Raw genomic sequence first — 116286 nt, 5'->3', positions numbered from 1 at the left:
AGAAGTGTAAAAGAAATCAACATGCTACGGACTGGAAGTCCTACAGGGTTTTCTGTTGCTGTCTTGCTGAAACTCAGAAATCTGTGAGATCCCTTAGTTAACCTCTACTTGGGGAAAAACTCAACTTCCTTACCTAATATGGAACTCTTATATGTGTCATTAAAGTCTCACATGCTCTCTGAATCATGCCTTCAGGATAACAGAAAGATGTTTCTTTCAATAGGCACAAAAATAGACACAAAAAGCCTGCAGCTGGTTCAGAACTGAAAGCAAGTTTACTTCATGTCTCACAATTCTTGGAATCTCTTTCCTGGAAGGTATCAAAGCTAGTTCAAGCCTTAGATACAAAGCCACATGAATCCTCATTTCCTAAACATATCCTTTTTTAAAGGAACAGATGTGTCTGAAGAACTTGTGTTCCGAGAGCCTGGAAGACAGCCTATGGGTTGTAAATGCTACTGTCATCTAAACTCAATCTTACAAACCACTAAAGTAGTTTTCAAAATCCTGTCACACATTTTCAACTATCCAGAAAAGACATTGTAACCATTAAAAACCAAGCCAAACAAACAAACAGAAAAACCCACCCAAAACCCCAAGGGGAGACCAGCAACGTCTACACACAAACATTCTATCACGATCCACCATCCAGAAATCCAGAGGTCTCCATATCTTCCAAGCTTCACTCCGTATCTCACGGTGGCACAACCAGCTGCTATGCCTGTGTTTGGCTGCCATAACAACTGCCATATGTCAGAAAAAAGGGCCTTTTGCTGGGCACCTGGTTGTGCACTTCTTCATCAATCATCACTGCAGTTACATGTCAAGCAGTGGGGTTTTTTTTCCAAAAGAGTAACTCTATAGTTTTGATTTGTATCCCCTGTTTACCTGATTTTTGCACTGACAGGTTTTGGAGAAAGGACCTCAAGCATGACCAGATAAAACTTAAATATGCCCTAGTTATGGTGAACAGACTTTGGTTTAGATCAATATAATCCACACATGAAGCTAATATGAGTTAAAAGAGATGAAGAAAAGGTGGAACTTCACATGCACGACATGGAAACTTAGGAGAGTGTTTCACCAGCAGACAGACACGCCTCCTCCTCTTGTAACAATACAACTTTCTGTCTGGAGAGAGACGTCACTGACTTGATGACAGTCAAAGCAATTCTAACAAAAATGCGCAAGGCAAGAAAAGTAAATGGGATTACAATCTGCATAAGATGGAAAATTGTTGTGCTGAATTCACTTAACAAGCATGTTAGAAAGAAGGCTCCAAGGCTTACACAAGGGTAGAGAGCCAGCTTAGCAAACATGAAGGCATGCTCTTTGCCACCATATCTAGCAAAAGGATGCAAAGTTTCCCCTTCATGCAGGAGGGCTGTAGTCCATATGGCAAACTGAAATATGCTGGCAAAAAAAGTGATAACACAGCTGACCTGAATGGCTTCTATTTCATTGTGAGACTTCTCTGCAAATTCACTGGTCAGCTGGTAAGCTAGTGGGAGACCACCAATGAAAGCCAACGAAAGTATGTTGAGCAGTCCCATTAATCGTGTAGCTTTTGCTATGTAAAGGAAAAGTGAGTGATGGACAAACCACAGGAGACCAATTGTTACAAATGAGCCAAAGTAGGCAAGGTAGTTTGGTCCATATTCACTTAAAGCTTTAAGAAGGCTGCCATGGAACTTCTCCTCAACTTCTTTGGGATCAGGGACATTGTCTTCACTGTGGAGAGAAAACTTATTTTACGTTACATATTACCGTTACATCACCTGAGGCAATGCTGAAGTACATTGCTTTACTCTGAGCAAGTAGGGAACAACAGCCATTGACTTTGTAGATTTCTAATTTGTATCTTAAAAACAGCATTTCAAATAATGGCTCTGCATATAAATTAGGTTTGAAATGAAATCTGAAAGGAAGTTGGCATTCCTTTAGGTTAATATAATAAAGTTGCCATAGTGACTACACAGTTTTTCTTGACAAAAGCCTCTTATCTGAAAACACGACTAAACAAAAAGGCAGCTTTGTTCTTCAAGACTCCCCACTCCAACTGCTGAAATGCAGGCCTCAGAAATCTGCCCTGTTTGTGTTTTGACCTTTCCAGAAAATCATAAAGTAAAGACCCCAGATTTTAGAAGTCAAAGACAATGTTTGGTTATATTTTATTTCCTCGAATATCACATACAGACAAAAGTTAATATTGTATATAACCAAAGTATTAAGAAGCAACACAAAGCCTTACCATATATCCAAAATGAGCAGGGTTGCTACAATAGCATAGACTCCATCACTGAATGCTTCTACCCGTTCCTTACTCAGAGGCTCACTGAGGTAAAAAGTGAAGGTTTCTAAGCTAAGGTGTTCCTCGTCTTCATCCTTTTGACCTGGAAACAAATCCAGATGCTTACCAATGACAGAGAAAACCAGGTGGTATAAAACAAAGTAGTTGAACAACCTTCTGTGACCTCCCTTTCTCTTTCTCCCCACCTGCCAAAATCTTTCTGTAGCACAAACAGTGCTGTTCATCTACACAGGTCATCCACTCCACTGTTTTTCAGCAGCTTCTTACTCTCCCTGAAGTTCATGCTGCTTTCAGGACAACATGCATTTCAGGGGCAAGCCCTGTCCTTTAAACAAACAGTACAGCAGACCACCAAGTGAATAATGACTCAGGCTGTAATTGAACAAAACATTTGAGCTAAATAAATGGATACTGTGCCTTGGGAAGCCCCAGTAGCTGTGGAACCTCTAGCAGCATGTGGAGAACTTACACTGCATGGCAGAAAAACTCAGTGGAGCATGGGTGCTGCACTGAGACATCAAATGGCCTGCTTTAAAATAAGTGCAGTCTTTGGTCAAAAGGTGGGGCTTTCGAGCTTTATTGGAAATGTCGAACAGCCCTAAAGACTGGACTCTGAATTGCCCAGCTAGCCAAGCTGCACCACTTCAGGAACATAGACAGGACAAAGAAAAAGCTTACAGCTACAGAGGAAGTAACGAGAGGAACTGAACGAAAAGCAAGTGTAATCCCAACTCAGTCAACAGAGCAGTTATGTCAGCCATCTGATGGACTTAAGACATACACAGACATGGCCCGACTGCAATTCGCAGTGCTCCCATCACAATAGACAGAGGCAATATTTATATGTGTTTATTCTCTGTCTCTGAGTCTGGCTTTAGCTGTTTCCAAGCACTTCTGTCTCCTTGTCTACTACTGCTACCACATGGGGGAGTAAAAATAATACTCCCATTTGCAGTCTGTACACAGATGGACTTGATTAGCAGCATCAGAAGCACAAAGGTGTTGAGTATTCAACTAATCCTGGGCATGCCATTTCAGAAGACATAATCTGTTCAGTGTTTTCTTAGTTTATATTGTGCTCAAAGAGGGACACTCTTTGAGCGAAACCTTTTGGCTAAGTAGGCTGGATGATACCACCTTCTCCTTTATTTTGGCAATCTCCTTCTTAGCACAGTTTAGGAGCAGCTCTGACTGTTGGTCTGGTTGTGCCATTGATAGTGCAGACAAAAGGACAGAAAGAACATAAGCAAGGAGTGTGAGGGAAGGCAGCACGGATTTAAGCTGACTTAAGCCATGTGTGAAGGCACACCTTTAGACCACAACAGTTAGATTAAAGAGATGTAATATTTTAAGCAGTTAATTATCCTGAAAAAGTTTGATGTATAGGTGCTGTGGTTGCCTGTTTGGAAATGTGGGACAATACAGTATTGCTGGGAAGAAAGGGATACAGTCTGCTTCTGATTCTTTAATCCCCATGCTCCCTCTTTAGGAGGGAAAAGGGACAGATCACTTCCAGCCATCATTCATGTATCTGTGTGTGTGTGTGTGTGTGCACATGTGCATATTCAGGACAAAGCAGAAAGGTTCTGCAGTCAGAAATTATTTTTTAATGTATTGTGCCTTATGCAAATCTAGTCACAAATTAAAGGAAACCAGGGACTGAGAGAGAAATTGTTTAGAAGCATGGCAATAGACCCCAAAATCACTATGTTCAAACACTGAAAATGGAAGAGAAGTAAAATTACTTCATTCCAGGCAGTCTGGATAACATGTTCACAACCTAATAACAGATCAGAACATACTCCTATGAACATTGTTACTCACCAACAATCTTGATTTTACACCATGTAATGAATCGAGTGAGATGTGGAAAAATGATTACGAGCCCAAGAAGCACATAAGACTACGGAGAGAAAAATGAACACAGTTTAAATTTACTTATCAAAACATAAGTAACTTTCCAAGTTTCACATTAAACTATTACTCTCAATCTTTAGGTATAATCACACTGAGAAATAAAAATCTTGACTTTCTGACATGGAATAGGGTCACCTAAAATACACACCTACTTCTTGAATACTGCATTTGCTGTATATAAATACTGTTTTTTGATAGCTAATATACTACCACCAATGAAGCAAGCTAAAACAACAAGAGGAAAAAAATCTGCTAACAAAAATGCGATAATGACTCTTTGGATGTTGGAGAATTATCCTGTGTGATACTTCTGGGTCCTTTCAACTTGAGATAGTGCATGATTCTATAATTCTACAACTGCGGTGTCCCAAAGATACCTCCGTGGGGTATAAGTAGTTCACAGGCTTTGCACAGGTCTAAGCACAAGAGCAACCTGGAGACTAATTTTGTTCTTAGTAATATTAAAAAAAAATACACTAGTGAGCAAGGCATGGGAGAGAGGGAAGTAAAGTATGAGGGAAATATTTTTCCAGTTAAAATTAGGCCTTTTCATGTTTGGACTCTTTAACTGTCCCTTTTATCAACTGCAAACTGACTCCTGCAAAATTTGAGGATTATTTAAACACTGCAAATGCCTATGGAATCTTCCTTAAAATTCAGTTGAATCCACATTTTCCTAGAGAAGAAGATGGAATAAGGAAGCTCAGGATACACCCTAAAACTAGATTTTATTTCCAAGTGCGGGTTTTGAGAATGATAAAAGCTCTTAATAAGTTCAGCAGTTATAATCACTTGTCTTCAGTTTGTGCAATACAATGTTTATTTCATGTAACTTTCCACATGATCTCACCTACTTCTGAGGAAGAAGTTACAGTTTAAAAGACTTGCTTGTAATTAGGAGAAGCATTAATAAAGACTCAGATGGAGGAAGTAAAGCAAATATTGTAGCACAATGTTCTTCAAAACTATCCAAACCTATGGGCCAAATTGCAGATTGTGAACTGAACACCTTCAGTGCAAAACAGCAGCCATGATTTGAATGAACACCACAGAACTGGCAACTGAAGGAGTCTTTATGGTTAAGAAGGACACCACTATTTTAACACGTGGTCCTAGATACAACTAATACAAACTGCTGCATCAAAGTTTTTGGTTAGCTGGGAGAACTTACCAAAGGAATAAAGAAGAAAGAAAAGATGGCTGCTAAAAAGCATAAAAATGGTCCCCTTAGGATAATCTTTAAGATATGGTGCTTATAGAAATTCTGATTTTCAGACACCTGTATCTGTTGGTTCAGTAAATGTGGGTGATAGAATCCATATACTACTATCACAGCCTGCAATAAGAAGAGGATTAATGAAGTTATTACATTAAAGTATATCCAGCATTTCAAATATAAAACTGTAAAACTATAAAGCAATCAATTCCAAAACATTTTCAATATTATGCTTCACTGCCACATGGAGCAATGGCCTTAGAAACTCTGAGATTTCATAATAAACTGCATGTCAAGATGTTAGTCTCCTCTGCAGAGCTTGTCATGACCATGGATCTTACATGAAGGAGAATCAAGACCTTCACAATACAGAACAGAAAGTGACAGACATTGTACAAGGAGAAAATCAGTGCCACTGCACTGAAGCTGAAAGCCCATGTTCACTCAGCCACCACTGACTGGCTCGGTAAGAATCTCAGCAGGAAGTCAATTGCTATTTCCACAAGTTATTTTTTTAAAAGTGGGAAAGGAATTACTATTCTGTGGACTTTGTGATCAAGTGATTTAGTTGCTCAAATCACTTTCACAGCACAGTTGCAATGCAAACTTTCATCTTATATACAGATACTATGTTATCACAACAGGCACAACTTTCAAAAAGAGCACAACACAAACAAAAAAGATATTTAGCAATTTCTACACATACTTAAGAAACGCAATTTTAGTTCTACTCAAGAAAATCTACTTAAAAGAGAAAATGTAAATAGATAGCTCCAATACCTGTATAAGGCCAATGACAATAGCACAGACACTGAACAGGAAAATGCCAAAAGGTACCTCTGGAAAGGAAGCCATTAAGGAAAACTAGAAAAAAATGCAAGTAGATCAAACATGTAATTAAGAAAAAATGTTGGAATAACAGCAGAGAAACAGATGCACTCTTCTTTCAATAATCAAACTAAAAAACCTAATTAATACTTTGCATTTAAACACAACCCCACAAAGTATTATTTCTAGCCAAAAATATGTACAGATATGGCAACCACAGGCACCTGGCTTTGTTCTCACATTGATATCACAAAACTGCTCTGACATTCCATCTCTGTAATAACCACAACCTGGCTCTTGGCTGAACAGAAATTTTCACAGTGTTTTCAGGGGACAAGATATTTCATAGCTGTGAAAATTCTTTATATTGGGATATATTTTTTTTAGCTTCTCTACCTCCACGACTCCCTGTTGTATTATTTTCTGCAACATTATTAGGTGGGGGAAAAAAAAAAAGCAGGGAATAGTATTACGGATGACACTGATAACTTTTAAAAAAGTGTTTCAGCTTCAAGGCAAAGTAAAAAGTATGTGCCCTTGCTGGTAAAGACTGTGTTACTGACCACAGCTTTATTCTTTGCAGACTAATACATAACAGATATATCAACAAAGAAACAGGTACCCATTATATCAATCTCTTCTGCACAGACAATAAAAGTAAAGATACATTTTAAGCAGCTGTTCTGTTTTGCTAATATGGTGTTCAGTTACAAATATGCTTGCTAAGTCTAAAGGTCATCTGACCTGAAATCATGAAGAATGTAAAATCTGCAGATGTACAAAATGAATGACTGGCTGCAAGAAACAATATTAGTGAGTGAAAAGTTGTACCGAAAAACTCTGCCAAGGTTGCAAAAGGAATATGTTCTGTCATCTAGAGAGGAGTTTGAAACACAGCTTTAGTTCCCTTAAAAATGCAAAACTCTCACCAGATAACTTGAATATTTTTCAATACAAATGCATTTTTAAAAGAAATTATGGGGAACAATGATCTTCCATAACTATTAATTTTTTTCTAGAATACTCATTTTCTGCTAAGACTATAATATTAAGTAATTTAAGGTTTTGACAAGTCCTCATGATTTTTTTAAAAAGTAAGGCTTAACTACTAAAATGGCTTCAGAGTCTACACTATAATAACATTTTCCTGGGTTTCTGAATACCCAGTATTCAGAATAGACAGTAAAGTCTTTCCAAATACATGATGAAAATAAACCCTCATAATTTAAATTTCAAATTTCAGAAAACTACTCACTGTGTATGGCAAGAAAGTTATGATCATCATACAAGCCTAAAAAAAGAAAAAAAAACATACAGAACAATAGGTAAAATACAAAGCAAGCAATTATCTCATTAAAGATGTATCCAGAGAATGCAACACAAATAGATCAAATGCTTGCATTATGCCATGGGAAAAAAACACATTTCTGAAGTTGTTGACCTTTGACTGTAACAAATGGCTAGTTCTGTACAGGACTTTCATGCCTGCTATCGCAGAAAACAAATCCAAACTGTACAGGCTTATTTTAGAAAACACTATAGTTTTATTACCAGTACCACAAGTAAAAGTTTTGTTACGGTTCTCAACAGACTTCTTTCTAAAGCAGCAGTGCCAAAAGTACCACATCTTGTAAACAGGTGTTTCTGATCTGTCAAAAACATTAATCTCTGATCACACATATTTCAGACATAAAAAAGCCAAATTTAAAAAAAAAAAAAAACTTCAAGCAAAAAAAAAAAAAAAGCATACCCTTGAAAGCTACATTAGGTATGAATTATATACTTTAAGCCAGTCTTCTAATATAATTTCCTGTAGTGTGATCTTGTGGAGTTTAAACTAAATATTTTTATTAGCAAAATTACCTGTGTGGTTACCCACTGTCAGACATGAGAATTTTAAGCAATATAGCAAATTACAAAGCTCTAGCTGAAAGCAAGAATATGTTCACCATTGCAGCATCCCATTACAACTATAAGTAATCAAGATATTATAGGATGGCTCATTAAAAAATACACTCAAATAAATGACAAAATTTTAAGAAGTAAGATTTAGGCAAGCGTAAAGCTCAAAACACTGATTCAGAGATTAGTCTCCCAGTGGCAGTTTTTGAAAGGTCATATAATCCTGTTTCAAATAAACTTCAGAATGAAATTCTGAGAAACTTAAAACAGAAATGACTGAAAATATAACTGATAATTGAACCTATCACTAAGATTTCTTGCCACAAAATACAGGACATTTAATTTCCTTAAGCCTGGAGGACAAATACTTCAGCTGGACACAGATGAACAGAGTCAAAACCTTTTCCTCTTCAGTTAGTCATCATGAACTTCAAACTAACCCGTTGCAGAGCTTCCTTTGGCTTATAGCAAAACACATGGAAATTAAAACCAAGTTAGTTCTAAATCAGCCTCTTTGGCAAGGAAGAATTCAAATTCTTTCTGTCTTCCTGGATTGGGAATTTGGCAGACTTGTGCCATTTAAATTAAAAAATTTTGGATACATACATACAGACTTAAGAAAAAGTGAACTGTAATTGCTCAAATATCCAATGTGTCTGATAAGACTCACCAGATTTAGAAGAGCGAGGACATCATCTATGAGCTCTATCACCTGAAACAACCTGGAAAGGCAAGGCAAAGGCATCATGAACAAGCCAACTCCCAAAATATGTTTTACAACACTGTATTCAAGTCATATGTTTCTAATATTATAAAGGAACCTGATTTCCTTTGCTCCAGAATTAATAAAAGTAGTCCAGATGCTAGAAAACTCATTAGCTCAAACATGGAAGTAATTTGTTAGAAAACTTTGAAAAGTGAGATACAAACCATGATGTTCATTCAGTTATTAAGAAGCTCATTTAAATTTGAAGGACAAGTAGCATATAATGTAGCAAGCTGGCTTACCCCCTTCCCGTATCCTTCTTCTATGTCAGAAATCATATACATTTTAAAGTAAATTTCCTTATTTTTAACAGCCAATTTATCTGCGAAAAAGTGATCGAGATGTCAGTTCTTACCCTTCAAATCACATACCAAAAACCTAGCAAGGCAGTGAGCTACAAATGGTTATCATTCCTTGGAAAGTGGAAGATATGGAGGTAATTTGGGAGCATGAGTTGATGGTGATTCTCTGGAGGACTTGCCACTTGGCTATACGATGAAATCCAGCCAAGACTACCAGGTTGCATTCTCCCACAGCAGTTTCGTTCCACAGCAGCTCTATCTTTTGCCACCTGGCACACCCAGGACTGGACAGCCTGCAAACTGCTAGTAAGCTGCATAAGGCTTATGTAGAATAATAGACTTACTTCAGGAAACACAGTAACAAAATTAAAACAAAACCTGCCTTGATTCCAGCATGATGCCTGCATGTTGACTTCTTTTTAACCAGCAGGACTGGGGCAGATGGTGGTGTCCACAGCTTTACAAAATGCAGCATCTGCACCATTACAACTGATTTTGTGAGAAGCACTGCTGTGGACTGACAGACAAGTTTTAGACAGCTGTACTCTATCAGTTCCTCCATTTGTGTACCAGAAAAGTTACAAAGTTGTGCTTTTTCATCATAATTAGAACTTTAATTCCATTTAAGATATGAAGTAAAGTGAAGGGTAACTTGGATTTAAGAGACATCTATAATGCTTTTTTTTCTCTTTATCACTGCGACAGTGATGTTAAGAGTATAATTATTCACTGCTTAGGGTAGCATTTCTTTACAAAGAACTTTTTGCAATATCCCACAAAAGGCAATTCAGAGATATATCAGCAAGATAGACAAGTGGCCACTTCCCATCCTTTCAAACAATAGTTTAACTTTGGAGTTAAATACCATGTTCCTACCTTACATGTGCTGCCCATGCCACTGTGACTATTAAGAAGGTCATCAAGTAGACTGCAATTTTTGCTAGAAGAAGTTGCTGAACACTTTCACCCAGTTTCTGAAAGTGACACCCACAGACAGAAAAAGGGAAGTATAAACGTTACACTGTGAAATTATTAGCAGTATTTGCAAATTAAGGACACGTAGTCATGTAATATATCTTTTGAAAATGCCTGACAAGAATGAAGTTCTCTTCCAACAATATTTTTACTATCATGCAGAGGAACTGGTTTGTTAGATACCTGAAAGCACACTGAAATGTGTAGTTAGAGGCATACCATGTACCAACACATCTCTTCAATATGTAAAAGGGCAATGCTCTGTTCACCTTGTGATTCATCTATGCATGCTCTCATCACTCTTACTGTGATAACGCACTTCAGAGGAGGTCTGGCCGCAAAACAACTCTTCTGCTTTTGTCACTGACTGCTGGAGTTAAAGTATCACACTGGTTTTTATGTGACAACTGTTAACAGTGAGGAAGTGTAGGGCTTAGGCACAGCAAATTTTTGCATGTTTTACAATGGCTTAAACAGACTCGTGGCACATTTGCCATGTTATGGATCATCCTTGAGTTTCCTAAAGTAAATGGGTCAAAATATTTGCATCTAGGTCTGTTTTAAGGAGCAGAAAAATATAACATGATAAAAATCCCAAATCCCAATTAAGTATGCTTTCTCAAATGATTAATTTGTGTTTCCTGACATTACTTTTTCTTTCACAATGAGCTGATTTTCTATTTCCTTCTTTTTCCATCTTTGCATATTCTGACTACACTTATTATTAACCTGATTTTAAAAGCAGCATTCAGCTTACACTAGCTAAGTGGTTTCTCTAAGTCCTGATGTATTACAAAAAAGAGCATAGACTTTCTGAAGGATACTTTGGTCAAGATGGGCAATTCATTCTTCACACAAATGTAACTGGATCAAATCTATGGCCTACAACATACAGCTTATTCAGGCTTTACATCACATGCTCTGCAGATGACACAGATCTTCTACCCCAAGTTCAGCAGCCTCTCCCCCCAGAGGAAATTTCTATTGGCTTTATTGTTAATGATATGGTTTGGGCTTTTTGAAAGTCTGGAACTTGAAATACCATCAGAGCACTAATTTAGGATGTTACATGTATTTGCAAAGACAAAAAAAACGACACAAGAAAGACTTTTGATACCTGATCAGGATGTATTTTTGTGTGAGCCACTGGCAAAATCTGAAACAATAAAATCTTATTACTACAGGGCTTCCTTATCGAGAGCTTTATTAAAGCCTGAACAACTCTGGGTGGTCGCGCATGTTCCTGGGTCAGCCAGACAGCAAGGGCCACCACCTCCCGAAGGCGGAACCCCTTTTCGGCCGCGCAGGGACCACGCCGTTCCTGTTCCCCGCGACCAGGGCCAGCACAGGCCTCTCAGGCCCCGTGGCCGGTGCTGCCAGCACACAGCAGAGGAAGTCGGCACGGTTTCGGACAGCGCCGAACAGGGCACGGCCGCCACCTAGGAGCCCGGGACAACCTGCGAAGGCTCGGCCTGCCGGGCATCCCCGCCGCGCCAGCCCGCCCTCCCAAAGTACCCCTAAACCCACCGCCGGCAGCCCGCGATCTGCGGCAAGGCCGAACTGAGCACGAACTAAGCAGGCCCCACGGCGCCACCACATCGGGCCGGCTCGAGCTAGGCGCTCACCATCACCGTAGCGATGATGGAGAGCAGCGCATCGCTGTAGGCCAGCAGCCGGTGCGACTTCTGTGTGCTCTCTAGCTGCAGCTCCCGGCCGCGCACCGGTTCGAGTTCCACCACCCCACCGCCGAGAACCGGCTCCATGGGCCCGCTGCGCTGCGCTGCTGCATGGGTAGAAGGCGGGGCGGGGCGGGGCGGGAGTGTGCTGCCCCTCCCGCGGCCCTCTGTGCAGCCGGAGACGACGGGCTGGTCGGGAGTGGGACTGAAGGGCCTACAGTACGGGGCCTGGCCTGAGGGGCGGCGGGGGGAACAACGTCAGTGGCCACTCCTGGTGCTGGTGGAAGCTGCTGAACTACTGTCAGTGGGAGGTGATTTTCTTCCATCTGGGAACGTGTGTGTCAGTGACATGAAATCCTGGAAGTTGTCAGCTGATGGAGGTGGCGTGAGTTGGTGTGTGCTCTTGTAATAGTTTTTTGATGATTAATTGTTGATCAAATCGAGCACAAAGGACAATGTGTAACTGGAGCTGAGAAAACCGCAAGAGGAACAACTCTGAAGGTCAAGATGAGAAAACAAGGCACACAAGACTTACGCATTATGTTTCGCAAAGAGATAGCGAACTAACGAACACGGTGTTCTGCAAAGATCAGCAAGCCGAGAAGCTACGAACACAGGAGACCACCAGGGTGTTACCAAGTATTACATCAGCTAAGAAGAGGGAAATAATAGACTGATGAACTTTGGGGGGGTTCATTTGCAAGCCGTGGTGGGATTGTAGTCCCCAGGCCGCCCAGCACTGTTTTGCTTTCCTATCCAATAAAGATATTAGCTTGAATTAAACTCGGAAATTTCTAAATCATCATTTATATAACACTCTGGGACGCAGAGTTGTTCAGCTTGGAAGAAACCTCCAGTTTCCTGTATCTATAAATGATGCATGAGTGTGTCACACACCACCAAAGCTCCATAGAGCTAATGTATGCCAAAGTTTACACTCAGAAAATAATAATATTTTTAAACTGTAACTGAATTCCAAAGTAACTTGCCCCTACTCCCTGCCCTGGTTTTTGTTTTGTTTCATTTTCTTTTTTTACCAGGCTAACCAACCTTCTATTGATTTATGCTATAGAATGGAATTTCCCTTTAAGCAAGAACAAGGAGACAAGTGTCAGGGGAAACAGGCTCTGGGATCAGAAGAAGGGGTGAATGCTGAGGCCACAGGAACACTGCTGAGGCTGGGATGACCAGGAACCAAAAGCTTCACTGTGTGAACCTGACTACTCTGCATCCTTCAAGAGGGACCAGAGAGTGATAGGGAGGGATCCTCCTGCCTCTAAAGGCCCAAAGGCCTAATTAGTGTGAAGTCATCAAACATCTGCAGTAACTGGGGGAAAGGTAAAGGTGGCCGAGGGAGATGACCACTGGCCAGTTGCCCAGTTCATACTCCAGACCCAAAAGAAGAGTGCAGGAAGTAAACTGAGCATGTGCGGTCATTTACATGGCAGGCAAAGGGCTACTAACCAATCACTGAAAACAGTAACAACACCTATGAATTATAGACTGTGCTCATGTTTTGCGAGTAACTACAGCTCAGGAGGCACTGCTGGGGTGTGCCAGCTTTGTGAATTTCCACCTAGCACCCATATCTGCACAAATATGCAATGGTACACCTCTGCTCTCTCTGTGTATACTGGCTTCTCACACAGAGGGTAAATGACCCCACTTTTAGGACAACACCATCACTTCAAACTGTTTTGACATGTGCTGCCTTCTGTCCTTTGGAGCTATGAACTTGTGGATTTTGGTTTATGTCCAGATTTTTATTCTGTTGGCACACTACATCTTCATACCATAATGATAGCCTATTTGGAAAATATATATATATATGTATTTGGAATATATATAGTCACAATCCCTGGTCCTCATGGGGGACTTCAACCTCTCTGATATTTGCTGGCAAAGCCACACAGCCAAATGCATGCAGTCATGTCCTGGGTGGAAGAGGAAGAGGTTAAAGACTTGCTGGGCAAGCTTAACACTCATAAGTCAATCGGACCTGATGGGATGCATCCTAGAGTGCTGAGGGAGCTGGCTGATGTGATTGCTAAGCCTCTCTCTGTCATTTCTGAACAATCATGGAGGACAGGCAAGGGGCCTGAGGCCTGGAGAAAGGCCAGTGTCACGCCAGTCTTCAAAAAGCGCAGGAAGGATGACCCAGGAAACTATAGGCAAGTCAATCAGACTCACCTCCATCCTTTGAAACAGGATGGAACAACTCATCCTGAATGTCATCACTAACCATATGAAAGAAAAGGTGGTTATCAGGGGGAATCAGCATGGATTCACCAAGGGGAAATTCTGTTTGACCAACCTGATAGCCTTCTATGAGTGCGGACACATTCCTATACGACCTGATCTAGGTGAACCTGCTTCTGCAGGGGGGTTGGACTAGATGATGTCTAAAGGTCCCTTCCAACCCCTATCATTCTTCGATTCTGTGATTCTATGATATAGGTTTTATAGTTTCCAGTCAAGTTGAGCTCAAATTTACACAGGTCAAATGCTGTTGCAAAGTGGTTTTATTGCAAACAAATTGTTGCAATCTGCTGTAACTGAGAGAGAATTAGAGTCTTGAAAACACACAGAAACTATGATAGGTTTTTGTCTGGCAGTGTCTTTGTTGTCACAAACTTAGAAGCTAGAAAGGCTATTCACTGAATAATAGATTTCATAAGAGAAATCCAGAGAAGAGGCCAAGAATTCAAATATCATGTGAAGAACTCAAATTGCAGAAAGCACTCTTTGATGGGGTGAAAATATTATTGGTTTGCAAACACCAAACTGAAAACTCGTTGAGAATGCAGTTCAATTCATAAATAATTGACCCAGCTTGCTGATGGGAACTAGATATCCAACATGTTCTAGACTGAAATACATCATGATACTGCATTGTTGTAGCACAGAATGCTGACTCCAGCAAATGGTAACTGATTTACCTCAGCTTCTGTATTAGCTGAAGCTGAAAGTATGAAGGCCAGATCAGAAATACACATCTGACTACTTACTACAAATTCAAGTAGATTTATAATAGACTTTTGGGAAGGAAGAGTCCAGTAGGCACACTGGAACTGCTCTGTAAATCTCCGAAATTCATAACTAGGGGTTGGAAATAATGCAGTTCAATCTAATCAATGGTTGGAAGAACCTGTTGAAAATCACTTATCTGTGCCCCAGACTCAACTCAAGAGAGATGTTTCTACAACTGGTGGAAGTCATCTCTTAAACCCATTGCAAGGAAGTGAGTGAATGCTATAGACCTACATACGTGCCAGAACCAATCAGTCTGAGAGGATGGCATGCCTGGAACTTTGGCCTTTGTGGAGAGAGAAGCTGTGGGTCTTGGCTGCACTCAGAAGCAAGAAGAGACCAGAGATGAAAAGCTGAAAAGCTGGGAGGCCTCACCTGGGAAAAAGCAGCAGCCAAGTAACTTTTAAACATGCCTGTGAGGAGACTCTCATGGGCCTTAGGAAAGAACAGGCTGGGAAATCGCCTTGAGATATCTCAATCGATTGCCAGAAACAGTCCAGAGTGAAGGGCCTGTACACAATGTAAAGACAGAAGTATTTTACAATGCAGCATAATAGAAATGAAAGATATTGAAGTTCTTCCTATGTTTTTCTATGCTTTTTATGAAGTGTTTTATGGAACATGTACCTTCAGCTTGAAGTGTATTTTATTACTCAGAATTCAAATAGCTCCAGACACACAGATCTCTGTATGCCTAGTTTAATTTTGTATTGTATCATAATAAATTATGAAGCTAAAGAGAGGCAATGAATTAGGTAAGTTAATGGATTTCAAAGGGCGATTGTTTTTGGTAATTGTTAATGGTGGTTTACAGCCTTTGTCTTTACTGCTTTCCTTCACACACACTTAAGTAAGCATTGTCCTCTGAGAACTGGGGTTTTTTTTTGGTGTTACATCCTGAAAACTTTTGTTCCTAAGATTAAAAAGAAAACAACAAAAGGCAAAACTGGAAAGGTTGCAGATGGCATCTTTCCAACCTCCAAACAAGTCACTCTATAGAGCAGTGTTTTTTTACTGACAGTGACTGGCTTGTTGTGGCACAGTAGCTACCTCTTGAATTACCACAGTTAGGCAGTGCCATCTCCAATTATTCTTGCAGCTGAAATACAATTTTCACTTTATTTTTTTGAGGGTTGACTTTGACTTATTGGTCTAAGTGCTTTGCCTTCATCACTGCTTTTATTACCTCAGATACCTTACTACTGGGAAGTGTCCTGAAGTGAAGGCATGCTGCTCCCTAGCAGTGGAAACTTCCTTGCAGAATGAACACACACCTCTTGTGAAATGTTTGGTGGTGGCCTGCTAGAGGAAGTGGTTTGTGATGGCTTTTAGTAAAGTCTTCAGTTGTACCTGAAGTTGTATGTGTGTCTCAGTACCAGCCTTGTTACTGTTTTAGGTAATGTTTTCAGAAGTGACTACTCATTTAGAGAACCCGAGCTGAACAAAATGTATGGCAGAAGTGTAGAGCTGCTCAGCAGACAAGGTCTTTCAACACCTAACACACTTGTTATTCCTTGGTAGCTTTGCAACACTGCACTATGCTCAGGTACACCCTTGTGTGGTGTTGTACTGCATTCTGAAACAAGCCAAAGGCAAGCAGTGCTTCCAAAGGGGCACGGCTTTTTTGCTTAGATGCTTAAGTCTAGCTGTTTCCTACTAGTATCTCTCGACTGCGGCAAATGCAAGGAGAAAAGGGGTCTGTAAAATTAATTGCAAGAGACTGACTATGGACAAGTTTAAGATTTATTGAGTGGGTCTGGGATGGTAGTGATTTTCCACAGCAGCTCCTGCAGTGCTGTGCTTATTGTTGATATCAATATTATGACTACTGCTTGCACAGCATCAGGGCTGTCCCTCCAGCATTCCTTCCCCCACCTTCACCAATAGCTGTGGGTGGGCATGATCTTGGGAGGGACTATGGCCAGGACAGCTGACCCAGGCTGACCAAGGAGATATTCCAAACCATATGACGTCAGCTCAGTAATATAAACTGGGGGAGAGGAGCAGGAAGGGGAGGCGAGATTCATTTCTGGCCTTCCAAAAAGCAATCGCTACGCGTACTGAAGCCCTGCTTCTCGGGAGGTGGCCAGACATCGCTGCTGATGGGAAGTACAGAGTAACAGCTTTATCTGCTTTTGCTTTGCTTCCCGCGCACACGGCTTTGCTGCTTATTTATTAAACTGCTTTTATCTCAACCCACGAGACTCCCATCTTATTTTCTCCCCTTCCCTGGCTTGCTGAGGAGGTGGGGGATAGAGCGGTGTGGTGGGCACCTGGCATCCAGCCAGGCTCAAACTACCACAAGGTCATAGCTTTTAGTCTCAGAATTCAAGGTAACATAGTGAACCTACTGCCTTCATTGCTGTTTCTACAGAGCATGCTCTAGTTTGCTCTACAGCTCTTCATATAGCCACTGATGCAGAAAGTATTCAGGAAAATGAGCACAGCTTGCCACCTGGAGCTGTTATGAACATCTGCACACAAAGAGTGATACATTTCAGCACAGTTCACTGCTGCAGCTGAGAACAATGTGTGGATTTAGATAAAATCTCTGTGCTGTGCTGCTGTCTTGAAGTACTTTCTAGTTAGCAGAAAGGGTAAGAATGGAGGCTTGGGGAAGTGTGTAAAACCACTGAACTCTGGCTTTGGTATGTTTGCATTTTGCACCATGATAGCACTTCTGCAGAGTTTAGCAGGATCATGGTTAACCAAATACAAAAGTCTTATGAAAGGAGTTTCTTTAGCAGTGCATTTTAAAATCTATACAGATCAGTTTTAATCTATTGAACTGATGAGGAGCAAACATGCAGAAACAATTACATCAGCTGTTTGATTAGATACATTAAGCTTTCCAGTTCCCCTTCTGCCTGTGCTTGTTTAATTTGCAGGCTCCCTGAAGATAGCACAGTATGTCAATTCATACATCAAAAAATGAAAAACAATTTCTTTTTACCTCAGAATCTGTTGCTGAAGGGCATTCTGGTAAGTAAAAATACTAACTGAATCTTTACTTTTATTAGTCCTTGCACTGAAGAGTGAATATGATGAAAGTTCAGTCATGTCTCTCTCAATAGATAAAAAAACCCATTTAATTGTTCTGAATAGACTTCAGATTAGTACCTTTGTTTGCTTGACAAAAATTTGTCTTATTTGTTCTGTGTGCAGTGTGATCTGGCATGGACAACTTTAAACTTTTGCTTGAGAGAAAAACACATGGAGAGATCTCCTGCAGGTAGACTTCAAGCTGCCACATATACCAGAATTACAATTTAACTTTTAATTCTGTAATGAAAAAAAATTACTTTATGCACTTTTATTGTAGGTGATCATTGAACTCTGAATCTCTGAAATGTTTGGAACACTAATCACTGCTTTTCATCATATTTGCATTCCAGATACTGCTGTAACAGTACATATGCCTCTTTGCCACGTTGTTCGCCCTAACATAACTTCGCATATGCAGGGGGCTGTACAAAGCCACTATATTTTCCAAGTCTGGGACTGCAAGATAACGATTCATCTCTAACTACTATTCATTAAATTAATTTATTTTCACACAGCTTAGTTTACACAGATATGTATCTAGAAGCTGTGTTAACTGATGAACTGGAGGGTTTGGTACCTCTAGCAGACATACTAGTGACTCAAATTTACAGTAAAGGTAACAACAGTTCCTTTTATGGCAAAACCTTAAAATGGAGTGCTTTGATGTCATAAATAAAAAATAACATCGCCTCTTACATTTCCCATAGTAGAAGGAAAAACAAAAAGCTAATGCTGAGAAAATGAGGGTGGTGACAAACACTGAAGGTTTGCAGGAGTTTTTGTTGCATATCTGTATTCTCAGGATCCTTATTCATTAGGTCAGAATTGCACAGTATGAGACCTGTTACACTACTCTGTCTTCTCAGCCCGTAGAGAAGAGTCCAACAGCTGCAAGACCATTGCAGCATGTAGCATGGTATCTTGAATGACCACAACCACTTGTTTGATTTAGAACATTGCACTCTATTTTGTAATGGTACAAATAGCTGAAGGCAATAAAGCTTATCAGTTGTTCCAGGTTATGCCATTCCTGCTTGCACATTGGACCCTCTGGTGTGAATCACTTCTGCAGTCTTCTGGATGTATTTTGTCCCAGGGTTGTTGACAAATCAGCCAAGTGGCAAACTTTGGAACTTGACATTACTGATTTTATACTTGATTGCACAAATACAAAGCCATTGTATTTTCCATGTCTGAAATTATGACACATGATGTTTCTATCTTTGTCGTGGTTTAGGCCCATCGGGGAACAAAGACCACGATTAGCCTCGAGTACCGAAGTGGCTGAGAATTGCTCAAGGGCAGGGAGAGCTTAATTGCCGCTTAAGGTTCAGGACAAAACAGACCAGGCCACTCGGTTTGGGGAAGAAAACAGAAAAAAAACAATTTAATGCAACATCAACTAAAACATATCCCCCCAAAAAAAAAAACCCAAAACATAACCAAAACGAAACAACACAGAGTAATACATCAATGAAAAGTCCAACCAGCCTTTTTAAGAACACCTTCTTGCCACACCTCCCCTCTTCTCGGGCTCAGAGCCCTGATCCCGGTGTTTTTACCTTGCCCCGCCCTGAACGGTTCAGGGGGGGGCAGGCAGTGGGGGTCTCAGTCAGTCTGCTCCCGATAGCTTCTGCCATTTGTCCCTCCTCAGGACGGGTGAACTCCACACCAGTCCTCCCTGCAAGTCCGTGGGGTAACTCACACGCATGGCAGACCTGCACGGGCTGCTCCGACGTGCACTTATTCCAAAGGCTGCAGCTCCTCTCTGCCTCTCGTGTGGGGCTGCTCTGCGGTGCGCAGGCTCTCCAGCACGGCCTGGGCCATGGCCGTCTCCCCACACAGTCCCTCGCCCGTCCGGGCTCACTCACATGGAGCTGCTGGTGGCTCTCGGTCCTGCCACGGATCTCCACAGGTTTCAGGGGCACAGCTTGCGTTCTCGCCACGGCTTGCAGAAGGGTCTCCGGTCTACTGCTCCTCCTTCCTTCCTCCTTCTCTGGCTGAAGGGTCCGCGTGGTCGCCTCCATCTTGTATCACTCTTACACCTCCTGCCTCGCATTTCAAATTCCCGTCCCCTAAATAGTGATCGCAGAGGCGCCAGATTGGCCCAGCCGGGCCGGAGGTGGGTGTGAACCCAGGAGCCGGGGGAGAGTCCGCAAACTTTTTACCGGGTCTTCACTGCAACCCGCTCCCCCTGTTACTAAGCCAAAAGCTGCTCCTTGCTAAACCAGAACAGTTGTCTATTTCTTTGTGACTTCAGCAGGGCTTTTGACAGTGTCTTTCATAACAGCCTCACCAAAAAACCTCAGGCTTGGATGAGCAGACAGTGAGATGGAACTCACTGAACTGGCTGAATGACAGAGCCCAGAGTGGTGATCAATGGCACAGAATCAAGATGGAGGCCTGTGGCCAGTGGAGTTCCACAGGGTTTGGTTCTGAGGCCAGTCAACCATTTAGGTCACACGTGATCTGTTTTTCACGAAGACTTTTTTCTTTCTAAATTTTTGGCCTCCATCAACTGTTACTGAGTAGAGTTATTTTCCAGTAATTCAGAGATAATATTTCATGATTGCTGATTTGAAGGGAGAATGCTTTTTGTGATGTTTACAGTTGTGCCCTCTTCCTAGCAGTGTTCAAAAGGCACTGCAGCACAGGTGTCTCAATATGTCTCTGAAAAAATACTGCAGTCATGTCGGCCTCATTCATTAAACAGTTGTGTGTGAAGGTGAACACTATTAACTATGAGTCATATCTGGGGCAAACTCAAAACAAAGCTGTACTCAATAACCTAGTATATGACTGGCAATCTGTGGTGTCTCATCAATAATGCCAATTGTCTGTCCTGCAGAGTGAATCTGAACTGATCAGCAAGAAGACCATTGTTGATACCTATGGAGGCTGGGGAGCCTGTGGTGCAGGTGCATTCTTTGGAAAAGATCCCTCCAAAGTTGTCTCTTCTGCAGCATGTGCAGCTCGCTGGATCACAAAATCTCTTGTGAAAGTTAGGCTCTACGAGAGAGTATTAATCCAGGTAAGAGCAATTCTGAAAGTAATACCATAACAGACATTCTATCTCATGTGCGGCTGCCTTCTTGGAATATGTACTACCACCACAATCCTGCTTCAGTTTCAGAAAAGCATTGCTTGTACCAGAATGGGGGCTTCAGGAAGTTCCTCTCGGGGATGAATTATTAAGTAGCCCTATGAAGGAAGCCAAAGACACAGGCTAGGACAGTCCTGAACCAAGGAGTGTATTCTTAGTACTACTCTCTCTCCAACTCTGTTGCTGCCCCTGGTCTAGGTACTTCTTTGCTTCATCTTTGCTTTTATTTACAACAGCTCTTGTGATTCTCTGCACACACATTCATGCCCAGCAGTCCAACCTAGGCAGCACAACACATTACAGAGAGTTATGTTAGCAGTGTCCAGACATAGTTGTGCAACCTGCTGTACAATCTGCAATACTAGTTTATACACATACTCTGAGTAGTTGCTATGTAAGAACTTCAACACAGTACAATAAATGACTACAGTAAAAAGTAGCAGTAATCTGGCTGATGTTTTGCTGCAGAGATGTGTTTAAAATCTTTTACTTTCTCCATGGACCAGAGAAGAGGCCCAAAAGAAGTCGTTATAATCAATGACATAACAGCCAGATATCCCAATTGCTTTTTTGTACATGTCTTCGATACCTGGTTAGGTTTAAAGTTTGGAGGAAATGGGACATTGGGAATAAGTCAAGCACAAATAGTGATTTTTAGCAAATTCTTGATTTTTTTTTTCTTGAGAGGACAAACTTCTTGCTTCTTGATATGCACATTTTGAGTGGCACTTTTGAACACATAAATCACTGTCTTACTTCTTGAGTTAGGTGGTAATGTTGTTATTCCAGTAATTCCCAGAGACCCCTCCTTAAATACCTGAGCCTGGCTCTAGATAAGGCAAGATTGGTTTTATTAACAACAAAATACAGAGATGTCAGATATTAGCAATGAAGGTAAGATGGGAGAAGATGAAAAGCAAATGTTCTGTGAAATCATAGAAGGCTGGATTAAAGATTCTCAAAAGGAAAAATGTTTTAGGTGGAAATGCAAAAGCATTTTCAGCCCATTAGCGTCTGTGTGCTACACTACAACCTTTTCAGCCTCCGCTGAGTTGGCTCTGTTATGGAAATGGACAATGAAGAGAACTTGGACTAATCTGTGTATTGTCAGAAATACTATGTAGACTTTATTTAGTGATATAGAATTGTCAGCTTCGCAGTTAATGAAAAATGGATTTAGCATGACCTCAAAATTAGCTAAGGGAGAGACAGTTATGATAAGAGTGATTTCTAAAAAATACTAGTTGTTGGTTACTAAGAAGTATAGAGATAGAACTGAGCAATTTATCTTAAGCAAAAAGTAAGAAGGGCTCTTTTAACTTTGGGTTGTATGTGTGTGTTCTACAGCTATCATTCGCTATTGGTTTGAGTCATCCTCTTGCAGACTTGGTGTTTCATTACAGAGTGTCAGACAGATCTGAAAAGGAACTGATTGAGAACTGTACAGAAAAACTTAGATTTATGCCTTGGAACTATCATAAGGTTTGCATGCTATTAGTATTTACTGAAGCGAATCATAGTTGTAGTGTTCTTTTTAACAGTTTAAAGTTTCTGGCATCCTAATCCCATGAAAGGCACCTCCATCATAAATCTCTAATTGCTGCAATTTCTGATCTTCCCTCACACATGCACCCAGTACAACACATAAGGGCAAACTCATAAATCTGCGCACAAAACGTACCGGATAAGTAAGTCTGCTCAGAATTATACCATACTATACCTCCGAGTAACTGGAGTAGCACATGATATTGCAGTTCATTAACCAATATGGCAGTAGAATTAAAATTTAACATTAGGTGTGGTTAGACTTTTCAATCTGTTTACAGGGTGTGTGAGGCTCCCAATCCCTGCCTTATTTGGAAGATGCCAGAAATATTGTCTCTTTCTAAAAGAAGTACTGGAATATGTATGGTCTCCCTGCCTTTGATCTTTAGATGGCAACAACTTGTGAGACAACTGCCACAAGATGGAAAGATTCTGGTGTCATCATAGAATAACAGAATGGTAGGGGGACCTTTAGAGATCATCTAGTCCAACCCCCCTGCAGAAGCAGGTTTACATAGATCTTGAAGGCCTCCAAGGAAGGAGACTCCACAACCCCTCTGGGCAGCCTGTGCCACTGCTCACTCACCCTCACAGTGAAATAGTTTTTCCTTATATTTAAGTGGAACTTTTTGTGTTCCAGCTTCATCCCATTACCCCTTGTCCTGTTGCTAGCTACTATAGAAAAAAAGGGATGCTCCAACCTCCTGACATCCACCATTTAGATATTTGTAAATATTAATAAGATCCCCCCCCTCAGCCTTCTCTTTTGTAGACTACAGCCCCAGTTCCCTCAGCCTTTCCTCGTATGAGAGATGTTCCTGTACCCTGATCATCTTGGTGGCCCGGTGCTGGACTCTCTCTCTCTCGAGCACTTGAGCTGAGGAGCCCAGAAGTGGACACAAGACTCCAGATGAGGCCTCACCAGGGCAGAGTAGAGGGGAAGAAGAACCTTCCTCAACCTGCTGGCCACACTCTTCTTGATGCATCCCAGGATGCCATTGGCCTTCTTGGCCACGAGGGCACATTGCTGGCTCGTGTTTAGTTTATTATCAGTCAGGACTCCCAGGTCTCTCTCTGCAGAGCTGCTCTTCAGCAGTTTGACCCCCAGCCTGTACTGGTGCATGGGGTTGTTCCTTCCCAGATGCAAGACTCTGCACTTGTCCTTGTTGAACCTCATGAGATTCCTCTCTGCCCAACTCTCAATCCGGTTGAGATCCCACTGAATGGGGAATCAGCCAGTCCTCCCAGTTTGGTGTCATCAGTGAACTTGCTGAGAGTACATCACTTCACAAACAATCCCATTGGAATTAAGGGGATGTTGTATGATGTAATTTGTCCTTGCTCATGCACAGAAGCCAAGTGTCATGCTGCCAAAATGGTAGCTGTATAGTGTTTGTTGTTGCTGTCTGGAGATACTGGTTTTTATCCCAGAAGTGAAAAGAACTCCCTGAAGTGACTAACTTCTTCATGAGGTGTAAGTGTAATCTAGCTTCTGCATCAGGAAAACTGAACACTGAGAGCCTGTCTCTAGTTGCCATACAGTCTTATGTAGCTTCTTCGAAGTCAACTAAACTTAATTAAAAAAGGAATCTTATATGCTCTCTTAAATGTTTCTTAAATGCTCTCTTAAGATTTGGCCAAGCTGTGAGTTCACCCTTTATTAAACTTGGTGAAATTGATATGGGAACTCAAGCTTGATATAGATACCAACAAGAACTTTTCTCCATGCACGGGGCAACCAGTTTGTCACTTCTGGCAACATGGGTTTTAAAACTTCTGTTCTAAAAGGTTAGCTATCTCATTATTTGAGGAAAATGTTTTTAATGGTTTACTTCTCTTTTAAAACCAAAGCATAAACATTTAAACCTCCCCAATCTATGGCTGCTCCTTTTGAGATAAGTCTTTTCTGGCATTAGAAAAGGTTCTGTATTACACTCGCAATAACAGAAAACACACTGATGCTTGGACAGGTATAGCTGAACTCCATTCCAATTGTAAAGCTTCAGCATTGTAATGCTTTCAAAGCCTGACTGCACTCTTACTGCATCTTTGATACATTTGAAGAAAGCTATTTCTTGTCCCTTTAAAATGGAAACCATCTGCTCACTATCTTTCCTGCTCTAAATCTGGGTGACTGGGCAAGGAAACAACACCTAGGTTTTATTGTCTTTCTTCCAGGGATAATACCAGTTATCCCTCTCATATGTCTCAATCATAATATACATTGGAGTAAAGTGAAAGACTTTCCTTTTTTTTTTCTTTTTCCTTTTCTTTAAGGGAGCTGGATCTGAAGAGGTCAATCTACCAAAAAATAGCATGCTATGGGTACTTTAGGAGAGAAGAATTTACATGGGAAATACCCAAAAAGCTTGTGTATTAAGCTTTTCAGAATGTTTCATGTAATTGATGGATGATAGAATTTTCAACTCTTCAAAAAAATACTATTGAATCTTTTAAAAATGACGGTCTGTAGCTAATAGATTTAATAAAAATTACACTTTAAATGCATGCTGCTCTATCTTAACATACTCTTCAGCTTTGTTTCTAATAACTTGTGAGAAATTTAGGCCTTTGGCTACAATCAGATAGTATGTGCACAGACAGTGGTGGAAATTGAAGTCATTCCTGTCCTGCCAGGAAAGCCTGCTACTGCTCTACCAAGTCATCTTTGTACTGAAGTGGATGAAGTCGATGAGGTAACTTCCAACAGCTCCCTGCAAGAAGGAAGCAATAATAGCACAAATTGCCATCATCCTTTGGGCCAGGACTTCTACGACTACAGCTTTAGTTACGGTCCTTCTAGTCCAAGCAAATAAGAATACTCATTTTGGAACATTGAGCACTGTAGCCCTAAATATACTTGGCTATGAGTAGTGTTGTATGTCTGCTTTTAACATTACAGTTTTGTAGGTTTATGTGTGAAAACTGATGAACTCCTGTGTCATAATTCTTCTGCTCATTTATAGTTACTCCTTCTCAAAATGACATTTTTCCATGTCTGCATGAGTTGGAATTGGCTGTGTAAAGCTTTTTATTAAATTTCATCTGTCTGCTTCTGAAATGTAATACCATTTTGTAAAAAACACTCAGAGGATGTTACCTGCCTTTGACTTCTCTTTCTGAAAGCAGAAAACGGGAAAAGAGAATTCATTTAGCATGTCTTCAAGGACTAGTGAGAATGAAAAGGCTTGTATACAGAAAGTAGCAATTCTGGAAAGTAAATTTATCATTGAATCATAAACTAAGGCAGAATGTTGGAATGCTATAACTGCTCTTACTTAAGGCTAGTGAATTTTAATAAACAATTAAGCAACTTTGCTACCCAAGCATCAAAAGGGAAAAAGGTAGGCTCCAGTCATAAGTCTAATCAAATGCAAGTAAGTGAATACAACACTAGTCTCATACAAGTTTTAAGAAGCCACTCTGTTTCATGCAAAGACTGATCAATCCACTTCTCCTTTGACAGCCCAGAGCTGAAGTGAGGTCATTGTGCAGCAGTACCTGTGCTGTACCTAGCCTGGTACAGTTAACCCAATCTACCACACTAGTGCTGCAGTCAGTCTTGTCATCTACAAAAAAGGCTTTTTCTTGTCTTCCATAAGAAAAACAAATTAATTCCTGGAATAAAAGCTGTAATTATTTCATGGGCTTTTTTCAGGTTTTTATCTAGTGACAAGTTTTCCTTTTTATCACAGGACCCCAAACCCTGTCTTTGCCTGAAACTTATCCAGTTTAGCATGTGTATTGTTGTAGCGATGCAAGCTATATTCATTCAAAGATATAGAGAAGCTAGGTAATGCACATGCAGAGACATACATTAGCAACATAGTACAACCAACAGAGTTGACTCAAAGCCATCCTTCCTTTGCTAGGTACTTCCTTATATGCTATTTATGCCCATGTGATCACCCAGGGCCCAACTGATTAACTTGCAGCACCTGTTTCTGATAATTGCAAGTAGCTTGTCAGCTGCATTAACTTGTCCCTACCATCTTTATTCTAGCTGGCTGGTCCAAGTCGTATTTGGGCCTACAGCATATGGCCACATAGATTAAAAAAAATGTCATTAACCTTTATTCAAATTTGCTCAAATCAGTATTGTCTAGAAAATTTTCAAAATTTTTTTGTGAAATTTTTAAAATGTCAGAATAACTTCTGCTTTTAGTAGTACAGGGATACATGTTTAAATGGCAAGAGATTGCAGAGATCACTATACTGTAAATTGACCATAATGAAATTCTGGAAGAAATTTCAGTAAACAGGCATGTAGTCTCAATTTTACAACTGTCTGAATTACAGCCAGTATCAATTTTACTGTGATGATACTTCACCCTTCCAAATAGTGCTTTGGTTAGAAGCTGTAATGCTGTTTCTCACAGGAGAAGATCATTATGATAAAGAAAATGTCTCCTGTTTATTTTAAAGAGGAAATTATTTGTTCAATGGAACTATCTCTTAGTGATTGCTCATTGTGAGGAAAAAAAATACAGAGCTTAGGCCTTTCTAATTGTTAGACAGCTGGAGCATACAGGAGGCAAATTGGATAACAGTGTATTCAGAAAATAAGAATGCATTTTTGTAACACTTCTTTCAACTTGCTCTCTGGCTTCCTATAAATAGACTTGATATCAAAGCTACAGACCTTTCCTTCAAGTAGTCTGTGTCTCCAGTGTACACACCTTTCTTTCCCCTTGTTGATTGGCATTTCAAAGAAGCCAGGAGCACCAGCTGCTGAAGAAAACTAGAACCACAGATAGGAACAGGAGCAGTATACATGGAATTGCCCGAGATTCTGTCTACAAATTTTACCAAGTTCTCTAATAACTAGTCAATTGATTTTATTTACATAGGGTAGGTTATTTGCCCTATATAAAATTTTTCTCTAGAACAGCAAAAGATATGCCTTGTTTGAAGCAAGCAAACAGAGAAAAGCTACCTCTACTAAATTTGTAGTGTCTAATCCTGCAAAGGATTAATCAAGGACAAAACTATTGCTCCATAAAATCAGCAAAGTAATCTTTTAGAATGATTGGCATGTTTTCTCATTATTGGTCTAGAAATTGATCCCTTAAACCAGAACTTCAAAAAAACAAAAAAGGGGGGGCAAATCAGACATAAGCATTAAGTTATAATATAGCCTACATACAAAGACCAATCAAAACACTTCCAAATGTTGCAACTACTGCTTTATTAAGCTTGGTATTTTAATATCAAATGAACTGGTTCTTCTTTGAAATATGCAGTTACATCACAAAAATCTCCTAAATACAGTGGCTCATGATCTGTGTAAGAAAAAAAATATTATTGCACATCTGAAGAACACAATTGTTTAGGCACTGTGTTTTGTAACTTCATCCAAAGTAGCAGGTCACATGGATATTCAGCTCATACAAAAAAAGCTACATGAATGAAAAATCTGTATTGCAAGAAAATTACTTGGGTGTACTATCCTTTGTAACCTGTAGAGGTGTTAGTGGGTATTCAAGAAAATCATGTTTTTCAAATATTGAATTTGGATGGATATTTCCAAAAGCTGATGCTTCTTGCTGGACTGCGTGAGGCAGAATTAAATGGAAATCTTTCAAAAGGGCATAGTTTCACTCAAACCTAGACTAGCCAATTAGGGAAGAAAATTAATGAAACAGAAACACCAGCCCAGCTTTGAAGACATCTTTCCTATCTGTCTGGTCCCTGAAGGTACAAAAGGTCTCTGCATGCAAAGTGAAGACGCTAAGAAAGGTCAAACCTGTTCTGTTTGCTTTGTGTCAAGATTAGCTTTGTGACTCATATTTTCAGGTGATGTCATAAGAGCAGCTGTACTAAGAAGTATAAACCTTGGAGATTTAGTCTAGAGAAGACTGAGAGGGGATCTCATTAATATTTATAAGTATATAAATGGTGAGTGTTAGGAGATTGGAGCATCCCTTTTTTCTATTTTACCTAGCAACAGGACAAGGGGTAATGGGATGAAGCTGGAACACAAAAAAAATCCTTTAAACATAAGGAAAAATGATTTCACTGTGAGAGTGATGGAGCAGTGGCATAGGCTGCCCAGGGAGGTTGTGGAGTCTCCTTCCTTGAGGTCTTCAAGACCTTCCTGGACTTTTCCTGTGCGACCTGATCCAGGTTAACCTGCTTCTGCAGGGGGGTTGGACTAGATGATCTCTAAAGGTCCTTTCCAACCCTTATCATTCTATGATTCTATGGAATTAATCTTCCTTCCAAGATGAACTTCTGAAACAGATTTTCAGCTGTGCTGAACCTAATAAACCCTATTTAGAGCCATGTAGACATTATTATATATGCCATTTTTGTAGCTATATTTTTAATTAAATGCTATATGTAGAAATGCAAAGTAGAATGCTAATACATTATTATTCAATTCATTTAACTCCTAAGGAGCTAAAAGCAATTACTGGAGTGGAAATTATAGCCTGTATCTTTAGTACATGCTGATAGAATAAACTTTTAATTTAGTAGTTTCCCAATTTATAGCTCTGACCTGCCTTGACCTTACAATTCAGAAGAAAATTCCTTCTTTGTCATCTTCCCCACTCAAGCTTTTCAACCACAATGACTCTTCCCTCATTCTGGCTGAAGCTGTAGGAGGAACAGAGCTGGATGACAGCTAGAATGGGAAGGCTTGAAGCTGAGCTTTTTTATCAGGAGCTCAACCAGCCTGCTGAAGTCCAGTGCAGCTGTCAGAACTAGGATGAAAATTAGTAACAAATGGCACAAACTTGGTTGTTTGTTTTTTTTTTTTTTAATAAGGGGTGATATCAGTTTATAAACAGATAAGACTTACCTCCTTTAACACCTTAAAAATATCCTCATAGGCCTCTCAATCTGCATAAATAAAAATAATTTGTCACTCTTTTTGGCCAAGTACTCAACTGAAGCATGCTTTTGCTCTGGCAATAAATAAAACGGTCAGCTCCACTAATGGAGAGCCTTCTAAACAGCTTCACACATTTCAAAATTCATCTTACTGATCTACTTGATCTCTCCAGTATAGTCCAGGATATTTAAAAAGACAGGTAGTAAAATATTACTCTGGCCTTCTTCACAGAGGCCATAAGAGTTTCATCTACATCAAGAGTCTTCTAACATATCTGCAGTAGCTGGAGTGCCAAATACAACCTGTTTCTTTAAAATTTATTATTCCTGCTTCTTATCCTGAATTCTTTTCTTATACTTCCTTCATATGTATGATGGGTTTGTGTTTTTTCTTGGTAATAGGTAGTCATAGGTGAAGAGGGCTGCAGTGCAGGTCCCAGTATGTAGTTCCCAAAACAACCCCTGGCTCTGAGTTGGACCCACCTCCAGCCTGGCTGGCCAGTCTATCATCTCTGCCATCACTATGTAAGAAGGGAAATTTGTAGCTTACAGGAGAAGGTGAAAGAGTAGGACAAGATGGAGGTGACTGGATGGACTGGATGAACACTGGACTGGAGAGCCCTTGCAGCCCTCAGAGTGGCCTGTGTAGGGCTGCCCAGCCTGTGCTGGAGCAGGGAGGGCCAGCAAGATGCCTGCCCTGGGGTAAGAAAGCAGCAGAAGCCATTGGGAAGAGACTGACTTAAACTCCCATTCCCTGCCCCTCTGAGCTGTTCAGGAGGCAGGCGGTAAAGACACTAGGATCAGGTGCCTGAGCCTGAGAAGATGGGTTGTGGAGGTGGGGGTGGGGAAGGTGGTCTTGAAGGGCTGGTTGTGCTCTTCATTATTGCTGTACACTGTATCACTTTTGGTGGGCTATTTCTTTTTGTTATGTTTTTTTCCTCACATTGAATAGTGCCGTCTGTTTTGCCCATGACTGCGAGTGGTGAGTGCGCCCTCCCTGTCCTTAGGGGGTTCCAAAGGCCCTTCGTACTTACGGCAGAAAATCAAAAAAGAATAGCAGTTTACCTCTGTTGCAGATAGAAGGAAGTTCTCCATATAATCTGACCTTGATAATTTAAATTTTTCTTTTGATAACATGTAAAAACATGAGATCTCTGTACGAATCTACTGGCCTTTACGGCATTTCTTGACGGGTAAGGCATTACAGAACAGTGAGGGAAGCACAAGAAGATGTGGCTCAGTAACTTACACAGTGGCATAAAGAACAGCAAGTTCTTGAAGAAGTTGATTGACAAATACAAATTTAAAATATTTAACTGCTCATCTATGCAGGAGAAAGTACACAGTCACTTGGGACGTCTGGGATCATGTCAGAATGATGGCTACTGGCACGGAGCAGACTGCAATACCAAAACCACATGACTTTTTGGAAACGAAACGTTTTGAAGACAGCTGTCTCAGTACGGCCTTATGCATCCAATAGGCCTTGTAATTTAGTGCCCTGCCAGGTGCTAACACAGGGAGATGCCTGCCTCACACCTGAAAACGCCGGCCAACGCTCTATGTGGGTTGCAGACATTACCAATACTCCCGCACGCACCACGCCACGCCGCACTGCAAAGGCAACACTGTAACACTGCCTCATTCTCCTCGGCGTTCGGCAGGAGGAAGGGCGGCCCGACCCATTGGCATGACGAACGTCATCTCCACTACGTGCCCAGTGCTAACAGCGGGAAAAACCTGCGGATGAGTGAGCGCCGCCCCTTCTCCCTGGCCCTGCGCTCACCCCCGAGAGCAACTCATCTACCCCAGCCCGCTCTCTCACCGCGACTCTCCTGCCACCCCCAATACACGCCACCTCCTCATCCCAAAGCACCCCGGACAGCAATCTATCCCTCACAGCAGCCGCCCCGCGACGAGGCGGTGCCGCGGCCCGAGGGGCGGTGTCACACGACGCCTTCCGGGTGGGCAGCGAGCCCCACCCCCGGCCCGCGGGGCGGTGCTTGTCGGCGGAAAGCCGGCGCGGGTGCGTGGTGTTGTGAGCTTTGAGTGACGCAGCGCTCCCGGGAGCACTACCGAGCGGAGGGAACGGCGACCGAACAGGTGGTAGCCTTCCGCCAATACAGTCGGTAGCTTGGCCGAGCTGCGCAGCTTTTCCGCCGCGCTTCCCCGCCGCTGCACGCCGCTGGCCGCCTGCTGGGCGGTGCCTTGTGGGGCCATGTCGCTCTTCCAGTCCGCCCTGGACTTCCTGGCGGGCCCCGGCTCCCTAGGGGCCTCCAGCCGCGACCAGAACGATTTCGTGGGGCAGACGGTGGAGATGGGCGACATGAAGCTGCGCATCAAGCGGGTCATCGCGGAGGGTAAGAGCGGGGCGGCGACAGGCCGCGCATGGGCCCGGGACGGGGTGCGGCGGGGCGAGGCAGACCCGGAGCTACGAGGCAGGGCTGGCTTTGACCTCCGGCCTCCCGCGCACCCTCAGCCCCGGCTCGCCGTTTCTGGGCTAGGAGGACTTTCTTTCTTGGCAGGCCGATCTTTGCGAGGGGAGGCATTGTGCTGGCGGACGGGCGGCAGTGCCTGTCCGGCCGAGGCAGGGGCCGGGCCCGGCGGTTGCCTGCTGCGCGGTTAGGCGGCTACTCCGAAAGGATTCTCAACTCCTTATTACTGCTTTATTGGCATGAGGTCAGGAGAGCATGGAGTTAATGTAAAGGGCACGGAAGGTGTTATCCTTGTTAGCCTGCTTTAGGAGTACCCATAGAGAGAATCAGTGTCCTGTGTGGCAGCTTCTTCACTTGCTTTATGATTTAGAGTGCTTTCATCATGTGTTAAACACAACCCTCAAAGGAGTTTATAAGCTATATAGTGGACTACATCTGTGTTAAAAGAAAAGGCATAGTACTGTGCCTAAGATGCAAGCTTGCCTGTGCTCTTGAAAAACTGGGAGATGTCAGGGAAAGGTGTCAAGCTGGATGATTTAAAGCAAATGAAGACATGTTCTTGAGCATTTACTTGCAACCACTGCTTCATGTTCCACGTTTGTCTCAGTCTTACACCTTCATTTCATGTTGTTTTCTCTGTATTTTGCTGAATGAAATTGGTTGTACCTGCTTGATTTTGCTAGAAAGTAAGACTTTATAGGTCAACATAGGTAGATTAAAACAGTCCTTAGGGTAGATTCAGTAGAAATAGAAAAAGATATATGAAATATCAAAGTCCTAGCCTCTCCTGCTATCTTCAGACTTGAACTTGTCTTTAGCATATAGTTTATTTTGTTGCTGAAATACATTTATCTTTGAGCTCCCGGCCTGCGCATGACACCTTCTGATACATACTTGCAAACTGTGGCTTATAAGCATTCTTTTCTGTGCTTACAAGTAAAAAGTTTGTTTTATTTATAAGCTAGTCCTTTCATGCCAAATTCCCTAATACAGAGTGAAGTGCCACTTGCTGAATTTAGATTTCAAGTCTGTGTTGAACTCTGTGATCTGCCAATGCAATGAGATAGGCTTTTCTGCAAGATTGTATGGTCTGCTGTTATTTTTCAGTTGGTATGAACAGTCTGTGGGTTAGTGTTACACAGTATCATATGGCAGCTTAGTTTTGTAGGGTTGTTCTGTCACCCTTCAGCTCTTTCCAGACCTGTAAAGTTCTGCCCATCTATTGTGCAAATAGGTGTTTGGCCATGCAGTAAGCCGAGACACTAGCCACATAGTTCATTTGTATGTGTTAGCCCAATCCTTTTGCAGAGGTGCCAAGCTAGGGGTAGGACTGGTCTAACTGAAAACATCATGTGTACTGCTGCAGGAGAGCAACAGGTAGGGAGAATGGGTTGGTGATGATCTCTAGCACTGTTACTACCTCCAAATGTACAAATAGGCTAAGTGTATCATAGGATGGACTGGATAGTCCTAGAATATGTATTTTCTTCTTGACTATCTCAGTAGCTCACTGAAGTTACAGAACTTTAGAGGAACTGCATTGAGGCCTTCATATTTAATCTCTGCTTGCTCTTAGAATGTTGCCTGCTTTAGGTGACATGGTGCTTTTGGGTCCTCCAGCTGGATACACAGACCACCACACAATTGTACTTAAGTAAAAGTACTTAAGTCATTGATTGCATGCCTGATCATAAATATCAGTAAATGTAATCTTCTCTCTTTTGTGAGAGAGAGCACTTTCTTGTATGCTCATAAGTCAGCTGCCAATCTGAGTATTCTCAGCTTGTTTCACCACAGCATATGCATCTCCTCTCACCAGAGTGTCTGCATATGTGTAGTCCAGCTATATGTGACAAAGGTTCTCCAAATGCTTACTAACATGTTTGGTTTTTATAGGTTAGGTGAGGGTGGCTTAAACTGTAGTCTGTCAGATCCCTTGCTGTTCTTGTGAACAGATGTGCATTTTTATGCTTTTTACTTCATGAATTGATATCCTGACTTCCCCTTTGTTCAGGAGAGTCAGAGTGTCTGTCTCAATCAGTACCAGACAGTTGGAAGGACTGAGATGTTCCTTGCTGACTGAGTGATCCGCACAGCCTGTACTTATTTCCTTTGAGGAGAGTGGGGAAAGCAAATGACTACGTCAGGCTAAACAGTAATTTTCAGAAATGTCTTGTTTCTTGCTTCTAAAGGCTGACATATTTGCACAAACAGCCTTACAAATTTGTTTTTCAAATGCCTGATACTACTGGCTTTCATTTTTTCCCATTTTGAACAAAGCATCTCTTCTGGCAAACATGCATGTTTACCTGTTAACCTGGTGACAGGTAAAGATGTTTGACAGTAAATACAGGAAGTTTTTTATCTCCCTCTGTATCATAGAAGGAGTAGGACCTGGTCACTGGGCTCTCAGAGTGTTTATTGAGAGACTGCTGTAAGAAACAAAACGAGTTATCTTGCAAAAGACTCAGGTCAGACTCTGCAGTGAAGCACTTTTATTAAGCGTTCTTGCAAGAGCGGTTGTCCTAGCTAGTAGGCACACCTGATAGGTACAATATTTGGCTTTTTATTCCCTATCCTGGCCACAAGGTCCCTCCCTTGTTTCCCCATTGATTAGGTACTCCAAGATTTACAACTTCCCTGAGGCGCCTACAGTCTCCTCAGGGAATGTCTGGTTCTTGTACCTTATTGTCCATACCCCCATAGTCTTAAGATTTGAGACTCATCAGCCAAGTGGTTAACATTACGAAGAAACAGATAATGGTAGAAATTCTTTGTCTTAATATCTTTGGCTCTATTCCTGCAAAAACGACATCATCATTTCTTACAAATTACCACCCCCTTTTTTTCTTTTATACATTTGTTACTTTTTGCAATGACTCTTCCAGGTCAGGCAACATTATTTCACAGTTGTTGTTTTTAACAATAACTCTTCTTGATTTTCTTCTTGTTCCTTGAGAAGGAACATTTTCTCATGGTAGGGACGCAGGTCTAAGGACATTCGTTTAGATAATGTAGTTTCTATTAACCATTGTACAAGCTCCCTAACACATGGAGTTATACAGCGTCCAACTGCCATTAATATCCCTGCAACTACTGTCAGAAATGTAACCACATGTATTACCATTTCTTTCCATTTCCCAAACCATGATTCTAACCACCTTATAATAGAGCTATCTATCCCTGAATTCTCAGCGAATTCCTCTGCTAATGTAGTAAGTCCTTGTAATGCTCTGGTTAAGGTTCCATCCAGTGCTGTGTTGTTTGGTATCTCTTAACATTACACAGACCCCCTCCCTTTTCTGTTAATGTCATATCTAGAGCTACTCTGTTCTCCCTTGCCATTCTATAAGTGGCATCTAGTTGTTCTGCAATTTCTTTGATTGCATTCCTGGTACCATAGAATCATAGAATGGTAGGGGATGGAAGGGACCTTTAGGGATCATCTAGTCCAACCCCCCTGCAGAAGCAGGTCCACCTAAATCAGGTCATGTAGGAATGTGTTCAGGTGGATCTTGAAGACCTCCAAGGAACCCACAACCCCTCTGGGCAGCCTGTGCCACTGCTCCATCACCCTCACAGTGAAATAGTTTTTTCTTATATTTAAGTGGAACTTTTTGTGTTCCAGCTTCATCCCATTACCCCTTGTCCTGTTACTATCTACTATAGAAAAAAGGGATGTCCCAACCTCCTGACATCCACCATTCAGATATTTATAAATGTTAATAAGATCAACCCTCAATCTTCTCTTCTCCAGACTAAACAGCTCCAGTTCCTGCAGCCTTTCCTCATATGAAAGATGTTCCAGTCCCCTGATCATCTTTATGGCCCTGTGCTGGACTCTCTTGAGCACTTCCCTGTCCTTGTTGAGCTGAGGAGCCCAGAACTGGACACAGTACTCCAGATGACGCCTCACCAGGGCACAGTAGAGGGGAAGAAGAACCTCCCTTGACCTGCTGGCCACACTCTTCTTGATGCATCCCAGGATGCCATTAGGTGCCTTGGCTCCAGGGCACATTGCTGGCTCATGTTTAGTTTATTTATCAACCAAGGCTCTCAGGTCTCTCTCTGCAGAGCTGCTCTTCAGCAGTTAGACCCCCAGCCTGTACTGGTGCATGGGGTTGTTCCTTCCCATATACAAGACTCTACACTTGTCCTTGTTGAACCTCATGAGGTTCCTCTCTGCCCAACTCTCAAGCTGGTCGAGATCTCACTGAATGGCAGCACAGCCTTCCGTGGAATCAGCCAGTCCTCCCATTTTGGTGTCATCAGCCAACTTACTGAGGGTACACTCCACGGTCAGCAAGTAAGATTTTTAATTTACTTCTTGAGTACTGCTGTTGAGTTTTGTAGGTTTAATAGTAAAAAAAATAACACTTTTCATCTTTCTCAACTATGCCATCAATTGACCAATTAGTTTTTGAATATGCTATGGTGTTCTCTTTAATTCTTGAGTATAATTGCTCTTCTGTGGGTATAAGTGAAGTGTCTGGCTTTGTGTGAAGTGAGGCTATGTTATCTTGGTTCACCTTAAAGAATTTATATAAAACAACTCAGAGTCTTGTCAGTAGAAGGCAGTGACAACATTGAATAAGCAGCACTTGGCCTTCAGAGCATATTGAGAAATGTGCTGTGAGAAAGACGCCATATCATAATTGTAACATGTTTTAAATTTGTTTGTGACACTACTTTAGCCTGGTACTCCTTGGCCTGACAAATATTCCTTAAAAACTGTGCATAGAAATGAAGTTGGTGTTTCAATGTGTGAGGTGGTCCTGCTGAAGAATCAGGGAGTTTGTCCTCCAATGAACAGTCGAAGAAAGATGTAGGTTTTACTATTCTTATTACTACTCTAATGAGCAGGCAATAGTGAGGTACTTGCAGGCTGTTCTACTATAGTTCTATTTTGTGAAACATGATGACTTGGTAGTGCTGATTTAGATATGATATAGCTGAAATCACTTGCAGAAAACTGTATTTCAGACAATGCAGAGGCAGTAGACAAAGCAGTGGGACTTCTGTGCTGTTTCAGAAGTTGTTCTTTGGTTTGGAAAGAACCACTTTGAGAGTAGATGTGGATGTTTCTTCAGCCTGTGGAGTTTAGGTTTGTGAATTTTGAGTTCTTGTACTACCACGTCTTTAATGTTTTTGGTATGAGTTAATGTTAACATTAGCCTTTTATTTTTTCATTTTTAATAGGGAATTTTCCTCACAATACAGCAGTATTTTGCAAGCGAGAGAAACATAATTTTCCTTGTGTCTGGTAGTGCTGCCATTAGAAGCAATTTCCAGCTGGCTAGGGTAGATTTTCTGCATGCTGAAAAAAGTAAATTAAAATAAGGATTGAGATATATGGAAGGAAATTCCCTGAAATCTCAATTTAAAAAAAAAAAAAAAAAAGACAAAACCCTGAGTTAAAACCAGAAATACTACTTCTTGTTCCTCCTTGTTTAACTGTCCACATACACTTCAGTAATTTCTGGAGCTTTTGTTTTGTGTTTTACACATGGGACTGAATGATTAGGAATAAACCAGGTGCATCTATGATTGTGTGAAAAGTAGGAGAAACAAGAAAGTTCTGTAACAGACATTTGACAAGCATTTTTCAAGTGTATTGATTTCTATGTTTCCTTTAAGCAAAAAGCATGGTCAAAAGCATAGGAGCACAGAAGAGGAGAAACATGATGACAGAAAATGTGCATTATTCAGACTGCTTATCTGAGCCTAAAACTTTCACCATGAAGAAAGTATCATTCTTTAGTCAGAAAGAGAGTAACATAAGTTACTCAAAATTGATAGGGAAACAAATCTGGTCAGTTATTCATGCCATCTGTTTCTCGTGTATAATGAAATAATGCATTATGGTAGTAAGCAGTTTTATGATGTGGCTCTTGTTACTGACAAGTCTGAAATGATTAGTCTGAAAAAATCAATGAAGATAGCAAAAGTGAACAGTATGAAAGAAGGACAGTTTTAAACCCAATTTGATTTTTAGTACAGTCAACTTGTTTAATATTATGTGATACATAGGTTTAAATTGTGAGAGAAGGCACATCTGTTGGTTAGAAAAGAAAAGCTCTTTTAGTGTTTGTAAGAGGATGAAGTACTGAGAGGAGCAATGCCTGTTGACTGAGGTGGTGTAGAGGTGAGTGTAGAGTGCTTACTGTTAGAGCAAATGAGGTAGGATTAGTTATTAATGCAAAGGAAGTCATCAGATGGTCTCTGTGGGCCAGGATGGTGAGGCTGATAAGCTTTGTGCTCCAGTGTGGTTCTCTGGGTCTGCTGTGGGACAACACTGAATCCGGGACTGACTTGTACTTCAAATACTCTGTTTTCATGAGTTGGTGTGGTGCTCCGTAGTGAACCTATTATGTGTAAGTTTGTGTCTACAGAAAAGAAATAAAACCAGTTTACTGTTGCTATGATTTCTGTGGCAGAAAATAAAAATCTGAGACCATTTTTGAGAGCTTAGTCTGTGTTCCAAGAAATGGGACTGTGAAGCGGTTCAGTGGTGAAAAACTTGTGTCTCAGAGAAAGAGCTTGGATGGGTGTGTACATATACACACACTGGTAAATTGGGGTATTACAGTGATTTTTTTCTTATATAAAAAAGCTTCTGAAAACTGTGTACAAATGTTTACATGAGTAGAAGTAATAAGTGAAAATACTCCAAACAAATAAATCTACATTCTTTCTACACCCTTAGGAAAGAAACCAAAACAGTCCTTCTGCTTTTCACTTTCATTGTGTTATTTGCCTTAATTTGGGCTACTAAGTAGGTGTTTGTTCATACAGATATGTTGATATAAGGGTGTGATCCTTGACTGCCATGGCTGTGTTGACTCTGAAATCCTTGGTGTGCTTATAAACAGGTGAAACTACTTTTTTTTTTCTTCCAAATTATATTGTGAATTACATTTGTCTGAGGGTCTAGAGTAAATTATTACAAAAAAGTAAAAGTTCTGCCAGTAAAGTTGTCCCTATTCAGGATGTATTAAATCTGTTTTACTAAAATAGCTCTACAAGGAAGCCAGCATCAAACAAAACTGCTTTTCATAATGAAGCAGTAGGACTAATTTTGCAAAAAGGCAACTTTTTGTGAAAGGGTTTTTTTATTCATTAATAACAGTTTTTAAAAAAGTTAAAGTACCTTCACAACTTACTATAACTCCTAACATCAAATTTTAAACCTATGAATTTTTTAATGGTGGTGCTGAACTAGTCACCTGAAATGAGCAGTATTGTATGGAACTGAATTGTGTTCAGGTGAAACAATGAAATGACAGAATGAGAACTTAACTGATGTTTTAACAGGGTCATAACTGTAAAGGAGGTTATTAGAGGCCATAGCAGTGAAATTCTCTACAGTGGAATTAAACCAGGCATGATACCACTGGCTTTTGTTTATAGTTCTGAAAAGTTTAATTAGCTTAACTCTGTAAAGTACAGTCGCTGAAATATAAGTGCGTCTTTTAAGCTGCTTATATGCTCTCAAGTTATCACTAATGAAGTTTCTCCATTTGGCTTACTAGTCTAATACCTCTGTGTAAATTGTGAAATCCTACTGCTTAACTATTATTCGGAGCTCTGGTAAGCCATCCTGCCATGGAAATGGCCTTGAAGAAGACTCTTTTAATTACTTTTCCTTCTGTTAACCCTTGATATGAAAATGTAGTAATTAAACCAATATTTTGTTTATACATAAGATTGAATCATGCCAGCTTTAAATGAGATCTCAAAATCATAGTTTGGACACTTTGTATGCATATTTCACTGGATTTCCAGATAAGGTCGGTTATGCTTCACTTCAAGTCAAATAGCTGTGCTTTCACATAAGCAAAGCTTGTATTAACTTCTGTGGATAACAAGCATTTGTAATTTTTAAATAGCTTGCATTGCTCAGAATGTTCACTTGCATTGCCAGGCCAAATGAACATTTATTGTTTTCAGTGAGTATTGAAACTTAACAACCAGTATAGCTTTTGATGTAGCTATGAAGCTGAATATGAAATTTTTTTAGATTGGTAGCTAACAGTTAAGAACCCCTTTTTTTTGGTTGCATTTAAATGAATCTTGTTTCCAAACATTACTTAAACTCTGGAAGCCTTTCAAAGGTGCTTGTAATGCTGTGATCCTGAGTATTAAAAATCAGTATTTTCCACCAAGAAATGAACTTGTGTAGCTTTCAGAAATGTATTTGAGTTTTAGTTATGAATTTCAAGATTATTGTAAGCATTTATTTTTATTGGAGGACAGGCTTGTAGGAAAGTTTATCAAAAAGTTGAAGAACTTGGAAAGGTAGCAATGCCTCTAGGGGCCACCTTCAGAGTCTGAATTAGCTTGGATACTAATCAGATACAGGCTTGTAAATGGTAGATTGAATTGATTTCAGCTAATCCTGGTGTATAGGTGCTTTCACCTGTATAAATTCCAGGAGGGCATTTGATGCATTTGAATGAAGCATAGTTATATTTTGGAGTGCATGTACATAGGTCAGTATACATTCATATTTGTAGAATTACTAGCAAGATGTACTCTTGAAATGAGGAGTTGATTTGCCCTGTTCCAGCCTTGGTAGAACCCACGACAATGTACACAGCTGAGTTGAGCTTGCAGAGTAACTTTTGAATAATCTGTGATACCTCTGTCACTATTTTGCCTTTGACTGTCTTCCAAAAAACTAACTATGCAGTAACTTTTTGTGCTAGAAATTTGTGCTGATGTGAAGCACCTGATTTTGTAAGCAGAAGAATATGTTTTCAAGATGCAGGTTGTAGGGTTATTAGAATAAAATCAAATAAATATTCATAGAATCATAGAATGCTAGGAGTTGGAAAGAACCTTTAGAGATCATCTAGTCCAACCCACCTGCAGAAGCAGGTCCACCTAGATCAGGTCACACAGGAAAGCTTCCAGGTGGATTTTGAAAACCTCCAGAAAAGGAGACAGTACAGCCTCCCTGAGCAGCCTGTTCCAGATTTTCTTCTCTAGGGCCAGCAGACACTTTCACCATGCAGAAGGTCTGTGGAATCTGTGTATGACAAAGACGTGGACTTGTACTTGACACTGGTGAGGCTGCAGCTTGAGTATTGTGTTAAGTTCTGGGTCTCTCACTGCAAGAAGGACATTGAGGTGCTGAAGCGTGTCCAGAGATGACCAACAAAGCTGGTGAAGGGTCTGGAGAACAAATCTGATGAGAAGTGGTTGAGGGAGCTGGAGCTGTTTAGTGTAGAGAAGAGGGGACTGAGAGGAGACATGGTCACTCTCTAGAGCTACCTGAAGGGGAGTTGTAGTAAGGTGGGGGTTGATCTCTTCTCTCCAGTAATGAATGATAGAACATGAGGAAATGGGCTCAGGTTGCGCCAGGAGAGGTTTTGATTGGACATTAGAAATAACTTTTATACTGAGAGGGTTATTAAGTCACCATCCCTGGAGATACTTCAAGGATGCATAGATGGAGTACTGAGGGATATGATTTAGTGATGGGACTTGACAGTGTTGGGTTAGATGCTGAATTCAAAGGTCAAATGACAACTTGCAGTTCAGTAACAGTATCACCCTTGTGTGTGAGCTTCAGTGCTTGAAAACCCTTTCTGCTTTTACTATGAAACTTGAAGAATGGCAATTACTCTACAAATGTGAGTATATATTTAACATTTTATCTACCTTGGTTATTGCTATTATAAGAAGCTTAAAGGAACTGTAAAACCAAGAAGTAATTTAATTAAAATCATTAAGTAATATTGACTATATTGAATCTTGATTTTATCAGGAGATCTGCATATGCAGACAACAAAACACTGGAAAATGACAAAGTTATTGCGCTCCTGACATCTAAAAGAAAGGAAGAGAATATTTTAGCTATTATATGTTTGTTACACATAGTCTTGGCAAGTCACTGCAAGATGTGTATACTTCTTATATTCAGAAAAGCATCTAAATTTGTTTATTAGCTCTGTTAGACTAAAAAGAATGGTATACCTGAATGTTGAAATTAAAACTGACTTAATGTGGCTTCTTCCAGGTGGTTTTGCTTTTGTCTATGAAGCACAAGATCTCGGAAGTGGCAAAGATTATGCTTTAAAGGTAAAAAGAGTTTACTTCACTGTAGGTTTATAAACTCTGTCCTGCCTGATACTGTAGCATAATAGTTAATCCTTGATGCTCTTTATATTTAGGTGCTGAAAGATGGGAGTTCCTCTGTTAGGTACTACTGCTATTTGTCATCTTTTGGTCTAGAAATGTATAACTCTGCCCCAAGCATTTTATTGTGAGGGTAAAAAGAATCTCTCCTAGTTACCTGGAGTGGAGTACACAAATACTTTTTACTTCTAGAGGCAGCTGTAGGCTACTGGTCAGCCTACATTTATACTTCCAGAGTTAATTTTTGTCAATATTAAAAATAATACTCCATACTCTGACTTTCTGACAAAACATTCAGCTTGGAACTTTTAATAGATACTTCTTTGTATTCTTTATTTCTAAAGGCTTATAATAGTCATGTACCAGCTGAAAAGCTCATATTATGAAAATGACAATAAAAAGTGAAAAGGATAGTAGCATGAGAGGTCTAAGAGGTAACATGGCATTACACTGCCAGTAATTATTTGGTCTGGCGTTTTCCTTTTTGTAGCACATCCTCCAGTAATGTAACATGTGACCAAACCCATAGGGTGTATGTTTTCAAATGTTATCTAGAAGTAGACCCATGTAGAGGTAACAGATAGAGGAACAATTACTGTCCTTTCTTTGTTTTGTAAGCCTCATACTTTTGTAGTAAATACACGGGTTGATTCTAGTCAAATGCTGATTCAAAATCCAAGTAATATTGGAAATAGGCATGCTTGATTTTCCTCCCTATTGCTCCAGTACCATTGAAAAAATTTGACTTGATAATTTGGAGTTGTTTTGATTGGAGTGGGTTCAAGGTTGTTTCTAAAGATTTGGAAGTGGAAGATGAATCTTTCCTTGTCAGTGCGTGATGTTAAAGCCAGCCATTGAGTGTTTTATACAACAGAAAACTTAGAGTAGTTACTCATATTGTTTATTGTCCCATCACAGTTCCTTAGGTTTTTGACTGCAGCTTACCCTCTGTATTCTGGGGGAAAAAAAAAGTCCTTTTTTTTTTTTTCAAGTTTTAATAGCTATCTTCTCAATTATTCTGTTTTCTGACAGCGATTGTTGTCCAATGAAGAAGAAAAAAACAAAGCCATCATTCAGGAAGTTTGTTTTATGGTATCCTTTTCTGGAACTTATTTTAGTAATTTGATTTACTTGACTAATGTCAAACACGTCTGAGAAATGGAGGACTGTTCCACTGTTTCAATTCTTTCCATGCCATACACTACTTAGGAGGACTGTAATTCTGTTCATGGTTTGTCATGAATCTAGCAACAACACCCAGCAAGCTCGGTTCTTAAAAAGTTGCAGAAATTTGATGTGTGCAGGTAACTTTTTTTTGCTAGTGTAGACTGTCATGTACTTTGTCGAGCAATTAATGAAATTCCTATTGGGCTTTCTTGCAGTCCTCTGGCTGGTCAAGAGACCTTTTGACTTTTCTGATGATCTTAAGTAGAATTCTCCCATATGCACTGGATTTGTTGCCTTGTTAACTACTCAAAAATTTGCTTTTAGTCTCCATGTCTCTTAATTTCTGTGTCATGTGCAACTGGCATTGAAAATTGATACTCAATATTAAGGAATTTCTGTCAAATGCATGTATTAGAAACAAGCAGATGTTTCTTAGTGTTGTTGATGTCCTTTTTATCTTCAGTGAAGTTAGGGGGTAGGATATAATGTAATCTCAGAGTATTGTCAGTTCTTGCCCAGCATCTGTTCTAAGACCCTCAGTTTGTTTCAAGAGTTAGTGAGTAGCTGTGGTAAGCTGATTTGTTTCTTACTCTGTCTATTCAGCTTAATTTTGAGTTACCAGGCAAAACCACTAATCTGAATTTAAGCTACTCAAGTATTTATTTTTATGATTATTGAAATGTTTGGCAAAATCTTACACTAAATACCATATACTTAAAAAGAGTGGGCTATCACAGATAGCACTACTTATTTTTTAGCCACTCTGGCTATATTTTGCCAGGAGTGAAGGACTGAATGTTACTTGGATGTGTTTTGTCACAGATCAAACTTATTAAAGCATATGTACTATACAAAGCTTAACTGTTGCTAACTTTCCAGTATATAACTGTGAAATTAATTCCTGCAAGTCTGAGTGAGAGCTTGTGAAGAAATGCATCAGATGAAGTAGTACTTTGGATTCTTTATTATTTGATGTATCTAACTTGATTTTTCTATAGCTTTATAGTACTTATGATGTCTTAGCTTTTTTCTTTTCAGACTTGGTGAATGCATCTTGTAAATAGCTTAGATTTGTCTCACAGGCACAAGTTTCAGTATATGACCAAGCTGGCGCACGTTAGGGACAACATGAACAGGCATAATGCAATATAACTTTCACTGGCAGGAACTAGGGTCACTTAGTTTTTACACAGTTGAAAAATGATACCTTGAATTTCTGAGCTGGAAGTGAAATGTGACAAAGGTTTTCATATCAAGAATTATTATTTTAAGGTAACATTCCAAATGAGACATCTGTGAACTGCTATATATGATAGTATCAATAAACTTGATGGTCATCTTCCTTGAGCATGTTGTCTCCAGAAAAAACTTTCAGGGCATCCCAACATTGTCCAGTTCTGCTCTGCTGCATCTATAGGAAAAGAAGAATCAGACACAGGACAGGGAGAGTTTCTTCTGCTTACAGAGTTGTGTAAAGGTAAACTTTATCTCTTTTCCTAGCTATGCATGTTGCTTCTGACATTTGTTTTTCACAGGTTGCTTCACAGTTTATAAACTTTGAACACCTCTTAAAGGTAGTATAGTTCAATGGCAGTAGAATTCAGCCTCATCTTTTATAGGATAACGGTGATGTTCTTTGAGACTACATGATGTTCTTTGTGTTCGAGACTAGTCAGAGGAAGGAAGAAGAGGAATGATTCCTTAGAGCAACATTTCCTTTGGCACTGCAGTCAGTATGGGTTTGCCACTTTCAGAATGTCCATCTAATATTACAGCTCAAGACTGTAAGTCGTCTTTGATGAGAAGAGTGTGTGCCTATTTATACAAAGCTTTCAGAATCTGATGTTCTCTGTGTGTTTATGTGAATTTCTCTTATTTCTGCAGGACAGGTAGTGGAATTCTTAAAGAAAGTAGAATCCAAAGGGCCTATCTCCTGTGACACAGTTTTGAAGATCTTTTATCAGACCTGCAGAGCAGTGCAGCATATGCATAAACAGAAGCCTCCTATTATCCATAGAGATTTAAAGGTGTGTTACCAAGTTTAAATAAAGGCTGAATTTCTAAACAGCAAAGGAGCCTGTCTGGCTGAATCAGTGTTAAGATGGTTGATTAAATACAGTGGTCACTCTTTAAGTGTAGCACTTATAGGTCTTGCTTTGCCAAGAGTGATGGATATCAGTGAAGGTAGCACTGAAATACCTGTATCTCTTCAAACAAAATCTTTTCCTTTTGCTTATTGTACATTTGAACTCCCAAGATAATGCTTCTGCAATTGACCCCTTAGGCACTAATGAAATGGAGTTTAGTTCCTGTTTTCTTGAATGTTTTCCTGCTTGGTGCTTCCTTTTAACAATTGTCTATAGTGTTACCATATACATCTAAAACACTGTCAGAAATCTTTATGCTCCTGTAAATAATGTTCTGGGCTAAAGTATTTCTTTTTAATCACCCATGAGCTGATGTTTAAAAGCATGTGTGTTAGTGTACAGAAAAATCTTTGATTATTCTACATCTTTTTTAAGGTGGAAAACTTGCTTATTAGTAACCAAGGGACAATTAAACTTTGTGACTTTGGAAGTGCTACAACTATAGCTTACTGTCCTGACTACAACTGGTCCTCACAGAAAAGAGCACTGGTTGAAGAAGAGGTGAGACTCTTTTAATGTTAATATCAATAGTGAATTCATTTAACTGTTACTGATTCATGGGGCTTCTAAGACAGCTGAAGACTTTCAGTTGTAGTGTTGTCCATAAAGTTTTGGTATTGTATTTGTGTTGCTAGAGTTCAAACGTTTTCTACAGTTCTAACCATGGCTTGTGTTCTCTAGTTGCATGTACAAATGCTGCTTCAGCTTGAGCAGTGTCCCTTCTACAATCCGATGTGAAAACAGTGATTGCTAGAGTTGTCCTAACTACATTTTTAACAGGACATAAAAAATTGATTATACCAAAGTGATTCCCACCTTCTAATCTGTTTTTTTCTCAGTTTGATGATTTATAAAGTAGTGGCAAGTCTGCACAGCATAGTTTGAATAGGTAGTATTGCAGTGCCTGTAGGACTACAGTGGCAGTGCCAAGTATGCAGTGTTTTTGCAAAGTGCATTTGTTCTTAGTTTAAAGTTGACAGTGCTGCTGTTAAATCTGGTGTAAATCCATCAACTGCACTCAGCCCTGAGTATGAAGAAATACTGTGATGCTTCTTAGGATAATCATGAATCTCTGTAAACTCTCCCTGTTTCGGAGTCCAGCATCCTTGAAGAACAATCCATTGGTTTCGGGGGAAGAAAAGATATTCCACCATTGTCTTGTATAGCTTATGCAAAAAGATGATAGATCACTTTAGGGATTCTTGTGAACACAGCTTAACTCTTTAGCTGTGTCTGCACTGTCATCAAGTGTGATGGGGAAGTGGGAAATACACACCAGAGCATGAATTCACTTCTTGATTTATTGATGATTTTCTGCATTTGTGTCCGTATCCTTTTTTGCCTCTTATACAATAGTCATTTTATTTATGTACTTTGTGGTTTGGAAAGATTCTTGGATATCACTATGTTATTTGAGTACTACCGTTTTGATCTGGCCTTTTATCAAAGCTATTGGGACTATTGCAGGATTTAATTGTTGGTACCTGCCTTGACAAATTAATTTTCAAAATGAGAATTCTGTCCATTCCACAGGGAGAGCTGCTTCCTTAATTTAGTGCTGTTTAGAGCATGTTAGAGTCCCTGTTTAAAAAAATTCTCTTCTGCAGATCACAAGGAATACAACGCCCATGTACAGGACACCAGAAATGATAGACTTGTATTCAAATTTTCCAATTGGTGAAAAACAAGATATTTGGGTAAGAATTTTTTTTTCTTGCTGTATCATAGCTGCTTATGTATGAGATATAGTACTTGTTGTTTTCTCCTAAATATAGCTTAATTTCCATTGTGAGATGCAATGCTGAACTTCTTTGACACTCAGTAGAGCTGTTGCAGAACTATTGAAGAATAATCAAGAAAAACACACTTTTCTGACCACTGGTCACTTCACATGTGTTAAATACTGGTGATCTGAGCTAAGATTACATCCAGTTAAACAAAACTAGAAATTCATTTAACAAAAGCCTATCTCAAAACAACAGCTGGTTTTTTTTTGTGAAATAACGGTATTTGTGAATTTTAACATTTTGCTATCTTATGCTGTGTCTTTTGAAGACTGGTTCTGTTTCCCATGACTTTTTTGGAAGATGTTGTTCTATGTTTTTTCCTTTATACTCTGAGTTCAATGAAAATATGCAAAATATTTAGCAATAGGATATGACACTGTCTCAGGAAGCATCTTGTTTTCCAGAGAAAGCAGGTATAATTGGTTAGCTCTCATAGCTGTGGTTGGTGTGCTTGTCACTGTGTGAGCTTAAAAGAATAAAGGAGATAGAAATGTCTTACTTGAAGCAGCACTATGGATGAAATGTTGTCAGACACAGACTCCACAATGGAGATGTGATTAGATGTTGATTGTAGGATCAGAGGTTCTTAGGCTTGGCCAACTGCTTTCGGTACATTTCCTGTGTAAGTCTTGAGATCTAGAAAGTAAATATTAAACTCAAATACTTTTAGTTCCATAATTTCTTTCTGAATGAATGTGGTTTCCTGAAATGAAATTCAACTGAATTCTGCTGAAATAATTGCTTTACCTAGTCATAAAGACTTTTTTCCTTTGGAATTACGTTTCATCTTGGGTAGCCTTTCTTGTACTCTCACCCTTAAAAATTTGTGAAAAAGCAGAAGAGCAGGCTTTGGAATATATTTAAGAACAACATTCCATTGTTGGGTGTCTTTTGGTATTTTTACCAATATCTAATAAAAAAAATCTTTCTAGTCAGTGCAAAAGATGTTGCAGGTTTTAATTCTGGGTAAGTGGAATGTTCTTTTTAGGTTTCATATAATTTAAATCTATTCTGAAAATACTTTAGTGTAATACCTGTATGTCACACTGCAGCTATACTGTAGAACTTTAAACTATTTTAAATGTGCTGCTTATTTCCTGAAGCTAGTCAGTGGAAAAATAGTACTATTTTGATTTGTTTCAAACAATCTTCTCCCCCGCAAACACTACTACAACCCCGCAAAAAGCCCACTAGCTCCTTAATAAAGGGTTAGATTAGCTGCTGGTAGAGGTCCAGCAACAGGTCAAAAAGTTATTTCTAGTTCTTTTTGGTCCATTTTGTCATACTGCTTTTTTACCAACTGGCATGTGAGTGCTCAGACTAACCCAGGCAGCTTCTGTAGAGAGATTGTCTGCAGTTTCAGGGTAACCTTATAGGGAAATGGGGTCTTCTGTTAGATGTATCAGTGCCGAGGCTATGAGGATGATGTTGGCTTTGAGGAATTGCCTCACTTGCAACTGGATTTGCCATTTAGCCAAAGTGAATCATAGTTGGTGTTGGAAATATTAAAATATGTTACAGATAAAGCAGAAGGAATCATAGAATGGTAGGGGTTGGAAGGGACCTTTAGAGATCATCTAGTCCAACCCCCCTGCAGAAGCAGGTTTACATAGATCAGGTCATGTAGGAATGTGTCCAGGTGGGTCTTGAAGACCTCCAAGGAAGGAGACTCCACAACCCCTCTGGGCAGCCTGTGCCACTGCTCCGTCACCCTCACAGTGAAATAGTTTTTCCTTATGTTTAAGTGGAACTTCTTATGTTTCAGCTTCATCCCATTACCCCTTGTCCTGTTGCTAGATACAATAGAAAAAAGGGATGTCCCAACCTCCTGACACCTACCATTTAGATATTTGTAAATATTAATAAGATTCCTCCCTCAGTCTTCTCTTTTCTAAACTAAACAGCCCCAGTTCCTGCAGCCTTTCCTCATACGAAAGATGCTCCAGTCCCCTGATCATCTTGATGGCCCTGTGCTGGACACTTTCCAGAAGTTCTCTGTCCCTCTTGAGCTGAGGAGCCCAGAACTGGACACAGGACTCCAGAATGAGAAGCATTCTGTAGCAATTAACACAAAGATGAAATCTAAGTGGTCTCTTCACTTCTCATGTGTTCAGCTAATTGCCTTTGTGCTTTTCACACCTATGTGACTGTGTTATGTTGTGCATGGTGTCTTGATGGATTAGTTAATGTGACTAAATGATGCTTCAATATATACATTAGAGAGCTTTTTATTAACAGACTGACAAATGTACTTGCTATGCAATAACATAGAAATAGTGTATGCCGTTTATATCTGGATTGGGAGACTCAGTGTCTTGGAGTAACTACGTTTGAAACTATTCTTGGGATGAATTGACAATCAAGGGCAGTTGGGAGAGAGTGCGTGAAGAGGACAGGAGATAGTGAGCAAATTTCTCAGCTATCGTCTTTACTGGCATGTTTAATTTGTTGAGGCTACAAAAACCCATATGCTGAAGCAACTAAACTGACACTCAAAAGAAACTTTGAGGAGGAATTTTCCATTCTGTTGTGCAAACACTTTCTTGGAGGTGTTATTATCAAACTTCTATGTAATATGGTTGTATTACAGAAGTATAACTCTGACAGGCTATTTCATATGTTGACTTATATGAAAAGATATGTATCAAGTTAGAGTTAAGTAACAGATGAAATTATCCTAACTAATCTGTAACACCTGAACTATTCAGAGATTAGAATTCAAAATTACTTCTGGCTTCGGTGGTTATTCTCAGGTTGCACAGCTCTCAAGACTGAGCACATCAAAACTTGAAAGTTCACAGGATATAGTAGTCATGACTTTGATAGGTTCATTCAAGCTAAAAAAAAAAAAAAAAACCAAAACCAATCTGAGATTAGATTTTGTTAAAACAAGTTGAATAGTTTTCTGACTGTAGGAAATAAAGGGACCACAGTTACAGGTTTATTTTCTTCAAGTCTTTATCAAACAAGCATTTTTTGAGATAATGTTATCTCCTCCTAATGGCAGTTAAACAAATTGATTAACACTTAAATGATTACCTACCCGGTGCATTGCACAACAGTGTATCTGAGTACAAAATACAAAAGGCCAAATTCTGTCCCCCAAATAGATAAGTCTCCTTGAAGCACAGGATGAACAAATGTAATAAAACTGATGAAGTTTTTGTAAGAAAAAATCTATTCTTGAATATAATCAGTGTTGCAGGACTACTCATTTTTGTATACTGTGAAATTCATAAAGTGGATTTACTGTCATGATTTTCTAGAAAGGCAGGAATAGGAAAGTCTCTGAACCTGAAAACTTCTTTAAAGGGCAAAACCACCACAAATCTATTCAGTAGCACCATTACTGCTTGGAGCTCTAATTGATATGCCAAACAAATTAATATTTCACGGTTTTCTGTCCTCGGAGGAATATCAAGACTGTTTCTAAGGGGATGTGAACCCGATCTCTAAAGAACTGGAAATCTATCTATCTACTTATATACCTATGAGTCTATACATTTAGATATATATGTGAGGTTTCGTGACTCAGCAGCTGATGACTTGAAACCTATGATTCACTAGCAATGTTAGGAACTTTTGATTTTATAGTCTGAAATTCTGCTTTAAATATCATTGACTGAATTAAAGACAGCACAAACAAGAAGTAGCCAATAGGTTCAAGAACCAGAAATTTTGTACTTACAAGCTTAATTCTGTGATGTTTCATGCAAAGAAGGTGGGTACTGCAGAATCCTTTTCTCCACAGCTTCCTGGTGGACCATGACTATCACAGGATATGAGTTAAGGTGTAGAGGTACAGGATAAGGTGTTTCTTCTTCCTTTGGTCAGTAGCCTCGTTTAAATCTCAGTCTGGAAGAGACTGAAGAGAGACCTTATTGCTCTCTACAGCTGCCTGACAGGAGGTTGTAGTGAGATGGGGATTGGTCTCTTCTCTCAAAGTAGAAGTGATAGGATAAGAGGAAACAGACTCAAGTTGTACCAGGGGAGGTTTAGATTGGCTATTAGGAAAAAATTCTTCACTGAAAGTGTTGGAACAAGATGCCTGAGGAAGTGGAGGAGTCACTGTCCCTAGAAATGTTTAAAAGGCATGTAGATGTGGTGCTTAGAGCCATGGTTTAGTGGTGGGCTTGGCAGCCTTCAGGTAAATTTCAAGGGGTTTTTTTCCAGACTAAATGATTCCATGACTCACTGAAATATTTCTGCCCTTATCTCTTTGTAGGCTCTAGGCTGTATCCTGTACTTACTGTGCTTTAGGCAACATCCCTTTGAAGATGGAGCTAAACTCCGCATAGTCAATGGGAAATATGTCATCCCGCAAAATGACACTCGCTATTTGGTGTTTCATGAGCTCATTCGTAAGTTTACAAAGTTACTTAATTTGATGCCTTTATGTCTTATTTTTGACAATGTTGAATTACTGATAGTTAACTTTTTTTACCTGTCAGTAACATTTAATTGCAACAGCGCTTTTATTTAAAATCTTAATCTATTATGAAAAAACTTGTATGTGTTAAATGGTATTCTTGGTTCCTAAGTGCTGTTGCCCATCTTGCTTAGAATCTAAATTAGTTCATAGTAATAGATAGTGTTTTGACTTGCCTTCTTTGAATTTGTTGTAGAAATACTTTTTTTTTTCATCTTTAAAATAGTTTACTGGAAACTACACTGCTAGAAATGTCTCCAACTCCTAACACCATTAGATGTGAAGTTATTTCTGAGATTACTCATTAACTCATCCTAAAGTATATTCTTTGAAATATTTTTAACCCTAAATTATGGATTTTTATGAGTACCTATGATGACAATAATATTAAGATACTGATTTAGCAGTTGCTCCATGATTTTTCATATGTCTGGTTACTTATTGCACTGGAGTGCACTGAAGAAATTATTAATATGTGCTAGGAGGGAAGCTCTGAAGTTTCTGTTAAGTTATATGAGTCTTCTTTTTAGGCTCCACATTGAAAGTCAATCCAGAGGAAAGACTGACAATCACTGAACTTGTTAATCAACTGCAGGAGATTGCAGCAGCTAGGAATGTGAATCCCAAATCCCCAATCACAGAGGTAAAGATGTCTCATAAGAAGTATTATTGATTAGAGCTCCTTTCTTATCTATTGAGTGTGAGTTTAGTAACAGATATCTGAGCAGATCTTACATTCCTTAGTTTTTTGAAATTCAGTTGATATCTTATCACTTTTTGGATCTTTGGAATATGCCTTCTAAAGCACAGAGCTTTCATGACATTAAAGGAAATGTTGTCCTTCTTAGTGCTGGTTGGAAAAACTCATGATCATGGGTTGTTCTTTAGTACACAAGTGCTGTATTCGGCATACTGCATTTAATTATAATTAACTTGCACAGAAAAATCTAGTGTACCAAGGCTCTGCCTATACTGACTAGAAACCCACTTAGGTGTCTTCTGTTTGATTGATTTGCACAATACTGCAAGTAAAACAATTAGTGTATCTTAACTTCCTGGCTTTCTCCTGAGGTTCAGATTGCTTATTCTCACCAAGTAATTTACAAAGTGTAAAAAGTTGGCTAAGTTGGCAAGAAAATACTCACAGTGAATATTAATCTTCTCAGCTTCTGGAACAAAATGGAGGCTATGGAAACAATGCTCAGCCTCGGACATCTGTGACCTCCGTTTCACAGAGCTCCAAGCCTGCAGGACAGTTCAACAATATGTACAATGCAGGTAAGTGCAGAAAGAGGCATCATCTTAGTGTAAAAATCAATTGTCTATCTTGTATGAAGGAAGAGTCATTTGGAAGTTTCAGATATCATGCACAAGTACTGTCTATTTTGCATTTCTATTTCAATAACCTTGCTTTTTTGCAAGATTTGGTTGTATCTGGATACAGACAAATGTGAATTTCTCAAGTTCATTGCTGACCAAGATAAAATCTGTTATGTAAAATAATTGAAACTAAACTGTATTATTGATCTGTAGTGGTGGGAGAGTTGAAATCAAGTGAGCTAAAACCTCATGAAAATGGTGGCTACAATAAGCAATAATGTTCTTAAGAGCAAGAGCTGTAGAGAAAACAGTCTTCAGGTTATAACAAACAAATAAAAATGGCTTATTTTAAACTAAAACTTTCTGATTCAGTGAGGCTACAGTATTTGAAAGTATCTTCTGTAAAAAAGAGGATTTAAGATTACTTTAAATTTAAACTGTTAAAAATCTTTCCTGAAGGGCTGTATTTTAACTGAAACTTTGTTAATTTGTGTCAGAAGTTACTGGAATCAATACATATACCGAGTTTTGTGTAACGTGACAGTTGTTCTTGGTTTCCAGGATAGACTACTTAACATTACATATGTTACAGCTTAAAGATAACAGCTCTTCTGTGGCTTTTGGTGTAAGTTTATGGTAAAACAGGCTTGGTGTCTGACAGTTAAGGTGGTTAAATAAAGACATGCATAAACAATTGCAAGGATTCTTATTGTGAACCACAAATAGTTTGTTAATGCTAAGAAGTCACGTGCACATTTTAGTCTGTGAAAAGCCTCTTAAGAGGAAGAACCACTCCTTCATAAGAGTCTGGAGTCCACTTCTGTCCCCCAAAAAGACTTTTGACCCCTACATCCCCTCCAAGATAGCTGGAAGTACGTTTGACAGTGTAATCAGAGTCTAAAGCTATATGGTTTTGTCACTTTCACAAGACTCATGTCTGACAGTCTCAAAAGGCAAAAGCTGCAGCCTAGATCCAGTTTAGTTTCTATGCAGTCAGTACTTTCAGAAGTAGCTGTAGCTGGTACTGACTTGAGCCCAGCTCATCATGGGAGCATTGTGCAGGTCAGGAATCAGTTGCACCGCAGGAGGTCAGTGGTGAAGGGGAGGAATTGTGGTTCCATCTGAGGAAAAACAATAGTTGGACTAGCAATACTACACTGAGTCAACTGAAACATTTCTGCAAAGTGACAGGATTAAAAGTTTACATATTCATTCTGTAGAAGAGATCGTTCAATTCAAAATAATTACATTTAAAGTAGCCAGAAAAGTGGGATGCTTAGCAAGCTTATTTGCATTTGATGTCTTGTTAAAAGGCAATTTCTGCACCCATCTTGCCATATGTCATATCAAAGAATAATAGGATGTTAGGTGTTGGAAGGGACCTTTAGAGATCATCTAGTCCAACTCCCCTGCTGAAGCAGGTTCATCTAGATCAGGTCACATAGGAACATGTCCAGGCGGGTCTTGAAGACCTCCAAGGAAGGAGACCCCACAACCCCTCTGGGCTGCCTGTGCCACTGCTCCGTCACCCTCACAGTGAAATAGTTTTTCCTTATATTTAAGTGGAACTTTTTATGTTCTAGCTTCATCCCATTGCCCCTTGTCCTGTTACTATCTACTATAGAAAAAAGGGATGCCCCAACCTCCTGACACTCACCATTTAGATATTTATAAATGTTAATAAGATCTCCCCTCAATCTCCTCTTCTCCAGACTAAACAGCCCCAGTTCCCTCAGGCTTTCGTCATACGAAAGATGCTCCAGTCCCCTGATCATCTTGATGGCCCTGAGCTGGACTCTCTCCAGCACTTCCCTGTCCCTCTTGAGCTGAGGAACCCAGAACTGGACACAGTACTCCAGATGAGGCCTCACCAGGGCAGAGTAGAGAGGGAGAAAAACCTCCCTTGACCTGCTGGCCACACTCTTCTTAATGCATCCCAGCGTGCCATTGGCCTTCTTGGCCTTCGTGTTTAGCTTATCAGGACTCCCCGGTCTCTCTCTGCAGAGCTGCTCTTCAGCAGTTAGACCCCCAGCCTGTACTAGTGCAGGGGGTTGTTCCTTCCCAGATGCAGGACTTTGTACTTGTCCTTGTTGAACCTCATGAGATTCCTCTCTGCCCAACTCTCAATCTGGTTGAGATCCCACTGAATAGCAGCACAGCCTTCTGGGGAATCAGCCAGTCCTCCCAGTTTGGTGTCAGCAGTGAACTTGCTGAGAGTACACTCCGTCCTCTCATCCAGGTCGTGGATGAAAACGTTGACCAAGCCTGGCCCCAGAACTGATCCCTGTGGAACTCCTCTGGCCACAGGCCTCTAACTCGACTCTGTACCATTGATCACCACCCTCTGGGCTCTGTCATTCATCCAGATCTCAATCCACCTCACTGTCCACTCATCCAAGCCACACTGTTTGAGCTTTCTGATGAGGATGTTATGGGAGACAGTGTCAAAAGCCTTGCTGAAGTCAAGGCAGATGCTCTTCTCTCATCTGGCCAGCCAGTTATGCACTCATAGAAGGCTATCAGGTTGGTCAAACAGGATTTCCCCTTGGTGAAGCCATGTTGACTCTCCCTGATAACCATCTTATCCTTCATATCTTCAGTGATAACATTCAGGATGAGTTGTTCCATCACCTTTCCAGGGATGGAGGTGAGGCTGACCTGCCTGTAGTTTCCTGGGTCATCCTTCCTGCCCTTTTTGAAGATTGGAGTGACACTGGCCTTTCTCCAGTCCTCAGGCACCTCGCCTGTCCTCCATGAGTGTTCAAAAATGACGGAGAGAGGCTTAGCAATCACATCAGCCAGCTCCCTCAGCACTCTAGGATGCATCCCATCAGGACCAATTGACTTATGAGCCTTAAGCTTGGCCAACAAGTCTTTAACCTCTTCCTCTTCCACCCAGGGCAAGTCCTCTGCTGTCCTGGCCATCCTACTATCCTTGCTGGACTGGGGTTCCTGAGGGTCAGCCTTGGCTGTAAAGACTGAAGCAAAGAAGGCATTCACTACTTCAGCCTTCAATGCATCCTCAGACACCAGGGCACCCTCAGCATTTAGCAGCGGGCTCACATTCCCCCTCGCCATCCTTCTGCTGCTGATGTACTTGAAAAATGCCTTATTGCTGTCCTTAACTTCCCTGGCTAAATTTAATTCTAGAAGGGCTCTAGCCTTCCTAGTTGCACCCCTGCATGCCCTGGCAGTGTTCCTATACTCTTCCCAAGAAGCCAGCCCTTGTTTCCACCTTTCATAGATGGCTGCTTTCTGCCTGAATTGTCCCAGCAGATCCTTGCTCATCCATGGAGGCCTCCTACCTCCTTTTCCTCCTTTCTTGTGTGTTGGGACACACTGATCCTGGGCTTGGAGGAAGTGGTGCTTGAAGATTGACCAGCTCTCTTGGGCACTTCTACCATCTAGAATCATATCCCATGAGATCTGTCCAAGCAGTTCTTTGAAGAGGCCAAAGTCAGCTCGCCTGAACTCCAGGGTCACAATCCTGCTTTGTGTTCTGCCCCTTCCACACAGGATCTTGAACTGTACCATCTCATGGTCACTGCAGTCGAGGTTGCCTCCAACCTTCACACAGCACACTGCTCCTTGTTGGTTCCTCATTCATCTGCAACAGGAAGTTGTCATCAACAATCTGTAGGAACCTCCTGGGCTGCGTGCACTTGGCTGTGTGGCTTTGCCAGCAAATATCAGGGTGGTTGAAGTCCCCCATGAGGACCAGGGACTGTGATCATGAGGCAGCTCTCAGCTGTTTGTAAAAGGCCTCATCCACATCCTCCTCCTGATCAGGTGGCCTGTAGCAAACTCCTACAACAGTATCACCTGCCTTGCCCTGCCCATTAATTTTTGCCCACAGACACTGTACTCTCTCCTTATCCCCACCCAGGCACAGTTCAGTACACATTAATTGCTCCCTCACATAGAGAGCAACTCCACGCCTTGTCAGCCTGTCCTTCCTAAACAATACATAGCCCTCCATGGCTGTGTTCCAGTCATGGCAGCTGTCCCACCACATCTCTGTGACCACAATGAGGTCCTAGCCCCACATCCGCACCCACATCTCCAGTTCCTCCTGCTTATTCCCCAGGCTGCTTGCATTGGTGTAGAGGCAGCACAGGGGCTTACTCAAACACACAGGTTTCCCTGGACGGGTGCAGGAGGTTCCTCCCTGGTTTGGCTCTTTCTCAGGGTGGTCAGCCTTCAGTATCTCAGCCCAGTGTGCAGATGAAGGGCACTTATCATTGCATTCCCTGTCCTACCCTGTTTCCCTGCTAGAAGGGACAGCTTGTTCTGTTTTGCTTCTCCCTCCACCCACCAAGTCCCTTAGTCTAAAGACCTCTTTATTAAATTTGCTAGTCTACTCCCAAATAATCCAGTGCCTTTATGGGACAGATGAATCCCATCCCGTCCTATGAAGCTGTAGTCTCCAAGGAAGGATCCATTGTCAAAGTACCCAAAGCCTTCCTGCCGGCACCAACCTCTCAGCCAGGAGTTCACTTGGCTGATTTTTCCATTACAAACTCTCCCTTTATCTCTAGTGAACAGGATAGAGGAGAAAATAACCTGAGCCCCTCTACCTTTTACCTGCTCCCCCAAGGACTTAAAATCCATCTGGTGGATCCTGGAGATGTCATGCCTCATGACATCATTCATATGTACATATGGTACACTTCAATTAATGTAGAAGATACCAAGAGAGTATTTCATATTGTACTAAATTTTCTTTCCAGATTGATATTTCTTGCTTGGTATTACTTTATGCTGAATTGCCAATGAGACAAAAGATATCAATGTTCCAAAGAAACTTTTAAAATTGAGTAATTTTGCTGCAGTAATGTTACCTGTACATAAATTTCTGTGGATGAGTTGAGCTTCCTAATACAACTATTTTCAAAAGGCTATCTAGCCATTTCTTTTGTGTTAGAATGAGTACTGTTTGTTATATACAATCATGTTAATAGGGATGTTGTGTTTAAAAAGTAAGTTATTTATGCCAGATGCTTTTGAAGCCTTGCATTAAAAAACATCTACTATGGGTGCTTAAGTAGACTTGCTAACGGTGGGCTACACTTTGAGAGGCTGGTACTAAAATTTAGACCAGTACTTTGCTGCACTGGCACTATGAAATGAATACTTTACTGTCAGAAACTTTTAACCTTGTTTTCCCTTAAATGCAAACAGTCAATTAACAATGTGTTCAGTAGTTTGTTACTATGAAGAACAAGTTAAGGAATGTGTAGCTTTATGTACATTCAGTTACAGCTTTGTAGGCTTTATGTACATTCACTTACAGCTTTGTAGACAATTTGATATGACTTAAAGTAAAATTATTTTTATTCAACTACTCTAGGCTTGACCGTTGCAGAATGTGACCAGACTTATGGAGGGTTCTTTGATATTCTGAGGGGTGGAACAGAGCGATTTTTCACTAATATTAAGGATACATCTTCTAAAGTTATCCAGTCTGTTGCCAAGTGAGTAAAAAAAAAAAAAAAAAAGGTACTGGTAAGAGTTCTAAAGAAAGATTCAGGAGCTTACTCCAGAAATGATAAAATTTAGCATATTTTTCAAAGTATGACCTCTAGTACTTGGTAGCCAGTCTTGAGATTTTGAGTGATATTAAAATAAAAGTTACTTTAGCAGTCATACACTAGAAACGAGAATGATGGGGTCAAAAGCCTGTCCATAAATGCTACTTTCCTGACTGTATTTTAGCTACTGAAAACTAAGCAGAGATGAGCAGGTGGCAGCTGGTGCAGAATGGAGAGGTGTGGAATAGGACTGTCACAGTTCAAAGTTAGTAAATTGAATTAGTAGACAAGAGCCTTCATGAATAAGAGGAAGAAAAAAGACGGAGTGGTAAAAGGTATAAATACAGGGAATGGAAGTGAAAAGAAAAAATGCAAGGCAATAGTGTACAAGCTCTTCTATCCAGATTAGGTTTTGGGTGGAATCCTAGACCCTCAAGGCAAGGTAAGAGGATCTGCACTGTTTATTGTCTTTGCCTAGGATTGCATGGAAGAGGACGCTTCTGTTTTGATGTATATTCTGATCAGATTTTCAGTCCCATTGCAAATATTTTTAGTACGCATTCTTAAACCTTTCAAGATGAAGTGTTAATTCTTTGTTTATCTCTACTATAGGACATAATCTATTATTGTCATGGTTATTATCTGCCTTTACAGACTTGTGTTGTAGCTACAGCTGATACCGGCAGGGATGTGAGAATGCATCTACTGTTGCATCCTTGACTGCCTTTCCAAAACTCTGCATCCACCACGAGAAGCAGACATTCTAGACAAACTGTCTCTTCCTTGTTCTGCATTTTCCTTACCACACTGAAGCATTCCTTGTGTTGGAGTCTGTCATCTCATTATCCTACTTCTTGTTGCTTTTCTGAATTGTGGAGTTATTTCCTTTATCTGCGGACTTATTTCTGAAATCTAAACTACATTAGAAAAGTTAGTGTTTTGTAGTTGCTACAATTTTTTTCTTCCTTTTCATAGTTGTCCTAATTCGAATATTGGTCTCTTGTTTATCCTACTAAGTGATAAAGCTCAAAAACTCAAACACGTCAACAGGCTACTAGGAACAGGAAAGTGAATGGAGGCCATCTTGATTGTCCTCCAGGACTCCTCGTTTGCACATGTTGTAATCTCCATTGCAGATTCAGGTCAGGCAGAGAAGCAGTTTATAGCTTCATGAGAGAAAATGGAGAGGTTCAGCTCTTTGTTGGTACAAACTGAGCTAAAAGAAACTACTAGGGAGTGTATACACACTTAGAACAGTATTCACTGCTCTGTGAAGGGGCCTGTTACAGCAGAGTAGCATATGCATAGAAGGGAATTTTGTTCCAACAGATGTATCTGTGTATGCCTGATAACTCATGCAACCATGCAGCCTCGATGTACCTCTGTTCAACTGTTGCATCTCTCACATTGTGACACTGCTTTGCCCTTGACCAGTTTTTATGCTTATCAATGTCTGTATCCACAGAAGTTACAGGTGCCCTGCCAAAAACTTAAACATTCTAAGTATTTGCTCTTCACTGATTTTGAGAGCAGCATGCAAAACTTATGATTAGTCTTGTTTTGTTTTATGAACAGTCTCACTGAGGAGATTATCATCTCATAATCGAAGAAACAATTAGCTGCCTTTTAATGCTAGCATTTGCTTCTAAGGTAACTTTATTTCTGGTTTAATGCTGCATTAATGTTTTATTAAATAGATTTGTCTTGCATGAGAATGATTAATTGAGTTGTATGAAGCAAAACCAAGTGGGAACAGGTTGATATGAATTTCAGTGCTGCATTTCTTCCTGCTTTTTGAAAAATAAACTTTAAAAATAGTGGTGCTTAAGTAATTAATATTTGTTTTTCTAGTCTTGTGAGTGCATGGATGTCTAGAGAAAAATTGCTTAGTGTTAGAGCATTATTTAACTGAAGAGAATGGTTTGTGTGCTGAGATTGTAGCTGTGCTCGTTAGTCTGTTCTTTATTCTTTCCCGTGTTTAAATGATAGTAATACAAGGTAGTTATATAGTGTTGTAGAATTTTGCACTGTATGTTAACAAGTTTATTTTGTGAATTTAGTGGTTAATTTTCAGTTTGTTGTTTTTTGGCTCCAATGATCTTTTTAATTATGGTCTTGAAGTGCCGCTGTTCTCTGGAAAGGTGATAATGCCAGTCACTTACACAGTGAAAAGTTCTTTACATCCAATTTAAACTTGAGATTTTGTTTAGGTATTGATTCTGCAAAATGAAAAGTCATATCTTATTTGCAAGATTTCCCATGACTGCTTATTAAAAAGCCTTGAACTAGCCTGGTATAATCATAAAAGTGACTAAATATTGGTGTCATAATGTACTTATCTGTTTAGTTTAGTTTGAGCCTTAAAAAGTACAGAGTTTTCTATATGGATCAGAAACCAGAAACTCTTCATGCAGTCTCTTGTTTTGTTTGCATGTTCTTCTGCTTGTAGGACCTGCCGGCAATATTGCTATTTAAATGAAACTTCAGCACTTACAAGAAAGGAAGACCTTATCCTGTATTTTTGAGATGTGTAGAAATGCTTACCAGTGTGAGGAACGTGCTTTTTTGCCACCTTCCTGTTGTTTAAAGCAATCTGAGTTGCTGGTCTAACATGAAACACTCCATTAAAGCAGAGAATCCTGTGTTCAAGTCTTACTACTGAAATAGCTCTAACATATTCACAATCAAGTTCAGGGGATAGTATTTCAAGGATAAGGTCACGTGTTTTAGGAGGTTTTGTAGCTACATTCTAATTAAGACAGCCCAAGCATTCTGAAACCTTTTCATCTGTAACAGGCATACAAATTATTTTCCTGCAAAACAACAAGCTTGAGTTGGCTGTGCTCTGTTGTTTACATAGTAAGCTACATTTTATTTTCAGTAACTTCTATCTGCTGAGATCTGTGCTTCTAGTAATGTTTCATTTTGATTTGGACAAACAAAAAAAGCAAAGCTGAATTGAGTGGACTTGCTAGTAAGAAGTCAGTATCTGAAAGTGTTCCCAAAGGTGTGGGTTTGAGGACTCATGTTTTTCTCCTCTTAATAGCTCTGTGTTTCTGTTTCAAGTTGCTGCTTAACCTCAGTGCTACAGCATTGAAGAGGTCTATGGTCTTTGTTATCAGGCTGTTGTATTAGGTGGTTCTTTATTGTGATATCAAAAAAGTTGGTGGCATTGGAACAATCTGCGTGTTTTCTTGCTTGAAGGTGATAGTTTAAGCAACAAATAACATCTGATGCTTCTTAATCACATAAAAGACTATGCTTATTACTAGTTTTAGTAAGAAATAATGAAATAATTAGTTTGGCTTCGAAAGTCTTACCAGTTGAGCTACACGATGAAGTTAAGTTATTCCAAAGGTACAAAGAAAGAATATTGAAATATTATTTACTTGGCTGTTTTATCTGCCTCCTTATGCAAGATTTTTCAAAGATGAGTGTTGTAGTACTTTGTCTAGTGAGACTCTCCGACTTTTTTGTGGTGATTTCAATTTCTCTTGAGACCACAGGTCATTATTGTTGTTAGGACACTGATGATGCCATTCTGCATAATTACTATTTAATGTCCTTACTTTCAGAAAAGTTCATATCCTCTTCCCAGTAATTATAAATGCAATGGTTTTCTAATCAATCCCTTCAGCCCCCTTCAGGTTTACTAGCAAGCAGTAAGATATCAAAGCAGAGTGTTCTCTCTTGAGATTTCAAAATTAGAGTGCAGTTTCCTAGATCTGCTCTTTCAAGCAGCATCTTGAAACTTTGTAGTGGTATGAAAGCATTGTTTTGATAGTGCCTCTGCATTCTGTAAACATGCAGCATACTGTTGTGATGATATTATGACATTCGGAAGATAATGTACTATTGACTTAAATAAGTTTGGGATGTCTAAACCAAATTCTGTAGTTGAAGTTGTTTTGTTTTGCCAGTCAATTGCAGTATGTTGTTACTTAAGGATGCACTGTGACTCTTCAGTTTTCTTGAGCTTATTCATCCTGCGACACAGCAGATAACACTTGAAACAGGAAAAAAGTAGTGCTCTTGAAATAGTAAATTATTGACCTAATGTTGTTGACTAGAGATGAAGGAACTGGACCTAAATACAAAAATCACTGTGAGATTGTTTTTCAAAGGTTGGTCTTCAAAAATGTGCATAGCTACATGTAAAATATATAGGTGATGATTAATGCTTTGCTCACTATGGAAAAAGTGAATTTTTGGAGGATGGATTTAAGTAAGGAAAGAGATTTAGGTATCCCCTATTCATATGGAACCCTGAAATTGGGCAGCATGGTTACCTGTGTCAGTAACATGACAGGGTTTCATAATTTAAAATGTGATATTTCAACAAAAGACCTTTCTTTTAAGCATTATGATGTCCTCTGTTAAAGGTGTTAATTTGTCTTCATTAGGCTTTCAAACTCATATTTATCAGTAAGAACAGGGACTAGAGGAAGAGTTAAACATTGGAGGAATCTGCACAAAATCTACAGAGATGATTTTATTGCAACTGATGTAAATAAGTAACTGTTCAAATACAAGGTCTGTTGGCAAAACTCCATTCGGAAAAACTTCTTGTGCTGTAGCAAGCCTCAGATGGAAGAAATGAGACATTCATGGTGGTAGGTGTAGCCTGAGACATGAGAATTTTAGACTTACAGCTTCAATAGTTTGTTTCCCAGTACTAACTCCAATGTGTTCTGTTTCAGTTATGCTAAAGGAGACTTGGATATATCATACATCACTTCCAGAATTGCTGGTATGATAGCTGTGTCTGTCCTAAGAACAGTTTCTGGTTTTAATTCATATGAAAAAAGTGAATTCACCTGGTGTTTGTTCTGTCTTTAGTGATGTCCTTTCCAGCTGAAGGTGTAGAATCTGCCATCAAAAATAATATAGAAGATGTGCGGTTATGTCTGGACTCTAAACATCCCGGCCACTATGCTGTGTACAATCTTTCTCCAAGAACATACAGGCCTTCAAGGTTTCATAATAGGGTGTGTATAGTTTTTGTGTACTTCTGTTAAAGGTCTTTCAAAACAACGTATTGACTATATCTTCATCTTTTTATTGTGAAATATCTTTAAGTAGACTGCATATCCAAAAAGATAACAAAAAAACAGGTTAAAAAGTAAGGTTTAAGAGTAAACTATTATTCTGCTTGTCTTTGCCTTCATTCCAAACTTAACTGCTCAAAGACTAATCTTAGTGACTAAAGTCTATGTTTCCTAGGGTTCCGATATCTTTGAGAACGTGTACAGGTACCTTTACAGATTATTTAAATAGAAAATACTTAAAGTAACAAAAATCTTAATAAAATTTCCATCTCTCCTACATTCAGAGGTTCTTATTTATCAAAGGTAGTACTCCTTTGGCAACTGACTTGCACAACCTATTTACTGGGCTTTCTCTGCATTCTGCTGTATACCATTTGACTCCCACATGCCTCAGCTCTAGCTGATGTCTTGTAGCTACTGCCTGAAATATTGATCTAGCTTAGCTGAGCCTCTGCTAGTGTTTCTGGCTATTTCTCTGATCCTAGAACGGAGACATTTGCATAATTCAATAATAAGGCAGTGAGAACAGCTTGTGAGGTGGAGAGGTAGGGGATTTCAGTGTCTACTCCTAAATATTCATCAACTGTCCTGTTCAGCAGTGAAGACTTACTATGTTGAGAGTTGTCTAGCACTGGCCACGTTAGACCTCACCTCAACAGTCTGTACTGATGATGTCTCTTGTCCACAACACTGACTGCCCAGAGGACAGCATAGAAATGTTATTTGTTACAAGAAAGGCCTTTTGGGCTTACCCTGTAGAACCATCCTTAGTGTTGCTTCAGTTACCCACATTCACTTAAACTGTCAGGCTGAGGTACCTTTTAACATATCTGGTTACATTACTAAGGTTAGTAACTAATGTAATGTAACTTAACATAACCATGTTAATGTATCTAGTGCTTGTATCTTCATTTTTTATTTAAGCTTATGAACTTGTAGACAAGAGAAAATATTTTCATACCTGAAAAAATGACTCCTACCTCTTTGGATGCAGACAGTCAATTTCATCTGCATCTGATGTGGTATGAAGTTCAGTTGGAGTCTGTTCAACTTGGAAGGCAAAGTTTAATCATTCTGAAGACTTCTTACGTGATTATTTGGAGCAGATACCTCAACATGAAGTCTTCAAAAATGCTTCTTAGTACTAGATTGTTGGAAAGTCAACTGAGGCTGATATAGTGAACTGATTTATTCCTCATCCTACAAAGCTATCAGTTTCTGTTTATGGAATGATAAATTCTGTGACTGGGAGACTTATTGGTTATGCAAGTCTGAGATGCCTATAGACTGATATTCCTGATATGTTGGTACTGTTAATGATAATAGGAGAACAGCTGAATCTACCAGTGATCTGGAACACTTCTGGTCTACATTTATTGTTTTATCTTGTGGCCTTTGTTTTGCTGGGAAGTAATAGGAGACCATAACTTGTCAAAACGCTGTGGGTTCCTACCTGCCTATTTTATTGGCTGTGAGTATTAAGGAAGTTTCTAACAAATATCGTCTTCTCTAAAGAACGGTAGCTCTTTAGTTGGAAAACAGTTTAAATATTTTGGGGAAGTTTTCCCTGTCCATCTTTGAAATCCAGATCAACAATGACCAATATTGACTGACAACATCATTATTCTGTGCTGGGTGAAAGCAGCTATGTAGGAGCTAAAGAAGCTTAGTTTTCCTTTATTGCTTGCCTATGTTTATGACCAGCCTTAAACATGATCAGAGGAGAAGAGTTTCTGAAATTCTTAACTTGATACTTTGCCTAGTAAGTATTAATGAAATTATAAATTCTTGCTCTGTTGATGCATACTGTCTATATGAACTTTTACAAATTTCTTTAATATTGGTTAACTCTAGTTTTCAAGTAATCTTTGCTAGTTTTGAGTCCTCCTTGGAACACTTTGCTCAAAGGTGTGCACTCACCATTGTTCTGCTAATAATCATAACGTGATTGAGCTTAAAAGATAGCCAAAGGAAAAGAAACCATCTGACATATGGTCACATTGAGATTTTTTTTGTGATACTTAGTACAGGTAATTAATCTCAAGAGTACCCCTTCAACTCTTATCTGGTAAGAAAACATGTTCAAAACAAGTAGAAAAATCTTACTTTTTAAGTTATTTCTTTGATCCTGACAGAACACCTACTCTTTAGATGTTGCAAGCGTGCAAGGATCAGGACAGCTGATTTTAAGAATATAGACTTGTCAGCAGTGGAGGTGATTATTTGGTAGTATTTTGTAGCAGTGACTGAAGTAAAATTATTACTTAACTGTTAATGCTTTTTTAATTAAAAAAGAATGGCAGATCTTTCTGTTTTTGGAGGAGAGGTTGTTGCTTAAGAATATCTGTGCATATCACACAGGGAAATGTTTGACTTTTATTTCTTGCTTGAAGAAAATTTGATAGTAATCTGAGTTGTTCATAGTTCTAGTGAATCAGACTATAGACAGGACTGGAGTTTTATTGCATTTCATCCTATAAAGTGGTGCTTACACTGTCAGACCTCTTTTCTTGACCATTTTGCTTAAATTCTACCTGAAGGTGGTATTAAGTGTAAAATTATCTTTTATATACACAGCTTATGCTATGCATATATATGTGACTGTGTAATCTTTGTTGTTACTTCTACTGTCTCTGTCATTTGCAGGTTTTTGAATGCGGCTGGCCAGCAAGACGAGCACCAAATCTTCAGAATCTTTATAGCATATGCAAGAATATGCATTTATGGTTGAAACAAGACCAGAAAAATGTTTGCATTGTGCACTGCCTTGTAAGAAATCAGTTTATATGAAGTGTTTCCTCAATCCAGCTTTAAATTGTGAATAAGGATGCTAGTGTCCACTGACTTAGTGACTGTTACTGGCTTTCGGTACTGTGAGGCTTGAGGGCAATTCCATCCTTCCATGTCTTTAAAGATACTGGCATGTTTTCTCCTTAGGCAAATATGTAGAGGATTATAGCCATTGCTTACTTCCATGTAGCATGGAAGGCAGCATATTGGAGGGATTAAGACAAAGGAGTCTTGGGGAGAAAGAATCTGCTCCACTATTTCAATGTTTGCTCTATTTTATGTTTATTATTGTTCATTTTTCTTCTGAGTGGCAGCTAAATGTACACTGTATTTCCTGCTACTATTCATTTAGAATGTATCTTTACCTGTAGAATTGCAGAAACTGACTATGAGACTTTTGGGGGAACTTGCTTTTGTTGGCAGCAGATTGCTGTTCTTAAATGTGACATTAACCATGATATAACCCAAAAAAGCAATAAAAATCTTGATAAGAGCTTAAAGAATAGTGACCATGTTCAAGACTTGAAAACATGAGGTTACTGTTATGTTTGTGTATTGTTATGTTTGATATTTGGAATTGGCATTATAATGTAAGTGTGCATAGGTCACTGCTTGCCATGCTGATCAGTAATGTTTCATTCTTCCCTTGTACTCATTAATGCTTTGCCCTCAGTATACTAACTGTAGATGTCTCAGAGTAGGGACCATGTTTTTATTTCATCAGTGTGAAATTTTTCTAAACTGCTCTTCAAAGATCTGTCTCTTGCAGTGCTGGCAGATGATCTTTTCATTGTTCTAAGTAATGGTTAGAATAGAAGCCTGGTTGTGAAGGAATGCTTGTTAAAACAAGTTGAGGAAAAGCATTTCCTTCTTTCCCATTTCCACAATTGCATGTCAAATGACTATTAAAATATCTGTGCTGTGTTGCTAGCAAATAAACCTTGAGATATCCTATTCTGTCAGCCATTACCTCTTCTGAATCTTCAGCTTTTTATAATGTAGGGATGAATTTGAGATGTGTAGCAGTGGTCCTTGCAAGAAGTACTGTGTTATAACTTCCTTCTCTTAGTTTTGAGGCAAGCTATTAATTTGCAATTTAAGGCAGAATATTAAAGAGTTTAGTGTGGCTTACTTTTTCTGAATCTTAGGACTTGTCCATGGCTATCATCCAAAAATAGCACTGAACTAGGATTTCAAGTAGAGGTCAGGAAATTTGGGTATTTTGTGGTAATGAGGTGAACCATCTATGGAAAACTTCAGAGTTAAGCTAAAGCCATTATTCACACTTGAGCAAGCAGCTAATATGTAGTATCCTTTGCATTGTGTAGAAATCAGATGGAAAATTCACATTCAGATACAATCTTAAAATCTAATAATTGTACTAGACCTTGGAGTTCCTTACCTGAAATAAAGGCAGCCTATTCCTCAGTTGCTTCTGTAATGATTTTTCAACTAGGTTTAATAACAAAGTGATTTTTTTTTTTAATAGGATGGAAGAGCAGCATCTGCTGTTGTAGTTTGTTCTTTCCTGTGTTTCTGTCGTCTCTTCACTACTGCTGAAGCTGCAGTTTATATGTTCAGTATGAAACGTAGTCCTCCTGGCATTTGGCCTTCTCATAAAAGGTATGGTATCCATCTGTTGAAGGATTCTGTTGAAGCAAGTAGTTATACAATTGTGAATATGCTACTATTTTTACTGGATGCTATCTAGGAAGATAAATTATTTCAATAGTCTCTGAATAGAAAAATACTTACAGAAGTGGATATATCATGAGTAGAGAAAGTAGTTCAGAATTTTGTGAGCCCTTAAGTTGCTTACAATTTTCTTACAAGAAATGAGTCAAGTATGACTTGTAGCGAAAAAATGTTAGGAATGAAAATAAGGATAACTTTTGAATGCTCTCAAGTATCAAATCATAAAACCGTATTCTGTGTTTACTAATTTTATTATAGCAGGTTTTACTGTGTTAGGATAGTTAAGTTCTGTGGAAAGGTGAGTACTGATTTCTGTCAGTCTTTTCTGTTTAGATAAGAATTGTTTCTGCTTTTTAAAGGAGTGTATGCAGAAGTGACTTTGAAATACTTTGACCAATGTTTTAAATGGATTATTTAATTTGATAGTATCTATAACAGTAAAGTCTCAGTAGCAAGTGACACTGGTAGTAAGGGTGTTTCCTACAAAAAGGATTAGGTTTAGAAATGTGAGAAGTAGGGACTAGTAATGTGTAAATGACAGATTATGCTGTTGCACAGATTTATTTTGAGTGTATTTAATGGGTCCTCTACAAGATGACTTACAAGGATAAATTTAAAATCTTTAGGAAGCTTTGAGTTACTGACTTCGGAACTGCTGTCCAAGTTTGATCCCTTATGTGTGAGATACAAAGTAAATAGTTCTCCCAGATTGGTGTTTTAAGGCATTTGGCATATGTTTCTATTTTATTTTTCCTTTGTGAAGTTCAATCAGACTAGAAAATCCATTCTCTGGAAATGCTGTTAAGTGTTCCCCATGCTTTACTGTTATCATTTGTCACTGCTTAGTGACTGCTTGTATGAACAGGAATAACTATGTGCTCATCTATTTTTAGAATTTGGTTCTCTGGCTAAATGAGTACCTTTTGGTTTTGGCAGATACATTGAATACATGTGTGACATGATGGCTGAAGAACCCATTATTCCTCACAGCAAGCCCATCCTTGTCAGATCAATTGTCATGACTCCAGTTCCTCTCTTCAGTAAGCAGCGTAATGGCTGCAGGCCTTTTTGTGAAGTTTATGTGGGAGATGAGAGAGTAACGACTACCTCTCAGGAATATGACAAAATGAAGTAAGTAAGAAGAGACAGTGTGGTTCTAATAGCTGTTGGGATCTTTTCTTGTAGAAGATGAAGATGGGGTGGCACAGTGGGCATTAGGAGGCTGAGGTGATCAAGACCCTCTTTCCTTTCACTTCATGTACTGTAAACTAGGAAGATTAATCCCTGGGGTACTTGTACTGCACAGAACATTGTTTTTCAGTCACAGAAACAGTAAGGATCCCTCAGGCATGTTAGCTTATTAGCCTCTGAACAGCTGTGGTGTCTGCTCTTGTAATCCATACAGCATAGCAATTGCAAATGGTACTAGCAAACTAGGTTAGGGTAGTTGCAGACAGAGGAAAGATGAAAGACTACCAAAGCCTCTTCCAGTCTTCCTATAAATCCAACTTCCTATAAATCCAAGCCCTGTAAGGAGTTTAATGAATTTGAAGAGATCAGGAGCAGAAACAGCTCTAGGATGTTATGATAATATCTTGTCGTCTTTTTCTCTCTCACTGTCCCTCCGTGACAGTCCTAACATATCAATAGCCATGGAGCTACACTCTCTCTGTGCTTTTGTTTAATCATTTAAAGTGAATTCTTTTCTTATAATAAGGAGCTGAAGAACGTTTTTATGGGTTGATAAAAAGAGAAACCAAACCAAAGGTGAAGGTAGTACTGTTTTTAAATAATGAAATTAACTGTGGTTATGTTTTTTTCTTCAGGGAGTTTAAAATTGAAGATGGGAAAGCAGTAATTCCACTCGGTATAACAGTCCAGGGAGATGTCCTTATTGTGATCTATCATGCCAGGTCAACACTAGGAGGCCGACTACAAGCCAAGGTGATGATAAATTTACCAGCCTATGTGGAGGATGTGCTTTTTCTTGTTGCAGTTTTGTATTGTATTTATGATCACATTAAGTACATAGCTTTATTGATTAACCTTTGTTCAAAGAAATGTGGGAAATTTTAGTGTACTTGAATATACTCTATGTAATGTACTTTAGTGTACTTAGCCTTTCAAGCCTTGTAACTATGTCAGTTGTTAGTGCTTTGCATATAGATGCTTGATAAACATTCCTGGAAATTACTTCAGTAGTGATAGGTATTATATTTGCATGGAAAGCCTCTAGCCAGGTTTTTTAGGTGGTGATTAAGTTGCATGACAAGCCAGAAACTTTAACTATATACTTGAGCTACAACCAAAGGAAAAAATACCACTCAATAGAGAAGTGGATTTCCAGCGACTGCCTGTACAAAGCAGTCTAGAAAAAGCTATGTGGTTTTGTACCCTATTTCTAGAGCCAGCTTGAGGTTTTCTAGCTTTTTTTCTTACTGGTCTTTGGTCTTCTAGAGGGAAGGCATGTTTTGATTTTTAATTCAACAATGGATGCAAATATATTGCAAGATCACAAAACCACTTTCTAATGAAGCCTATTTTCAGAATTATAAACAAGCATGTTTCCTTTTTTTTTCTCCATATGAGTAACCCAAATTAAACTTGATCCACGTAAAAGAAAGGGGTAGGGTAGTACAAAGTTTAGGATATCTTGGAGTGTCTTTGGTTTTATGTAGTCTAAATAGCCCTCTGAAGCGCTCTGCAGAACTCTACAGAGTTCAACCATCACGTTTTCGATATTAAGTGCCTAGAGCTGGGCATTGTGAATGTTTCCCGCTTGCTCACAGTTAATCTGAGAGAGGATTTAATTTATCTTCTGGGAAATGTCTTGCATAGCAAGGATTTAAGAAAACTGATTTAATAGAGCTTTCTGGGTTTTATATGTAGTTCAAGATAGGAACAAATGGATGTTTTGGAGAATTTTTTTTTTTCATATCTCTATATCTCTCTTGTTCTGAGGAGCCCAGCACTGAACACTGGACTTAGATGCAGTCTCACCAGTGCTGGGTAGAGGGGAGAAATCTCTCTCAGTCTGCTGACAGTACTTTGCCTTTTACTTGGCTTCAGGTTACGATGATTAATAAATACTGATTTATAAGGAAAGCTTTCATAAATATCGTATTTACTGGATGTGTACTGCATGCCTTCCTTTCTAAGGACTGGCAAAACTATTCCACATGTGTCTTAGCTGAAGTGAGGGAACAAATACATTGTTGACTCATTGGTTTGTTTTAATTTGGATTTGTGCATAACTAGGAGCCACATTAATTTTCTGGACTCTCACATTCTGATCAGACATGGGAAAGTAGTTTTTCTATTACCAGGATGAGGAGTTGGGAATGTTGAATGATTATAATGAGTCAGTTGGGAAATGCCCTATAATTTGGTTTGGGATGAATGGTTGACTTGAATTTGCACAGGAAGAGGAACTCTTGACGTGTCTTCTGAAGTATCCTTTTAATTCTGCTACATTTAAAATTACTCTGCATGGATTTCTTTATACGTGACATATTTCTTGATTAGTGTATTGCACAAATAATTTTTGTGTTATTCAGAACAGTAATAAAGATCATGCAGCTTCAGCTTCTAGAACAGTCTGAGGTTAGTAATGAGATATATCTGGTTCAAGGTCTTTTTCCTCCTTTGTGGTAGTAATAGATTTATCCACATTCTGTCTTGAACGACATTTAAATCTCTCAAGAAAAGTGTACATGAAATTAAACTGTAATGGTAGCTAAAGAAACACTTTAAAATATTTTAATACTGGAAATACTTTGCGTTCTCTTAAAGGTAGAACACTTTTAGTACAATTCATATGGATTTATGCAGTTTCTCTGTACTTCTTGTTTTCATCAGATGGCTTCAATGAAGATGTTTCAGATTCAATTCCACACAGGCTTTGTGCCCCGAAATGCCACCACGGTGAAATTTGCCAAGTATGTTGACACTCTTTTGTAGGAGATTAGAAGAAGTTTTCTTTGAAACTGTTTAACCTGCCAAACATGATGGAGGGAGGAAATACAATCAATATAAGAAGTAGATGACTTGGATTGTAAAGATTCTTTGTTTTCTCTCCTCTGGAAAACTGAAGGTTTTGTTAATGATAAAATGCCATTTTTGTATTAAACACCTGTTTAAAATATATGGAAAAAGTGAATAAATACAACATGCTATAAGCCTTATACTAATTGCTTGAAGTTTTTGTCTTGGATTGCATTGAATTTAATCAAATTAGCCATTGGTATCAAGAATCTACTTGTACGTGTCTTTGCAGGTATGATCTGGATGCCTGTGACATACAAGAAAAATACCCTGATTTATTTCAAGTTAATCTGGAAGTAGAGGTGGAGCCCAGAGATAGACCTAGCTGTGAACAGCCACCATGGGATAACATGAATATAAAGGGACTGAATCCCAAGATCCTTTTCTCCACCCGAGAGGAACAACAAGAGATTTTATCAAAATTTGGTAATGAGTCTCTGAAAGAACTAGAGAATATGATAAAGCTTTTAATGTACTTCGTTTTTGAGGCTATTGTTTCATTTCTGACATTCCTTTAACTGAAGTTTTAAAAGTTGTTTTTTATATAAATATCACTTAAAAATGTGCATTGTATGAAGGAATATAAATAATCCTTCAGTAATGCATTCTAATTATTCTTTTCCTTCCTCCACTGTCATTACAGATGCTTGCTTTGGAGCTGTGAATATACTATTTCCAGGGATTTTAGCAAAAGGAATTGTGACAGCCAGGATTTCTAGCTAAAATGTCTCGAAAGAACTGTATTTGGCTAAACTGGCACCATTATAATTTCACTTCAAATCAGATGAGCATTCCTCACAGATAGTTTTAATTAAAAATGTTTTCAGTTGAGATCCTGCTTGTGTATATAGCCAAGTAAAGTTGTAGTTAAATTTTCCAACTTTTCCTAATGTGGTCCAGCAGACATTTAACATTTTAATACTATGTATTTTGTGTTTTATCTGTACATGCCTGCATTAATTCCAGTTAGTGCTGTTCAATATTGTCTTCTCTTGGTATAAGTAATTAGCTTTCACATTTTTGTTAAAGCTCTTAAGCATTCTCTTTTGCTTCCAGAATAAAAAGCATGATGGAGACTGATCTTACTCTCTGCTGTTAATATAGTACACCTAAATTATGTTTCTTTTGATAAAAGATAGTGGCTGTTGACATTTTTTTTAGCAGGATATGCATGACTTGTATTATGATTATTAATTAAGTATTAAAATTTTATATTTATATAGATTTTAAAAATCATTGTGTGAACAGAACTCTCACCTCACTGAAGTTAAGGTTTTTCATTGACAGTGAGGTTCTGTAAAAGTTACTCCTTTTTAAGTTACTTTCATTTTCTGATTGATAAGTGAAATACAAGAGGTTCAAATTCGATTGAAAATATTTCTTAATGAGAAAGTGTTCTGAACTGGTTTTATAAAGCTTGCCTTATTAAAATTGAATTTGCACTACTTCACTAATCATGATCTATTATGTATGTTATCCGAGGCATACTATTTTCAGCATCTTTGTAAGCTACAATTGAGTACATGGAAGGATAGTGAAAGTCCTCTACCAGTTTAGCATTTAGATATAGACAAATAGCTTTCTCAAAGGCATTCATCCAGTTCTTTCCAAACAGTGGGTGAATACTTAGTAACTTACTTCTTAGTGCCCTGAGGAAGCCTTCTTTTTGAAAGACGATAGAACAGTAGGGTGTTCAGCCCAACTCAGTCTTAAACAAGAGTCACTTAATATCTGATCTCAGTAAATTAAGAAAGGTAAGGAGAAGTTAATCACAGCACACAGTATATTGCAGAACTCCTTGGAGATGTTTAACACCTCCATGTTCTTCTCTGACTTTATGCTGTTTATTTTTTCCTATACCTGCATTTGCTCTTTTCTGATGTTCTCTTTGTTATTGCAAATGTTTTTCATAACTCTTGCATATTTTAGGGTCTGGTTTGTACAAGTGAGGTGCTAGTTACATTTTCCTACAAATATAAAGAGAATGCTTGAGCAATTCACTATGAGTCTGATTTAATGTTGAAAACAAGGTGTCCTGGTTTTGGCTGGGATAGAGTTGATTTTCTTCCTAGTAGCTGGTACAGGGCTGTGTTTTGCGTTTAAGCTTCAAAAAGTATTGATAATACAGGCATGATTTTATTATCACTGAGCAGCACTTGCACAGTAAGAAGGTGTTTTGTGCTTCTCACCTTGTCCCATCAGTGAGGGGGCTGGGCATGCACAAGGAGCTGGGAGGGAGTGTGGTCAGGACACCCGACCTGAACTAGCCAAAGGACTATTCCGGGCCACAGCATGTCATGCCCAGTATATAAACTGAGGGGAACTGGATGGGAAAGACAGATCACTGCCTGGGCATCAGTCAGCAGGTGCTGAGCCATTGCATGGAGCGTCACTTGCCTTTTTATCTCTTTTGTTATATTCCTTTTGATTACTATTACTATATTTTATTTTATAAAATATAGTAATAGTATACAATATTTATAGTTTATAAAATATTTTGTTGTTACTATTACATGTCATTTCATTCTACTTAGCATTCTGTTCCTATCTCCCCACAAGAGTTTTTTTCCCAATTTTTCTCCCCAGTCCTGATCCCAATGTGGGGGGTGGCGTAAGCAAGCAGCTGCATGGTGCTTAATTGCTAGCAGAGGTTAAATCACGACATAAGGTCTTACCAGCTTTTGCAGTTGAAATAAAGTTATTAGTAATTTCAGATAGGGGGTGGCGGCAGAAATTTGTCTTTGCAGAGTAATAGGTACTTGAAACAATTGTCTTGTTATAGCAGTCAGTCTGTAAGTCAAGTGCCAGCAACTATGACCAGGATGAAATTTTGGAAGTTGCCCTCTAAGAGTACTGGCTTCAAATCTATTTTGTAGGGAAACCGGAGCTGCCAAGACAACCAGGTTCAACTGCACAGTATGAAGCAGAAACATCCCAGTCTTCAGAAGGTGCACCTACTGATACAGAATCCCCACACAGCGGTAGTACTGATGCAAATAACTTCTTTAATTCTCTGGACTGGAAAGGTACGGGTTTTCTTCTGAAGTAACTGTTTATTGTATGTTTGTTCTTTTTTACCCTTTCCAATGAGTGCTTAAGCCTTCTTATGCAGCAAAAGTCACTATTTCACCAGACCATGAGAAAACACTGTTTAAAGAGTGAGTTCTGCAGGATAACAAGTGGTCATTCTCCTTTATTTGGAGAAACACCAAGTAACAGGGGTTTTTTGGCATTGTGTGTAACTTGACTGCCAAGCTCAGCCCGACTTACCCTGGCTGAGGAACAGAGGAAACAAAATAGACTAGTCAGTGGAGTCTGAATCTGTATGTATAGATTGAGAAAATGTAACTTGCATAAGTAATTTTTCTGGGTTATACTTTGCCCAAAATGTCAGTGACTGCTTATGCTGTCATTGAATTTGATTATTGAGTAGAGTAGCAGTTACTGAATGATCTTCATAAGCTGTAAGTGCTACAATGTCCTGAGGTGAACCTCCAAATTCAGTCTCTTTTTGAAAAAAATTAACACCTACCCTTGCAGAGTGACAGGTACGATAGTGAGCTGCTTCTTTGCCTGCTCTGTATAAAGAGATGTTAGACACAGTTATTTGTCTTTTTCATCAGTTCTTCTGTGTGTTTTGATAAGCTAAGGATTGATTTCATATCATTTCACAGTATAAGTCTGTTTTGTCTTTGTTAGCAGAAGAGTTGTGGTAATCTACAGCTGTTACTTCTTTTATTCCAGAAGGAGAAAGTCCAGAAAGTGGAATGGAGGACAGTTCATCTAAAAATGATCATGTTCAGCGATCTGATGACAGAGAGGAGAATGATCCTTCAGTGGAGAAATTACCTACATTTCCAGGTGAAGAAAATGCAGTAAATGTTGATGAAAAAGACTCCAGTTCTCCAGAAGGAGAGTTGCTTTTTGAAGCCAATTTTGAAGCTCCATCTGCATCTTTACAAAAATCTCTTCCTGAAAAGGATATAGACTTACTGGGACTGAATTCTGATATTTCACCAGAGCAGCAACAACCTGTCTCAGAAATAAATTCTTCATCAAGTAATGCGGACTTGTTAAGCAATCTATTTGTGGGTAGCACATCACAGACTTCAGAACAACCCACTATGGATCTTCTTGGACAAGGAACAGCTTTTTTTCTCAGTGGTCAGCATTCAACTGCTACTCAGGGTACATCAGCAGCAGCAGCCACGTCTTCAGGTGTGTACATTTAACATCAAGACTCTTTTATCTGACCAACAGATTAAAAACTGCTTCTTGCATTGTGCTTAGAAAATGAATACTGTATTTTGATTGGAATATGTTGGTCTGTAGCAAGAATTTGCATAGAATAGGTGTCTCTCCTGTAGAATCACAGAATCTTAAGAGTTGGAAGGGACCTCGAAAGATGACTTAGTCCATCTCCCCTGTCAGAGCAGGACCTCCTAGTGTAGGCCACACAGGAACTTATCCAGGTGGGTTTTGAATGTTTCCAGAGAATGTTTCCAGACTGTTCCAGTGCTCCATCATCCTCACAGTGAAGAAGTTTTTCCTTATGTTTCTTTGGAACCTCTCATGTTCCAGCTTGTACCTGTTGCCCCTTGTCCTATCATTGGACATCATTGAGAAGAGCCTGGCTCCATCCTCCTGACACGTACCCTTTACATATTTGTAAACATTAATGAGATCACCCTTCACTCTCCTCTTCTCCAAGCAGCCTCAGTTCCCTCAGCCTTTCATCATAAGGGAGATGGTCCACTCCAATGGTCCTGCACTGAACTATCTTCAGCTGCTCCCTGTCCTTCTTGAACTGTGAGGCCCCAAACTGGACACAATATTCCAGATGTGCAGAGTAGGGGCTGAGGAGAACCTCTCCTCTCCTACTAACCCAAAGGAGAATAGGAGAGAAATTGCTGTCTATTATCTAGGTAATTTGTTACGTTGCCAATATCTTATTAGCTTATACTATGCAATCAGAAAAGTATGAAATTCTGGATTTAAAGGAGATACAGTATTCCTAAAGAATCCATAGGTTTCCCATACCTATGTTAAATGACAAATCCTTTTCTGTATCCACATGTAAATAACTTCTCTTGGTAAGTCATGGAACTGTCATAACTAGGTGCTTTCTTGCACTTTACGTAAAACAATAGTGTTAGTTGTAGTGCAGAGCTGTATTTCTTAGGTCACATGTCTGTGTGGGATCTGTTAGGCAACTGGAACAGTACTGCTGAGAGGGCATTTAGTCTTCCTGGTTTTACTGATATTAACACATCTGTGTCCTGAAAGAGCATGTTACACACTGCTATCTATTCCATGTTTAAAACAAGGTGTTACAACATAGAGATTCAGTTCCTTTTACCAATGTATAGTTAGCTCTTCATTGCATGAATAAAGTTTTCGGAATACCAATTCTCTGCGTGAAGTTAACAGGAAGATTTTTGGAAGTATTAGTTAATTAATCTGGGAAATGGTTACAGAGTTCAGTATAATTACACAAAGATAATTCATTTTGGTCAAAAGCTTTAATCTACAGCTGCAGAGAATTTTTGTAGAATATTTAGATGGCTTCAAATATTTCTTTTGAAGTAATTCGATATAAACTTTGTTACTGTGAGCAGTGAGGGGTCACTTAATTTATCTTTTTTTGCATAGATAGAAGTCTTTTAAAAAGATACTTTATTATCTTTTGTCATGTGACTATCTTATTCGACTTTTGAATTGAATATGAGAAAGTTAATTGCAGAAGAAAGAATATTTGGCCGCTATATTTCAGTTCGCACATAAAACTTGTACCTAATGTTTTGTGTATATGCAATGCTATAGTAAGATAGCTTAATGACAACCCAGGGTTTTTTTTTTTTTTAATTGTTAGTCCTGTACAATGTGGTCCTCTCCTCAAGGATGTATGTGACATATGATGTCAGGAGTGCCTAGGCTCGTGAAGATTTTTACTCTAGAGGGCAGCAGAAACAGGAAGATCTCCAGCCACAATGCCAGCTGACAGTCACATGTTTCTTCACCCTGACTAGAAATCCTCTCCCAATTAGCTTTTTCTTCATTGTGGTCACTAGAGACCTGTTGAAGCATCTGCTGCTGTTGGTTGTCATTGAGTTGACACGCTTTCTGCCCCAGAGTCATCAATGCCTTCAAGTCAAAATGGTAGTATGGGTGTTTTACTTGATATTCTTTTTGGTAGTTTAATAGTCTGTTTTGTTTATATTTGTTAGAGGTTTGGCATTATAGAGCATTTAACAAATGTAATTCTTCTGTATGTGTACAGGTGATAGCTCAAATTTAAGGTGTGTCTTACATGGATGAAATAAGCAGTGATAGTGAATATATGTAGCGTAGTTAGGGATTTGTTTGACAGTATAGCTGTTCATCTTGTGTGGCTGGAACACGGGACTAACATAAAAGTATGGATGTCTAGAGGAAGAGACAGACGTTTACACTTGCCATGAACAGTTCTCAGAAGGCTGTTGCAGTTAGCAATGTGAACTCTGTGTTTTGTGTCTGTTCAAGAGGAGTAAACACAAACTTCATTTGTTCTAAAATTTGGCACAAGATAATTTTGTTTTCTGGTTCTTTTTTAGCTGATCCTTTTGACCCATTCACAGTGTCCTCAAGTTCAGAGAATCAAGCCCTGTCTGGTCCAGACCTCTTTGGGGACTTTCTTAATCCAAACTCAACATCTACAGCTAGTACAGTTCCTTCCATACATGGTTCACTTGGGCCTTCTTCCAGCTCAGATTTCTTAAATTTAGGTAAGTGTGCTTCTGGTATTCTGCTTCTCAATAGCTTCTACTGCTCTGTGTATTTGTCTTTCAGCTTAGTTGAGGCAGATTAGTGTCTTAAGTCCACTGGTTGTGACTGCTGTTTTAATTAGCTCCGTGTTCTGGGAACGCATATACAAATGCACCAAGTAGCAAGGGTTTCTTATGCAATGTCATGCTAATATTTATGGTGCATGAGGATTTCTAGCATTGTTAGCCTTCTGTTGGGAGACGGAGTGTCCTCTGACATCAATTAGATCTGAGAGTACACAGACACCTGCAGACTTACATTCTACATGGCAGGATGCTATTTCAATTGTGTTAATATTTTAAAGATTTTCTGGAAGCCTTGGAAAAGAAACGAGCAAGTTGAGTTAGTACACCCAGTTCTTTAAATGCAAGCTGAGGCTAGCTTGGACCTTGTTGACCGGAATGCGTTCTGGTAATATACTTACAGACTATGTTACATAATCCTCTAAGCTACTCTTAATTTCTCTGATCTATTCTTGGTGAAGCCTTTTCCTCATGTATTTATTTTTAAATCTATTAGTCTTCAAAACTTTTATATATTTACTCTTCCTCTGTCTCCATCCTAACTGTATTATTTCTGTAAATGTTACTAAATAGAGCTTATAAGCATGCATATTCTTTATAGAGAAACAATGTTGTAAAAATGGTAGAGTGCAGAGCCACATTCGCTGCTTTTTAAATCCAACTTTCAGAGAAAGCATGAGTCTCCTCCCTAGGATCAGGAGATGTGGTCAGATATGGGATATGGTCTTTCAATAACATAGGTTTTTGTGTAGTACAGTCCTTCAAAAACTATGTTTCTGTAGTGTGCATCCCCCAGGTGCTGGCAGGAACCTTATGCTGTGTGAGCTCCTCTTCATTGGCTTGAGCTTCATGCGGGGCGTGTCCATCTGAGTGGGGTCCTGCACAGGGTGCAGGGTGAAAGTTTGCTCAGTGATGGTTGTCTCCATGGGCTGCAGGGGAATTTCTACTCTGGCACCTGGAGCACATCCTGCCTCTCTTTCACTGATCCTGGTGTCTGCAGGTCTCGTGCTTTTCTCACTCCTCTTACGGCTGCTGTGCAGCAGATTTTACCCTCTTACATATGATTTCCCAGAGGTGCCACCATTTTGGCTGAGAGGCTCAGCTGTGTCCTGTGGCAGGTCTGCTGGAGCTGGCTGTGTCAAACATGGAGCAGCCCAAATCTGTCTTTACAGAGGCTACCCCTGCAGGCTAGCACTTATAAACTGAAGGTAGTTAGGAATAGTGGTGTTGCAGTCCTCACCCTGAATTCTGGGACTTTTCTTCCTAGAGCTCATTATGTGTGGTTTTGAGTTGACCCTCCTTGTTGGACAGTTGGTCTAGTTGACCGTAGCTCTGGGTAATGCAGTTTGAGAGTTAGCTACAGAGAATCTGGGTTAAAAAAAAATGCAATATTTGGCTGAGATGAGACGATCCTCCTTGAAATGAAAAGTTAGCCAGCTGGTTGCACTCTCTGACTCTATTTAAGCATATATTTCAGCTGTGGGTGATTCTTCAGAGATGATCACACTTGTTGCTTCCTTAGCAATATTTTTTATTCTGTCCTATAAATATATTAACAGCTGTATGTTTTAGTTGTATACTTGTCATTTTTATGCCACTTAAAGTTATGACACTTGTCATCACTACATGAGGTTACCAAACAGATAATTTTTTTTCTGTTCAATAAAAGATTTGATCAATAACATATTTTGGCTGAGATGATGCTCCACAGATCTCACTCTTGAGTGAAGGACCTCTTGAGGTTGTCTAATTGGCCTGCTGAGAGCAAGGTGAAGTAGAGCAGATTGTTCAGGACTCTGTCCTTGCTGATTTTTATTATTTCTAAGGATGCAAACTCTGCAACCTCAGTGGGCAACCTGTGCCAGCGCTTGACTGCTCTTACAGGAAAAAAAACCCCACTCCCTTCTGTTTAAATGGAGTTTCCTGTGTTTCGGTTTGTGCACATTGGCTGATGTCCTTCCTACGAGAAGAATCTGTCTCCGTTGTCTTTATTTCTTCCCGTTAAGTATTTATACAGATTGATAAGATTACCCACAAGCAATCCTTTGCTTCTCTGGGTTAAATGATACCAGCACCCTCAGCCTGACCTCATATAAGAGCTGCTCCAGTCTCTGGAGTTTCTTTCAAAGAAGAACCCGTATATGTACCAAATTTAAGTTAGAAAAATGTATGAATGCAATATTCTAGTGTAGTAAATGTTTATATGCAACCTCAAGGAGACCACCAACAATATTCAGCTGTTACTAACATTTGAGCAAGTACAGAAGAAGAAAAAATACTTGGACATCTGAATTCAGTGCCTATTGTTTTGTATTTACTCTTAGATTTTAGTTGATAATTTCTTCTCTGGGAAATGCATTAGTATACCTGCTATTTTAATGTGATTTCTGGAGCTTTCTGTCAACACAGGGAAAATATAAGTTCCTGTGTGAACCTGCTGTAGCAGATGGGTTGGACTGGATGATCTCTAGAGGTCCCAACCCCTACTATTCTGTGATTCTGTGATGCCAGTTTTCTTCCCTTCAATCTACTGTTCTACAGTGATTTCGCTGGTACTTACAGGCTTTAAAAATGCTATGGAAGTAGAGGAGCCGGAATAACATTTCATGCTGCTTTATGTTTGGTTTTCAAATGACTGCCTTTCTATGTGTTTAGCTGAAATATCATGCATGTATGTGAGCCTTTAACACTCCATCCAGTCATAGGTATCAATTTTAGCAAAGATGTTAGGAATTATTAATGGTTTTTAATACGACTGAGATAAAGGACATAACTAGTAACTGGAGAAGAGACAAACGAGCGCATGTTCCCATATGACACATTGGGAAGAACTGTGTTGAGCAAGCAGAAGAGTGCAAACATGAGGTAATGAAATTGAGAAACACTGACTAAAAATAATGTCAGTGTTTATTCAAAATAAACTACAGCTATGAGATATGGTAAATCTTGTTGGAGCAGTTATGCACAATAGAATCATAGAATAGTAGGGGTTGGAAGGGACCTTTAGAGATCATCTAGTCTAGCCCCCAAATACGTATCTAGAGTTAAATTTAAGTGATGAATAAGCATTCAGTAGTTAACAATTACTAAACCTCTATACGTACCAGGAGAGAAACTGTTTCAATGAACATAAGTTCAAAAATACGAGGACTATAAGCCTAAACTTCTGTGTGATTTGAAATTTAAAATAATAGGAGTTTTAAAATGTAACTTCAGTTTGTAGGAAGGGTAGTTCTTAAAGAGTATCGGATCTGTTAAAGCATTCTGTCTTGTAATATGAAAATGTTGAGCAGTTGCTCCTAAATTGCGGTGTATTAACAAAGTAATGTGATTTTCTGTTAAAGGCTGTGGAAATTTGGCAGAGGAGCTAGTAGGTCGCATAGCTGCCGACTTCAGAACTGATAACCTACTCGTGAGTGGACACACTTGCAAAAGCAGTCTGTTACCAGTAGCTGGATGAATGTCCATTTTTCCTTAGGTATCCCTTCAGTGGGCATTTTTGAGAACAGAATTGGTTGGTTTGGATGTCCAAGTAGCAGGTCATCTCTAATTCAAGTTAAGTCAGGAATGTATTTCCCTCTGCATCAATCAACTGATCTGATCAAAAGATAGCAGGAGGTGTGGGAGGTGATCAAAAGAAACCTTAGTCACCAATGTGACTTCTCTGGAGTAGATTAGTTCCTGTGCCAACCATGTTCAGTCAGACTTTAGACAAGGTTAAAAACCTTGCATCATGGTAAGCTGGCCTCTTCACAGGAAATCCTGTTGTCCTCTGTGATTAAAGGATTTCCTGTAGAGATGACAAGTTAAATAAAGAAAACTTAATGTGAAGTTGTGTGTAGGATATAGTAAAACATAGATCTTTTATTTTGGGAAACTGGAAAGTACGATGTGATTCTCGGCAACTTATTTTTACATCTTAGCTTGGCATGAGCAGTGTTTGTAAAGAGCTATGTGCCCTGATCTCTAGTGATTTACTGCCATTGGTTAAGGATTCTAAATATGCACATTAAAGGAGAACTTAAGGGGCAAGCAAGTATAGATCTGCTTACCCCTGATCACAGTTCCTTCAGCTTTTGTAATATTTAGCTGTGCTTCACGTTTTACTCTTTCTTAGATGTTCTGCTCCTTTAGCTTAATATAGCTGTAGGATTTCTAGTGTGCCAGGTTACAAAGATAAGGGATTCAGCATGTGACGTTGTCATACCTCTTCAGAATACATGGAAGTCAGAGTATCATGTTGGTGACTGTTTCTTGATCTTAAGATCTACTTCAACGTCCAAACTGTACAACTGGGAAGCATATAGCGTGCAGTTCCAGGAGGAAAATCTTTATCTGTTCAGCATGTTGTAAATTGTAATCTGTTGTTTCAGATTTTTCTGATAAGTGTAGTGGATGTTTATGAGCTTGTACTTCTCATAGCAAATTTACTGCTGTACATAGCAGTAGATTAGTCTCTGCTTTGTTCAGGGCTTGGGAAGTGATGAACTTGACTGCCCTGAAACCAGTGTTTATAAAACACTGTCCTCAGTCTTACTAGTGCGTTCAGCTGTAGTTTATTTGTATTTCTGTCAATTTGGTTTTATGACAGTTTCTGTAAGTGGTTCTAAGCTTCCTCATGCCCCTGCAGAAACCATAAGACAAAATGATTTCTAGCTTTAAAATAAATATTACTATTAATTCAAGGCCCACTTAATGTTTGGGAGCAGCATATAGTACAGAAGATTTCTAAACTGATGAGAAGATACTTTTGGATATTTTGACGTTTGTAGCCTGTCACACAGCTGTGTAGTGGATAGCTGGGGTCCTGAGTGCTGAGACTAAATAGCTTCTGTGATTTGGTGTCAATATTCAGAATGTCAAGTTGAGAAGCTGAGAGAAGTGAAAAGCTGTGATGTAGTAGTTAAAACATGCAAAACATCAAAATATCACTATTATTGTAAAGATGGCTGGGTTAGCTTTCCGAGCTCTAGGCCTTTGAAATGTCTTAGAGCACCACTAAACATACTGTTTTTGCTGAAATAAAACATCTCCCTTTAGTACTGACTGTTGTCATAGCATTGCAGGAGTGGATACATTCAAAAGCTGACCTGCTTCATTCTGAGTCTCTACAGGCTGTGCTCAAACACTCAGAGCTGGCAGAACTCTCAGAGCTCAGAACTCTCGTTCTGAGACTAGCTCAACCCCTACTGTGTGTGAGAAAGGGGGAATCATTTGCAAGTGCCAGGGCTGACAGTTACAACCCTGTGTTGGATGTGAAACTTTCTAGAAGTTAGTGGAAACACTCTTGGATCCTTTGTGTTTCATTGCTGTGTTGTCAGTTGGCATGGTGCTTTAGCTTTGCAGCTTTGGATTTGCAGCTTTTATCCATGGAGCTAATGATTGTAATTTTTTTTTCCCAGAAATCACTCTTCTAGTATCCTGTTCTTTAACTGCACACATTTGTTCATGTATTGAAGCTAAAAGGGCTATTAGTTTGTCAAGAGCTCCCTTTGTCACATGAGGCCTGGGGGAGGCAAACCTGCAGTTTGAAGTGACCTGGCTCCACCTGTGTGGCATGCACACTGCTGAGTGATACAGAGCACCATTTCGTGAAACCACATTAGCTGGCCATTGTACACAATTCTATTTGTATTGGCAAAATAGCCATTATTGTGATGGTTTTCTTTAAAAGAATAATAAAAATATTTCTTCTGTAGGGAGTTTGACACCCGAGCCACCCAAAATATCATCATCTACAAGCCAGCCAGATCTCTTAGGTGGATGGGATTCTTGGGGAGAGTCCACACCAACCAGCAACTTTACATCATCACAGTTGAAGCCTCTTTTTGAAGGTATGAAATAAAATTATTCCCTTTGAAGGGGATAAGTAATACTCCAAAGTTAGTTTAAATCACAGGAAACTGCCCAAGATGTCTTCATGCCTGTCGTGGTTTTATCTGGGACAAAGTTAATTTTTTCACTAGTAGCTGATACAGGGCTGTGTTTTGGATTTAGTGTGGCAGTAATGTTGATAACGCACTAATGTTCTAGTTATCACTAAATAGGATGTATCCTAAGTGATGGACCTTTCAGTCTCCCATGCTCTGCCAGTGAGGAGGTGCCCAAAAAGCTGGGAGGGAGCATGGCCAGCACAGCTGACCTGAACTAGCTGCAGGGCTATTCCAGGCCATGGAGCATCATGCCCAGTACGTAAACTGGAAGGGGGAATATGACTGGGAGGGGCAGATCACTGCTCAGGCATTGGTCAGCAGGAGGTCAGCAATGGCATTGAGCATCTCTTGTCTTTTTTTTTAAAATTTAGCTTTTTTTATTTAATCTTTTTTTAAAAAAAATACCATTATTGATATTATGTTATGTTATTTCTTGTACTGTTCTTATCTCAGCCCATGAGTTTTGCTTCTTTTTCTCCTCTCCATCTCACTGGGAGGAGGGGGAGCAAGTGAGTGGCTGCATGGTGCTTAGTTGCTGCCTGAGGTTAAACCACAACAGGACTCTATGCTCTTGTGTTTAAATGCCCCTTTAATAAGGCACTTGTAGTTTTTCAGAAGAAGCTTAAGGCAGAGGATTCAAATAGCTTCCATTATTTGTACTAATGGCAATTCTTGTAAAAAAAATCATGGAGCAGAATGCTGGGGAGGCTTACAAGAGGTGTTGTGGAAACTGTACTTCTGTTAATTCTTCCATTTCCAAATACACTAAGTGTGTTTTCTTGTTACACAGGTCAAGCTTTTACCACAGCAAGCCAGTCCAGTGTGTCGTCAGGTCTGTCTTTCAACCAGGCTAAATCTCAGAACTTTGATCCTTTCGCTGATCTTGCCAGTCTTGGGTCTGTCCTTCCAGGTGAGGTCTTACTTTTAAGACTGTACTTAATGCCTCTGTTGTTTGATTTGCTTCTTTATCCCAATAAATATAACTGAATAGTTTGTATAAGAGTTTTCCTTTTAATTGTTAACAACTAGCTTGGGGCAGTTGCTGAGAGCAGACAAGTAACAAGAAAAGATTGTTTGAAACATCTAGCATAAAATTTCGATATTACTTCAAGTCCACCAATTATGAATATTTGTCAGTTGGCAGTGGTATGCACAAGAAGTTACGGAAGATAATACATTGCAGAGTAAAACTTGTCCCAAACTCAGGGTTTTTTGTGTTTGAGAATACTGCAGGGCTAATCCCTAAGGGAAATAAAAAGAGCTGAAGTTCTTGCCTTTCAGGACCACAGTGCCATAGCAAATGGCTGATTTGTGGCTATTAAATGTGACTAGTTGCCAGGAGTCCCAAGGAATTATTTGGGAACTGCCTATAGTTGCTGATTTGCAAAATTGCAGAAATGTGCTTTTGCCCTATCTTGAAGCAGACAGTTTTTATCCCGTTGCCTTGGCAATTAGAGTTATTTATTGAATACTCTCTTGATGGAATTCTCTAAACTCGAGGTTACATACAATGTTTGGCTTCTTTATGTTGCCTGTGTGTAATTACTTGCAAAATTCTGGTGTTAACATAGTACCAGTAAGGCTGCTCTGCCATAAACAATGTATAAAAAAATTTAGTATAATAATTTAGTTTACTATAATACAATCATAGAATGATAGGAGTTAGAAGGGACCTTTAGAGATCATCTAGTCCAACCTCCCTGCTGAAGCAGATTTACCTAGATCAGATTGCACAGGAATGCGTCCAGGCGGGTCTTGAAGACCTTAAAGAAGTAGACGCCACAATCCCCCTGGTCAACCTGTGATGGGGCTCCCTCACCCTCACAGTAAAATAGTTTTTTCTTATATTTAAAAAAAAAAAAACCACCAAAAAACCAACCAAATTTTACTGTGAGGACTTGTTATATAGATAGATAGGGTAACAGTAAAAAAATCAACTTATTTTTCACTGGAAGAAGCACGTATAACACACACTGAACCAAAGAAAGAAATTTTATTGATTTTTAGCAGGATTTAGATCAATTCATTAGTCTTCTGGGTAACTTTCAATAGGAAAAAGGAGCCAGGTGTCACTGAGCTATTTAACCCTCTAAGGCTTCAACTGATTTTTCAGGAAGTTACCAGAGCTGCAGTTTAGACTTAGTGTTGTATTTTTTGTAGGAGTTTTTTGGCCTTCTCAAACAAGTCATTAATCTGAAAGAAGAATCAGGAGCATGAAGGCTGCTTAATTGGGAATGCTATAAATAAACAGAAACAATCACAGAATGGTAGGAGTTGGAAGAGACCTTTAGGGAACCCCTCTGCCCAAGCAAGTTCACCTAGATCCAAGTCGCACAGGAACACATCCAGACGGGTCTTGAAAACCTACAGAGGAGACTCCACAACCCCCCTGGGCAGCCTGTGCCACTGCTCTGTCACCTTCACAGTGAAATAGTTTTTTCTTACATTTAAATGGAACTTTTTGTATTCCAGCTTCATCCCATTGCCCCTTGTCCTGTCACTAGATACAACAGAAAGAAGTGATGCCCCAACCTCCTGACATCCACCATTTAGATTTTTGTAAACATTAATGAGATCCCCCTGTACTCTCCTCTAGACTAAATAGCCCCAGTTCCCGCAGCCTTTCCTCATAAGGAAGATGTTCCAGTCCCCAGTAAAGCAGGAAGGTAAAGATAGTTAATAGTAGTTAGTAGTAGTGCATTTGGGCAGTGTTAGGATACCAGTATTGTTCTGTGATAGGTTATGTCCCTGAGGCCTCACACCACTCTCCTACTTTTCTGTTAGAGAAATCAAGAGTGACAATACAAACTATGTCAGGTGTTATAATTACAAGCACCACCTACAAAATAGAGCTGAGCAGTTCGGATCCAGTTTTGAAAGAGTTTGCATTGCTGTCTGTACTCAGACAAGCTTGACTGTCTTTTCTGAGGCTTTAGGGTGAATTAAAGAGGCAAAATTGAAAGAAAACAAGGTATATACTGGAGCTCAAACTTAGGTTCTAATCATTGGCAGCTGACTAATAACATCTATGAGGATGTGTATACTTACACATCTTTCTCCAAGAAACAATGAGATGGTCTTGAATGACAAAAATCCCGAATCATAAAGATTTCTGGTTTTGAAGTGTCAGAATTTCATTCATACTTCTTGGCTGGCTTTAGGTGTCTAACTATATTTGACCACTAGTCTTGAGTTCGTGTTCTGTCACTTTTAGGGAAGCCTTCCAACATGAAGAGGTCTTAATCTATTTTGGGATGCCATAAGCATAGTATAAAATATTCCCCTTCCATAAAAATCTAGATGTATATAATTTCAGTCATTATGCTGTATTTTTTCCTCCCTCTGGTTAGTATATGCCAGATCTGTGCAAGTTGTTGTGGGAACCAAGTTTCTAGGAGTAATTCCAAAGGAAGTCTGTCAAGGGCAATTTAGTGGTGGCTTGGTGTCGTGGTTTGGCCCAGCTAGCACAGCAGCACCACGAAAGTCTCTTGTCCCCATTCACCCCCCACCCTCACTAGGATGGCAGAGGCCCCAGCAAAATGGGAGTAAAAAGATAAGCAAGGTTGTTGTGGATTAAGACAAGGGCAGGGAGGGCTCGCTGCCAATTACGGTTCCGGCCAAAACAGACTCCAGTACTCAACTTAGAGAGGAAAGTAAGAAAGTTTATTCTACAAGAAACAGAATGGAATCAAAGCAAAATGGGAGTAGGATGATGAGAAAATGACAACCAGCACTTTAAGATCTCCCTCCCCCATCCCTCCTTTCTTCCCAGGCCCAGTTCACTGCTCCCGATATCTCTACCTCCTCCTCCCTCAATGGTTCGGGGGAGCAGGGAATGGGGGATGTGGTCAGTCTCTCACAGGTGGGCTCTGCTACAGATGGGGCGTTCCTCCCCCGGGACACAGTCCTTAACGAGCTTCTCTGGTGTGGGTTGTTCCCAACAGCTGTGACTTCTGCCTATAGAGGAACCCTCACACGGGACACAGTCCTTTGTGAATATCTCTGGTATGGATTCTTTGCCACGGTTGCAGTTTCTGCAGATACAGGGTCCCTCTCTCGAGACAAGGCCTCTTCTGGGCATAAGTATAATGAGCTGCTTTGTCGTGGGTTCTTCCTCACAGTTACAGCTGTGGATATTGTGTCCCTTCCTCAGGACACAGCCTGCTCCGGCCGTAGTGATACAGGGTCCCCCCCCCAGGGGACACAGCATCTTCCAGCCATAGTCACTGTCCCTGGCTCTGGGCCTTTAAGGAAGTGAATTGCTGCCCCTGGTCTGGGGCCAGCTTTAGCAAAATGAGTCACTGCCCCTGACACGGGCTCATTATCAAAATGAGTCTCTACCGCTGATGTGAGGTCTTTAAAGAAATGAAAATAAATCTCAGCTTCACCAGTTCTCTCCATAGAATGCAGGGGAGTCTCTGCTCCAGCACACCTCCTCCTCTCTTTCATCACTGACCTTGGAGTCCACATGCTTGTTTCTCTCACTGTTCCTACTCCTTGCACCACCACCAGCCAGAAGAAAAAGAAGGGGCAGAAGAAGGAAGAAGATGGAGGAAGAAACCTCCCCTTCCGGCTTCTTCTTAAAAAGTGATCGTGGAGGCATCTAATTGGCTCAGCCCCAGAGCTGGGGAGAGTTGCGAGCAACTTCTTACAGGAGCCATCTTTACAGTCCCTTCCCCCTTACCAGAAAAGGATGTCATGTTAATTCTAAACCATGACACTTGGTTTAGAATTAAAGAATGTTAGGTTAAGTCTCATCAGTGAGACAAAAAAAGGGAAAAGGGATTTTAAAAAGGTTGGTCCTTCATTCTGCTCAAATTCATTTACAGTGAACATTGTAGAGTGGACAAGAGGATCCTGTGTGTTTAAAATGAGTAGCAAGTGAAGCTACTAAGCAGTGCTATTTACACTGATTTAATAGAGAGAAGTGAGTTACTAAAATTGAGTATCAAAATAATATTCACTGGGCCTACAGATCACATCAGGATTATTACAACAATATCTCCTACAGACTTCAGTGCCTGTTATTACTCACATGCAACATTCCCTATAAATACTGTTGTAGAATAATCTTTTCATCTTTCTTAAACAATGGTGCAAGAAATGACTAATTACACGATCAAGAAAGTGTAATATAGTGAGAATATTTTCCAGTTAATGCTTTCAGTATCCTCTGCATATTATTCTCTGTAGTGTAATGAACTAGGAGACAGAACTACTGTCACTGACAAATTATTTTCTAGCTTTACACATGCCTGACTGATCAGATAAGACTAAATGCTTCTGCTAAAATTGGCAATTGAACTGGAGTTCTAAGGGGCTGTAAGGCTTTCAGTAATGGCTCTAGCTCTTGCCATCCAAGTTACTTGCTAATGAGACTCTTAACTTTTTACACACATTTTTCTGTGACTCTTACATAGTGCTGTGACTCTAAACTATGTGGTTAGATGTCAAGACTAAGCTGCCTTGTGTTAAACAGATGACAGACACTGTGGTAAACAACTGATTTAGTATTTATTGTTAGGTTCCTCCAGTGGTGGCTTTGGTCAGAAGACTGTACCATCTCAGAAGGTGGGGAATCAGTGGCAGAAATCCACAAAACCACAAAGTACTTCATGGCATTCCCAGACTAAATCCAGCACAGCAGCTAAACCTAACTACACGGTAAACTTCAGTGTTATTGGAGGACGAGAAGAAAGAGGAGTCCGAACCCCAAACTTTGGTAAGTTTTCTAAAGGCATTAGTTAACAACCATCTGTGTGAAGTTACTCAGATACACTATCAACTGCAGAAATTCTTGTACTTTCATCTTTGTACTTACTTTTAGGTTGTATCTAGTAGAAATCGGAAGAGAGCTTGGCAAATCTGGTGTCCTGCTTTTGCAAAGCTACACTAGAATATTGTGGAAAAGCTGGTCATGGCCCAAGGGTTTGCATGTTTGGACATAAAGTCTCAAGGCTTTTTTCGCTCACCTCACGTGGGGTTAGAAGGGTAAATTTGTTCTGTCCAGAAAGAGACAGTTAATCATATTTCTTTGTTCTAATCCACTTGTGGTAGACAGTTAAAAGGATGCAACATTTTTCCTAGCTGAAGAAGAGTAGCTAGTCTTAAGAAAGACTGAGGTGAAACTTTGTGGAAATTCTTGTGTTTCAAACAGGGATGGGGATGGGAGTGGTTGGAGTTTTTCTTGGAAACCAGTCCCTTAATATATTCCAGCAGAATAGGCAAACCCAGAGGTACAGGGATGGGGATGGTCTCTTCAGCATTAAACTTCTTGGAGAATTTTTATTTTGCTGATGTGTTGGTATTAGGATTATGCCTCTCTTTAACTTGCATGTAAGTAAACAGCAGATGCTTCAACTTAAAGTTGAAATTCTGTTGGTCTGTATCTGGAAGGAGGCAACAGGATGGAAAGGCAGTGAGTGTAAGTTGCAACACAGGAACGTCTGCTTGAAGAGCAGGGGAAAACTTCCTATTAGTATCATGAAATGGCAAGGTTTTTCAGTCTTTGAAAACAGCTAGACCACAATTGGACAAGAACCTGCTAAATTTATCTAGTTGTCTCTGTTTCAGTTGGGTTTGGACTACATAACATCCAGAGGCCTCTTAAGAGTTCAGTTATTCTATATTTCTCTGAAGCTTGCTGGTTCTGTAATGACTATTCATGTTGATATTTTATCCCTTCATTATTCTGCAGAAGTTTCAACATACTTAAATGTTGACTACATACTTTTGACTAGAGTGTTGAGAATGTGGCCACTTGAAAAACTGCTGCACAGCAGTTAGAATTAGTTTTTAGTGGAAAAAAAATGGAACTGTTTACAAAATCACCAATAGGTAGATGGGTACTCCCTCAGGTTGACTCAGTTTCTGAAAAAAGAGGACACACAAGTATTTCGTCACAGGCATGCACATGGGGTTAACTCTTCTCCTGGACTGAAAGCTCGTCAATGATCCTTTTTCTTCCTGTCCTCCAGTTTGTCTTGTGGATCATTGAGCCGCTGAAGGATATTTATCATGGTAGTGAGAAATGGCATCTAAGTGCAATATTTCCCCTGTTAATGTGTTCTCCTATGTGAATCTTAATCTTTTTCTTTTGTAGGTCAAAAGCCAAAAGTTTCAGAAAATGACTTTGAGGATCTCTTATCTAATCAAGGGTTTTCAGCTAAATCGGATAAAAAGGGACCAAAGACCATTGCAGAGATGAGAAAAGAAGAAATGTCTAAGGATGTGGACCCCTTGAAACTCAAGGTTTGTTTAACAGTGATTTTGATCTGAATGAAAATCAGAGCTTAGGCTTAGAACTGCTCCTAGCAGAGCAGGAGAATACAATGACCAGCACAGCAAACTGATAAAGCAGAATGAACTGTTTATCTGTATTTATTAACATACATGATCTGAAACTTCTGTGCAAACCAAGGAAGAATTTTAGGAAATTAATGTTGTGCCCTGACAAGGAGCTGATATAATGGTAACAGATGTTTTTAATTGTCAGTTCTCTTGTCATTATTTTCACAGGATTTTGTAATATGTAAATCTCAATAATTTCTGTTGTAATGACAGAATTTCTCCAATAAACTGATAACAATGAATTACTCATTAGTGTCAGATGCAAACTGCTACTTTTGAGTGGATAATGATCTGGGTGCTAGAAAACGGAATGTAGTAAGACAGCTGAACTTGGGGTGTAAGTGCATCAAGACAACTGCACTTGGGTCTTAATCATAGTTTTATACAGAGTGAAGGTTATGTTTCTTGATAAAGTCAGAGTGCTTGCAGTGCTGAATTCAGTTTTATGAATGTATACATGTGTATAAATGTATGTGTGTTTCTCAGATTCTTGAGTGGATTGAAGGAAAAGAGAGAAATATCAGAGCACTAATATCCACTCTTCATACTGTGCTCTGGGAAGGGGAAAATAAGTGGAAGCCAGTGAGCATGGCAGATCTTGTGACTCCTGAACAAGTAAAGAAGTACTACAGGAAAGCAGTGCTTGTAGTTCATCCCGATAAGGTGAGTGTGTTCCTCTGATCTTCTTTCCTTTAGAAGGAATACAAACTGCTTTTACCACACTATAGTAGTCACTGTCAGAGGTCACAGCCATGCTTCCTGATCAGCATCCTAAGGTGCTCTTCACTTTACTTCCATTATCTTCTGAATGTTATGTCCTACTGCATTCACATAGTATGTTTTTATCATCCAACCAGAGCACGGAGTTCAACAGATAAATGTTAACATCTGAAAGGTCTCTTGAAGTTTGTACTGAGTACCAAAGTCAGTTATGGTGAGTTGTAACTGACTCCTGACAGGCTTAATGCTGATTAGCAGAATCTGCTTTATTTTTACCAGATGGTACTTTAGGACTATTCACCAGTACATGAAAATTCAGAAGCTGCTACAGCAAAACTAGTGGGGAAAAAAACCTGCTTAACCTCCTTTTGTAAGCTATACTGGGAGCTAGAAATACTAAACTTTACTAAAGTCGAAAAACACTTGATGGCTATGACGTTCTAGTTGTCTTTTAATACCTAATGCATTCCATTGCTCATTGTAAGTGTCCAAATGTATGAAGGTAGCTTCTTTTTCTGAGTCACTGCTCTAAGCTGTGTTTTAGGTATAAAAAAACATTGAATATAACTGATTTGAATTTTCAGGCTTGCCTTCACTGGTGGTTCAGTGAGCAGTAGTAAGTGCCATGTCATCTTGAATCCATGACAGAGGACCAAAATCCTGTTTGTTCTTTTCATTCCCCTTATCCTTTGTTCTTGGCCATGTGGCTTCCTCCACCTTTTGGGTTTTTCTGGTGCTTTCTATAAGCCACATTAACACATCAGTGTCAGAGCCGAGGTATTTTCCTTTTTTTTTGTCTTTTTTTTTTTTTTTTTTTACTACCACTTTGAGTTAAAGCAGTCCCTTAAAGGGTGTATAAAGTAATGCAAATGGCAAAAGCCAAGCAGCAGAATGGGAAAGATACTGGAGAGGGCTCTGGGGCTGCCCTTTTGTGTTGGAAAGAACCTGCTAAATTGACTGGTTGTATGGGACTGGATCTTTACTAATGGTGGTGCTGCAAAGCAGGGCTGTTGTGAAATGGGCAGGGAATCAGGAGCATACTGTCTTTTGTTTGAGTGTGGAGGCAAATGCATAGCAAGTTCAGTTTTGGTAATGTTGAATCATAACATCATACACAATCAACAACAGATTTTGCTCCAGAAAATCTCATCCAAAGCAGTAGTTTTAAGTAGTGCCTAAATTTTTTTCTTGTGTGCTACTGGAGGGTCTGTCAGAGAGCATTTAAAAAATAACTGGATTTGATCATGAACTAATAATAAAACTAGTTATGAAAAGAGCAACTTTAAAAACTGTTTGTAGCTAAAATTGCAGGCATTTATTAATTATGCTAAAAGTTTGGAGTAAAGTGAGGAAACCAAGACTTTGATTTTGTTTAAAATAGTCATGGCAGATTTTACATATGATTGAAGAGCTATGTATCTGCAAAATTGTATTCATGTAGCAGTCTAAAGTTGTTGAATAAGGTGGCAAATGTAGAAGTGGTGCTACCTTTCCTAATCCACATAATTCCTAGTATTTCGGGGCTTCTAATATGTTCTGTTTGTTTCCAGGCCACGGGACAACCTTATGAGCAGTATGCCAAAATGATCTTCATGGAATTGAATGATGCATGGTCAGAGTTTGAAAACCAGGGATCGAAGTCCCTTTTCTAAAACTCCGTATTTTATAGAACTACTTCAAAAAACTGGAGCTGAGCATTGTTGTTACTTTATTGCACCTATGATTTATGGAGTGCTTTTCCACAAGTACAACAGAATTTCTAATCAGTTATACGTGGTGATGGGTTTTGTTAGATATAGAGTACAAAGCATTACGCAAATTCATTAAGAAAGCAGCTGCTCAGTACATAAAGAAATCACAACTAGGGAGTAATGATTTCCTTTCAATTTTACATATGGTAAACCATAATTTTAATGAAGCTTCATGATTTCTGGTATACTAATATTAGTTATAAATCATTCCACTTTAACTGATCTATGCTTTACCTCTGCCTTCCCCAACTAGCCTGTTACTTTCAGTAGTTCTGTGATTTGATTTTGGTGTTTGGTGCCTGTCACTTCATTCAAAGTGCTTTAGTTGTCAGCAGTGAATTTGCTTGGCTTATCTCAAACCTGAAGGTGTATATTTTCCTCAATCTGATAATCACTCTGTAAATAATGTTTTCTGACCAGACCCATGTTCCTTACAATAAGGTAACAGTTGTTTAGCCAAAAAGACCTCAAATGTGGGAAAGTCAGCCACTGATTTTGTGATTAACTGAAAAATCAGTTACTGATTTTTTTGTTTTTTTTAATATATCGTGAACCTAGAAACAAATCTTTCCTGCTGTTTTGTTATTTATTGTGAACCTTTGGAAGGCAGCGCTTACTTTCCTGGTTCTTTAAATGATGTCTCTTGCTTCTAATTTCAGTAGAAAATCCTTCCATTGGACTTCATTCTGATACAAATAATGTTATTCTGAAACTTGAAGTGTAAGCACAAAACATTTTACTCTGCTTTCATTTGTCTGGGTAAATACTACGTTACTCATTGTCATCTGGAGAGCATTTAAAGTGTTTTAACACATGTTGTTGCATGTCTGTACTTCTGTATTTGAGATACGCATGGCAACAGTGTACGTGAAAATGTGGGTATGTTGGTATACTTGTATTTCTTCTGTCCTGCCTTCCGTGCACTGCATAGAATGGGTAGAGACAACTTCATGACAAAACTTGCCATGTGTTCTCATCCCTATTCAGAAGGCAGATTTTCACTAGTGCCAGGGTGAATGAGTGCAAGTGACCAATGGCTGTTATAGTCAGTGTAATGTCAAAACACAGTTTTCATATAAAACTTGAAAATGTTGAAAATTAGTGTTGTGATGTTAAAGGTTTGGTAGCAAACTCATAAAACAGTACAGTTGGTCATTAAAGGGGATATTTTTATCATCTTGTCATTTTATACATTGTGCATACCTCTCAGTTAAGTATCAGAGGTAATTGTTCAGCTGAGCAATATCTAAGCAGAAACGGTGGGAGCCTAATGCCACCTGAGCAGTGTCTTGGATGAGGTTTTCCACTGCCATACCACCCTGAGAGCTGATGGGTTAGAGACTTAGAAACAAAGGTTACAAGTTATACTCTCTAAGCTCAGATGTAATACCGTTACTTATTAACATCTGATAAAAGGTTTTGTGTGTGTGCATATTCACATCCATATTCAGCTACTGTGATTCTCTTATTAAGATGGAATCCAGGATCAGTTCTGGATCAGCAAGGTTGTATATTACTCATAGCTGCAGTTGTATTTCAGTTACTGCTTTGAGTCAGTCTTAAATCTCAGTAAATCTCAGATTTCTTTGTAAAAATAACCTGCTGTTTGATTTATTGCTAAGAGCTAACCTTTTTTCTTTGGGACATTTTGTTAATTCTTTGTTTATGTGGTCTGCATCCATGGAAATTATGGGCTTCTGCTGGTAGGATAGGTTTGTTGGGGACCTGCTTGGCTTTTTACGGTCCTAAGGCAAATGATAGGTAGTTGCAGTTTCACAGAGACACACATGGTGACTGTGATTGCACTCCTAGATACAGCTGTGATAAATGTGTTTCCAAGAAAGCTGCTTTTAGTGAGGCAGGACTGCTTAGAAAATGCATGTTCCTTAAAAGCACATATGAACAACTTCATTTTGAAGGACACATTTTGAATTACTCTTTCCTTGAAACACATGTATAAAAATTTAGAATGTGTATTGGGAGCAAAATATCTTCCTCTGCTTTCTAAGTTTGGCAGCACTTTCTGGACAAACCTTTCTCTCTTTTTAATTCTCTGCTCTTGTTGGTAAGTTTTTCTTTAATATTAGAGAGGAACCTTAGATATGATTTTAAGGGATCAGGAGAACAAGAGTGCAGGTGTTTTATCTGGAACTGCGTCTCTCTTGAAATGGATTTCCCCTTTCTGAAATTATAGAAAACCATGACATTTGGCTGCAGATTCTTCCAAGAGCCATTTGAAAGTTACTGAAACATCAGTCAGATTGAAAGGACCTCTCAACTTACTTTATTGGCTTAACCAGCTCTGGTCCTCAGTGGTGAACTGGCTGGATTCCTCTGCCCTGCTCCTTTCGATGTGTTTGAATTTTGGTGCTAAGAATCTAGGAGACACTCTGCCTGGTAAACTCTCAAATCTTAACAGTGAAATTATTTTGGCAGTGCATGCACATGTGGGGTGTGTGTGTGTAACTGTCATTCAGCTGTGTTGCATACAAGAATGTGTGAAAAGTTTGGGTTCTGTAAGGCCATGTGAGCAAACTTCAAAAACTCAAATTATAATCAGCATGAGCATAGTAAACTGAAGATTTGTTTTCTTTAGAACATAGAGCAACATGAGGACCACTAAAGGTGTTTCATAGTGAAAGGCTTGTTTTTAGTTATAGGAATCTGGAAAGATTAAGGAAGTGAATGTAATTTTATGTAAACATATATTACATTTTAATTTTGCTTTTAAATGAGAAGGTCATTTAGAAGAAGAAAAAAGTTCTGTTTTAATTCATCTTAAACCAGTAGTTTAAAAAATGGAAAAACATCAGGAATGAGGGCTTTTTGACCTTTTTTATGCTCTGTACTTCATTGTCAATTGGTTGTCTGCCATATGGGATAGGACTGCACCCAAACTTGCATGCATATTGCACTGCACCTCTACCCTTAATGTCCACAAATTGAAAAGCTTTTAGAAAAGGCTTTTAGAAAAATTAAGGTGAGACTTAGATACTGAATTATCTCTGGGCTTAAAATGTGTATTTTCCATTCTTGCTTGTTATTCATGGCATGGGTAAGTTTTGAGATGTTGAAGTGAAACAAGCTGGACTTGAAAGCTGGAACTGATCTGCTTCTGCTTGACTGTGAAGCATGAGGTTGTGGTAACTGAATGCTGCCAGTCAGTTGGTGGTCTTACTGCCAGACTTGACAGGTGGCACTTGATGTTCTGTTGTGAAGCACCTTGACTTGCAGCAGATCACGGTGCCTTTTGGCTCATGTTGTAGTTTCCTTGTCAGTTGTTAACAACTGACTGGTACCATGCCTTCTTTGCAGCCTATCAGGATCAAGTTCTTAAACGAGAACCTTGACATTATTATTTTAAGAGGAAAAAAAAACCAACGCAACCTAGGTTAAGGAAAGAACATCTGGAACCTACACCTCAAATTCTGGTTTCTAATTCTCTCTTCATTGACCTGTTCCTTCCTACCTCTGGTAAAAACAGGCCTAGAATAGTGGAAAGAACATAGATTGTAGCTTGCTTTTCCACTTCTTTTAGAACAGTCCCTGACTGGCTACAGACAAGCAGCAGTAACAAGTGTTTTTGCAGAAGCTGCTATAGAGTGGGACTTAAAAAATGATACAGCAAATTTCCACTAGTTATTTCTTAATTAAGTTGCTTGTGTTACATGCTATTAGATTTGGAGAGTCCAGCAAAGATCTGTAAAGAAAAATTGTCATTAAGAGTGTGAGTAGAGCCTGCCAAACTGAGAGGAATGACGTGACTGTTGGAGGAAATCATTTGGTGTCTTTAACCATGGAGAGGCCTGTTGATGTTTCCCAGTGCTGTCAAATTTCCTTGAACTTAACAGCAGAGAAGAGAAAGAAAAGGAGCAGTTATGGGCTATATTAAACCATGCAGTTATGCTCAGTATTGTTGGTGGATAGTGATTTCCAGGCATCAAGCCTGGGAGTAAAAGTTATTCTACCTTGTCGCTTGGATAAGGCTTTGATAATTTGGTAATCAATGGTAGTTTCCTTCAGCAGGTGCAGAATGGAAAACCTACAACTGTGCTATTGAAGTATTTTTACTTGGATGGATGACAAAGTCCTTGGCATTGCACCTGTGAGAGTAACTATTGCTCACGAAAAATGCCTTGTTTACCTCTATTTTCTTGATAATTCTAGAAAGTTCCTCCAGTATTGTCTGGCCAAGCAGAGAGTAACAGTTCTTTCCAGAATGCAGACTCCATCTCCAAGCTATGTGCATGGGGTTGCTGCTTTTATGGCCTGAAGAGGTGTTGCTGCCCTCAGACTGCAGAGTGGCCTGTGCTATCCTATCTCCCAGGGTCCAGGTGCAGTTTCCCTGCAGCAGTAGCAGCACTTTTGCACTGTTGCTGGTCACTGCATCCTCAGCTGCTTACAGGACTATTGCAGGGGAAGCGCAGCTGTGGAAACTTTGTTGCTTCTTATCTGTGTCCTTAATTGTCTGACAACTGCAGTGTAATGAATGCTTTGTAAATAAGTTCAAATTAGTCCATACAATTGCCTATGCTTTGAGTCAGTTGACATTTTCTGTCAAGAACTTTAAGGTGATTAAGGTGTGGAAGCTGTAGAAGGAATGTACCATTTCCCACCCCTTGCATCTGTCCCTGATGCAGAGCAACTGGTACCAGCTGGTACCAGCTGCCTTTTGACCAGGAGCAAAGGGTGACTCAGCTGACCTGTGGTTCTGATCCTGATGCATCTTGCAGTGCGAGCTTATTGTAGATTGCAGTTTAGACTGCATTAAGCTTCCTATGTATACTCTAAAAATACAAATCCAGCCATTTTTATGAAGGATACATGTTATCATAGAAGCTTTTATTATCAAAAGGGGATTAAGAGACATTGTGAGAACTCCCAAAACACTTCACTGGAATGTACTGTATATTTGCAATGTAGACTTGTAGAAGTGATTGTGATCTCCAGCTCACTCTGAGGTCCTTATTGTATTTACCTGTAGTTGTGATTGTACTTTCTATACCTATGATTTTTCTGGTTTGAGGTGTGTGGAAGGGCAGAATAGATATTCAAGTCCTATTTTTTGCCATCTTTCAAGAAATGTGATGTATTGAATAATTTTGCTACTAGTGAAATGAAAATTATACCTGTACATAAAGGTAATACAGTCAAATTAAGCTTTGATTAAAGATAGACTTAATGGTTTTCACAGTGTCCTCAAAATATTTTGCTTTGAAATGTATTACAACTTAACAAGTGATCAATTAAAAAAAAAACAAAATTACTTTGTGTGTTTCTTTCTTTAGCAAGTGAGAATTGACTCAGATACCCAAAGCATTTCCACTCCCTCATGCAAAACTATATGCAAGCATTAGAGAAATGGTTTTCATTAGTATGTTAAGGTTGATGGAACCTCCTGGAAACCAAGTGCCTCTTCTCCTGTTGGAGAAGAGTCCCTGCAGGGGTTTGGCAGCTGTATTTCTTACGCTGCTGCTGGTGTTGGGCCCCTGAAAAGGGCCTGGTGCAGTGCAGTGTAATCCTCTTCCCTGTGAGGGAAGCTTTTGTGTAGGTGTGTGATAGTAACTGAAGGGAAGGGGATCATGGACACGTGGCCAAGACTGAGGCAGGATGGAAGAATGAGCAGCCTGTAAAGAGGATGTAGGAGTAGGATGTGTGGTGATAAAGGACTGCAGATCAGGGAAATCTGTGAGTGAATGCTGGGGAACGGGCAGTTGCTGCTGAAACAGTACTAACGAGATGCCCAGAAGTGTGTTTTGACTCCAAGCTCTCAAACAAGAATGAAGGAAGTGGATCTTTTACTGTTGGGAACAAACCGCTTGTTGACATTGAGAAAGATTGTTGAAAAAAGCATAGTAGTGTAGGATTCACCTGGGATACCCAAAGAGAAGGGAGGGAGGCAGGGAGGATATGGGAAATGGAAGTGCACAACCAAAGGAGAATGGGTGGGATAAGCATGGTGTAGGAAAAATAAGCATTGTCAAGCTGAGAAGCAAACAAAGCAGTGTTCTGTTGGGGAAAGGCCAGTGCTGTTGGTAATGTTTTTTTATTCTGCTTATTACTTCAAATAGTCTTGACTAGTCCATAAGACCTTAGGATAGGTCTTCTAGCATCTTCTCGCAGAATGACCCTTCTCCTTGTATCCCATACAGAGCATCCTGCAGCTTTTCTCACTCATCTGTTTACTCTTAATGTGCAAAGTGCTGGAATATGGATTGATACCTACTTCCTAAGTAGCAGCAAAGAAGGATACTTTACTGTAGCAGCAAAGAAGGATAATGTTAGTCAGATCTTTCTTTGCCATATACAAAGCCTCTGGATGCTCTGAATGTGTACTTAGAAACACTTGAGTTGGGAGTACAGTCCGCAGGAGATGGAGGTTCTGCAGTGTCAAGCTGCCAAGCATCAGTGGGCAATTACACCAGGTGGGCAGAATGAACAAAGAAATATATACTTACAAATTAATAGTATGGCATTCAGTTCAATATCAAACAAAGCAAACAAAAGGGCAAGTGGAAATAAGGGATTAAAGAAAGGCAGCAGAAACACTGTTGCCTCTAGCAACCCCAGCCAAAGCCTTCTGTGGCACCTCATCTGGATTCTGGAGGGCTGAAGATTGTGAGATTCACCCTGCCTCAACACCACCTCTGTGGTGAGGGCAAGAGGAGATCTCCTGGTAGATTTTTACCTTGTGTGGCAGAACTGAGCAAGAAGTACCACAGAAAGGGAAAGGGAGCGTGGAGGTAGGCAAAGACTTTAACTAGAAGGATCATTTTTTGTGTAAACTGTAAGGAATCTTTCACCTCTTGTAATCAGTAAAATGGTGCTATCTCTTCTCCTGGAGTGGATTCTGCTACTAATCAAAGCTCTGGAGGCACACACAGTAATGGCTGTGCAGCTCTCCAGAGTAATGCTGCTGGCAGACCCAACAAGTCAGTAATGGTCTGTGGGCATTTGAGGCCAGGCATTTAGGAAGGCCTTGCCAAGCTGTGTGCAGTCAGTGCCCTTTGCTCTGGTGAACAGTGTGACAGCAGGTGCACTCTGCAGGCTGGACTCCGAGGAGATGGGATGGTGTGTGCTGACAAGTGTCCCTGACAAGCAACATGCAACGTATTCAGCAGTCTTCTGATATACCAAATGAAACCTGAAGGCACAGCTCATCCAGCTTGCTCAGGAAGCTAGTTTAAATTACAAGCCTCTTCAAAGGTGTAAGATTGCAGCTGCTAAATCTCATTTTTTCTCCTGTGTGAAACAAAGTGAAGTATATAGCTGTGAGTATTGATGTACCAGCTTAAACCTTGTTGGCTTTGGAAGGAAGAATATTCTGTTTGTGGAACAGCTTCTATAGGAAGGAGAATGGAAGTGCCTCAAAATAGGGGAAGATGAGACCTGGTTGTGCTTGGTGTCTGTTCATACTGGAGTGGTGTGTGCTGCAAAGTGCTGCGTGTTCCCTAGCATGTTTGTCTGAGCTTGATGATTCCCCTGGGTCTGATTCTCCCCTGATCCCTGCTAGCTAGGTCCTATCACTTTCATTTTGAAGCTTACACATTGTAAGTGATGCCTTCCCCTTAGCAACTAATGAAGTGCTTGATCCAGAGCCTGTCGTCTTTGGATCAACACTTCCTCTGGGCTTCTGGAGTTTCTAAAGCAATGGATTCATCAGGCTTCATATAGAAACACCTTCAGCAGGGCAGAACCAGAAATGGTCACCCTGCAGCAGTGAGCAGCTGTGATGTGTCCTGGCTTCTCCTTTCTTGCTGCATGTGTATCCTACATGTGGCTCTCCTTAGAGACAAATAAGGTGCCAGATTTGTTATAAGGATGTATGAGCAATGAGAACTGGACTCAGTGGATTGAATGAAGGTGTCTGAACCAGTGCATGTTCTGCATAATTTTACTCTGAAATACTTTTTTGGGGATATATGATGACTGAAATTACTTCTTCTGCCCTCACTTGACCCATGGTGAATCCAGGGATTAATGCAGGGTGTTTATTTCCGTCTTTTTTTTTTTCACAACTACCTTGCTTCATCATGAAAGCTGCCTTCCCTTTCTCCCACTCCTCATCCAAGTTTTTCTGCTGCTCTCACCAGCATGAGTTTAACAGATATTAGACATGGAACTTCCTCCTCTGTTTCTGTGCTCACCTGCTGCAGCTTTTTCCCTACTATGTGGAAGGCACAGGCCCTTCTCAGACCTCCCCATTTCTTCTAAGTGTGAAGTGTCACAAGGAGCACAGCTTCCGGGGAGAGTTGAGGTGCACTTGGTGTTACCATCTGTTAAATGTTGAAAAGGCTGTTTAGGGTTTCCTAGGACTATGAAATCTTGCTAGGAATTTGAGGGAGAGTGAGAAAGGACTCTGCCCTGTGATCTGCTTTTCCTAATGCAGGCAGCCACTCTGGGCCTGTCCTCGGCCTTCTGGGTTCTGCAGTAGGTAATGGTCCCTGAGCAGGGCTGGGGCAGGCCGCGGGCAGGGTACAGCCCTTCCCCTCTGCCCTGCACCCCTCTGGGTGGGGACAGGTGTAGTGCTTGCTCTGATAGACCATGCCTGCCAGCAAGTAGTTATGTCTGTGGTTTTTTTTGCCATTTGCTGGCAGCAGCAAGTGTTCACAGGCGCTGCACCCTTTTATTTTTTTGTAACCTGTCCTGGTTTTGGCTAGGATAGAGTTAACTTTGATGAGGAAGTAGGAAGGGGCACAGCATGGGCAGCTGACCTGGGCTGGCCAACAGGTATTCCATACCATACTGACATCATGCCCCGTACCTAGAGGCAGGGAGCTAGTCGGGGGCGGGGCTTCGGGAGCACAGGCGGGGCTGCCCGTCGGAGGGTGAGTCGCGTAGGGTCCTGGGTGGTGAGCAGCCGTGGCACGCGCCATTCCTTTTGTATATTCCCCTCGTGTACTGTTAAAACTGTTCCTTTTTCCCCCTGAACCTGTTCATTCTTATTGCTGTTCTATTAAACCGCTCTTATTTCAACCTACGCGGGTTTTTCCCCTTTTTCTCTGGTTCCCCTTCCCACTCCACCGGGAGGGGAGGAGTGAGCGAGCACCCTCGTGGCTCTTTGTTCCCGGCTGGGCAAAACCACGACATATTTGGCGCCCAACGTGGGGCCCGCAGGGTTGAAATAAGACACAGTAGGCTGAAACAATGGTCACAATGTTGATGGATTTGCTTAACTGCTGTTGGCCCATAATTTGTCATATGCACTATGTATTCTCTCTGATAGTGTTTATGTCCTTTGGAAAAGGGACAAAAGCACTCATTCTGATGTACTGGTTGTTACTGGCTTATGGTATGGTTGTATCACTGGGTATGGAGCTAGGCCAATACTTGTACATGACTGGGTTGGCATTTCTGCAACTTGGACATTTATTTTCAGAATGTAGTGACAGTAATGACACTCAGTTCATGGGAAAAATGGAGGGATGTAATTTTTCCATTTTTTCCATCCTCCCTTACTCATTCAAGTTAACTGCAATAGCTTTTGACAATTCAGAATGCCCTTGGGATGTCCCAACCATTGTGGTTTTATTGCTCTGTCCTCTAGGTAGGGTGTTTTTCTTGGGTAGAGTTGTGAAATGTGTTTTCCAGACTGTTATGAGGTTGGGCAGCTATGGAGGGATTGATATACAGAAGAATATGAACAGGTATTGGAAGAGTTTTTTACTTGTACAGATTAGGAATGCCACCCTAGCAACCACTGTGGCTGTTCAAACTGAGGCAACTGATGCTGTTGCTGCCCTAACTCCAACAGCAGACACTGATCCTGAATCAGAGGATCAACCTGTGGCAGTGTCAGTTGCTCCTGTCCAGAAAAAGAAATACGCAAAAAAATCAGTTCGCCTTGTGAGGGATGAAGATGAACCAGTGTCATCACAGGAACGGGAGGAAGAGTCAGAGCCAGAGCCAGAGCTAATCACCCGATCCTTGTCCCTGAGCGAACTGCGAGAAGTGCGAAAAGATTACAATCACCACCCAAGCGAGCACCTTGTTGCCTGGGTGCTCCGATGCTGGGAGAATGGGGCCCACAGCTTGGACTTGGAGGGCAGGGAAGCCAGGCAGCTGGGCTCTCTGTCCCGGGATGGCGGCATTGACAAGGCGATTGGAAGGAAGACAGAAGTCCTCAGCCTCTGGAGAAGACTTTTGTCTGGTGTGAGGGAAAGATACCCCTTCAAAGAAGATATCATATGCCACCCAGGCAAGTGGACCACAATGGACAAAGGTATCCAGTACCTGAGGGAGTTAGCTGTGTGGGAAATGATTTATAATGAGCAGTTACCAACAGACCCAGATGAGGTCCAGTGCACACAGTCTATGTGGCGAAGATTTCTGCAAAGTGCACCATCATCTTATGCTAATTCATTGGCAGTCATCTCCTGGAAAGAAGGCGAGGGGAAAACAGTGGGGGAAATGGGTGTTCAACTTCGGCAATATGAAGAAAGTCTGTCTTCCTCCCTACAGGCTGTTGTCTCGGCTGTAGATAAAATGTCAAAAGAGTTCCACCAATTCAAGGAAGATATGTCCCACACTCCACCTACCCGAGTCTGTACTTCAGCCATTAGTAGATGTCCCTCTGTTCAAGAGAGGGAATATAGAGGGCAGACACCACGAGGTGCTTTGTGGTCTTACCTGCGGGACCAAGGAGAGAACATGAACAAGTGGCATGGGCAACCTACTTCGGCCTTAAGGGCACGGGCACGGCAGCTACGGGGAAAAACCGCTACAAGGAGCAATTTCTCTTGGAAAGATGCTGCTCCAGTTTCCAGTGAGCAACTCCCTAGACAGAATAGAAGGGTTGAGCTCTATTCTAGTCCCCTCGAGGGGACTTCTAGCTCTTTTCTACAAAAAGTATCCAATGACTGCCATGGCCAGTACTAGGGAGGCCCTGCCTCCAGCCAGGTGGAGGAGAGGGACAACCGAGTTTATTGGACGGTGTGGATCCGATGGCCTGGCACATCAAACCCACAAGAGTACAAGGCTTTAGTGGATACTGGAGCACAATGCACTCTGATGCCATCAAGTTGTAAAGGGACAGAATCTGTTTGTATTTCTGGAGTGACAGGGGGATCTCAACAGCTAACCTTGTTAGAAGCTGAAGTGAGTTTAACTGGAGATGAGTGGCACAAACACCCCATTGTGACAGGCCCAGAAGCCCCGTGTTATCCTGGGCATAGACTACCTTAAGAGAGGGTATTTTAAGGACCCAAAAGGGTACCGGTGGGCCTTTGGTGTGGCTGCAGTGGAGACAGAGGAAATTGAACAACTATCCAGCATGCCTGGCCTTTCAGAGGACCCTTCCGTTGTGGGTTTGCTGAAGGTTGAGGAGCAACGGGTGCCAATTGCGACCACAACAGTGCACCGGCGGCAATATTGCACCAGCAGAGATTCAGTGATTCCCATTCATAAGTTGATTCGCCAACTGGAGAGCCAAGGGGTGATCAGCAAAACCCACTCACCCTTTAACAGTCCCATATGACCAGTGCGAAAGTCTACCGGAGAGTGGAGACTGACAGTGGACTATCGTGGCCTGAATGAAGTCACGCTGCCACTGAGCGCAGCTGTGCTGGACATGCTGGAACTCCAATATGAACTGGAGTCCAAGGCAGCCAAATGGTATGCCACCATTGATATTGCCAATGCATTCTTCTCAATTCCTTTGGCAGTAGAGTGCAGGTCCCAGTTCGCTTTCACTTGGAGAGGGGTTCAGTATACCTGGAATCGACTGCCCCAGGGGTGGAAACACAGCCCCACCATCTGCCATGGACTGATCCAGGCCACGCTGGAGAAGGGCGAGGCCCCAGAACACCTGCAATACATTGATGACATTGTTGTGTGGGGTGACTCAGCAGAGGAAGTTCTTGAGAAGGGAAAGAAGATAATTCAAATTCTTCTGAAGGCTGGTTTTGCCATTAAACGAAGTAAGGTCAGAGGGCCTGTGCAGGAGATCCAGTTTTTAGGAGTGAAATGGCAGGATGGACGTTGCCATATCCCAATAGATGTGATCAACAAAATTGCAGCCATGTCTCCCCCAACTAGCAAAAAGGAAACACAAGCTTTCCTAGGTGTTGTGGGTTTTTGGAGGATGCATATTCCAAATTACAGTATGATTGTGCGCCCTCTCTACCACGGAACACGGAAGAAAAATGATTTTGAATGGGGTCCTGAACAGCAACAAAGTTTTGAACAAATGAAACAGGAGATTGTTCATGCAATGGCACTTGGGCCAGTCCGGACAGGACAAGATGTTAAAAATGTGCTCTACACCGCAGCTGGGGAGAATGGCCCTACTTGGAGTCTTTGGCAGAGAGCACCTGGGGAGGGTCGAGGCCGACCCCTTGGATTCTGGAGTCGGGGATACAGAGGATCCGAGGCCCGATACACTCCAACTGAGAAGGAGATACTGGCGGCATATGAAGGGGTTCAAGCTGCATCAGAAGTGATCAGCACAGAAACACAACTTCTCCTAGCACCCCGACTGCCAGTGCTGGGCTGGATGTTCAAAGGGAGGGCCTCCTCCACACATCATGCAACTGATGCTACATGGAGTAAGTGGATCGCATTGATCACACAACGAGCTCGTGTAGGAAGTTCTAGCCGCCCTGGAATTCTGGAACTGATCACGAACTGGCCAGAGTGTGAAGACAGTGAAATATCACCAGAAAAGGAGGCAACCCTTGCTGAAGAGGCCCCATCATATGAGGAACTTCCAGGAGATGAGAAGCGGTATGCCCTGTTCACCGATGGGTCCTGTCTTGTGGGGAAGCATCGGAGGTGGAAGGCAGCTGTGTGGAGCCCCCTACGCAAAGTTTCAGAAGCTGCAGAAGGAGAGGGTGAATCGAGCCAGTTTGCAGAGGTAAAAGCCATCCAGATGGCTTTAGACATTGCTGAATGAGAAAACTGGCCAAGGCTTTATCTCTACACTGACTCGTGGATGGCAGCAAATGCTGTGTGGGGGTGGTTACAGCAATGGAAGCAGAACAACTGGCAACGAGGGGGCAAACCCATCTGGGCTGCCCCAATATGGCAAGACATTGCTGCTCGGCTGGAGAAGCTGGTTGTGAAAGTGCGCCATGTAGATGCCCATATACCTAAGAACAGGGCCACTGAAGAACATCTGCATAACCAGCAAGTGGACAAGGCTGCAAAGATTGGAGCAGCTCAGATAGATTTAGACTGGCAACACAAGGGGGAGTTATTTTTAGCTCGGTGGGCCCATGACACCTCAGGTCATCACGGCAGAGATGCTACCTATAAATGGGCTCATGATCGAGGGGTGGATTTAACCTTGGATGCCATTGCACAGGTTGTCCATGAGTGTGAGACGTGTGCTACAATCAGACAAGCCAAGCGGTGGAAGCCCATATGGTATGGAGGACGATGGCAGAAATATAAATACGGAGAGGCCTGGCAGATTGATTATATCACACTGCCACAGACTCACCAAGGCAAACGACATGTGCTCACAATGGTGGAGGCGACCACCGGCTGGTTGGAAACGTATCCTGTGTCTCATGCCACCGCCCGGAGCACCATCCAGGGCCTTGAAAGGAAAGTCCTCTGGCGACATGGCACCCCAGAAAGAATTGAGTCAGACAATGGGACGCACTTCAGGAACAACCTCATAGATGCCTGGGCCAAAGAGCATGGCATTGAATGGGTTTATCACATCCCCTATCATGCACCAGCCTCAGGAAAAGTTGAACGACACAATGGACTATTGAAGACCACACTGAGAGCAATGGGGGGTGGAACATTCAAACATTGGGACACAAATTTAGAAAAGGCCACCTGGCTAGTCAACTCCAGAGGATCTGTGAACAGAGCTGGCCCATCCCAATCGGAACTTTTACATACTGTAGAAGGGGATAAAGTCCCTGTAGTGCACGTAAAAGATCTGTTAGGGAAAGCAGTATGGGTGAGTCCTACCTTGGGTAAAGGTAAACCCATTCGTGGGATTGTTTTTGCTCAGGGACCTGGGTACACTTGGTGGGTGATGTGTAAGGATGGGACAACCCAGTGTGTACCTCAAGGAAAATTGATTTTGGGTGAGAATAGCTCGTTGAATCAAATTGTATTATGTTGTTAAATAACATTGTTGTTATATGTCGTCATTACCATAGTTGCTCTATGCCATATCACTGACACTACAGTAAGGAGCACCCAGATCACCGAAAGATGGACATGGACAAGCAAGATACAGAATAGCAGAATGTGAATTGGTGCCCAGTGACGTCCTCAAGATCAGTGCTTTCAACTAACAGATAAGACACACCTAAATGGCCAAATGGGGAAAATTAGGGGGGTGGCCTATAAACTGAGGGAATGATATACTTCTCTGTGTGTGCCCCTATGTTTTTTTCAGGGAGAGGAAATGTGGTGCTCAGATGTCGTATATTGTGAAACTAGGCATGATGTAGATGGTATAGAATAAGGGGTGGAATGTCCTGGTTTTGGCTAGGATAGAGTTAACTTTGATGAGGAAGTAGGAAGGGGCACAACATGGGCAGCTGACCCGGGCTGGCCAACAGGTATTCCATACCATACTGACATCATGCCCAGTACCTAGAAGCAGGGAGCTAGTCGAGGGCGGGGCTTCGGGAGCACAGGCGGGGCTGCCCGTCGGAAGGGGTCGCGTCGGGTCCCGGGTGGTGAGCAGCCGCGGCACGCGCCATTCCTTTTGTATATTCCCCTCGTGTACTGTTAAAACTGTTCCTTTTTCCCCCTGAACCTGTTCATTCTTATTGTTGTTCTATTAAACCGTTCTTATTTCAACCTACGCGGGTTTTTCCCCTTTTTCTCTGGTTCCCCTTCCCACTCCACCGGGAGGGGAGGAGTGAGCGAGCACCCTCGTGGCTCTTTGTTCCCGGCTGGGCAAAACCACGACATAACCAAACCTCTTAACACACTAATCATTTCACATGTGCCCATTGTTTTGCACATGTATGCTGCAGAAGAGGAGCTGCTTTCAGCTATGTGAATCCATGGAGCTGATGCTGCACAAGGCAGGGCTTGCCACTGCCTGTGGCTGGGGCTGAGGAGTAGCATGGGCACTTGGACCACATTCTCCTTCCAGGAACCCACAGACTCTGCCTACACCACCCCACCACAACATCAGCAGAAGAAATAGCAAGTAGCCTACCTTGCTATCAGTGCCTTGGAGATAGAGAAAAATGGACATGCACCACTAGCATCTCTGAATTGAGGTGAGGGCTGACACGACTGGAAACAGCCCAGGAAAGCAAAGGGCTCAGCAGTGAGAAGGTAGATCCCAGAAGTGTGTGTTGTGTATTCCCAGGCTGAGCAGTGACCTGAGTACAGACATGCAAGTGCTTGGAGTGCAGGTGAAGACATAAGGAACGGAGTAACGGAGCCCCTTTTGACAGATAAGTGAGTCTTCGTGAAGATCTCAAAGTAGGTAGTATGCAAAGAACAGGAGGAAAGACTCCTTAGTGCAAACTCTGCACAAACAAGAGAAGTAAGTGTGTGCTAAAGGGCAAATTGGGTGCCAATCACTACTGAGCATCCCAGTTCTACTGAGTGAGTTATGGAAGCCGAAATTGCAAACTTGTGATTTGTGACGATATATGGACAAACTAAATTAAAGTCTAGCTCAAAATGACCACCAGAAAATTTTCCCCAAATTCAATGCCCTTAGGAAGTGTCCTGTCTGAAAAAGGTGCCATCAGCTTCAAAGAAAATTTGACCTGCATTTATTTACTCCCTCCTGTGGGAAGGTATAAAATTTAGCTGAAATGACAGCAATTCACAAGGAGTTGATGCCAATAAAGACCTTAAAAGTGAAGTTTTGAGTTTTACCTGAAGGTAAAACCTGGCACCAAGGTCAGACTGACAGGCCTGTAGTTCCTAAGATCCTCTTCCTGGCCCTTCTTGTAGATGGGTGTCACATTTGCCACCCTCCAGCCCTCTGGAACCTCCCAGGTGAGCCAGGACTGCTGGTGGATGGAGAGTGGCTAAGTGAGCACTTCCACCATCTCCCTCAGCACCCTCACGTGGATCCTATCTAGCTCCCTTGTGTGTGTCGAGATGGAGCAGCAGGTTACCATTTCAACTTGCACTAAGGGGGTCTTATTCTGTCCCCTGTCTTCCAACTCAGGTGGATGGGTGCTCAGAGAAAAAATGGTTTTAGTAGTGAAGACTGAGGTGAAGATGGTATTAAGTACCTCAGCCTTTTCCTCGATCACTAAGTTTCCCCCTGCCATCCATTTAAGGGTGAAGATTCCTTTTAGCCCTCTTTTGTTGCTGATATAGAAACTTTTCCTATTATCTTTTACAGCAGTGGCCAGCTTAAGTTCTAGTTAAGCCTTGACCCTTCTAATTTTCTTCCTGCATAGCCTTAGAGCTTCCTTGTAGTCCTTCTGAGCTGCCTGACCCTTCTTCAAGAGACCATAGATTCTATTTTTTCTCCTGAGCTCTAGCAGTAGATCTCTGTTCAGCCAGCGTGGTCTTTGCCAGGAGAAATGCTCTGTTGATAGTTGGCAATTTTGTCCTTCTTGGTTTTGGATACAATTAGGATGATCTTTGTGTGTACAATCCCATATTTGCTAACATGTTATACCCTCTCCTCTCTTGTGAGCCCACAGGGTTAATGATACCATGATTGCTCAGGTTTGCTGTTTGTATGACATAATTGGTTGTGAAGGGAGAAATACACAACTGCACAATGTAAACAAAACATGCTAAAGGCATGTTAGGCAGTAGAACAACAGCAACCCCCCTTCCCGCCCCCCCCCCCCCCCCCCCCAGATCCACGGGACAAGAGCAAACACTGGCCGTTAGACAGTTTTACTGCTGCAGCTAGGACAAGCTTGACAGTATGTTGACTTGCGGAATCAAACTCTATAACTCAAAGAGTTATAAAGAAGGTATGTTTATTGGGCACACAGGGGATCGCTCCACCACAAACGTGTGCACCCGACTCGGCAACTTGCTTGACTTATATTTGTTACAAAGTTACAAAATCATATGATGACATTATCCGCCTAGACAAAGACACAACCTGTCCCCTCTTTTGCATGTAAATTAGGTCTTTTCTTCCTTTCATTTGCGTGTTGTCTCCCTGTGATGGCCGGTGATGGTCTTTGGGGCCTTGGGAGATGAAGGCTGATAAGTCCTGAGGCTTTCTCACCCCTGATCTTCAGACATCGCTTGGCCCCTCGCAGAACTGGTTTTTGCCCTCAAGGAAGTTGGAGGACCCCGGAGGTATTGTGTGAGGAGATAAGCATCACCTTTTTACAGCTTGTGTGTGAACTTTGTCTGAAAAATAAGCTTTATACTATTGCAATAAGTTAGTGTAAGGTTTATTAGCACGTTAGTATAAAGCTCTACATCAATGTATCTAATCCTATGACAAGGTGCAGGTGATGCATCAACTGATTTGGCAGAGGTGACTGAAAACATGCAAAGCCAGGTTAAAGGCCTGACAAGACTTGAGGTCGTGTAGAAAAAATTGATGTTGATAGCTTGAGGTCTGTAATTAGTATGGCTGAGGCTACAATTTCTAAGTGAGAAAAGATAAGTCCAAGGCCTCATAAGACCTGAGATTTCACATATTCTTGTGTGCCAATGATATGTTTGTTGTGAGCAAACATCCACTTTCCCTTGTAATGACTTTCTAACAGTCTTGAGGAATTGAGTCCTTCACTCAACCTGCAATACCATGCGCTTTGCAATTGAAGGTCAATACCGCTGATTATTTAGTGAGTTTCTAAGTAATCTCTGGTTTGGTACCTTTAATATGAGTCCACAGGCCTGTGTGTTTCCTGTATCCACATGTTCAACTGTGTCTGAGGTAATGTTTGCTCTTGGTTTAACCATCCAGTTTAACCAAGCTGAGTCCATTTTGTTTCAGAGCAACAAGCATGATCACGGAAGCAGACTGCTGCAGTAGGCAAGTGTGTACTCTTTTTCAGAAGGCAGCTTTTGCAGAATTATCCTATGTGAGGGACCCCATATTCACAGAAGCTGTTGGGAAGAACCCACACCAGAAAAGTTTAAGAACTGCATCCTGTGGGAGGGACCCCATGGGGAAGAAAATGAGGAGACATCCTCCTCTGAGAAGAGAGAAGCATCAGAAACCATCTGTGAGAGACTGATCACATCCCCCATTCCCTAATTCCCCCCTAGCTGTTAAGGGGGCAGGAGGTACAGATGAGCTGAGCCCATGTTGAGAGTGGAGAGGGAGATCTTAAAATGTTGCTTGTAGTTTTTTCATCATCCTGCCCTGTTTCTGCTTTTTTGTTCTGTTTCTTGTAGGTAGCAGAAGAGTGTTGTGCTGGGAACCGTAATTGGCAGTGTGAGAAACAAAACAAGCTTTCTCGCGAAAGACTCAGGTCAGACTCTGCAGTGAAGCACTTTTATTAAATGTTCTTGCAAGAGTGGTTGTCCTAGCTAGTAGGCACACCCGATGGATACAACATTTGGCTTTTTATTCCCTATCCCGGCCGCAAGGTCCCTCCCTTGTTTCCCCATTGATTAGGTACTCCAAGATTTACAACTTCTCCTAAATCCTCCTCAGAGGATGTCTGGTTTTTGTATCTTATCGTGGATTCCCCCACAATCCTAAGATTTAAACTCTAATTACAAACAAACAGATAACAGTCTCATGGTTAGTCCACTGATTTACACTACACAGAGGCAGATAACAGTCATGGTTAATCCACTGATTTACACTACAGAGAGGCAGATAACAGTCATGGTTAGACCACTGATTTATATGACACAGAGGCAGACAGCTGTCAGAATTCCTTGTCTTAATTTCTTTTGGATTCTGCAAAAGCAACATCAATATTTCTCACAAATTCCCCCTTTTCTTTTTTTATTCATTTGTTGCCTTTTGCAGTGACTCTTCTAGGTTAGATAACATTATTTCACAGTTATTCTTTAATTCTATCTCTTCTTGATCTTCTTCCTGCTCCTTAAGGAGAAACATTTTCTCATGGTAGGGAGGCGGGTCTAAGGGCATTTGTTTGGATATCGCAGTTTCAATTAATCTTTGTACAAGCCCCCTAACACATGGGATTATACAGCATCCAACTGCCATTAATATCCCTGCAACTACTATTAGAGATGTAACCACAGATATTACCATTTCTTTCCATTTCCCGAACCATGATTCCAAGCATCCTGTAATAGAGTTATCTATCCCTGAATTCTCAGCCAATTCCTCTGCTCGTGTGGTAAGTCCCTGTAATGCTCTGGTTACGGTTCCATCTGGTGCTGTATTGTTTGGTATGAAAGTGCAACATTTGTCTCCTAACATTACACAGACCCCTCCTTTTTCTGCCAATATCATATCTAGAACTATTCTATTCTCCCATGCCATTCTGCTAGTTGCATCTAGTTGTTCTGTGATTCCTCTGATTGCATCTCCGGTGTAATTTATAAACCACTGCTGATTGTAATAAATATAGTTTATCCAATCCACATTCTTATTTATTGTTACCCACTAAAACAGAGAGGATTCAAACCCTGCTGCTATTTGATTTCGTGCTTTATATTCATCAGGTACCCTCCTGGGAACTCCAATTGAATCAGTATAGATCCTGTCATCGAATGACACCCCCAGATTTCTTTTCATTCTTTTCCCTGAAATATATGTTTCTCTTTCAAATGCCAGGGTAAATGGAATAGCCAATTGAACAAGGGCACATGTGCCTTTCCAATTTGGAGGGAGTACAGGCCTCAGGATTTTTCCTCCACAATACCACCACAGATCTGCCCTGGGGATACTCACAGCCGAGTAATTTCCTGCTTTATCCTCAGTCACGTTCAGTGACTCAGTGCACATTTCCAGGTCTCCGAGATACCCAGTAGCCCCTCCACCCTGTCATGAGAGACAAGCTGTGTGGTTACCGGCCACTGTAGAGAAAACAGGAGATACTTTGATGTCTTTGCTCTGCAGAGCTGAGAATAACAGTGAGGGAGACTCGCAGCTCTCTTTTCCCCATGCAGTCTTTTCTTGGTATAGGGCAGTCATACATCTCGTTCCCTGTGGTTCTTTACTCTATCCTAAAGGAAAGGGAACCACTTGTGCAGTAGGTCTTCCTGAGGCACATGCATAGCAATTACTATGATTCAGGCTCTACACTGTATGTTTAAACCCATTCAATCCAGGCATTTGCATCTCCATATCTTGCTTCAGTCTCAAATGTTTACGTTAAATTATTTACTTCAGTTATAGTTACAATCTTTGAGTCATTTGGTGGGTCTCATGGTTTTATTTTAGGTAATTTAGTAGGAGTTGCTATCCTTCGGCTCAGTCCCCTCTTTGATTTCTACGCTACAATCCTGAATCCCTTCCATTTATATCCACTCCAAGTTCATAGGTTCTGTCTGACAAGCATTAAACTGTATAGTTTGTGGAGCCTCCCTGTTAGTTACATTTATCCATAGTTTAACCAAATACTACTTTGTCCCCATGATGCTGTCCCCTGGATTTCCAACAAACAATAGCCCATAATTACAATGATCTCCCTCATTTTCAACAATTAATGACATTTCTATTACTATCACCTCATCAGTTAGTAACATTAATGAGTGTCCTTGTTTCCATTGGATTCTTATTGCTTCTTTAGTTTAAGACACAAGGGGTTTGTAGTCTGACATACGTGCCACTGTCCATCCTCGAGTGGAGAGTCCCATTAGTCCTCTGAGTCTGATGTAATAAGTCCAGTCCTTTTTTTTTCAGTTGTTCTTACTGCTGTCTCAGTGGTCAGTAACACCTGGAACAGGCCTTGTCATTCGGGTTGTAGTTTGGTTCCTTTTCAGGACTTGATCAGGATCTGCCCTTCAGGCTGGATGGTGTGGGCTGCAAACTCGAGGGTGTTGTTTGGGCCAAAAGCCTTTTTTCCTGAGGAAAAACAAAATAAAACCCCAGTATCTAATTCTTTTAATAAATATTTTTGGTTTAAAGTAAAGGGCCTTAGGCCAGGTTCTCTACTTCCTGGGGGTTATTTCCTCAGGACCTTTTTTTTTTTTCCTTACAAATCACACATCATTCACAAATCTGTTTGGCAACTGTGTACATTCCTACACATATATATTTTCTTAAAGCTAAATCACACTTTGCTTGCATACCCCAGTGACTTCCTTGATGTAAAATAGCCATTATTTCCCTCATAGCTTGTTCATTTAACGTCTCTTTTTCTGTGAACACAGGAGTTGCCTTTGGTGCAGATACCTAGGAGGTGAGATTATACATACTCACAATCTCATGGCTTAATATTGCCTCTTTGGCTTCTTCATTGGCCAATCTGTTTCCCCTGGCCCTAAAAGAATTCCATTTTTTATGCCCATTCACATGGACCACTGCAATCTCATTGGAAGTGATAAATTCTTTAATACTTGTTTAATTACTTCTCCATGTACTAATACTTTTCCCTTGCTATTGAGTAAACTTCTTCTCATGCCTTTCCAAAAGTTTATACCACTTCAGAGCCATACCTTGAATCAATATAAAATGTTCATCTTTTCCTTCTCACAGTTGTAAGGTTCTGTTTAAAGCATATAATTCACATGTCTGGGCTGACCAGGTATTTGGTGGTTGTCCTGCTTCTCTTGGCTGTTGACTCATTCCTTCAATAATTGCATAGCCATTATGCCTTTTGCCTTGAATTACTCTCAAGGCCTGTATGTAAAGATATTTCTATTATATCTTAAACAATTGTGTTCAAAGTTTTCACATGTCATGACTCCCG

The 116286-nt window shown here is 40.3% G+C and overlaps 3 protein-coding genes across 10 annotated transcripts in view; 2 read left to right on the top strand and 1 right to left on the bottom strand.

Moving 5' to 3' along the window:
- Positions 1-12076, bottom strand: part of TMEM175 (transmembrane protein 175) — a 12612-nt gene extending 536 nt beyond the window's left edge. Inside the window, exons 1-10 of one of the 5 annotated variants that reach the window (XM_062019258.1) lie at positions 11843-12076; positions 11335-11373; positions 10119-10216; positions 8845-8896; positions 7528-7563; positions 6225-6308; positions 5400-5564; positions 4136-4214; positions 2252-2393; positions 1-1731 (exon numbers count right to left, since the gene is read on the bottom strand). The exon at positions 1-1731 is cut by the window's left edge and continues 536 nt beyond it. In XM_062019258.1, coding sequence (XP_061875242.1) covers positions 1068-1731; positions 2252-2393; positions 4136-4214; positions 5400-5564; positions 6225-6308; positions 7528-7563; positions 8845-8896; positions 10119-10216; positions 11335-11373; positions 11843-11980 — 1497 coding nt within the window. In that variant the 5' untranslated portion in view covers positions 11981-12076 and the 3' untranslated portion in view covers positions 1-1067. Of the gene's footprint in view, positions 1732-2251; positions 2394-4135; positions 4215-5399; positions 5565-6224; positions 6309-7527; positions 7564-8844; positions 8897-9182; positions 9259-10118; positions 10217-11334; positions 11374-11744 lie in introns of those variants that run through there. The other 4 variants (XM_062019261.1, XM_062019260.1, XM_062019259.1 and 1 more) reach the window with 4 other exon arrangements.
- Positions 12077-17177: 5101 nt separating this feature from the next.
- On the top strand, positions 17178-25662 carry LOC133628922 (probable S-adenosylmethionine synthase 4). The gene is made up of 3 exons (XM_062019044.1): positions 17178-17905; positions 20817-20999; positions 24894-25662. Exons 1-3 carry the CDS (start codon positions 17855-17857, stop codon positions 24948-24950), a joined length of 291 nt encoding a protein of 96 aa, XP_061875028.1. The 5' UTR covers positions 17178-17854; the 3' UTR covers positions 24951-25662.
- A 5782-nt stretch (positions 25663-31444) lies between these two features.
- On the top strand, positions 31445-109322 carry GAK (cyclin G associated kinase). Of its 4 annotated transcripts, XM_062019582.1 has the most exons (29): positions 31737-31813; positions 35646-36194; positions 41913-41974; positions 43064-43123; positions 44561-44675; positions 45083-45225; positions 45721-45846; positions 46953-47042; positions 51358-51493; positions 52092-52204; positions 52728-52839; positions 58232-58355; positions 63113-63162; positions 63252-63400; positions 66107-66229; positions 67740-67873; positions 68882-69076; positions 69772-69889; positions 71804-71883; positions 72222-72415; positions 74866-75015; positions 75734-76207; positions 78583-78753; positions 84516-84650; positions 85540-85659; positions 90274-90471; positions 91852-92000; positions 92586-92762; positions 94370-99757. In XM_062019582.1, exons 4-29 carry the CDS (start codon positions 43121-43123, stop codon positions 94469-94471), a joined length of 3681 nt encoding a protein of 1226 aa, XP_061875566.1. In that variant the 5' UTR covers positions 31737-31813; positions 35646-36194; positions 41913-41974; positions 43064-43120; the 3' UTR covers positions 94472-99757. The 4 variants fall into 4 exon arrangements, with proteins under 4 accessions (XP_061875565.1, XP_061875563.1, XP_061875566.1 ...); XM_062019581.1 differs by lacking the exons at positions 35646-36194; positions 94370-99757 and adding an exon at positions 108691-109322 and having other exon boundaries at positions 31445-31813; XM_062019579.1 differs by lacking the exon at positions 35646-36194 and having other exon boundaries at positions 31447-31813.
- Positions 109323-116286: the final 6964 nt, after the last annotated feature.

Source organism: Colius striatus, chromosome Z (genome assembly GCF_028858725.1).
Source record: "Colius striatus isolate bColStr4 chromosome Z, bColStr4.1.hap1, whole genome shotgun sequence".
NCBI lineage: Eukaryota > Metazoa > Chordata > Aves > Coliiformes > Coliidae > Colius > Colius striatus.
Note: the sequence above shows the minus strand (reverse complement) of the source record. Positions and strands in the feature narration are given on the sequence as shown.

Bases quoted from the DNA above. Each gene is read 5' to 3' on its own strand.
- GAK (XM_062019579.1), top strand. From the start codon at position 31,672: ATGTCGCTCTTCCAGTCCGCCCTGGACTTCCTGGCGGGCCCCGGCTCC. The intron at 72,416-74,865 runs GTAATGAGTCTC...TCTATTTTGTAG, and splicing joins AGAGATTTTATCAAAATTTG to GGAAACCGGAGCTGCCAAGA. The intron at 92,001-92,585 runs GTTTGTTTAACA...TGTGTTTCTCAG, and splicing joins TGGACCCCTTGAAACTCAAG to ATTCTTGAGTGGATTGAAGG.
- LOC133628922 (XM_062019044.1), top strand. From the start codon at position 17,855: ATGAAAAACAATTTCTTTTTACCTCAGAATCTGTTGCTGAAGGGCATT. The intron at 17,906-20,816 runs GTAAGTAAAAAT...TCTGTCCTGCAG, and splicing joins TGTTGCTGAAGGGCATTCTG to AGTGAATCTGAACTGATCAG. The intron at 21,000-24,893 runs GTAAGAGCAATT...CTTTTCTTTAAG, and splicing joins ACGAGAGAGTATTAATCCAG to GGAGCTGGATCTGAAGAGGT.